Source organism: Delphinus delphis, chromosome 10 (genome assembly GCF_949987515.2).
Source record: "Delphinus delphis chromosome 10, mDelDel1.2, whole genome shotgun sequence".
NCBI classification, from domain to species: Eukaryota; Metazoa; Chordata; class Mammalia; order Artiodactyla; family Delphinidae; genus Delphinus; species Delphinus delphis.
This window is the reverse complement of record NC_082692.2, coordinates 83,849,065-83,993,243: the sequence shown is the minus strand read 5'-3', so window position 1 is coordinate 83,993,243 and position 144,179 is coordinate 83,849,065. Positions and strand designations below refer to the sequence as shown.

General features: G+C 38.1%; 1 protein-coding gene across 1 annotated transcript; it reads left to right on the top strand.

Moving 5' to 3' along the window:
* The first annotated feature begins 36,422 nt into the window (after window positions 1–36,422).
* MDFIC2 (MyoD family inhibitor domain containing 2) lies at window positions 36,423–136,379 on the top strand. The gene is made up of 5 exons (XM_060023788.1): window positions 36,423–36,516; window positions 37,095–37,182; window positions 93,247–93,285; window positions 123,260–123,481; window positions 136,120–136,379. Exons 2-5 carry the CDS (start codon window positions 37,095–37,097, stop codon window positions 136,377–136,379), a joined length of 609 nt encoding a protein of 202 aa, XP_059879771.1. The 5' UTR covers window positions 36,423–36,516.
* Window positions 136,380–144,179: the final 7,800 nt, after the last annotated feature.

Genomic DNA, 144,179 nt, shown 5'->3' with positions numbered 1-144,179 from the left:
TACAAATGAATAAACCTAGACACAGACCTTAATTAAAATTCTCAAATTGTATCATACGCCTCAATGCAAAATAGAAAACTATTAAACTTTTATAAGAGAACATAAGAGAAAATCAAAGTAACTTTAGGTTTGATGATGGGTTTTTTTTAAAATATACAACACCAAAAGCAAAAAGCCCTATTTAAAAATGAGCAAAAGACCTGAAAAGTTACCTTACCACAGAAGATATACACATGGAAAATAAGCATATGAAAATACGGACATCATTTTTCATTATGGAGATGCAAATTAAAACAATAATAAGAAACTACACAGCTATTAGAATGGCTTAAATTAAAAAAAAAAAACTTACAATACAATTGTTGGTAAGGATGCAGAGCAACAGGAACTCCATTGCTGATGAGATGCAAAATGATACAGCCACTCTCAGTGACAGTTTGGCACTTTATAGCAAAGCTAAACAGTCTTACCATAGGATGCAGTAATTGTGTTCCTTGGTATTTATCCAACTGATTTGAAAACTTATATCCACATAAAAACTTGCACAAGAAAAAATTGCAATATTTATGGAAGCTTTCTTCAAAATCACCAAAACCAAGATTCAGTACGTGAATGGATAATCAATGTGCTTACGTCCATATAATAGAATACTATTCTATGATAAAAAAGAATGATCGGGCTTCCCTGGTGGTGCAGTGGTTGAGAGTCTGCCTGCCGATGCAGGGGACACGGGTTCGTGCCTCGGTCCAGGAAGATCCCACATGCCGCGGAGCGGCTGGGCCCGTGAGCCATGGCCTCTGAGCCTGCGCGTCTGGAGCCTGTGCTCCGCAACAGGAGAGGCCCCAACAGTAAGAGGCCCGCGTACCACAAAAAAAAAAAAAAAAAAAAAAAAAGAATGATCTATCAAACCATGCAAATATGCAGATTAATATTAAATGCTATTGCTATTAAAAAAGCCAGTCTGAAAGGGCCACACAGTATGATTCCAATTATATCACATTCTGAAATAGAAAAAAAACAATAGAGATAGTAAAAACAGATCAGTGGTTGCCAGAGGTTCTGGAGAAGATGAGGGTAGGGGGGCAGATAAAGCAAAGGGAATTTTTTTTTAGTGCCATGAAACTATTCTGTATGATACTGTAATGGTAGATACATGACATGATGCATTTGTCAAAATCCATAGAAATTTACAGCAAAAACAAAGAATGAACTTTAATGTGTGAATTTAAAAAAACTACTAATTTAGGAGGGTGGAAAATCAAAGGATGAAATGCATAATGTGACAAAACGATCTGACTGCATTACAATTAAATGAAACAACTTCACCAAAAGGAGGCAGGTAGAGAGGTAATGCTCTAAGTAACATTTGAAATCACTGAATTCTATAAGACCAAAGGCAAAAGGAACTGTACATAAGCACTGACCTATACTTGATAAAGTTGTTTCCTATGGGAATACAGGTTATCACTTCTGAAACCACTCTTCATGTATGCTGGAACTGAACAATTAAGAAAATGGATGACAAACTTTGGGAACAAGATTTCTCACTGTTGGAGTGGGAAGTTATAGATAAACAAGGGGAGAAAGTTAGTATGATCCATGTAATAATGGATTAGAGTTGGAGACATCCATGTGAACTCATGTTTAATTTAATATAGATATAGATTATTACATGTAGAGATACTTACAAGTATACACAGGAGTAAGTGTACACACATATTTCCTTGTTCTCTAAGCTGAGATGGCCTAGAAGCAAAGATATACCAGTAACAACAAGAAGACCTCATACCCAGACCTTGGTTTCTGGTATCATTCTCTAGTAAAAGGAACCAGAAATCCTTGGAGAAATGGCTAATGCTATGGCTGAGGCAGCAAATATACCAGATGAGCCAGGAGCACCTTATAGTGCCAGAAAGTAAGGAAGTGCTCAAAAACACCCACAATCATGGAGGTATGTCCAAGGCACACAGAAGCCAGTTGAAAAAGTTCCCAAAGGCCAAATATGGGGCAATATGAGCATCAAAGTAAACCATTATTGGCTTCTGTGTTAAGTATAAAATAAATATCCATGCATCCATATAAATAAGTGAATGAATAGATACATGAGGGAGAAGACACAGATCCCATATGCATAAGAATTTTGAATAATTTATATAGATACTCTACCTTCCAGGAGGTGGAGTATAACTCCTCACCCTTTAAGTGTGGATTGGGCATTGTGACTTCCTTCCGAAGAGTACAGTGGAGAAAGGGGAAAGAAAAAGAATAACTTTATAGTGGAAACTTGACAAACATTACCTCACCCAGGTAATCAAACTTAACCTCAACAGTGGTAAGCCATATTGAGAGTGCATATCCTTGATATGATACAATGAGCACCAGACTTTACCTCTGTGGCCTTCCTCCCAAAAACCTATAAGGTCAGTCTATTCATAAGAAAAACATAAATGAGGGCTTCCCTTGTGGCGCAGTGGTTGAGAGTCCGCCTGCCGATGCAGGGTACATGGGTCCGTGCCCCGGTCTGGGAAGATCCCACATGCTGCAGAGCGGCTGGGCCCATGAGCCATGGCTGCTGAGCCTGCGCGTCCGGAGCCTGTGCTCCGCAGCGGGAGAGGCCACGGCAGTGAGGGGCCAGCGTACCACAAAAAAAAAAAAATAGAAAAGAAAAACATAAGAGAAATCCCAGTTGAGGGGCATTCTAAGAAAATACCTAACCAGGGCTCCATAAATTTCTCAAGCTCATCCAAACCAAAGAAAGTTTGAGAAAGCGTCTCAGCCAGGAGGAGCCTAAGGAGACATGACAACCGAATGTTACGTGGGGTCCTGGATGGGATTCTAGACCATAAAAAGGACACTGGGTAAAAACTAAGAAATCTACATAAAGTATGAACTTCAGTTATAATAAGGTACCAATACTGGTCATTAATTGTGGCAAATATACCAGACAATATAAGATGTTAAGAGAAAGGGAAACTAAGTGTGGGATATTCAGGAACTCCCTACTATCTTACCAATTTTTCTGTAAAACTAACATTATCCTAGAATAAAAGGCTTATTTTAAAAAAGCAATGGGGAGTTGTCTTCAAATACTAAACTCTGCGCTCTAGAGGCTGTGAGCCACATCTACTGAGCCTGTGTGCCACAACTACTGGAGCCCGCACACCTAGAGCCTGTGCTCAGCAACCAAAGAAGCCACTGCAATGAGAAGCCCGCGCACCGCAACGAAGAGTAGCCCCCGCTCGCCGCAACTAGAGAAAGCTTGCAGGCAGCAACGAAGACCCAATGCAGCCAAAATAAATAATATAAATAAATTTATATAAAAAACAAAGGTAACATCTCCAGTTCCCTCTTGTTTGGCACTTGTAACTCTTCAGAGCATTTTACACCCACTGCTAACTTTCAGTACCTACTACTCCTGTTTGCCACGTGCTGAATGACTTGAACTACCACGTAATGGAAATCAGCCACCTCTTTACTCCTAACTGCCACAGTACAAAAACACTGGCCAAAGATAAAGGGAAAGGGAGAAAAATTGAAAATGAAACAGACAGAGAAGAAAAGAAACACAAGCACGTTTATGTTGGAAGCGCCGAGGTCACCAGCAGGGACCTCCTGCAGTGCTGACCTCAGCCACTGGTCGATTACCTCTGCCTAAAGAGGATGTTTCTGGAAAGAAAGGGTGTGTATCTCATAAACTCCCTCTTACATTCTAAGGCAGAGTTTATAAAACACCCGCAGGACATTTGGGCTTTCTTCAGAAAATGTAGCTTACATTCATCCATTAATCAATCAATTTAGTGAAAGCAAAGTGCCATTTGGTTCCTCGGAAGTTAACAGGACACTCACATAAACCCTTTGGCGAGAGGATGGATGGTGTAAAGCCAACTACGCCGGTGCACACCATCAATGCACCTCACTCAAAATTATCATCAATTATTCACGAATTCTAAGCCAGCTAAGCATTTATGCTAAGAGATAGATTCTTTAAAAATTTTCCACTTATTAACAAGCAGTGTCAAATATGACAGCAGGTGTTTACCGAAGCTACTGAAGAGATGAGTTTGAAGTGAGTCACCTAAAGTTTCCTGTTATAGATATCATGTGATCTTCTTCCCAGTTTTTGTAAAGAAAAAAAAGTGCTTTCTGTCATCACTCTTTCTGCCTCAAACAACTGATCCCCAAACACTCAATGGTAATAGTAACAGTAATAGTATTTCACAACTCGAAATGGTATATACAGAATAAAGCATTTCTATTAAAGGCTATATTTCAGAATATGCTTTGCTACTATTGCTTTAAAAATGTTAGTTTCTTTGTAATAATCCAATAAGAATCCTGTTTTGGGGATTTTGAACAAGGGCAGTTTTACAGCAAGTTTCTAATAACCATTTATGCAAATGTTTGCTTCGAATATGCCACATTCATTGATTTACAGGGGTATCTGTTAACAGACCTTATATACTACTGATATATTATAAAATACTGTATGTATCCAATACTAATAAAGCAATATTTTTAAAGTTTTCTCTTATTGGAGTCCTTATCTCATGCTGGACACTGTGTCTCAATAAGGAAACATTGAGATGTTTCATGCCACCATTAAAGGCAAAGGTCTTTCTGTCCATCTGCTCTGACATCCTTACTTGAATAGCTTGTGTCCTCATGGACTCAAAATGGCCACTGTGCTTCCAGTCATCACATTCACGTTCTTGGCAAGAAAGAGGCAAGAGGGAAAGGGCTGTTGCCTCATGAGGCTTTGTCTTCTTATGGAGGAAGGGAAATACTCCCTAGTAGTCTTATTCTTCCATCGCATAAATCAGAACATAGTCATAAACCAATCAGTGATCAAGGGGAATGAGATTGTGTTTTATCATGATTTGTTTTGACTAACCAGGATTTATCGTCTGGGCTGGGATAGGAACCTACCTTCTCTGAGATTAAGCCGTCTTACCCTCCTTATAAAAAGTATCAGGATAGTGATAGATGGAAATGAAGATGGTATTAGCTGCATGCTCAGCAGGCCAAAAAAAAAAAAAAATAGGGGTTGCTACACAGTTCTAGATTCTAGCTGGGTAAAAGCAGTCTCAGTATATGCAAGTCCTTTCAGCTCTACTTGGTCTCTTATGGGCTAATTACAGAATCATAGTAGGGCCAAGCTGAGAAAAGGAAGTGACTTGGATGCCTTGCCTCCCCCAGCCCCAACTGCGTCAAGGAAGCATATCCCAAAGCACCTGAAAGAGGTCTAACTTAAAAGACAATGATTCAAATAAAATAATAATAATAACAGGAATGGCAACAACTCACATATGTATGACACTTTGCAGACACATACAATCAACACATACAATCACATGTTAACTTGGCAGCCACCCTGCAAGGGAGATGTCAGGATCATAAACATTTTACAGAGGAGGGAACAGACTCAGTGAGGTGTATTCACTCATTCCAGATCACTGTGTCAGGGGTCCACAAACCACCCTAAGTTCAGTGATTTGCTAGGAGGACTTACAGGACTATACATGAGCATACAGTCATACGCAAGACTACGTTTTATACAGGGAGGAGAACCAAAGCAAAATCGGCAAAGGAAAAGGCACATGGGTAAAATGTGGAGGAAACGAAGCCAAGCTCCCAAGAGCTCTCTCCTGTGAAATCGCACAATGTATGTTTCACTCCCCCAACTGTGACAACACCTGTGAAATGTGGTCGTTTGGGGAGGTTCATTAGAGACGCAGTACACAGGGTTTTTGTTGGGGGGCTTGTTACCTAGGCATCCTCTGCTGAGCACATACCAAAACTCCAGAGTCCTTGAAGGAAAGCAGCTGCTCAGCGTAAACCACATTGTGTTTATACAAACAATCTAGGCAAAGCCAGCCACTCTTTTATCAGTTAGGGTGGTGGGAACCCTCCCCAAACCCAAGTTCCCACACAACAGCCAGAGGCCAACATCTCAAGCAGAGCTTTTTAAGGGTAGCAGTCTCAGGTGTGCTATTAACTCTTTTCTGCACAATCACAGATCTAGAATACTAGACAAAAACCCGGACTAGAACATGGGTCTTCTGTTTCTATATCCCATCATTCCCCTTTTTTCTTTTTGAATATAAAAAAGGGAATTTCTAACATTAAAAAGAAAAGGAGTAGATATTGGGATATTTATATCCAGTTATGACTGAAAAAGGAGGGGCTCAGAGAGTTCATATATCTTGGCCAAGATAAAAATGTAATGACTGTGAGGGAGCTACAGGACTGGGATTCTAACATAGGCTTGTCCAAATGTTAAAGTCAAATTTCCCCCCATTAAAACACACTGGTTTAACAGAGAACTCTACTCAATATTCTGTAATAACCTATATGGGCAAAGAATCTGAAAAAGAATGGATATATGTCTATGTATAACTGAACTACCTTGCTGTACACCTGAAACGAACACAACATTGTAAATCAACTACAGTCCAATACAAAGTAAAAATTAAATTTAAAAAAACACACTGCTTTATAAAATTGATCATATAACAAATACATTATAAATGTTGATCACTGAATAATAAAAATACATGACTCTAGGGCTTCCCTGGTGGCGCAGTGGTTGAGAGTCCGCCTGCCTATGCAGGGGACACGGGTTTGTGCCCCGGTCCGGGAAGATCCCACATGCCGCGGAGCGGCTGGGCCCGTGAGCCATGGCCGCTGAGCCTGCGCGTCCGGAGCCTGTGCTCCGCAACGGCAGAGGCCACAACGGTGAGAGGCCTGCGTATAGCAAAAAAAAAAAAAAATACATGACTCTAATCTTGGCATACTGGAACATACACAATCAAAAGGATTTAATATTTTAACTATAATTTTGTGATATCTACAAATTAATATATTTCAAAGGAACTAGAGAAATGCAATGAAATTGAATTTTAAATAAAAAGAAAAAGCAGAGATTCAATGTACAAATTAACCTATGGAGAAAAAAATATAAAAACAAAAGTAATTATTAAATAGAAGATAACATGATAAATGTTACAGTTTTGAATTTTATTTATTCAAGTTTTCATTGAGTGTGTGACCAGCGGAATTCCATTCAGGGAATCACAGTTTTAAGATCAGTTTATGAAATGCACAATCATTATTTAAGTTAGCATGCCAGTCCATATCCTAGCAGGAATAGAGGCACCTTCAAATATCAGTTATAGCATATGGTTATGCCAAGTGATGAAAAAAATCTCGCTAAATAAAGCTTACAAGATGTCTATCATCATTGCAAGAAATTATAATAAACTTTGGACATGCAAGATGGTGAGCATTTATTTATTCATATTCTTTGCTTGCTGCACTTTCCTTGGGGAAAACCAGCAGCTGAAATGTAGCCACGGTGCAGAATCTACAATAGGGAAAACAAGCACTTAACAGGGTAACTGCATTCCAACACTGCTGGCCCACAGTTAGAGCAGGAAGCCACGACTCAAAGAGGAGCTGGTACTCTCTTTATGGTTCTAAATCCTGGAATACCAGAGCAATTATTTTTAAATTAAATACCTAAGAGCATGAGATATAAAACTCCCTGTTAAATTTAGATATTATTAAGTCATTCTAATTTTCTGTAACATAAGGAAGAATATTTGATTCACTGATGGTGGTCTGGGAATAGCTAGAAAGAGATGAACTTTTATCTTTTGGTAAGGAATCTACTCTTCAATGAAATGAACTTCTCTCTCTCTCCCTCTCCCTCTCACAAATACACACACACACACACACACACACACACACACACACACACAACAAGAACAACAAAACTGTCCATCATGTTCAACTCCTGCAACAAAACATTCCAAAGGAAAGATGATGATTCTTTCTGAAGAAAGGATTCATTAGGTACGGACAACACAGAAAAAAAAAAAAAACGTTGCTAGTAAACTCAACTACTGAATTCTTCTTCCAAGTTCTATCTCAGACATTATACTGCTGTGGGTTTTTTATACTTTACAAAACTGATAAAGAACAAAAGTGGTTCATAAGCAGGAGATGTCCATACCAATCAAGAGAGCCAGAAAATGTTAGTTTCCTGAAGCTTTGACTCCCAAAAGTTTCCCACAAATCTCCCTGATTGACAGATCCATCTTTGAGCGGGAAAGGGGAACTCTGTATTACATGGAAAACTCCAGAAAGGAACTAAACTACTGCATAACTTTAGAAATACACAGCACATCATTACACTGATAACTCCTGTCTTGCAATTGCTAGTCGGAAGTCTACTTGAAACACTCAGCTTCCCAAGAAACTCGGATAATATTCAGAAAGGCATCAAATTGGCCTTGCCTTCAAAAACTCAGGCTCTACTTATTTTTCTTCTTTTACATAACTTACCATGCAGTTCTTAGATATTAAAAAAAATTATCACAATTCTCAAGTTAAAATATGTAACTGAATCAAATTGTAAGCCTGGAAGATGTCAAAGCTCACATGTTTTCTCAGTGCTGAGTGCTATTTTGCACAGTGCTTCGTTTAAATATTAAAGACAGTGATTGGGGATCTAATTATTTAAAATTTAAGCCTCCCTTCTTAGGAAGAACTTTTGGTCTTGCTGGTGATGCCAATTCCTCACTACAGCCTGAAACTGTAATTATATGAGAAGAGTGCCTAGATTATGATACCCTCTAGCCATGTAATTCTCTTTGGTTTTCCAAGGTGGAAATCCCTGTTTTGATATAGGTATAAGAACATAGTGGGGAAGATAAATTTGAGACTACCGGCACATTTCAAATTTATTATTTGAGGGGTTTGAAGACTAATACTCTTAATTTTTAAAACATCAGAATAAGCCCCTTTACTCTTTGCTGATGTGATAGTAAAGCTATTTTCTCACTGGTAAAGTGAATTTAACTTCTGTACTTCACAAGCATGATATAAGCCTAGGGTACTGATGAAAAATTACCCAGACTGGAGTGGGCACAAGTTCAAGATACCTTCAGTATGTCAATGCCACTCAGGATTATAACACTGGACAGTCCCACAGTCTTTATTTCAAAGCAGCTACTTTAGTTATTAAATCTCAGAATGGTCAATTCTAACTGAGCTCTTTCTCTCATAGAAATATTTTGTGTGGTATTAAGAAAAAATACATAGATAAAATTTTGATGAAAACCTTGAGAAATATGATCACGTACTGGTCAAAGGGACAGAAGCTGAGCATACATATTTTGTTCTGCTTACCACAACCACCCTCAAGCACAACACAACAAAACAAACCAAAACGATGTTTGGAGATTTGAGGAATCCAGGAGCTAGCAACAATAACCAAGAGGCACGTGAAAAGATGCTCAACATCGCTAATTATTAGAGAAATGCAAATCAAAACTGCAATGAGGTATCACCTCACACCGGTTAGAATGGCCGTCATCAAAAGACCTACAAATAGGGGGCTTCCCTGGTGGCGCAGTGGTTGAGAGTCCGCCTGCCGATGCAGGGGACACGAGTTCGTGCCCCGGTCTGGGAGGATTCCACATGCCGCGGAGCGGCTGGGCCCGTGAGCCATGGCCACTGAGCCTGCGCGTCTGGAGCCTGTGCTCCGCATTGGGAGAGGCCGTGGCAGTGAGAGGCCCGCGTACCACAAAAAAAAAAAAAAAAAAAAAAGACCTACAAATAAATGCTGAAGAGGGTGTGGAGAAAAGGGAACCCTCTTTGCACTGTTGGTGGACGTGTAAATTGATACAGTCACTATGGAGAACAGTATGGAGGTTCCTTGAAAAACTAAAAATAGAACTACCATATGACCCAGCAATCCCACTACTGGGCATATACCCTGAGAAAACCAAAATTCAAAGAGAGACATGTACCACAATGTTCACTGCAACACTATTTACAATAGCCAGGTCATGGAAGCAACCTAAATGTCCATCAAGAGAGGAATGGATAAAGATGTGGTACATATATACAATGGAATATTACTCAGCCATAAAAAGAAACTAAACTGGGTCATTTGTAGAGATGTGGATAGACCTAGAGTCTGTCCTAGAGTCTGTCATACAGAGTGAAGTAAGCCAGAAAGAGAAAAGCAAATAGCATACATTAATGCATATATGTGGAATCTAGAAAAATGGTACAGATGAACCTACTGCAGGGCAGGAATAGAGACGTAGATGTAGACAACGGACATGTGTACACAGGAGGGAAAGGGGAGGGTGGGACGAATTCGGAAATCAGGATTGACATGTATACACCACCATGTGTAAAATAGATAGCTAGCACGAACCTGCTGTATAGCACAGGAAGTTCAGCTTGATGGTCTGTGAAGACCTGGATGGGTGGGATGAGGCAGGGGTGGGAGGGAGTTCCAAGAGGGAGGGGAGATAGGTATACATACAGCTGATTCATTTCATTGTACAGCAGAAACTAACACAACACTGTAAAGCAATTATACTCCGATAAATAAATATCTCAAAAAAAAGAAAAAAACATGTACTGTATTTACCATGTACATAATATTCTGAAAGAAACAAAACAGTGAAACATCCACACTTCACCCTCAAGGAATTTGCACTCTAGTTGGAAGTGAGATATACCCACCAGGTAAGAAAATAACTGTAATGGAATGTTCATGTGTGTTCACTGGGTTAGATGTTTACTTATCTGAAGAATGTCTTTTATGCCCATTCTAAACATGAAGGAACTGTGGTTTTTTTCACCTAAAGTGATTCATTTATGGGTAAGGCACCAAGATTAGATTCTAAGTCAGCCTGGAACCAAATCCAATTATCTCCATTGTATCACACTGGTTCTGATGAGTAAAATCAGGTACTAAAAATATGTCACAAGGAAGGATACTATTAAGTTCCAAAGAAATAGTACATACTGTTCGTGCAAAAATTTCAGAAGGAAGAAAGATTACAGTGGGATAGAAGGCACTGCAGTCTCTTCATCAGAAATACACAGGGAAGAGTGCCAGCTGGCTGACAGGGTTACTTAAAATGTTAAATTAGAAAATGTTACAAATACCTAGCATGCTCTCTAATACACACTATATACTTAGTTTTATTTACTTTTTTTTTTTTTTTGGCCACACTGTGCAGCATGTGGGAACTTAGTTCCCCAACCAGGGATCGAACCCACGCCCCTTGCATTGGAAGGGTGGAGTCTCAACCACTGGACCACCAGGGAATTCCCTTATCTATTTACGTTTGTTGGTTCATTTGTTGCCACTCCCAGGGGGACACAAGAGTCGTGATAAGATAAAAGAGATAGTTTAAAGTAGTATTTAAGGCTAAAATGTAACCTCAATCTCAGTTCTTTAATTCATTAGCAGGAGAACTCTGAGACTTTTCAAATCTGTTTCTTCATCTATAAAAATGAGAGAAAAATAATTTACAAGGTTGTTTACAAGGGATATTGAACAAAATAAACGGTATCATGCATAGAGCTTACCCCACTGCCAGGCATACAATTAAGCATTCAGTAGATAGGAGCACTTATTTATAATCATTTTTGAAGTAGGAGCAGGATTTAGCTAAGTAGCAAAAGGAATATATTATCCTATAGGTCACAGGTATTCAATTTATTTTCATTGAAATCAGCATTAGTGAAATACAGATTCGAGCTTATACCCCCAATGCACATGAAGTTATTTATATATTGCATACATATGCTTCTGTCATGGGCGAATATCTCAAGGCATTCTCTTCCCAAGAGGTCATGTCATCATTAATAATACTGAATGTAAATCCACATTTTAAATTGTCTACTTGATAATTCTGAATTTTTTGGACTAATTCATATTGAATATGTGTATTATTGTTTATTATTATTCATGTCTTACAGTAAGGCTGACAAAGAGCTTGTACCCCAAAGAGCAGAAGGATGCTTACATAACGATACTACCGTCAAGTACTGTGGCTTAGAGATCTCTCGATGTCGCTTTTTATAGTTTAGAAAAAACTAAATTATATAATCTATAAATCTACTTAACAAAACTCCAATATCCTTCAGTAGCTCAAAATATTCTGAAAGCAAGTGAACCAGTGAGGGTGCCTCGTCTATAGACCCCCCGTGTACAATTCCCACCTTGAGTGATAGGTGACCATCAGATAAATGATCCAGTGAGAAAGCCATTGACAGTTGATATATAAAATATTAGTTATGTTTAATTTCTCATTGATATACAATTTCTAATAGTTTATTCATGTGCTCCGCTGGGCTATCCTGCCCACATCCTTCCACTTGGATATCACTACTATGGAAACTGAAAACTGTTAAAGATGTTTAAAAGGACTGAGACATAAAAAAGCAGGGGGGCGGGGGGTGAAGCGCACTATTTAGCAGCAATGTGCAGGGTAGTTTGGAAGGATGAAAGAAGAAACAAGCAGACCAGTGAGAAAACCAATTTAGACTCCAGGCTCTATATAAAAGTTTGACAAATAAAAGAAAGTCAACTTAAGTGTCCAACAAGAGATGAATGGATAAAGAAGATGTGGCACATATACAATGGAATATTACTCAGCCATAAAAAGGAATGAAATTGAGTTATTTGCAGTGAGGTGGATGGACCTAGAGACTGTCATACAGAGTGAAGTAAGTCAGAAAGAGAAAAATAAATACTGTATGCTAACACATGTACGTGGAATCTAAACAAAAAAATGGTTCTGAAGAACCTAGGGGCAGGACAGGAACAAAGATGCAGACGTAGAGAATGGACTTGAGGACACAGGGAGGGGGAAGGGTAAGCCAGGACAAAGTGAGAAAGTGGCATGACATATATACACTACCATATGTAAAACAGATAGCTAGTGGGAAGCAGCCGCATAGCACAGGGAGATCAGCTCGGTGCTTTTTGACCACCTAGAGGGGTGGGATAGCGAGGGTGGGAGGGAGAAGCAAGAGGAAGGGGATATGGCGATATATGTATATGTATAGCTGATTCACTTTGTTCTAAAGCAGAAACTAACACACCAGTGTAAAGCAATTATACTCTAACAAAGATGTCAAAAAAAAAAAGTCAAGGGCTTCCCTGGTGGCACAGTGGTTGAGAGTCCGCCTGCCGATGTAGGCGACACGGGTTCGTACCCAGGTCCGGAAAGATCCCACATGCCGCGGAGCGGCTGGACCCGTGAGCCATGGCCGTTGAGCCTGCGCGTCCGGAGCCTGTGCTCCGCAACGGGAGAGGCCACAACAATGAGAGGCCTGCGTATTGCCAAAAAAAAAAAAAAAAAAAGTCAAGACCCAGATGGCATCCATCTATCCCCCAGTCATCCTGTATAGTATTTCTTGCCTAGTATCAGGATGACTGTGGCAGTTCCGGGTGGACAGCAACATAAGTTTTTGTGTGGGCATATACGCTGTTGTCATTTCTCTTGGGTAGACACCCAGGAGTGGAATTGCTGGATTATCGGGTAACTCAATGTTAGCATTTTGAGGAACTTCTAAACTGCTTTCCAAAGTGAAATTTCCAAATTTCACCAAAGTTCTTGGTGAAAATGAAAAATACGTTTTTTTATTTTTACTTAAAAACTGAAGGAACATTTTGGCCAACCCAATAGATATGACAACTTCCAGTGAGAAAAACAATGGAAGTTTCTACTTATAAGTCTTTTTAAAATTAGGTTTCTACTTACAGGTCTTTTTTTATATAGTTTCTCATGATTCAGGTATTTTACATTATTTTATTTTATTTGTTTTTTATTGTACTTATTTTTAAATTTAATTTTTAAAGAGAAGAATACCTTTCCTAGAAATCTCCCACACATCTCAGAGGCAGGATTGCGTCCCATGACTCTCTTCTAGGCCCAGTGGGAATGTGAGTACAGGTGGACCTCGTTTTACCCTTCTTCACTTTACCACACTCTGCAGATACTGCGTTGTTTTTTTTCTTTACAGGTTGAAGGTTTGTGGCAACCCTGCATCAAGCAAGTCTGTCAGTGCAATTTTTCCAGCAGCATTTGTTCAGTTTGTGTCTCTGGGTCACATTTTGGTAATTCTCGCCATATTGCAGACTTTTTCTTGATTATTATACTTGTTATGGTGATCTGTAATCAGTGATCTTTGACGTTACTCTGATGACTCTCTGAAAGCTCAGATGATGGTTAGCATTTTTTACCAATAAAATATTTGTTAAGGTACGTACATCATTTTTTTGACATAAGGTTATTGCACACTTAATAGGCTAGAGTACACTGTAAACATAACTTTTATATGAACTGAGCAACCAAAAAATTCATGTGACTCGCTTTCATGTGATATTGGCTTTACCGGAGTCGTCTAGAACCAAACATGAAATATCTCCAAGGAATGCCTATGTATGGCATTTCAGTCTCCAAAGTGGGAAACATGCTCTGTGTGTACAAGGAAGGAGTGGGGACTACTAGTTGAGCAGTGTCTGAAGCACAGTGACATGAGAAAAGAAATTCCCAAAGGATAGAGTGTAGAGAAATTTGTGACCTAGGAGGACAGCCTGAGTGAGGATGACACAGGAAGAAAAATGACTCCCAGTTTTTGAGGCTGAGAAGTCAAGGAAAGATAATAACATGGATACAATAGAGAACACAGAAGGACCCACCATATCCAAGAATATTACTGCTCATCATAGCAACAACTAGGAACTTACACAGTGCCAAGCACTGTGCTAAAACCCTCGTGGTCTCATTTAATCCTCACTTGAATCCTTGTGACGAAATATTTTATGTAAATTCTTCCCAGAGAAGGTAATGAGCTCAGTTTGGAGGATACTAGATCTGAGATGATACCTGGACACCCAAGAGGAACATGAAGACAGCAGCTGTGTCTCGCTTGCCACCAGGATGGGGACTGCAGGGCAGTACCTACGAGGCATTCAGAAGAAGCTTAACCTAGGGAAGGCCAGCTAGCCTGTAGTGCTAAGGAGGGAAACAGAGTCATTTCAACACCATGGAGACCTTCTACAAGAGTCAGACTATTCATGAGAGAGTTTTAGTGAAAAGAAAACAAACCACCAATCTGAAGTGAGCTCCTGGTCAAAGCCCTTCCCTCCCCAAACACATCTTTTCTCTTTTGATTGCTGTGTGTTTTGAATTAAAGAAAGCCATCCTAAAATGTCTGTTTAGTTGACTTACATCACTGTGTCCTTCATTTGGAATATTTGTACAGAGAAGAGAAAGCGACTCTCTGAAAAGATTCACACTGACCTAAACAAAGGAGCTTTGCATTTCTAGATCATTCCTAAGATCTATCAATACTGAATTCACAAGTGCCACACTTCCCTTTGTCTGCACAGACAGTAGTGAAATAGTAATTTAATTGTGAAGTTACTGTACCAAATCTCATGAGATTTTCCCCAAATCTCATACTAATACCATTTTGTTCCATTAACTTTTATAATCTCCTGGCACTTGATAAATTCTACATTGTGCCATTATCTGAATATGACAGTCTTCTGTGAGTAGAAGCAAATGCAACTTTATTCCGCTAAGACTTCAATAACAGTAAAGATAAAGGGCAGGGATGCAAATTATCTGACAATTTTTTAGAAACAAAAACAAGGGCACTTTATTCTACCATTTATATATACAAGCTGCTTGGAAAAGTTTAAGTGAATTTTATATTTAAAAATAGTTAAAGGCACTTCTCTGGCAAGATGTGTGTGTGCAGACTTTGTTGTTTTACTTTCATCAACAGCACCTTGAATTTTCTACCTTATCTATCATAAAGTCCAGTAAGGCGTCAAGGGCTATGTGGAATGCTTAAGTCTAAAATAGATTGAATAAATTGGATTTGTGGTTGAGGTAAAATCTAGGGTCTGATAGCAGGTGGCCCCAAGTCTCATTCTGATAAGAAGGAAACAGAAAACACACATTTCTCTCCCTGGAGTACCACAATGAGATAAGCTGCACATAAGCTCTAGCCGTCCACAATATGAGATCACCCATCCACCAGGACCAATTACTTCATGGGACGAAGTTTTGATTGGGCCAAGTAGGAGGGTTCACAGGAGCAGAAAATCATGCAATGGAGAGAAAAAAAATATAGAAGAGCAATGGAAATAAACATAAGGCTATAGAAGCTATTCCCAACATGTAGGATGAGATATCCTACGTACATTTAAACAATCTTCAGAGTTCTTGCTCTGAAGTATCTGTGCTTTGTCTAAGAGGAAAAAAGCTTCAGTTTGGGGATCTTAATTTTCCCAGGTTTCATATCCCCATAGGATAGTTACGCACATTGTTATCAATAGAAATAGAACTAAATTAAGATATGTAAAATTTTAACGCAGCCTAATCTAAAAGGAATTGTTTTATTTCCACTTTCAAGTGTATGAAATCATATATAATGAATTGCCTGTAATTCATTTTCTATCACTCCAATCATTCAGATTCTATACAATAATGTCTTTTTATAGAATTTTTGATACAAATATAAATGATTTTTTATTGTATTTGGAATGTTTTATTGAGATGTGAGAATATTATAGCATTAAATCAACCACTCACTATAATCTACTATTATTTTTATATTTAATTAAAAACCCAAAACATCCTTCATTTATAATTGACCTAGTTTTAAACAAGCAGTACTGACTCAAAGAGCGTAGTATCAATCATAATTATCAAGTACAGCACATAAACAACTGTTTTTAAATGGTCTGAAAATATTATATATGAAATAATGATTGCATTAATAAATAAACAAATGCTGTAATACAGAAAAACAATGAATACTGGGTTTTTCCCCCTCCTTTGATTATCTTCTGGTATTCTCTCTTACCTATAAAAGACCTTAGGAAATCTAAATGCTGTATTCAATGGTATTATATAAAGACAAATATAGATATACCATGAAGATAAAGATAGCTTGTCTGAATATGCTATTTAATGTTAATTGTTCATTTCACTTTTCATGTACATCAGATTACTGATAAGTTCTCAAAGTTCTATAACTAATTATAGAAAAAGGTATGTGGGTTTTGAAAGATTTAGATTAGTTCATCATTAAGATTTTAAAATGATTTGACTTTTTAAAATATAAAAACACATTTAAACATGTTAATATTATTAGTTATTCCTTGGATCACTTTTTAAGTTTCTCTTGAAGTTTATATATTCTTTCTGAATTAGGGTTATGATCAGTTATTATTAAGAAATTTATATAGTTATTTAGAGGTTATTCATTCTGTTTCAACAGAGTTAGCAGTCCTTTTTCACCTTGGAATCAAGCATTATTATAGCTGTCTTCTTATGTAAACTTAGACTATGTTTTTCCTGAATTTTTAAAATGTAAATATCTAGTGACTTTATATTGCATATAAAATTATTTCAGTTTCCACCAATACTTCATAGGTGTATGAAGTATATCTAGGTGTTTTTTGATAATTTTCAAAATACAAAGATGAAAGTCTCTACTCAAAATATGTCTTGTTATTCGATTAAACCTTTTACTCCAATGAATTTTTGAGAACCTTCAAGTAAGCAAATAATCTTACTTGTTCCTTCAAAATTTTAAATAAAGTAAAATCTTTAGAATTCTTTCAATCATGTGATTTTCCTTGTATGTCAGATAATACATCTACAAATGAGTTTTCTGAAACATGCTAAATTTCATATATTTTTCTCATAGGCAGTGTTTTCTGGTTTCTCCAGCCTATCAGAATCACTCGAAAATTTGTCATTAAAACAGAAAACTTTTCGCATGGAAGTTACATTTTCAGTGGTATAAGCCCATGGCTTTTTTCTATGATGTAATACTTCAACAATAATTTTGCACAAATCTTTACCGAGATTCAGTGTGTAGAATCAAGTTACTACCAGTTGATTAATACAGCCAGACACAAATTGAGTTACAAATCTCAAGTACTCCCAATTCAATAGTCTTTAGAAAAATTGAGCAAAATAACAATAAAACAGCTTAACCATTAACTTGCTCACAAATAGCATTTTTAGAATTTTTTGAATGAAAAAATAAAGGCAAATGTTAAGAGAGCCTTTAAAATTTAATAATTTATCAAAGATATAAGGTTAATCCTTCACTTTTATTAAGCTACTGAAAAGCTTAAAGACTTTTATAAGTCTTTTTCTTCTTTAATTCTAATTACTACAGAAGTTTACTGCTATTATTATTAAAGATGAATGACTATGATTGAATATATGAAATAATTGATTATCTAAAATTTTGTGTGTGTTGCCTAAAATTTGCACTGGACCTTTTCTGTCTAAAATATAACTAAGAACGTAATTCCTTTAAATTTTTCTTGCAACAAAACATCATTAGTAAGTACGATCCCTCTTTAAAATGATAATAACATTAATAGCTTAATTGTCAGAAATATTTATTGGACACACGATTTCAATTGAGACAGACCCACTTCCTTCCAAATGCCAAAAAGCACTATTCCCTAGCTATAGACTGGGACTTAGCCTAGTGAAACAAATACAAAGAAATTTTTTAGAGCAGGTTTAGGTTCACATTAAAACTGAGGAGGGGACTTCCCTGGTGACGCAGCGGTTGGGAACCCACCTGCCAATGCAGGGGACACGGGTTCAATCCCTGGTCCGGGAAGATCCCACATGCCGCAGAGCAACTAAGCCCGTGCACAACAACTACTGAGCCTGCACTCTAGAGCCCGTGAGCCACAACTACTGAGCCCATGTGCCACAATTACTGAAGCCCGTGCCCTCTGGGACCTGCATGTCGCAACTACTGAGCCCTCGTGCCTAGAGCCCATGCTCCACAACAAGAGAGGCCACTGCAATGAGAAGCCTGTGCACCAAAATGAAGAGTAGCCCCTGCTCACTGCAACTAGAGAAAGCCCGCACGCAGCAACGAAGACCCAACGCAGTCAAAAAATAAAATTAAAATATATATATATATATAAAACTGAGGAGAACGCACAGATATTTCCTATATAACCTCTGCCCCCATACATGCATAACCTTCCTTATTACAAACATCCCCCTCCAGAGTGGTATATTTGTTGCAAATGACGAACCTACACTGACACATAATCATCCAAAATCTATAGTTTACATTAGGGTTCACTCTTAGTGTTGTACATTCTATGACTTTGGACAAATATATAAGAACATGTATTTATCATTATAGTATAATACAGAGTACTTTCACTGACCTAAAAATCCTCTGTGGTCTACCTGTTGATGTTTCCACTCCCATCCCCTTACAACTGCTGATCTTTTTACTGTCTCTATAGTTTTGCCTTTTCAAGAATGTCATATAGTTGGAATCATACAATATATAGCCTTTTTATATTGGCTTGAAGTACATTATTGCAAGCTCTATCGTCTGGCTACACCATGGCTGTGTTTCTTTGAGATCTCACAAGCTTAATTCCCTACTCCATGAAGTAAGGATGTCAATAGTATATATCTTTAAGTTTTGGAAAAGTATTAGATGAGGAAAAGCACATAAAATGCTTAGCACATTGCTGCTTTGCATATTTGTAATGATGGTCTGCCAGTCTTGAATTCTCTCAGCTTTTTATGTCTGAAAAAACTCTTTATTTCACCTTTATTTTTGAAAGAGATTTTTGCTAGGAATAGAATTTGAGGTTGATTGTTTCTCCTCTCAATATTTAAAATAGTTGCACCACTGTTTTCCCTCTTGCATTATTTTAGATGTCTGTTGTCTGCTGTCATTTATCTATTGTACCCTATTTGTAATGTGTCTTTTCTCCCAGGCACTTTTAAGATTTTTCTCGTAACACTAGTTTTAAGTAATTTGATGTGCTTTGGTGTACTTTTCTTTCTGTTTCTTGTGCTTGAAATTCACTGAACTTCTTTAACACATGGGTTTATACTTTTAATCAAATTTGGAAATTTCCAAAAAATTGGATTTCTAGCCATATTTCTTCAAATATATATTTTCTTCTGTCTCCCTACTTTTTCTACTTTTTCTGAGCCTCAGTTCTACATAAATTATACTGATTAAATTGTTCCACAACTCAAATGATGCTCTGTTGTTTTTTCCCCAGTTATTTTTTTCTCTGTTTTATTTTTGATAATATCTATTGCTATGTCTTCAGGGTCATTAATCTTTTCTTCTTCAGTGTTTAATATACTTTTAATCCCATTCAGTATAATTTTGTTCATCTCTGAAAGTTCAAATTTGTTCTTTTTTAGATCTTCCCTGTCTCTTTTTATGTGCATGCTTTCCTCAACCTTTTAGAACAAGAGAGTATAGATTTACTAGCTGTCTTGATGTTCTTGTCTACTGTTTCTGTTATTTGTGGCAATTCTGGGTCTATTTCTAATGACTGATTTTTTCCTATTTATTATCAATTGTCTTTTCTTGCTCCTTTGTGTGCCTGATAATTTTTTATTGGATGTCAGACATTGTCTTTTACATTGTTGAGTGCTGGACGAGTCTTTATTTCTAGAAATATTTTTCATTTTTGTTCTCGGACACAACTAAGTTATTTGGAAACAACTTGATTCTTTTTTGGCTTGCCTCTACACTTTGTTATGCTGAAGACTTACTCAACGCTCAATGTTTTAGGTCTTTTTACTCTGCCTGGTGGGAACATAAACTCTTTGTGGCCCTGTGTGAGCTCCAGGTATTGTTCTGCCTGTTTCTTTCTGGTAATTCTTCCTGGACTCTCATGGTTTTCTCACAGGTAGGCACTGAGCCATATTTAGCTGAATTCTTGACAGGAATCATTCACTCTGTGTGTAGTTCTCTTCTCCCCAGGACTCTGCCATAGGCATTCTATTTGTTTTGGCTTTCTTCATCTCTGAACTCTGTCTCCTAAACTCTGAGAGACTTCCAGGCTCTGTTTAGGTTTCCTCACCCTGCAATGAACTTTTAAAATCCTTCTAAGAAGCAAGCTAGGACAATCATTAGGCTCATCTTTTTCATTTTCTTTCTGTCAAGGATCACTGTCCTGCACTTCCTGTTGTTCAGTATCTAATTGTTGTTCCTTATGTTTGTCTAAATTTTTTTTTCAGCTGTTTAAAGTGGAAGGGTAACTCTGGTTCTTCTTATTCCATTATGGCTAGAATCAGAAGTCCTTTGTAATATATTTGATGGGGTAATACTAGTATTAGTGGTAATCATCATCATCAAATATGTACAATGATGCCAAAAATTAGTAAAACAGCTTTCATCCGTAACTGTCTTGCCATCATGACATAAACTACATGTACATGAAATACATATTTATGGGGTAACTGAATAATGAGAATAAATGAAAGATAATATATATCAAATGGAAAAACTGTTCAAAATTTGATAAGACATGGAAGAAGAAGGAATGGAAGGATAAAAACTCTGGTACAACTCTTTAGCCCTTCCAAGTGTCTCCTCAGAACATGAGAGACAACAACTGCAATGAACTTCGTGACTAAGTGCCATGGACGTCTGTACTGTCAAACCAAAAGAAAGTTTGTTGCCCCCCCAAGGAGAACGAGAAGTTTACATAACAATAGCCACCAACATTTATATAGTATTTACTAAGTTCTAGTAATTGTTCTAAGCACTTAACATTTAATAATCATTTAACCCACAAGGACACTGTGAGATACATACTGTTATTAACCAGTTAAAAGATGAGGAGAGTGCAAAGCAGAGTGGTTGAATAACTTACCCAAAGTCAGATAACTAATAAGTGGCATATCTGGGATGTGAAACTCATCATTTTGGGGCTATATTAAGAATCCCCACTAATTTGAAAATGTTCCAGTCTGAGGGTAGATAAGAAACACAAAATGACAGAAAAAAACAACAGAAGGTATGGAAGGGAGGGAGGGAGGGAGATGGAAAAGAAGAAAGAGGGAGGGAGGAGAGAGAGCACACATTAGAAATAAGATCACAAATTCACAGAATTCAGAAATGCTCTTCAACTGTACTGATCCCAAGAATATCAGGGTTGTGCTGAAATCAAATCAATTTTGCTAGGATACGGAGAAAGTTACCAGGAAAGTAAGAGTGAAAAGGTGATATACAAAAAAAAGAAAAAAAATGTGCTACAATCAACTGGACTGTAAATAGGTGAGGGAAAACAATTCAACAGAAAGGAAAATCTCTATATAGATCTAGAAGAAAGTAAACCAAAGTGACTGATCCCATACTTTAGGCCTATGCAGGCTATGACAAGGCAGCAATGGTAGCCTGGTCTTTTTGTGGAGACAGGACCTGAAAGCTAGAGTAGATGGTTACATGCTCTTGGTGGACCTTCAGTTATTTTTGCTAAAGTTATATGCCCACCATTCACTCATCCACCATGTCCTCTAGAGTCTGACTACTCGAAAGTATGGTTTGTAGAGCAGCAGCATGTCCATTACCTGGGACCTTGCTAGAAATACAGAATCTCAGGTCTATTCCAGACCTCCTGAATCAAAAATTACATTTCAACAGGATGCCCAGGTCATTCTGTAGGCATAAGAAATGTTGGGGCCTGGAGAGAAAGGGGTCACACGACAGGCAAGGTCTCTTTCCACCCCTTTCATCACTGTATTCCCAGAGCCTAGTTCAGGTCTACACATAATAAATGCTCATCACACTTTTTTTAATGAATACATTATGGCTATTATTAGTAACACTTCAGGTCTGAAAACCAGCCTTGTTTTCTTCCTTGACTACCTCAACTCAGTGAGATGAACATGTTAACCACTACACTACGGAAACACGATTATCTCAGTTCCTAGTGAGTTCTTCCCTGCTAAAATCCTACAGTTACTGAATGTGCATCTCAGCTGGCACTAATTAATATCATGCCATGTTTTAGTCTCTACCTTTCCATATGTATGTGTCACTGTACATGTGACATCCCTCCAACTAGAGTGAAACCTCCCTGATGGTAGGGATTACATGTACTTCCCTTAGATTGCATATCCTTCCCTTAAATTACATATCCTTCCCTTAAATAACTGGTTATATTCAAAGCTATCTAGAACATGCATACTTATGTAGGACAGCCTATGAGGCAAACTAAAAACACCTGTACACTGTAGGGTATAGTAATAAAGTATAAGTTTAGATACTAAGATGACCTGGGGTCAATTCTGACTTCCACTAGTTCTCAGCATTAATCGCAGTAGATATTTCAGCCTTCTGAGCCTCAGGTTTTATCTTTAGGGTGGAGATAATGGCACATTTCAGAGTGCAGAGCTTCCTTAGATACATAGGGCTAGTGCTATAACTCATCAGCTACTCCTATTCTTCTATCTTTGGAGCTCTTAGTCCAAGATACAAAATAATAATGCATAAAGGGACTATTACACCAATAACCAAGCAAGAACACGAAATATTTTTGTTTTGGTCATGTGTAGGCAAGAAGGAAAAATCAGAAACTGCCACTTTGTCTCATTACCTATTTTTCATAGAGAGTTTAATAGTTCAGACAAGACTTCCTTTACTTGGACAGAGACATGTTTTATAATATGATATACCTACCAGTTCTCTCCAAGTACTGGCTGTTTGTTTTCATAAACATGTATTTACAAAGGTTATAGGCTGATGTCGTACAGGTGCAACATCAGCCACTCACAAATGATTTCTTGGAAAGGGAGTATTGTGAATAGAACGATAAAGAGAGAGAGTAGAATTGGAAATGAGCAAATTGCAAAGGAAGGAAGTGTCTCAAAATTGCTCTCCCTATAAGAGGACTACATTACTATTCCAATAAAATATTGTAATATATTTTTCCCTCTCGCAGCATCAATTAGTTAGAGACTCTTTGTAGTTGATTATTTCCTCTTTTGAAATGTAAATGAACACTTGAAAGTTGAGTCTTATTCAATCTTCCTGCAATAACTTTTATCAGCTAATCAGCTAGGTGTGGATCTCCACACCTAGTTGAGATACACACATAGTGAAATTGCTGAAATAGGAAAGGAGATAGACCCAGATGAAGTACTTTCCATGTATGTCAACAGAGAGGCAACTCATTTTGGGGAGGTCATTTCTTTATTGTGCGGGATCCTCCTTACATAACAGGATGTTCAGCATCCAAGGTTCCTGTCCTTGATATGCCAGTGACGTTCCCTAGTCATTCCAGGCACCCAAAGGACTCCTTTTGCGAACCACTTGCTTGCTTCACCGAGAGAAAACAAGTGCATAAAAAACTAACCTTGTCTATTTTACAGTTTTGCCTTGCTGGCCTTGCAGCAACTAGGGTGCCATGGAAATGTCTCATCTACATGTAAACAGCTGAGTTAAGATACAAATGAAGTGTGTGGTCTGCTCTGAGCCTGACTTTCCTCCATTTCACTCAAGGCTAACCTGGTTTCAGCTTTCAATATTCCATGCCTTCTGTTCATTATCTCATTGCCTTTTTTTGCCATTCACATATTCATCTTCTAACTCAACATTAAGAGGGAAAAAGAATGGAGAGAGGAGAAGAAGTATTCCCTCTATGACCTCTTTTTGTTGTCACGGTGCAGTGCACTGTGCCTTTCCTACACCAGCATGCATTTTCTGCCACCAGCCTTTCTCCTGTGGTTCAAGATCTCCTGAAAAGGGCTGGAAGGAGTTACATTGCATATCAGCAGGCATTGTTCTCCATTGCATTCTTATGATCACATCCCCTGGATGCATTGAATTTTGACTGCCTAAGTGGGATTTTAAGTTATATTAATTCTGTTCTTAGATAGCACTTAGAAATGATGAGTCAAATGTTAAATGACTGAGCTTATCAGAATGCATTCCAATATTTCTCAAAGTGTGTTTTGTAACCACTGGTTGCAGGGTTATGTTAACAGGAGCTACTTGGAAAATGATTCCATGGTCAAATAAGTTTGGAGAAGGATGGACTGAACAAATTGCTTTAGTGCGTGGATTTACAGAGCCTTTACTGTGTGAAGGTGGTAGGATCTCAGTACAGTGGTGAGGAATGAGTTCAGTGTTTTTCAAATGTATTTGGCTACGAAGTCAATTTTCCCACCTATTACTGGAGCAATAAATGAGAAACAAGTGATTCTAGTCTTTAATAAGCCACTTAAGCTATGGGAATACAGACTTTCAGAGCTGCTGATTCGGCCCCTAGGCAGTACACTACAGGACTATAGCAGTTGGCGCCATTTACATGGCGCAATGTGAATGGAGCACTTTATCAGTCAGAGTTCAATCAGAAAAGCAGAACCGCTGGCAGGTTTATATAGTAAGGGATCTGTTAACAGGGATTTGATCTTACACAATTTGCGAAGTCAATTAGTCTCTATAAAGTTGTAGTTTTGCTTCTGATGCCTGAGTTTCAAGTGGGTGGAGCAGGTTATCAGGAAGACAAGAAGGTATGTAAAGCAGAGGATAAAAAGGATAAACTGACACCCATGAGCTTGAGCTGGAAGCCATGAGTTTGGATTGGAAACTGCGTTGGTTGTCACTAGCTCCAATTCTGAGGAAGTAGATACCCTGCAGAGAAGCTGGATAAATTCCATCTAATTTGTGGAAGGAGAATTTCCCCTTTTATTATCTGTACCCTACTCCTTTCCCTTTTTCAATCATTCCTTCTTTTTAATCTCTGTCCACTAAAACTTTCTCATCTCTTCTCCAAGAAAACTCATTTTTTCCCCTTAGAGCTTCTAGAACATTAACAATTGTGTATTCTTAGATCACTGTGGCTTACCTATGTAGGTCTTGTGTGGTTTTAACTTTATTAAGTTCATAATTTAGGGATATACTGATATTCTTTTCCAATTAGTCTCTACAGCTCTTCAAAGAATTATTTTATCTCAGATAACATCAAATAAAACAGCTTACAACTTTTTATTTGCTTTATAGTTCTTTAAAGGATACAAAGACATCATTTGTGAATAGCTGATCAAATGTTAGAATTTCTCTTTGAATCCAAAAGTCCTATTAAACTGGGATTGTATTTGAAGTTCAATTTATTTAAATGTCCTGCTTTAAGACTGACCCATGAGAGGTGGTCTGGAGAAAAGACTGATCAAGATAACATATTTTTTTCTTTCTCTCCAAGGATTACAAAAAAAAACAGTATTCCTCACTGATGTAGGTAGAAAACCAGGTACTGTATGAAAGAAATCACGGTTGTCCATCCTACTTAATAATGACCACCATCTCCAAAGGAGATCTTGGAACTAAAAAAGCCAAGATACAACCAAGAATATGACAAAGAACTTGACAGTGACGAGACTCAAATAGGAGGGAAATAACTACATGTAGTCAAGAAATGTCTCTCCCTCAAAGAGACAGAAATTTCCAGATGTTAACATTTCAAGAGTACATTTGAATGACATAATGTACTGATTAAAGAGGACTTTGTTTTAAGCATTATCATATCTCCACCAATAATATCCACTAGTTTACATAATTATTTAAAATAATTATTAAGAATTTAGAAAAAGGTACTGTAATGTAAGAATCCAATGAATCAATCCCTTCTCATTAATAAATAATTTTTAAGTAATTTGTAATACAAACTCAGTAAGCAATGTTCTATATGGCTGTAATCGCTATCAGCCAAATATTTCAAAATATCTAGGTTTCCAGTGAGAAAGCAAAGTTGCTATTTCTGCAATTTACTTTTAAAATAAATTGCACTAAATGTTCTAACTGTATGAAAAGTTCAATTATCTTTTTAAAAAACAATAGTGCACATTTCTGGGAAGACAATACGCCTCTTCATTTCTATAATGCAATTTTGAGAGGTTAAGGGGCAGTGTCTGGTCTTATTGTCTTCAATTTTATAAGCCACCTTTTTCCTCTTAGAAGGTTTCCTAGCAGATGGTAGTTCAACAAAGACCTCACAGTAGTCAAATATAAAGATGAGACAGTTGTAAACTCCATTTGGATGTCAACTAGTCTCTTAAAAGTAAAGTTGTATATTCTAGGGTAAAATTAATTTGCAAGCTAATGAACGCTATTTTTAAAACTGTATTTTCTAATCACAATTTTATTTATTGAGGGGTTTTCTCATTTTCCCCTTAAAAGTTTTTAATTTGATAAATACTAAAACCAAACAAAAAGTAAAACCACAGACTTGTATCGATACATAAGTGTTTACAACAGTTTTATTTGTAATAGCTGTAACAGGAAACTACTCAAACACCCATCAACAGGTGAATAGATAAACAAATTATGGTATGCCCACACAATGGAATGCAATAAAAGTGCACTACTGACACAACAATATAGATGAATCTCAAGATCATTGTGCTGAATTCAAAAATCTAGCAAAACAAACCAAAAAAAAAAAAAACACACAAATCATAGTATATGATTCCATTTAGATTTAATTCTAGAAAATGCAAACTAATCTATAGAGAGTAACAAAAAGAGGATTTGTATTTGTCTGAGAATGTGGGTGGAGAGAAGGTTGGATTACCAAGGGATGAGGAGACTTTTGGAGTGATGGGGATGTTTGTTATCTTGATTACAGTGATTGTTTAATGGGTTCATACACATGTCAAATCTGACCAAACCACATGCTTTAAATATGTGTCACTTTTTGCGCTTCAACTATACCTCAATGGAGTTGAAAAATAATTCACTCATAATAAACAGAATTTCTAAGTCTTTACTGAGTGTTTAATGTATGTTCAGGCTCTTTTCCAAGCTCTTTACATTCATTAATATTTAACCACCCCCCCCCAACAACTTCAAAGTAGATACCATAATTATTACATCTACTTTAAAGATGAAGAAACTGGAACAAGTAAGTTGCCCACTTTGTTCTCCTGATTGCCCCATTTTTCCACTTTCTCACAACCCAAACAGGCCATCCTGTGTTAAATCCTAACGATTGGATCCCAATCCCTAACGACTGGATCCCAATTCCAAATTTTGGGAGAGAGGATATTGGATTGGTCAGCTTGAACCACCTATTTCTGATACCACCTGTTATGGCCAAGGAATAGGGTGCTGGACCCACCTCTGTGAGTGATGGTGGCCATTATCTAAGAAGGAAGCCTTTCTAAACAGACTCCTAAAAAGCACTTCTAAATGTTGCCTACATTGGTGAACTCATCTTTAGAGATCTCGGGAGAGTAGTGGGAATGGAAGTATAAAGCAAGGCTATGTCTTCAGATCAACAAAACATACGGTGTTTTTATTTCTCTTTAACTGATATTAACTTAGCATTTGTGCCAACATTCCTACTGATAGTTGAAAAAAACTTACAAATTCAAGTTAATTCAATCTCTTCCAGCTTCAAAGAGAGGCTTTCAGGCTATATACAATCCCCCCTTAACTTCCCCTTGGATAGCAAATCTAATACATGATAATCCTCTGTCATTGCTGGTCTTCACTTAGAGAGAACACTTCCTGATAGCCTTTGGGGATCATCTCTTTCCCCACAATTTCTTCTCCCCAAATCCATAACCCTTCCATTGCTGCTAGCGTGGATTGTCTACTATGCAGCACCCATGAATGGCATCTCTTATTGAGACCAAGAGCCCTGTTTCTGTTTACTGGCCCTCAGCACTTCTCTCAAACTTGGACGAAGTTTGGAATTCTCCCCAGGTGTTCTCAGAATACACTGTATTAATGGAAATACTCAAATCTTTTCACCTAGTCTTTCCATCTGCTATTGATATTTAGATGTCATGCTGGATGCAAAGATTTTTCTCTAAGTCTTGAAAACTACTAAGGTACTTCTAGGAAACTGGGCAAAGAACTATTCTGCCCTAGTAATCCCCAGATTATCCAGGGATCCTACTGTCCCAATCTTTCAAGAATTAACTAAAACAATAATGCACCAAACTCCTATTTAACGAACATCGAGCATCTAAACCACAGTCACACATCCCCTTCAAATTCCCTTCCTACTCACTTGTCAAAATTTAATTGGGTGGGGTGATTAGCTCAAACACTAAACTTTAAAGCAATTTTGTAGTCTTACCTAACATATGATTTATGGTTTAAATGTGATCTCAGTTCTTTGGTACTTATCATAAAAAGGACTTGCTTTCAAAACTACTGATTCTTCTATGAAGTTAAAATAAAATGAGATTTGAATCTCAAAAAGGAGCCACCCTTTGTTCTAGACTCATCTGCCCCACACCAGGGGATGTTGAAACCTGTCTCTGATGTCTGATTGACTGGAAGGATAGGGAAAAAGGAATGTGCAAAATTTCTTTAACTTTTGGTCTCAATGGAATAAATGATACTGGACTTGCATGTCTTCATTTATAGTTATAAAACCTGATAATTCTTGAGAGTAGGTAAAAACAAAAGACGAACTACATATTTGCTCCAGCTCTTGACTTGGCAACCCTTTCCCTACCAAAGTGCGAGTACTGAACAGATGGGGCCAAAGTAGAGTAGCAAAGTTGTTGAAGTGAAGAGGCACAGACCGGAGTCTGGGCTATTGAAGTGGCTAGAATGTTCAGTGCAGGGTTCTGGAGAAGAGGGAGCTGCACGAAGAAGGTAAGGGGCAGAGTTCACCCTAGCATTCCTGGCTAGGGGCTGGGTTGTGCATGCATAGGAAGAGACTTGAAGTATCTCGCAAAAATTAGCTTCTGCGGGACTGAGCAATGAATGCATGTATGAGGGTTAATACAGTGTTAGAGCACACTCTGGTCCAACTAGACTAGAGATATCTCACTGAGCACCTGGGCATTTAACTGAGCCCTGAAAAAGGACATGCCTCAGCCATAATAACCAGATATTTTAGCCTGAGCTACATAGTAACACTAAGAAAAAAACTGAAATTGACTCAACCCTAACAAAACATAAAACCAAGCCCGACAGGATCCAAAGTATATACCAGTAGTTTAACTGTTAGCTAGAACAAAATTCATTACCCTTTAAAAGAATGCGGTGTTGCCCAGAATCTCCATAATGTATCATCCAAAGTATTTAATATACAATAAAAGATTATCAGCCATTTGAATAACCAAGAAAGCAAGCAGTCAATAGAAGATCCAAATGTTGGGGTTACCAAATGCTGACTTTAAGCTAATATGATCAAGAAATTAAAGGAAAAAATGGTGATAATAAATGAGTATTATCAGCAAAAAAGTAGGAACTATTAGAAAGAACCAAATATAATGTAAATTCTAGAACTTAAAGTATGTTTAAAATGAAAAATATACAAGATTGCTTTAGTAGTAGTAGATTGGGGAGTATAGAAGAAAAGGCTAGTCACAGCAAAAGCAATTCTAGGGCTTCCCTGGTGGTGCAGTGGTTGAGAGTCCGTCTGCCGATGCAGGGGACACAGGTTCGTGCCCCGGTCCGGGAAGATCCCACATGCTGCGGAGCGGCTGGGCCCGTGAGCCATGGCCGCTGAGCCTGCGCGTCTGGAGCCTGTGCTCCGCAACGGGAGAGAGGCCACAACAGTGAGAGGCCCGTGTACCGCAAAAAAAAAAAGCAATTCTACAAAGATTATTCAATCTGAAGAAGAGAGACAAGAGGCTGGGGAAAAAATAAGTCGAGCCTCTGTGACCTTTGTGAAAATATTAAGTGGTCTAACACATGTGTAATTGTAATGCTGTTGGAAGAGAAGACAGAGAAGGGAAGAGAAAACATATTTGAAGAAATGATGGCCCCAAATGTCTTGAACTTGGAGAAAAACGTCAACTTGCAGAATCTAGAATCTCAGCAAAATCTAAGAAGAAAACATTTTTTTTTTAAACTACATCTAAACACATCATAGACAAGCTGTTGAAAACCAAAGATTAAAAAATAAAATTAAAGTGATCAGACAGGGAAAAAGGCATGTTAGATATAGGGGTACAATAACAGGAAGGATGTCAAAATTAAAATGAAGGAAGGAAGGGAGGGAGAAATGGAGGGAGGGAGGGAGGGAGGGAGGAAGGGAGGAAAGGACAAGGGAAGGAGAGAAGGAAACTAGCAAACAAGAATTCTACACTCAGGGTAAATATCCTTTACTAAGGAGAATGAACTCAAGACATTTTTAGAAAAACAAAAGCTGAAAGAGTTTGTCACCAGCAGACCCGAACTTCAAGAAATGGTAAAGAAAGTTCTTTAGGCTGAAGAGGAATGAAATCAAATGAAAATTCAGGTCTACTAGAAGGAATTGAAGAAAACCAGAAATGGCAACTGTGTGGGTAAATGTTTTTTAAAATATCTATTTTTTCTTCTCCTAATTTATTTAAAAGACAGTTGACTATTTAAATACACACACTCACACACACATGCACACACATACACACAGGAACACTGCCCATCAGATTATAACATTTTAAATGTACAGCACATAGAAATAATAGTACAAAGGTGAGTGTGTTAATTGCATTATATAGTTATAAAGTTACTAATTTAACATGAAGTGGAACAATATTTACACTAATGGGACAGTAGTAAATTAAAGGATTTATACTGTAATCCCGAGGAAACAAAAATCTTCATAACCCACTAGCATGTTTATTCTTATAGCATGTATATTCTTATAGCATGTTATTCTTATTCACATGTTTATTCTTATATCTTTTCTCAGTGCCAACCAAGGTCTATGTCAGTAACAGAAACTCTGTAAGGTATAAAAATAATTTGGTCAAGGTAAACAGCTTTTTTAATGGTTTGGCATGAAACGTGGATAAAACTTAATGCATTTTATATCCCTGAGTGCTATTTCTTAAACCTAAACTTTTGATGAGATCTAACATCTATTAAATCCTTGAATTGGTATGCCTTGTGGTGTTAGCTGTAACTTTCCGCTGGGAGAGCCTGTGTTACAAATAAGGAATTTTCTTCTTGTTTTATTTGTCTTTACCACAGATACTTTAGACCAATGTTTATTTACTCCATGTGTATTTTTGTATCAAGGCCACATAATCTCAAAGAGAATTTTAAAATGTAAAAAAACGTGATGGCATACATTGGTCATTAGAATGGCTACTGAAAACTTTTTCATTAACTATACTAAATAATATAGAGATTCCATTCTGTAGGAGAAAACATACTTTTGAAGGGTAAGCACTCATCCTATACCGTTTCCATCTGGACCCAATCCACCAATCCTTCAGAAAGATGTACTCTACAAGAGTCCTCAAATCCAATAATCCAAGTTGGTGACTTCTCTACACACTGATTAATACCATTTTGTGCATTATACATATAATGTCACTGTTATACAAACAATGGCAAGGGACAATGCAATGATTTTGAAGACAATCACAAAAGACTAATGTGATAGCACATAATTATTTGTTAAAGAAGGCTCTAGTTTCACACATTCAATTTTATTTTAAAAGAAACAAGAAGATGAAACATATGACGATCTTGCAGGGATTTTTTTTTTTTTTTTGGCAAAGATAGCTTTATGCTGGATAGTGTGCCCTTAAAGATTCTATTTCTGGATAGGATTTTGATTAGGAACTAGAAATACTGCTGCATGAGTCAAAATAAAGGGAATGGAATTATTACTGCTGCATGAGTCAAAATAAAGGGAAATGGGTAATTCAAATTATCTCCTTTTAGAAAAGAAAACAAAAAAAGAATTTAAAAAGAAAACTTGAGCCTGGAGACCACATTCCTGGGTCTGAATTATTTAGCTCGCTATTTGAAATGAGCACAACAAACATAATTTGGACAGGGGATCCTTTCAATAACATGTTTATTCTCCTTGGAGCTTAGTCAGACCAGTCTGACCTCTGAGGCTGGCCAGTCACTTCTGGGCTTTATTTTGAACCATGTATTTCCAAGTCTGCTCTGCCTGGGACCCACTGGACTTAACTCCTTTTTACTTCCTATCATCCACTGTGGTTTATCTTTTTCATCCCAAGGCCCAGTCTAGCTCAAGAGACTAAAACCCAGTCCAAATCAGACTCCATCACCCAAATGGAGAATTCTGTGACCCAAGTACATCTCTACGTGGGTGAATGAATGATTTAAAGGTTGGCATCAGTATGGAATACCCTTACTGCAATGTCCAACCAACAGGGACACTAGTGATATACAACTGGTTCAGGATAAAGTACTTGATGCTTACTTTTATCATCTTTCCTGATGAACTAGAAGAAAAAATGCAAATACCATGCTTATTAATGTCTACAGTTCTCATTTTAAATGATTGCTAAAACAAAGACAGGAAAGGAATTTAAAATGAGTTGTCTAACTTCAAAAAATGGCATCTTCAAAATGAAAATAAAAATTCCATATAGAAAATTCAAATAACGTCACCCACTCTTCAAGACAAAAGCCAATTCAAAGAGCAAAAGTGAAATCAAAGGGCAGTGAAAGTCTAAGCAGAGAAAAATGATAAAATAGAACAACAGAAAAATTTTAACTGTTAGGACATGTTTAAAATATATCAGTCAGTCTCCAAAGAAGATACACAGATTGCCAACAAACACATGAAAGAATGCTCAACATCATTAGAGAAATGCAAATCAAAACTACAATGAGATATCATCTCACACCAGTCACAATGGCCATCATCAAAAAATCTAGAAACAATAAATGCTGGAGAGGGTGTGGAGAAAAGGGAACACTCTCGCACTGCTGGTGGGAATGTGAATTGGTACAGCCACTATGGAGAACAGTATGGAGGTTCCTTAAAAAACTACAAATAGAACTACCATATGACCCAGCAATCCCACTACTGGGCATATACCCTGAGAAAACCATAATTCAACAAGAGTCATGTACCAAAATGTTCATTGCAGCTCTATTTACAATAGCCAGGAGATGGAAGCAACCTAAGTGTCCACCATCAGATGAATGGATAAAGAAGATGTGGCACAAATATACAATGGAATATTACTCAGCCATAAAAAGAAACAAAATTGAGTTATTTGTAGTGAGGTGGATGGACCCAGAGTCTGTCATACAGAGTGAAGTAAGTCAAAAAGAGAAAAACAAATACCATATGCTAACATATATATATGGAATCTAAGAAAAAAAAAAAAAAAGGTCATGAAGAACCTGGGGGTGAGACGGGAATAAATACACACACCTACTAGAGAATGGACTTGAGGACACGGGGAGGGGGAAGGGTAAGCTGTGACAAAGTGAGAGAGTGGCATGGACATATATACACTACCAAACATAAAATAGATAGCTAGTGGGAAGCAGCCGCATAGCACAGGGAGATCAGCTCGGTGCTTTGTGACCACCTAGAGGGGTGGGATAGAGAGGGTGGGAGGGAGATGCAAGAGGGAGGGGATATTGGGGTATATGTATAGCTGATTCACTTTGTTATAAAGCAGAAACTAACACAACATTGTAAAGCAATTATACTCCAATAAAGATGTAAAATAAATAAATAAATAAATAAAATAAAATATATCAGTCAAAACTGGATAATATTTCCAAATTAGAAATGAATGTTATCCTCATAAAAATTCCCTCAGAACTATTCTTCCAAAGGATTTTAAAGTTTGCAATTTACTTAACAAATACAAATAAGTGTATCACAGTAATTTCAAAAGTAAAACAAGTAGAAAAATATGTATAAAACAAGCGGAAAAATATGTATAAATCAAGAAAATCAAAGCATAAATCAAGAAAAATCAAGAGTAAACCATAACCTCCAAAGTAAGAAATGTGGACAGGATTTGAGTTATACGTTGCTCTGGGGACAGATAATTAGAAACTAGTTTAGTTGAACATAAATAAAATATGTAAACATAATCACAGAATCCAAGGAGAGGCTTCATCATCACACACTCAAGGTAGGAATGGATTCTCTGCCTTAGAAATTGCACGGAAGAACAGGTTATACAATTTGTAAACTTACAGAGAACTAAAACCATTTTGAATCTTAAAAAAAATAGTTTCTGTTGAGGAATAACATGGATACTCATATGGTCTATGATTAAAATACAACTGAAAATAAACTAGGAGGAATAATATGATCAGCAGTGTTCCAGCTCACTCATTCTCGCCTGAACACTTGACTACTTCTTCTCATCTGGACAGTGTTTGCATCTTAGGTTTCTTTAGCTCGGATGATGTCTCTATTGTTTTAAGATCACTGTGATTGTCATTTACCAAACATCTTCCTGACCCCAGGAATACATAAAATTTAGATAATTTGCTTTTCCAAAGGACAATGCCCGAACTCTTAAAGGCATTAGATTAAGTCTCCAATTTATGATGCAGGGACATAAAGTGCTATAACTAGAGAAAAGAGACAACCTAAGGAAACATCGTAATCAGGTGTTGCCTATGACTTTGGGACAAGGAAAACACCACTGGTTTTTGATATACTGGTTTTGTTTATCCAACCATTGTTAATCTGTAGGTGATCATGTCTTACACTGAGCAAGATGCAGAAAATGCAGAGACAGAGGTAGAGCCCTGGGGGGTTGGGGTGGAGGTGTTTCTAACCTTGCCAGGAAGATAAGACAGGTTTACAGAAGACCACAATGGAGATGATGATGCCAGGAGTCCCAAGGGGGACCAGAGAAGGGAATGATTGTTTCTAGACATTAAGAAGGCTTCAAGATGGGGGTGGAGGTGGGATTTTGAGGCAACATTCTGAAACGTTCATAACAAAAGCAGGTGAGTTCAAGAACAGCAGCATTGCAATTAGGTTAAAGGGAAAGGATAGGCACCTCGGAGAAATCTTAAAACTTTAAGCCACAGTTTGAAAATGATGCTATAGATTCTGACCAGTCAAGGTCTTCCTTGGCTATTTAAGGAATCTGAAATTTATCTTTTGCTCCCAGTTTTATTGTTTTTAAAAACTACGTTGATCAGTCAACTTTCACGCGAAACTGGGAGCAAAGTAGAAGAAGGAATGAAGTTGGGCAAAGAGGTGAAATGGATACAAGTCGATCAGATAACAGACAGTTTCCAGGTAAAGACATTGGAGGAGGCAAAACACTTTGGGTTAAAAAATAAAGATTATTTTTTATGATGAAAAGAGGGGATATGTGTATAGGTATAGCTGATTCACTTGGCTTTACAGTAGAAACTAACACAACATTGTAAAGCAACTGTACTCCAATAAAAATAAAATAAAATAAAAAACAACATTTAGGAATGTTGGACTATTTATTATCATGCATTCCTAAGGGTTATGGGTTATGCTCTCTGCTGTTAACCTTCTGTTGAAAACAGTACTATCTTTGCCTAAGAATCTAATGACAAATCCTCTTTGGAATGTGATTCCAAATTCTTTTGGGAATACCTGCAGACTCTCAAAAGAACGTGAAATGTTTTCTTGTTGTCTATAAAACGTTAGAAAAACTTGCCTTTTGAAACAGCAGCTGCAGGGTGAACTTCTAGAAAATAAACCCTGAGAGGTTTCTCTTCCTTTTCTTTTAACACAAATAGCCTACGTATATTTTTCAATCTCTTCTTTCCACATCCTTAATATTAACTGTAAGTGATGAATGGCGGGTGTGGAAAGAAGGAGACTGGAGAAACTCCGTCCATTTGAAAAGAGTTCATTCTTCTCACCCTATCTTGCAGAGTGTCATTTTAAATAAGTGCTGGCCTGGAGAAGGTTTTTATTGTTTTGAACCACAGGCTTTACATTACCTTAAAAAAAAAAACCCTCTCAGCCGCAAGTTGGATGCTTCTGGCAGCAATACAAATCTAGCACCACCCAGGGAGGGAGCGTATTTGCTTCTTCGCTCACTTCTGGCAGGGCAGAGGAATGCTGGACATTGAGAGACAAGAAGGGAGGCTGCCCAGAGCATCGGCACGCTGCTCCCCCGTCCCACGCCTTGGGCCTCCTCCCTTAGGAACAAACAGGTAAGTACATCGAGGTGCTGATGCAAGTGGGGCATCCTAGCTCACTGCAACCAAGCCATGGAGGAAGTCAAGTGCAATGTACTGAGAATACCTAATAGGTCTCAACACCTTCAGGAAGCTCAGCTTGGCCTGGCTGAGGTCATAAGGTTCTCATTCTACCCAGCACATTGCTGAAAAGTCCTTTGGTGTTTATTAGTCTTTCTAGCTTTGCACGTCACCTTGCAGCATGCTTTTCTCTAGGCTATTAAGAAATGCATTAAAACAGCCACTGAATGTTTGGGTTTTGACAAATCTGGGGCTACTTGTTCACCTGTTTTTCTTTCGTATTCAGAAATCAGAGCTCACAGCAAGCTAGACTGCTGAAAAGTGAAATATCATCTAAAGTTTCGTTTTCAATGTCAGTGTTGTAAAATACTATACATGGATAAAATGTAAGACTTAACGTTAGACAGGGAGCTGAAAAACTACAGAGATAAAATGTTCCTATAATATGAGAGTTGTCTCTAAATATAAGGCTCCATGTTATAAATTTGGGCTCTTAATGAATTTTTTATATAACCAATTCTGTTTCCACTTAGATGTCAGAAACTGAGCTGGAAAAGATAAAAGTCAGAACAGCTGAGCATTTTGAAAATGACAAAAATAACATTTCTTGGTTGAAGGAAGGTAAGTCCTCTTGCTGTTGATTTTCTATCAATGTGAGAATTGTGCTTTTGTTTATAAGCAAAAAAGAGTGTGGAAGAAAGAAGAAAAATGTCCCAGCATTTCAAATGACATTAATACTTCTGATTTTCTTTCTTTCTTTCTTTCTTTTTTTGACCTAAGTGGTAGTTTGAGGGTGTTTAGTATTGAAATGCTTTTTGTATTCCTTAGACTGCAGAGGTCACTCAGATGACTTTATGGGTAAGAGGATATACATTTTCAATTCAAATACACGTTACCTGTGAGGTTCTTGTTGTGCTGGAGAATTTTCTCCCTTGTAGCCAGGAAGATGAAATAATTTGAGGACAAGTATTTTTTAAATAATAATCACAGAAAGGAGTGCAGGCTGTAGGAAGTCATGTCTACAAATAGAATTGCCATTCACTGCAATTACAGAAGCCACCTTCCCCCGGGAGAGCACTGTCAGCCACAAGCACGACGTGCTTAAGATGCTTGCTTGAAATACACACACAAATCGATATGTCCTCCTAGGAGAAGTACAAATATGTGAACTTTCTAAAATACGTGTAAACTCATGATTATTTACTAGAAGGTTTGGTTTCATAATCTTTTCCTTTTATGAACATCTTTAATGTCTTTAATCTTCTTATGAACATCTTTAAAAGGAAACCAACTTGATATTCTATCTAAATAGATAAGTTGTGTCTTTTACTTCATTTCCTGAATCTATTCTGTTGTTAAAAGACGGCTCTTAAGTAGTTGCCATGCCTCAAAATTGTTTTCTAAGGTCACAGGAGACTTTAATATATATGTCAAGTAAGTTCTACAACACCAATAATAATAATAATAATCATGACATCAAACACGATGACAATGTGCATTAGTGATTATGCTGAATCATCACAACAACCCTAGGAAGCATTAATCGCTCCTAATATTCAGGTAAGAAAATAGAGTCTCAAAGAGTTTAAGTAAATTGCCTAAAATTACAAAATTAGGAAGTAACAGAGCGGGGATTTGATCCCAGACTATGTGACTCCATAGCAGATAAACTGAACTACCACCTTACACACTGTTTCATAGAAAAGATGTTTAAGTTACTTGTCAGGACATGATCTGTGCTCAGAAAGTTTTCCTAAAGTGTTTAAATCAACACCTCCACCTTCACACGTACTCTTCTATCCACTCTTATTCTTAATCCTGCTTTACCCCCATCCTCGTTTTTTAACTGTTCACTTTTTTAAAAAAAGATTATCCTTCTGCCCCAGGGCCCCATAATCAAATTTAATAGCTGGAACTCATCTCCAGTGAAGACTTTATTTCAGGATAAAAGTGGGTACAGACATGTATTCTCAGAATCATTCCCTTCAAAAAGCCACAGAGCTAAGAAATTCTCTAACTTCTTTTTATTAAACAATCTTTTAAATAGAATCTTTAAAAAAACAATATAGAAGTAAAAAAACTGAACTCAGGCCAAAGATCCCTCTGTGTTTTTCTTGAGAAGACCAAGCCCGCAAAGACAGAGAAGTTCTTCACTGTGACTTAGAGTGTCGTTTATCTTATTTCTTTTGCTTCAATTGCCCATGCTATAGATGTCTCATAGAGAAATAATGACAAAAATTGATATACCAGTCATTTGCTTCCTGAAGAATTTCCATTTTAAAAAATTGTCTCCATTAAGTACAATTTAGGATTAAATTTTTATAATCTACAAAATCTAACTTCCTAGGTGACCTGTTTTAGCCCATTTGGACACTTCACTTAAGCTACACTCAAATTATGTTTACTGTATCATAAAAGGGATTCCAGCCAGATGCAAGATGACAACATCTTAATTGGGAATTACCAGGATGAGTTAGTTTTTGAACATAAATGTCTTTTTTTGTTTGTTTTAATGTTAAGAAAAAGGATCTATGTTGGCTTTTTTTTCTTTTTTTTTGGGGTACGCGGGCCTCTCACTGTTGTGGCCTCTCCCGTTGTGGAGCACAGGCTCCGGATGCGCAGGCTCATTGGCCATGGCTCATGGGCCCAGCCGCTCCGTGGCACGTGGGATCTTCCCGGACCGGGGCACGAACCCGTGTCCCCTGCATCGGCAGGCAGACTCTCAACCACTGCGCCACCAGGGAAGCCCTTTTTTTCTTTTTAAAGCAACCTGGTGCAATGGAAAGAGCAGAGGATTTAAAGTCAGGCAGGTGAAGGTTTAAAACTTCAGCTCGGCTGTTTACTGGCTGTTTGGCTGTGCCGTGTTGCTCAACCTCTCTGAGCTGCAGATTCCTCAGCCAAGGACTGTAACACCTACTTGTGAAATTACGGGAGAGAGATCTCATTACTGTTGTGTCTTTTCTTTCTCTTTAAAGCATGATTCAAAATAATATAATGTTTTTTTTGAGATCCTGGTTCACACTTGGAACAATCTGCACTAGTACCAGCACTGTATATTTTAATAGCTTTGTCAACAGAAAGGACCTCTATAAAGACGCAAAGAGGCAGTTTATTTGGGATCTTAGAATTGCAATTTGGGGAATCACAGATTCCGGAGGAACCCAGAATAGTGTCTCAACAGAGGAAAACAGGCAGGGGGTTTTATGGAAAAAAGGAGGAAGTTCATGCAGGCTTAGGCAAGTTGTTTACCAAAGATTTGGATTGGAGGGTAAATATGTTCCATATATACAACTGGGTTATCAAGCACGTCTCATCCCTTACTAGGGAAAGGTAGGGTTTCCTTAGTCCAAAGAAAGTCCAGGTCTCAGCATTACTGTTTCCTTTTGGCAATTCAGCAACTACTCAGCAGCTTTATTTTTGAGTGTTCAGCCGAAGTTCAGCATGGACAGCAAACACGGAGGTCCTTCGTGACACTTCAGTCATTCCTGCCATTGTTTCTCTCACAGCATTTTATATAAATTCCTTCCCATGGTCCCTACAACCATTTGGTGTGCAGTAGTATTGTCTCATTTTACAGATTAAAAGACCGAGGCTCAGAGAAACTAGATCTTGCTCAAACTGACAGAGCTGTTAAGTGGCAAACTGAACCTTGAACCCAAATCTTCCAAATTCTGTTCTTTGCCTTAAACCACTTTGTCACAATGCCTTCTCCAACAGTTATCAGTATTTGAAATTTATCAAACCCCATCCCCCTTAAAAAAGAAAAAGAAATACAGTCATCCCTCGGTATCTGCAGGAGGATTGGTTCCAGGACCTTTTGCAGATACCAAAATCCAAGGATGCTCAAGTCTCTTACACAAAATGGCATGGTACAGTCAGCCCCCTGTATCCACAGCTGCAGAACCCATAGATAGGGAGGACTGACTGAAGACACTTGAAAGTGGTTCAAAAGGTTTTTTCATGAATAGCAAAAGTAATTGCTTCTCCCATCACAGTGCCTCTTGCCTCCCTCTGCAATTCCAGCTGAATACTGGCCATGTTTAAAACATAGGGAATCACAGCACTGCCCTATTAGGGTTGCAGCAAGCACTCACTGGCATAATCTACATAAACCACTGAGCACAGCACCTGACCTCAGAGTGAGCATGGGACCAACAGGAGTTAGCACCATCACTGCCAACCTGAGTACTGATACTCTAACTTCTCATCTTCAAACATTCAATTTATCCAGTTCGAGTCAACATTTATTAACAGCGGTATCACTGGAGACAAGGCATGAGCATAACACAGAACAATTTTAAAAAATGAAAGAAGGACAGAAACACAGTCCTGCACTCAGGAATTTTATCTAATTGTCCTGCTTTCCCCTGAAAGGTGAAGAGGTTCTTATTTGCCTTCTACTTTCTCTCCTATGCACCATGGGCCTGATGGCCTCGGCAATGGTGTCAAAGAGCTGCTTAAAGCAACATCCAGAGCTTTTACTAACAATTAGGGTAAATAGCGTTTAAGAAACACACCAATAAACCTGAAAATGCACTCGGAGTCAAGTTAACTGAATCCTATTTTACCTTCTATCAAACTACCTGGCAATCTTGTACCATTATTTGTCATCTTGCCTTTAAATTCCTGACTTCTCAAATTTTAGATTGATCAAATTCCTGGGTCCCAACTTAAGGAATTCAGGAGGATATAGGTGGAGGCCAGAAATAAATGCTTAAGAGCAAGTTAACATGAAGTAACATGTTCAGGGACCATACTTGGGGAAACCCTGTTTTAAGACAATCAGAGAAACAAAATATGATTGTGAAATATGCACCAGGCAAGATGAACTGTACTGTGTAACTGTGCACCAAAGTGGTCTAGAAAGGCCAGTCTTGAAGGTGGTCATCCTCTATTTGCACAGGTGAAGAGGAGTAATGCTGGGTGCAAATCACAGGCTGCGTGATTTAAATCTGCGTCATTTAAATCTGTAACTGGAGTGCAAAGTGGGATGAGGCAGGCAGAGGAAACTTTAAGGCAAGGGGGATGTTGATGGCTAAGAGAGCAATGCATTCAGTAGCCCTGAAGTGAGGACAACACGACCAGCATGAAAGTCATAACAAGGAGAAGAAAATAGGCCCAAACGTGAAAAAGGTTACAAAGGAAAAACTGATATAACATAGAAACTGGGGGGGAAATTACAGGTGGAGTAAGATGGCATGTAACACCCCATTAAACCAGGGAGCATTCTGGGTAAGCATTTCAGTGCTCGTTCCTTACACTATTTGATGGAGAAGAGAAACATCAGAATGAAGGGATGGAAGCCTTTAAATTGTTGCCATTTGCAGTTTAAAAATCACAGCATCACCAGTGTTTGAGCTGCACACGATTTCTTAGAGTGTCTCCTGAATTTTCAGGAGAAAGTGGATTTCTATATGAAATCTCCCGATTTCTAAAGGTTAAATAATAACAATTAACAACAACAAACAACACTTTCAAGAAAGAGCCATGCAGAACAAATGAAACCAGGTTCTGTGAGTCTATTTCAGCCCATGGGCTACCAGTGTGTAACTTCTGTTCTAAGAGCTTGTATCTCTTAACAAAATCTAGTACAATTTCCTAAAAACTGATTTTCCATAAATATATATATATATACACACAAAGTCAAAACATTGGTGTGACCTACAAAATGTGAAGTTAAGAAGATCGAAATAAAACTGTTTGCCCTTCAGAAGACTAGCTCTCTGTAACGGTTTTAGTGGAGCAGTCTCTTTATGAGTGTAATAAATAGAGGGAAGAATAAAATTATCCCAAGTTACAAGTGTGCCCTCAATGTATGAAGCATAGTTTTATAATCTTCTAACCTGATGCTGACTCGGTCCCATACCTGCTACACTGGGTGGGCCCCAGAGGGAAAATTCATATTATAGAAAATACTTGATTTTTAAAAAATGGCCAGGGGCTGGGCACAGGGAGAGGGCAATGAATAAGCTTTCTCTCACTTTCCAAAAATGCCAGGAAGAAAAGAGCCTGGGAGATGAGAATTCTGTAGTAACTCTGAACAAACTACAGATCCTTTTCTGTAAGCAGTCACATGGTGACTACCATGTTTGGTGATTTCAAAATTATTATTTAGAGATATTTTAAAGGAAACTTCCCTAAACTTATTTAGTATTGATGTAGAGGAGTCAAGTCACCAATGAGTTGGCATCTTGAATACAGTGGTTATTATTTAATCAAAATTCAGCAGTATTAGAGACTAATATTCCAAGATACTGGAAAACATCCGAGAGGTCCAAAAAGCCATGTTACACAAATTTCCTTCTCAATATAATGCAAAACCTCAAATCCATAACACAAAAATCCCAGCTCACTCTTTTTTTAAATTTTTTTTTGCGGTACGTGGGCCTCTCACTGCTGTGGCCTCTCCCGCCGCGGAGCAATAGGCTCCGGACGCGCAGGCTCAGCGGCCATGGCTCACGGGCCCAGCTGCTCCGCGGCATGTGGGATCTTCCCGGACCGGGGCACGAACCCGTGTCCCCTGCATCGGCAGGCGGACCCTCAACCACTGCGCCACCAGGGAAGCCCCCAGTTCATTCTTGATTAAGGTTTGTTTGCAAATGAGATAGAGAAAGTATAAATCTTACATTTATTGACATTCATAAATTCACGCAACTTCCCTTAATTCCAAGTGAAGACAGTTCACTTCATTTGCTCAGAAAAATAATTTCAGATCTTGAGCATTAAGACAATTCCAAAATGCATACTTTATACAATTCCACAAGCTTTTGATGAGGCTCCTCTTGAACTCACAGATAACATATTAGGCGAAGAAACAAAGATGTCAAAAAAATGAAAACGCCACAGGTTTTGCACTCAAGGAACTCATGTATTTCAGTGCTTTATTATAATGACTAAATATTAATCCATGCTAATTCGCTCATTCAGATAATTTTCATTTTTAGAAGGGCTACTTTTTTGTGTCTAGCTTAAAAATTAAGCCACATTAACGCCTATTTTAAATTGTTAATTTCCACCAATAGCATATCTTAGTTTCCTTTTACTATGTACACACAGGAAACAGAATCATTAGCTCTTGTTTCTGAGGTCTCCATGAACTTGTGAAAATGTGTTACCTAATAACCAAAATACAGGTAAGGAGAAGGTAATAGTCAAATAGAGTGTTGTGCTGTTTTTAACCAGAGCTGAAAGGAGAAATTATATGTGAAAATATGTCCTTGCAAGTCATATAAAGAAGTAAAATAAGCACAAGATAATTTCACAGGGTAATTGTTTTGAAGCTTTAAAACAAGATGATGTGATAGAAATTGCTGTGGGGAACTGTCCTTGAGAATCAGTGGTCAGAAAAGTTCTGAAGGAGAGAGATTTGAGTGGAGACTTAATTGACAAGAAGAAGCCAGCTGTGCAAAAATCTGGGAAGAGCATTCTGACAGGAAAAAGATCCTGTTTAAAGACAGTATGGCTCAGAATGGCTGGATGGGAAGGAAGGAAGGAGGAAGAAAGGGAAGGAAGAAAAAAAGGAAATGAGGGAGTAAGGAAGGGAAAGGGGGAAAAAAAGGGCTCAAGTTGCAAATAATGTAGAACCTTGCTGGTCGCAGTCAGGAATTCAGGTGTTTTTCCTTAATTTGAATTAGAAGCCACTGCAGATTCTAAGCAGGGGAATAAAAGGACTCATTTATATTGGATGTGGTAAAGAGTGTACTCGGAAATAAAACAGAAGACACTGCAGTTAACCAAGCAAAAGATAGTAAGTGGGATAGGATAAAACTGTGAAGGTGAGAGAGGTAGAATAGGATTCGGGACCTATTTTGGAGGTAGAGCCAACTGAACTGGCTGGTGCCCTGGTGTGGGCCGACAGAAAGAAAGGAGGCAAGGCTGACTCCTGGCTTGAGACACTGCATGATGGTAATGCTGCATGAAGAATAAGAGAAAAACTGGCTGGAGATGGGAGAATCAGAAGATCTGGGTGGGTCAAGTTAAGTGTGAAATGCTGAAGATAATCCCCATGAAGATTATCAATTGGGCAAGAGGATATATGAGATCAGTGCCCAGTTTAAGTAACGCTGACAGGGAAAGCTGGCTAGAGATTTTGCTTTAGACCCGAAGATTGAGAAAGCATCTACCGATGGGAGAGCACAGGAAATGAGATACAATTTCAAGTAGAAACACAATTTCTTTCAAGGCAGGAAAGAACACATCATGTTCCAGGAAGTGAACAAAAACAAGAAGGGCTGGAGCATCTTGACCCAAAGGAAGGTTGGCATTTGATGAGTGTGGGGAGTTTGCCCAGGAACCGAGCTTCAAGCCTTTCAGAGACCTTGGTCAGTCAGCATCTTGGATTCCAATGAACTCTTTACCCTGGAAATGCCTACTAGAGATATATTTTATCTTGTAGTAAAATATACCCACTGCATTTTATTCTCAAAAAAAATTAGGTAAAGGACTATGAAAGGATAACATACTACTTTCAAGATCTAACAATGATAAAATGAAGCTTTAATAGTTTGTATTAGTTCTCCAGAGAATCAGAACCAATAGGCTAGGTTGATAGATAGACAGATAGAAGAAAGGTGAATGGATGGATAGATAGATAATAAAGGATTTATTATGAGGCACTTGTTTATACAATTATGGAGGCTGAGCAGTCCCACGATCTGCTGTCTGGAAGCTGGAGGCTCAGGAAAGCAGGTGGAGTAGTTTCAGGCCAAGCCCCAAGTTCTGAGACCCAGTGGTGTAAATCCTGGTCCAAGTAAGAAGTTCAGAGAACTACGGGTGCAGATGTCCAAGGGCAGGAGGTGGATGTCCTAGCTCCAGTGGAGACAGAAAATATGCCCTTCCTCTTTCTTTTTGTTCTACTTATCCCTTAACCCACTCTGGAAAGAGATATTCTCTAATCAGACTATCAATTCAAGGGCCCATCTATTCCCTGAAATAACTTCATGTACACACCCATAAATAATGTTCTACCAGCTCCCTGGATATCCCTTAGCCCAGCCAAGTTGACACATAAAATTAATCATCACATAGTTTTTGAGAGGAAAGTAATAGATAATTTTTCTAGTTAAATTAATGAAAAGTGGTATTTATTGGAAGGCTGGGAGTCAGTTTGCAGTCTACAAGGAAAATTCAGGTCCAGGATGGACAGGAAGTAATCTAGCTCTGGTGATCCAGATAGCAAGATTTAACAATACATTCAGGTCACCACTCCTAAAACATTAGCTCCACATAATTTTTCTGTCCTCTCATCCCCCTGTACTCAAGACTCCAAATCTCAAGGAAGAAAGCTCAACAGATTTGTCCATGAGTCCCCATCCTGGCTAGGTAGGGCAGGAAACCGTGACTGACAGCACCTCAAGGCTACGCGTAACGGGGGAGAGATGCTTCTTCGGATGAAATTCAGTATGCTAGCACCAGAATGAAAGGAGAACAGATGCTGTGTGGCTTCCAAATAATGTCTACTCTAAGAGACAGTACCCACGATTTTCAGTGCTTTGCTCCACAGGGATAGTATTTTCTTAAGAACCTGACATGTGCTGCTGATGGAACACTGAACATTTCAGGAAGGAGAGTATTTACTTTAAATGTATTGGCCTTCTACCGAAGTTCAAAAGTCAGAATCATTTTGTTTCTCTGATAACCTTCTTTTATGTTGAGAAGGTCCAGTAAAAGATGAGATCTGTGTTCTCACAGGTCAACAAATTAAATTCACACGGCACATCCTACAGCTGACGGTTGAACTTTCTTTCCAACTAAGCCTATAAAGTGGTAAGTTCATTTCTTATAAAATGATGATGTTGATCCCAATGGAATGGAAGGCCTACAAGATGCCATGTCAGCCTTGAGACTATAACCAGATGAATTAATCAGTGCAAAGTCCCTATAAGTTATTAAATAGCAGATTTAAACACTCTCTTTCAATGATGATAGGGCAGTACATCAAATCCAGAATGATCTTAGCTCACCATTATTAACTGCAATTTTATGAACTAGGAGTGAAGCCATCTGTAGAAACTGTGAACCAATCTTTCCTGTCTCAACAGGAAAATGAAAGTTGTAGCTAACTAGAAAGTTCAAGAGATTTACATGTTTCAACTGAGATTTTTCAGGAGACTCCTTTTCCTCTATGTCACAGCTGTTGGTGTGATTCACTTAATCAACATTAGTATAAAGAGAAATCTTATAGGGAGAGAAAAAGTCCCCTATGTTCTATGGCTCAGGAATAAGGACATTCCATTTCTTGTAAATTCCACAAAGAGATACTTTATTTTTATATGATTATGGCCCATTTCTTTCAGCTCAGGAACAGCATTTAGAGGGAATATACTCTCTAATAAAACGTACCTGCGCTAGGTGTGCACCAGACCATTAGTACAAAAAGGAATGTGAAGAGAGGAAATGAAGACATCAGTCTACAGACATAAATCACTTCAACCATTTTAGCCATTATTTAAGCCTGTCGAAATGTAAATGAGCAGCAAAGACAAAAAGCAAGGGCAATGACAGTAGTTTTGCCAGCGTATAACTTCAAGAAAAAAGAGAAGGGATAACTCCTAGAGGTGTAGAATTAAATAAGGCATCAGGCAATTTCTCCTCTTGAGCTGAATTTCCACAGTACTATGGATTTGAAAAGAAACAGCTACCTTGCAGAAGGTAAGAAAGGTGCTTCATGATGTCTACTCTCAAACAACTGACAATAGGAGAGGAAAATCTGCATTTTACCTCCTTCATTTGCTGATTTTATTTTCTTTATTATATTTAGAATATTCAGCATTATAGACTGGAAACCAAATTTCTCCCAGAGTTGACAAAAGATATATGTCAACACTAAAACATCCTGAATGTAAATTTCATTAAAATATGTAAAGTTTCTATAAATAAACTCTTTGAAGAAAAAATTCATCAAAAATTATATTCCATCTACATTCAACAAAAAAAAGAAAGATTCCACTCTACAGTGTCTTAAAACTAATTTCTTAGACCACTATATGAAAACTCAGATTGATAAGACAAAGTATTCATACCATAAAAGAGGCATTTGTTTTATACAATAATATACAATTAAGTAAACCAAATCAACGAATGTTTTGATTTCCTGAAACGCAAAGACTTAACACAAATAATATGTCATGATTCTTGTGCCCAAGGAACTTATAATTCAGTTGGAGAAACAAAATATCAACAACACATCCTGTGTGCCAGAGGACTCAGACAAGAGCAAGCTTTTCAACTTTATATGAAATATAGTACAATGTGCACAACCAATTTGGATGGAACTTTTCAGTATCAATCTCTCACACACCAAACCATACGGGTATACCTAATTCCTTAGATAAAGATTTCTCTTAAGATTAAAACAGAGCTTGTTGGTTTGCTATATTTTTAATGGATTTAGCAGATTTCAGCTAAAACAACTGCACTGAAGATTCCCTTGAAAACAGGATTCATTTAAAAATATTAACTTAGATTTCTTACATAACCTCTTAAAAGAAAAGAACTTTTTGTAAATATTCTTTAATTTATTACCCAGCCTTTTTTCTTAAAAGAAAAAAGAAAAGAAAAACAACTGATGTCCATATTTTAAAATGAGGAAAAACTATAACATGAAGAGATAAAGATACTTAATAAATAGTAAGGGAGTTCATTTTTCCAGGGAAAATTCTAATGTGAATGACTTATTTAGTGAAGAGGGAAAACTGCATTAAGGACTTTAAAAGAAAAAATAACAACACAACTTGGAGGCAAAATATATTCATAGGTCATGAATACACTGGGGTGTCCAATATACTGTTAAACCTCTAAATTCTGTAGGCCAACAACCATTAATTAAGAAGCTACCCTCAGGCCTCTGGATTCTAGGACAAATTACGAAGTCTGAGTTCTAAACTCAATTCATCACTTCCTCTCTAATAGAAGAATGTACTCGTTGCTTCAGTTTTACTTAAGGACATCAGTCTTGTCTTGTAGGCCCCTAGCAGCTCAGAGAAATAACTTGTTCTCCTCACTTCACAGGTTAACAATGCTAATTGGAAATCAAATTTAATTTGTAAAAACCCTGAACAGGGAAAAGTTACATGGCTAAAAATTATATATATAATTATATATTACATACATATAATATACATAGTTATATATAACACATATGTATATGGAACAAAATATTTTATTCCATCCTTCTCTCTGGCCTTCTAACAATACATTTATTGACTTTCTTCTCTTTGTAAGACAACATAGTAGCTTCTTAGGAGAGAATCAGACATAAATAACACTCTAGGTGCCCACAATCAGTGTATATGGGATATTGCAGAGGCCGGTAGTAGTTAAGGAAACTTCACCATAAGCCACCAGATTTAATAAAGCAGAAATGTTAAGTATTAGGTTGCTAATTGCTCAAGGGCATGGGTGTATCCAGCTTACTTACTTCTATATTTGAGCATCCAGATAGCCCCTGGAACAGAGCAGATGCTCAAAAATGATATGAATAAATGAAAGAATACGTAAGTAAATTCCAAAGATGATATGATATTCAGAAGTGATATATGATATAAGAAAGAACACATCTACAATTCAGAAAAATCGGGGATGTGGCTGGGCTATAAATCATAAGTAGAGTAGGCAGTAGCATTACAAACTGCTGGAATACTGTGGTCTAAAGTGGAGACAGAGAAGTCTGGGGTGTTCAGAGAACAGTAGTTATGTTTTCCTGGGTAAAGGGTATGTGTGTGACAGTAGGAAATAAACATTGGCTCTATCATGAAGGACTGTTAATACTAGGCTGAAGAGCATATTTGGAAAGTTCTAGGACAAAGAGAAGCTATCAAATGTATCTGGGCTGGGGGTTGGGAAGGCGGACAGGACCTAAAGATGGCAGAAAACTCTGTGCTTTAGAAAACATTTGTGATTTGAGCATCTTTATTTAAATGGATTAGAAGCATATGAATTGAGGGGAAGGGTAGAAACAGAGTGTTGCATCCACAGATGAGAAAGAATGACTTCTGCATTGGGCTACTGGTTGCCAGGACAATGGGAACAAAGGGGCTGGCACCCAAGAGAGTGCTGGCCCCAACGCCTCGGCCATGGACTAGATGGTAGAGGGTAAGAGGAGGAGTTGTCAGAGATTCTAGAAAACCTCAGGGTTGAAACTGGAATGCCTCTGTGTGTGTGTGTGTGTGTCCCCTTATGTAAATAATCTGTTTCAGAAAATTAGAAAACGCAAATGGCAAAAAATTACTCCAAATCTTAACACTTAGGGGTAGTCACTGTACATCTTTCCTTATATGTTTTATATGTGTACCAAAGTGTATATACACACACTAGTAAATTTAATGAAATTTGATTATGCAATATAATTAATAATGTGCTTTTCTTACTCATAAATGAATGTCAATACCTTTTCAGCTTAACAAATACAGATTTATAGCACCATGTCAATGGCTATACACACAGTACTCCACTACTGAAGTCATAAAATATATGTCAACATTTCCTTACTTTCGGATATTTAGGTTGTTTCCAATTTCTTGCTTTGAAATCTCAAAAGAATACACTACAGCATCTATTGCGATTTCCTTTCAAACGGATTAACCAGAAGCACCTTGTGCATCCTCACACCTTATCTTTGGTCGTCAGGGAACCGTATGCAACGTACTGCACATCAGTGCTTCACTTTATGTTCATAACAGCCATGCTCAGGAAGAAAGTAAAGGTCAGAGAAATTTTAAAAATGAGGTCTAAAGTCACACAGGTAACAGATCACAGAACCAGATCTCAAGCCAGGCATGCTGATCCTAAATCCACGGCCTGTTCACCCTAGACTCTGCTCTGAAATATACTTGAAGGTAGATAACCAATAACCCCTCACCTGCACTCATTATGACAAATAAAATTAAAGGAAACTGAAAAAGTTTGGGGAAGCCTTGTGGATAATGTATATTTATTTTTTTATTTTTTAAATTTATTTATTTTATTTTTATTTATTTTATTTTTGGCTGCATTGGGTCTTCGCTGCGCGCGGGCTTTCTCTAGTTGCGGTGAGCGGGGGCTACTCTTCGTTGTGGGGCATGGGCTTCTCACTGCAGTGGCTTCTCTTCTTGTGGAGCACAGGCTCTAGGCGCGCGGCCTTCAGTAGTCGTGGCACACGGGCTCAGTAATTGTGGCTCATGGGCTCTAGAGCGCAGGCTCAGTAGTTGTGGCACACGGGCTTAGTTGCTCCACGGCATGTGGGATCTTCCTGGAACAGGGCTCGAACCCGTGTGCCCTGCATTGGCAGGCAGATTCTTAACCACTGTGCCACCAGGGAAGCCCGATAATGCATCTTTAAACCTCTAATTCATGTAGTTGGATTCTCTAAACACCTGTCTTCAGCAAAGACGTGGTGATTTAAGTGGGAAAGAGGACTTAGTTATGACATTAGGCAAAGATTCAGAAGCCAACTTATCTACAGATTGTAGTGATTAAATAGTTCAGAATGAATTACAACATTGTAATATTGCTGCATTCATATTTAAGAGATAAAAGTTGGAGTTCAGTTCCCATAATAGCCAGTCATTTAAGACACAAGAGAGTTAATCATGTTAATATCTTCCCACTGATGTTGGCTAACTAAAGAAAAAATATGGCTGATGGAGGAGGGAAGTGGGAATCTTATTTTGTTTGCTGATCTTTCTGAAACGAGCACTTGAAAATAAAACATATCACATCAAAGTGTGGGGGAAAAATAACTCCAGCGGCAGAATCAACCATGATCAGATTAAGAAACAGCAATATAGTTTTGCATGGCTAATAAACAGATCAAAAACCTGCAGACCTAAGGATATTTGGATGCCAAATCTAACTTTAATTTTCAAATAGCCTTATCTGGTCTTACCATCTCTCCAGCAAGAAAATTACATTACACATAGCCCTGCTTTCTCATATTCAGCAAGTAGCATCCCACGGTCAACCTTAGACGTGACCTTAATTTTCCTTGTTATATTCAGAACTTAAAAAAATTTGTCCCCTTAAATCTTTAAATAGTAGGATTTAGCAAAGAATAAAAGACACCATTCTGTAAAAGCTTGAAGCCAGAAACAAACACAACGTATTGCAGACATGATGGATACTTCATCCATTGTATTTTTCAACCATAAATTAAATTCAATTGTACTTTGGTGATCAGAAGCCTGCTAGTTTACAATAATAATATTTTTAGTTAAAATTATAAATAAAGCTATTTTTTTAGGTAATCAAATGACACTTAACAAATTACCTGAATTCTTACCATCTACCCCACCAACGGAAAACAACAACAATAACAAAATGCTTAGGGGAGAATTTTAATTTCTCATTTCACATAATGGAGGAAAGTGAGTCAAATATTTTTCCACCCTCTAAGAGGTTTAATGCAACTCCAAGAATTCTGATTACACAAATACACTTACTGCTCCACAAGGCACCCAGACATACGCAATGAAAAGCATTCCTATTTCTGTCTAACCAATTGAAACTACAGTGATTATATGAAATTGGCATTAGTAATAAGAGAAGCTAAATGAATAACTTGAGGGTTAAACAGAAGTAGAGTCTAATTACAGCCCTCTAGTGGCTCAAATATCTAAACTGTTCATTTTCACCAAGACATCTAGTCTCTGTGGTCTGAAGCAATTTTCTTACAACCTTTATCTAAACTTTGCCTACCATATTCAAGTAAACAGGTTGGCTCTTTGGTTCTTTTGCTTTGTTTCTGTAAGGACTCATTTTACAATAACCAATTACTCAGAGTCAGACAAAATAATTTGCACAATTATTTAAATTGTCCAATATTAAATTCAACAAGGAGAGAACTGTGCTTAAATGTAAATTTTATTTGTTCTCTTTTTTAAAATAAGCAGAGATCAGAGAGAAATAGGTTTGTATCATTTCAGATTTCCATAAGGAATAATATATACACTAATTAGTCAATCAAAAATCATTGGCAAAACCATAATATACTGGGGGGGGGGGGGTAGAGGTTGGAGAGGAGGGTATTGGACCAAAGCCTGGCAATAGGCTAGACCAGAGAGGCAGATCATAGTGTACTTATTAACCATGTGAAAGAAGTTACTTGAAGGGCAATGGAAAACATTAAACGGCCTTAAACACAGAGAGACCATTATTAGATTCGCCTTTTTTAAAGACCACTCTGGCAGCAGTGTGGATGGGAGAGGTGGAAAGCAGATAGAAGGGTTCTGCAGTAGCCGAAGGAGAAATTTTTTAAATGACAATATGAATGAGAAGAGAAAATGTGAGGATTCGTTGAAATTTACAATTGTCAGGACTTCCTGGTAACTTGGTTCTGGGGATGAAGGAGACAGATGTCAAAGACAGAATGCAACTTGCTGGGTCAATTACCAAGCTCTTTGCTCAGGTGGAAACACAGGAACTGTAGTGTATCCTTCACTTGCTGTGAGTTACATAACTAAATGGGTTTGTTTTTTTTTTAATTACCTTAATTGAAGAAGGATGTCAACCAATGTGGAGGTGTTAGAAGTGTTGGGTTCTAGAAATTGGAGTTGAGTATTTCTTGGACTTCGGTTAACTAACATGAATTCCATCATATTTTCTGGTGGGCTCTGGGTGCAGAAGTTAATAGGGAGGAAGCAGCATATTCAGAGTTCTTTCAGTCTCTTAGGGAGACAGTAAGCTGAAGATCTGGAGAGGGAAAACAAGCATAGGGTTTAAATGAAGCTTCATGGCCTTTTATGTTTTAAATTTCAAGTTGTTTGGGGGCTTATGGGGCAAGGAAATCTAAGGTTTGTAGTAGGTATAAACGACTCATTCATTTTCTCTTCACCTTATTACAAAGTAAAGAAAATGTTTTGATAAACAAGGCTTTCACCCTTTCCCCACGAGTAAAAATACTGCTGCTTGGAATGAAATGTAACATGTAAAACAGACCTAGAATTCTGCTGATGTCTTTAACAAGGTGATTCACACATTAAACACAGTCTTAAATGGGGTACACAGAGGCTGTGAGGTTTGCAAATCAAGCTTGTTTCTATTTTTACACATAATTTACCTTTGTTGTTTCCATAAAGGTGAAAGTATATAAGGAGCAGGCATGAGAAGCAAAGAGAAAATAAATAGGGGGCATGTGTTCTTTTATCAAACCATACTTCAGTTTCATTCAGTAAGGCCCGTATCAACAACAAAAATGCAACAACTGAGATATCCAACATGAATCAAGAGGTATCATGGATCAAAAATACAGCACTTTAAAATATTTCCATTGCAGTATTTATACCATTGGGAATGATACTGTCAAGAGCCAAGTCCTTGGAACCACACTGACCTGTATTTAAAATCTGGTTCTACTCCTAATTAAACAGTAATCTTAGCCAAATCACTTAACATCCTTGAGTTTCAGTTTCCAAAGTTATAAATCAAAAATAATAAAGGCTGCATATACAGTGGATTGCCTACCCAACATCCGTTTTCCCCTTGTTCTTAAGGAACCTCAATTTTGTTCAGAAACCCACCTATTTCATTACAGCCATGCATTTCCAGGGAGGCTGGCTGCATCAACAGTCCCAGGAGTGAAATGAATTCTGATTGGTTTAACCCAATCATGGTGGTTCCAATTGCCCTTACCGGTAATCGTTTTAGACAAGTTTGTGAAATAATTCAGGACAATGAGACGTGAATCTGCTGGAGACTTTTGGTACAGGTTTTCGTTTTGTTTTATTTTGTATAAGGAAAGGTGAGTTGATTGCTTTATTTATTTGTTTGTTTATTTATTTATTCACTTTTATTTAGGTTTTAGGTTTTGGGGGATCCTAAGGAAGTTTACAAGTAAAGTTCTTTCCACTTTTGGATGCTGTCGAGTCTTTATGTGACGCCTGAAAGTGGGAAGCCACCTTATGGTCCTAAAGGGAAGTTAGCCTAATAATAAAGTCATGCATCTGACCTAATAAATTAACACAGGGGAAAAAAAGGAAACAAAAATCTTATGAGTGTTGTCAAGCAGTTGATTTAATCAACCCTTGAGCCAACGTACCTCTGAAATTGATATGTGAGAAATAAATTACCTTTTTTTAGGCAAGTTTTAGTTGGAATTTTCTGTTATTTGCAGCTGAAGGCTACTTTGCAGAATGAATAATAATGAATGAAAAGTACTGAGCACCCAATAATAACTACTGTCATTATTACTTTAACCTTTTTTTCTCATAGTCACTTTTTAGGTCTTTTTCTCTCTTTTCTTGACCCTATGGAAACCATCAGGGAATGTGTAGTTTCTTATTCCTTTCTATATTCCCCTACATACCTACAACAGTGTTTATCAACAGTAACTGCTTACAAATATTGTCAAAATGAAATAGAATTGAATCAAAGCATTTTCACACATTGTACTGTAGGGTCTATTAATGAACTAGAGTAGACAGATTTCATTAGCAAAAGAGGGTGTATTTTATAAAGAACAGTATGAGAAACATCAATGTACTTTTTATTCTAAAGAATGATATATTTTTCATTCTAAAGAGAAAATATAAATTTCCATGAACCAAGTTTCAAATGCTAGAGCAATACTATTTTGAACAAGTGACATTTCTAAAGCACCGAGAAAAAGAAACTCAGATGAGAAAACTTAAAACATGACAATGTCTTTGTAAAACCAAGCCGTACTCTTAATAAAAATTGATAAATATTAAAGACTCATTCAACTGTTGCCCAAAGTACCATCCTTGATCTTATATTCATATTCCTGAGTGATAGCTTGTGCTTTTTATGTTTTTATGCTCCCTCTTTCATCAGATAACTCCACTCTTCCTTTCTGGCTCCAAGAGTCTCTTTAGGCCTCAATGTGTAACACAAAAGTAAATAAAGTGACGAGATAGAAAACAGCACAGTTAATTTTACCAATTAGCAAATATAAGCAAGCTCATAAGGAGGCCTTTTTTCCCTCTCTTTTCAGTAAGAGTCAGATATTCATTCATCTTTTTTTCTTTCTTAAGACTTTCTGGATGAATATTAGTGTCATAAAAAAAGAAATCCTGTTAACTTCTAGTGAAGTCTAGTGTTGTGCTGAAAAGAGAAAATGGGAAGAAAAGGATCAAGCCTACCAGAAAAATCTTATCTGGGGACAAATCCCAAGCTAACACAGTTTTATATCACTGTAACAGCCAACTAAAGCAGAAGTGTTTTGTTTTCACTAACCTCTAACTAAACTTTAGAATTCCCTTCAATCATAAAGGCAACATCACAATCATTGGCAACAACTGTGATTATGTGAACAACAGAAATCATGGATATTTTCACATCACCTTACAACTGTAACTGATATCTCAAAATGTTGTTTATTTTTATCCCATCATTAGTTATTCGATTTCTGTACTTATTGAATTTATGTGATAAAGATGCACATCTATTACTATATCAACAATTTTTAAATATTTTGATAACTATATGTAATTGATTTCCTTATAATCCTATGGATTTTATTTTGATGCATTTAAAACATGACTCTGAGAAGTGGTTTATAGCCTTCACCAGACTTCCATGGCTCAAAAAAAAATGTTAAGGACCCCTGAACTAAGGAAATGCAAATGAGCAGAACACTTCCAGAAATCTAAGAAGTAAAGGGGGTGGAAGCAGAATCAGCTAAGACTGAACCTCTGCCCCTCCCATCATACAATATGCTACTTATTTCTTCTCAAACAACAAAAATCAAAGTCGACTACACTTTCCACAAACAGCTTTTACTTATTTCAAAAAGATAAATTCTTAAATTTTCAGAAATCAATTGTGCATATGTTTCTCCTGCATATGTTTGATAATTTTGAATCAAAAATATTCTAAGCTTATTTTGGAAAAGTTAATTATATCAGACTTATACCCACCAGGGTAATTCTACCTTCAAAAGAAAATTTTTGAACAAAACTTCTATTTTTATTTATTTATTATTATTATTTTCTTTTGCGGTACCTGGGCCTCTCACTATTGTGGCCTCTCCCGTTGTGGAGCACAGGCTCCGGACGCACAGGCTCAGCGGCCATGGCTCACGGGCCTAGCCACTCCGTGGCATGTGGGATCTTCCCGGACCGGGGCACGAACCCGCATCCCCTGCATCGGCAGGCGGACACTCAACCACTGCGCCACCAGGGAAGCCCAAAACTTCTATTTTTAAATTACAATTCCAATGTGTAACCACGGAAAGGAAAGTAATGGTTTTTTATCTGCAAATTATAGATAGATAATACATATATCTATATGTAGATATATCTGTAGTATATACATCATCAAATATGTACTTTTAAACGTTTGCACATCATTAAAGAGGACATTTCATAGGCGAAAATACTGGAAATGAATTTTGATTTTGTCAAATTTTAAGGTGGTTTAAAAGTGCTATTGCTCAAAGAGAAGAAAAGTCATCCCAATACAAGATATTCCTACATAAAAAATACATAAAAATACATAACAGATATGAAAGACTCCTACATAAAAAAGAAATCGCAAGCTTGTGAACTTTCTTTTCTCAATGTCTCTCAAATTAAAGGAGCCAGGCAAACGTAGCTTGAACTCCATCTCTGCAATTGCTTCCAGATTCACCCTTATTATAGTTAATAGTGATTAACAGTAAAGTAAGAGTAATTGCATTTACAAGGTGTCAGGCACACTAGTTCAAACTGTAGCTATAAAAGGAAACAAGGCAGGCACAGTGACTACACCGAGAGACTCTGGTTTAGTAAGGCAGGTATTATGTAATGTAAATAATCGGTTAAATACAATTGTTAATATCATGAAGGAAAATCATATTGTGTATTATCTCACTTAATTCTTACAACAACTCTGTGAGATAGGTTATTATTATCTTCGTTTCATGAAAAGAAGCTTAAATTCAGAGACGTGGAGTAACTTTCCCCATGTCAAAAGAGGGCCACAAAGATACAAGCGTAACAGGAGAGCCTGAAACATACAAATTTAATTGTAGAGTAATAGCTTTATATTACAGTGGTGTTTAGCTTTCTGAAGGAACACAGTGATTATTTATTCAGCTTTGAAACCATCATGTCTTGTACGTGATAGGTAAAACTTAACTGAATGACAATAAAAATAAATCACTGGACAAAATTTAAGAGGTAAAGAATGGGAGAACACAAAGTATTACACTCCTACATTCTGCCAGGAAGCCAAAGACAAGATCTGCCAACTGTACATTTTGGAAGAAGGTTACGTTCACCTTCGGTCAAAAAACAGAAAAAAGGTACTATTCTAGTGAGCGAGGTTTGTAACGGAGCAAGCTATGCATGCGGAGGGACAGGGGTAGGCGGGAAATCTCTGTGCGCCCTCTCAATTTTGTTGTGAACCTAAAACTGCTCTAAAAAAGTCTCTTTACATTTTTTTTCCACAATAAACAATGAATAAATAAACAGACAAAGGAAATATTACGTATTATTTAATATCTGATGAGCATCTACTATACGGGTAACAAATACATTGATCTTGAACTCTTTGGTTCTAATCGGCTGCCAGTAACTCCTAGGAGGGCTGTGCTGAAGAGCATTCTGAGTGGGGTAAGGGTAGCAACGCTGTACTGGAGGAGGGGAGAATGACAGGATGCTTGCCAACGATTTGCCATTCCTGGCTACTGATGTTGTGATACTGTGCTAAGGGAACTGTCCTTTCTCAGGAGAATCTCAGAGTGTAGCGGGAGATAAGCTCAAAGAAAGAGAAAAAGCACAGGACACTCTGACAAGTGCAGGAACAGATCTATGTTCAAGATTCTAGGTCAGTCCCAAAAAGGGAGATAGGAGTTCTGCCTGTAGTTATTAGTAACTTGATTTATTAGTTATAATAACAATAACAGTGTAATATATTGCAAGCGAACAATCTGTCCAGCACTGTACTAACTACTTACATGTCTTAAGTCACCAAATTCTCTCAAAATTCATGTGAGATGGCTGCTATTATTATCCGCAAAAAACTGAGAAACAGTTGAGAAAACTGAACTCTAGATAATATAATTAACCTGCCTAAGATCAATACATGGTAGGTGGGGAACTGGAGTGCAAACCTCACATGGTCCAGAGCCCAAGACGTTACCCATTAAAATATGTGAAAAATACTTTTTTTTTTGGCACTGGGTGTGTTTCCTCCAGAGATAAGTAAAATTACTTCAAGGATATTCTTTTCCTTAGTAAGAAGCAAGTAATTTGGAACCACAGTGATTTAAGTTTAACCCACTTAACACTGTCAATGAAACTTCAAAAACATGGATCAGCTATACCAATTCATTAACTCTTGATGTTTGTCACTCTTCAAGGAATTCTTTTTTTGTTTGTTTTTGCTTTTGTTTTCACATAGGTTAACAGACTTTTGCAAGGAAACATACGAAAAGTCAAATACCGATTCTGATAGTTTACCAACTGGAATTGCAAATTCCAAATACAACTCTATAAAATTCTATAAAATTGTAGGGCAGGATTACGGAAATAAATCACAGGGATTAACAAGTACAGATATCCTGGCCTTGTCACTTTTCCTGCTGCTTAATGTTCATTAAGCCTGTCTAATGAAATAAAAACTATAAATGAAGCACAACATGACTCTAGCTTTCATGGAACTTTAACAAGAACAAGGTAACAGTTTTAAGAGTCAGACTCATGAAAACCAGTCTAATTGGGCTTTAAATCCAAGTTTTACTCAGGATTTTAAAAAGCCACTAGCCAGTATCACTGCCACCCAAAAACATGTAAAGGCCTTTTGTATGAGGGTAGGAAGACTACAGATCAGGGATCAGAAGCAGACTTGTTAATCTTGGAATCATCATGTAAGATTATTAACAGCACGTATATTAACTACTTGATTTTTGACATTTTACACATTCTCTTAAAAAGATATTATTTACTCACCACCCAGACTGAACAGATGTTAACATATGGCCATCTCTGCCTCAGACCCTTTTTCTTTTTTCTTTTAAAAACTAAGTACCACATACTCTTTAATCTCTCTTACTCTGTATGAAATCAGGATTCTAACTTGAATCCCCCTGGAGATTCAGACATTCAAACCCTAACTTTTATTATGATCATAGCTACAAAAGGTCTAACCCAAGCATCAATCCCGTGCAAACACCATGGAGATGGGTGACACAATCATGTCCATCGTACAGAAGAGGTAACCAGCAATAGGAGAGACTGAGATTTGCTAGCTAGTAAGTGACACATGTGGGATTTGAACTGAGCTCTGACTGTCTTCAAGGTCCCTATTCTTTGCATGTGCCTACAGTTCCCAGGGATAATAATGATATCCATCAGTCTCAACAGTAACCATTCCGTCCCAGCTTCTGCCAAATCTAGGCCTATTTATACTGTGGTTATTGAGCATTTACTATGCTCCAGGCACAGGGGATTAAAAACGCAGGCCAACCAAAAAAGAATCAGTCAGAGCACTGCTGATTTTACAAGGCTTCTGCAAATCTATTCCAGTGTCTTCCTTCCTTAATAAAGCTGGGATTCACGGGCATCTCCTGCCACAGGATCACTTATGCTCCCAGCCATCTAGTGCTACTCTCTGTGCCAGGCAAAATGGATTCTATTCCTTGATTATTAATCACCCCAAAAGCCACTGGTGGAGAGAATTCTACCGAGGTTCCCAAGCCATGAACCTCAAAAGCTTTGATGATCAGGATACAGTCAACTGTTTCTTCCATCTCCTGCTCCATTCTGTCTTGTTACCAGAATTAGTCTTGTCAACAGGCCTGTCCTGAACACCCAATTGTTATAAGACTCATCTTCTAATTCCCCCTTTCCCTATTTTGTACTGGTGAGACAATGTTGGCAGGTTCATTTATTTTACAAATATTTACTGAATGCCCTCCATTTCCCTGACACTATTCTAGGCACTGTGGAAGGAACAAACAAAATAGTCATGATGTTTGTATTTTAGTGGAGAATGGCAGACAATAAGCAAACAAGTATATGGTATTTCTGGTGATAAAATGGTTAAGGAGTAGAAGCAGGTAGGGTATAAATAGAGTAGTCAAGGAAGGACTCTCTGATTAGGTAACACCCCAGCAGGGACTAGAATGAAATGAGGGCAAGAGCCACATTTGTATTTGGAGGAAAAGAATTTCCATCATGGTAAATAACAAGTGCAAAGTCTCTGAGTCAAGAGAATTCTCAACGTGTTCAAGGCCAGTGAAGTAGGATGAGCCAGGCTGAGTGCTAAGAGCTAAGGTCAGAGAGGATCAGAGGTCAGATCATAGCAGCCTTTAAATTTTAGCTCAAAAAGAATGAGCAATCATTAGTATGTATAAGTATCATGATCTGACTTATAAAACTTCGGTTGTCAGGATAGGACGTGGGCATTTCGGAATTTGGTGGGAGAACATAACGGATTCCACGGGGTTGGACACATCTTCTTGAATGGTGTGTCTGTCCAAGAGGGCTTCCACACAAGCTGGGACTCGCCATGTGTGGTACACAGGGTGTTAAAGTAGGTCAAGGAGCCACACACGGTGAAATCAACCAAAGTGCTTTATAAAATTGAAGATTCCATGAGGCTAGCTCAGATATGATGAACCAGAATTTCTGTGGCCAGGGCTAAAGAATCTGCATTTCAAACAAGGTACCTTAGTGGCTTACATATACGAGAATTTTGGAAAGCTAATGGGGTCAGGGAAAGCTTGGCAGAGAAGATGATTCTTGAACTGAGTTCCAAAAACAAGAAAGAGTTAACTTATGGGGGAGGGGCAGAGAGCAATGGTGGTCAGGATCCCTCAGGGAGAGAAACCATTATGAATAAATACCTAGATACATAAAATATTATCTGACTTTTAGATTCCCACATGCAATATGACATAACCAAAGCAACTTTTTTTCAACATTTATCCTGTGCCAGGCATATATGTGATCTCATTTTATGACCCCAATCACCATGAAAGGAACTTTAAGAAAAGTGAGAACCAGAGAAATGAATGGACCTATTCAAGATTACTCAGTTAGTAAATGGTAAAGGCAGAATTGAGGCAAATGATGTTTAACTGAAGCATGTGATCTTAGCCATTAGACTGGGGAGACTCAAATAACAAAGTATGAGAGATAATAGAACAGATCAGGATGTCCGTGAATGCCTTTGTATAATAAGCCAAAGTGTTTGAATGTTGACACAAAATCCATGGAGGGTCGCCTTGAAGAAATTTATGCAAGGGAATGATGTAATCAGATGTGAGTTTTGGCGTGTGATTTTTGGCAGCAAGAATATAGGCAAGAAGTAGTGATGGCTGGAATCAAGTTAATGGCAAAGATAATGCCTTCACTCAAATGCTTTAGAAATCAGAGCTTGAGGCAAGGGTAAAGTGCTGATGGCTTACTTGAGAGGTGCATACCTATGGTGGTGAAGGTGAAGAAATAAGGTAAGTGTAGGAGACTGAATAATGACCACCCAACAATATCAGATCCTAATCCCTGAAACCTTGTAAATGTTACCTTGTAAGGAAAAAAGGATATTTTCAGATGTGATTAAGTTAAGGATATTAACCAGTAGAGATTATCTTGGATTACCTGAGTGGGCCCTAAACTCAATCATAAGTGTCTTTATAAGAGACAGGCAGAGGGAGATGTGACACATGCAGAAGAGAAGGAGGGGATGCAACCACAGAGACAGAGATGGGAGTGAAGCAGTCACAAGTTAAGGGCTACAGTCAGCCACCACAAGCTGAAAGAGGCAATAAACTGATGCTCCCCTAGAGCCTCCAGAGGGAGTAAAACCATGCTGACCCAACTCTGTTGCAGTGAAACTGATTTCAGACTTCTGGCCTCAAGAACGAGGAGGGAATAAATTTCTGTGGTTTTAAGCCACCAAGGTTGTAATTTGTTATAGCAGCCCTAGGAAACTAATCCAGTAAGCAAGGAAAGAAGGGATGCAAGGCAGTGTGATGTATTACGATGCCTTACTATGCTGGTCACCACTTCACAAACAACCACATCATGTCATAACAGGCGGGTTGCCATACAGCCCAGGGACTTCTGGAGAAGGTATACAAGGAGAAACAATACTCCAGAGCAGCCCACTAAAGGACAAAGGGTGAGGAATTTATCTGCCTGTATGCATAATCTAGCCCGTTGACAACTATTTGGAAACCCCCATTCCACACCTCATGGTGTGCATTTCATGTAAATGCAGAAACAGAAGAGCTGCTTAATGTAAATAGGACTCAGCATGCGGTGCAAGAGACCCATGCAAATCTCAGCCTCCAACTCTGATTCTGTCTGAATTGGGAGCTCAGCAGGCGGTACCAGTAAAGGTGACGGCACGGTGACTCATGTGGCAAGAAGAACATTGTCAACGGAAGCTGAGAATGTGTACAAAATCTGCACGGGATAAGGGGTATAAAGATGAAATTATATATTCGGGGATGTGTTGTAGATACAGTCAAGAGGACTTTCTAACTAGTTTGCTATATTGAATTGTAGTTAATCAAATGAGCATCTGAGTCAAGGAGATATGGTTTCAAATCCTAGTTCTACCACCTACTCAAATTATCTACCACCTACTCAAATTATTAAGGATAATTCGATCTTTCAAACTCTCAGTTTCTTCCCATCTGTGAAATGGAAAGAATAATATGCACTATGCAAGGTTCTAATGAAGCAAAATGTATAAAGCATTTACCACAGGGTTTGGCACAAAGCACTTGGTAAAGTAAAAAGTGGAATGATACTCGTTGTCATTATTGCATGGAGTGAGTGAGGCAGAGGAAAGAATATAGGAGGACATTCAGGAGTCTGGCTTGGGCAACTGAGGATATTAGGGAGGGGAGAAAGCTTGACAAGGTAGAAAATGAGAAGCTGACAGACAGCTATATACAGATGGATCTTCCTGGAGCAGCTTCACTGTTTTGCTTGACCACCCAGACCACTAAGAAGAGGGGAAAGGAACTATTCATTGAGTCCCAGCTATGTGTCGGGCACTATCTCACTACTTTACATGTGTTATTTCACTTGTCTTCATGACAACCCTTTGATTTAGGGTGTTTTGCTATGCTTTACAAAAAAAGAAATCTGAGGCATAGGGAACATAAGTTATTTTACCCCAGCCACTCATTTATAAATAGGTAGAGACAAAGATGTCAACCTAAATTCCTCTGATCCCAAAACTGGTGTTCTTACCACCTCCCCCATGCCCCATGATATTCCGCACACATGCTCAAGTATACTTAGAAAACATATTCCCAAGCCAAGTATATTTTTTCTTGAATTTTCTACACATGCAGCATATAAAGGCATTCACATCTATTAAAATATTGCAACTGACAATATCAAGTACTGACAACAACACAGAGCAACTAGCATTCTCATATGCCGCTGACGGATGTACAAACTGGAACTATTTTAGGAAAACTGCTAAGCTTTATTTACCTAAAGCTAAAAATATGCTCATTCTACAACGTAGCAACTCTACTCCTAGATTTATAACCAGTAGAACTGAGTGTTTACGTCCACCAAAATAATACACAAGAGTGTTCAAAGCAGCTTTATTCAAAACAACCAATCACTTGGAATAGCCTCCAAGTCCCCCAACAATAACATGGGTAAATAAATTCTGGTGTAGTCCTGCAATGGAACACTACACATCAGCAAAAAGAATGAACCGCTTGTACACATAAAAACATGAATGAATCTTACCAAACAGGATGGTGAGCAAATAAAGTTAGGTATAGAAGAATATACATCACATAATCCCATTTATAGGTAGAACAGGCAAAAGTAATCTATGGTGACAGAAGTCAGGATAACAGTTACTCTTGGGGGCAAAGGTGCCAACTGGGAGTGGGTCACATGGGAACTGTCTAGGGTGCTGAAAGTGTTCTTTATCTTGATGGACAGTGGTTACATGGGTGTACATAAAAACTTAAAACAATCTGTACACTTAAGATTTGTGTACTTTATTCTATACAAGTTATATCTCAATGAAATTTTAATTTAAAACATTAAGGAGGCCAATGAAACCAGCCAGCAGGCCCTCAATCATCAACCTCTGATCAAAACCAGTTCTGTATTAATCAGATCTGTCTCACCCTTTCATCCCCTACACCTGGCACACAGTAGTAGAACTCAACAAGCATTTATGTAACAAGTGAGCACATGCCTAGGGCAATAGGCAAGTTCCCACCCACCATTAAGTACATCCCTCTCGTTCCTCAGCTAAACCACAGACTGTGGTGGCATCACGCTCTGCAGCTCAGGAGGTGGTGGGACCAATCCCCAAACCTGGCCATACCTTCATTAGAAGAAATAAACCATAAAACCAAGCAGCAGTTTTGCAGTATGACACAGCAGTATTGCTTGCATTAGGCCAATTTTCCACTTATGACAGCAGTAATAGCACTAAAAGCTGATAAAAGCGGTCTGTTCATTCCGAGATCAGCTCTTATGGCTTATTCTAAATATTATCAAGTGAATCAAGAGCCGCCATTACAGTGTCTAAAAAGCCTTCATACCTTGTAAGCAATCTGACAAATAATCATCAGCGTGCTTGTGTGAGGCCAGGACTGAGGGAAAAAAGTCAGCAACTGACATTCCCGTTTACAGAAGTCATTAAGGTAATTTTGATTAGTTTCGGAATAAACAAAATGGATTTCATATGTAAAGTCATATACCACTGCTTTCAACAATTCCAGTATTTTTAAAAATCTTATTTCCAGGCACTTGAAGACATGGGCTACTTAAGTTGTTGAAGCCTTCTCAGGCCTTATGAGGACAGAAGGAAGTTCAATAAAACTGCTGAGGGCTCAGTCAGTCACAGTGGCTCAGCCAATATTTCTCACGTCTCATTTTAAGTAAATTTCAATATTTCTGATTCCACTAAATTTCAGATTTGGTGATTATTCACGCATGCTATGCTCAAAATAACTTGCTTCTAAGGAGTTTCTTAAGAGAAAATAAATAAGTCCAGTAAAAACCAAGCTATGTTTAGCTTGTTCATGTGAGAACTTCTGGATTACAGTTGAGGACATAAACTTTCTGGAGGATAATTTGACAAAATTACCATCTACCGGATCAGGGGTTGGTGAAATTTTTCCGTAATGGGCCAGACAGTCAATATTTTCAAATTTGCAGACCATATAGTCTATGTCACAGCTATTCAACTGCCATTATAGTGTGACAGCATAGACAATATATAAATTAGTGTCACCATGTTCCAATAAAACTTTATTTAAAAAAAAAAAAGAGGTTGCATTTGACCCCTGGTCCATAGTTTACCAACCTCTGCACTAGACTGTAAGATCCCTGTCATAGGGCTAAACCTGCTTTATTCACCATAGTATCTCCAAGTGGGTGTTGAGAAGAGCACAAATTAGATATTTGGTAAATATTTACTAAATAAATATTGAATGAATCATAAGCCTTAAAATTCCATATAATTCATTCACCAACCACCTCTAGACGTTACCCTAAGAAAATAATCAGAGGTGAGTATAAGTATTTTGCTATGCATACTTGTCACAATATTTGTTTACAATAACAAGATAACAGAATAACACAAATAACCAATAATAGGGGAGTGGATGGAAAAATATGTATATTAATAAGATGGAATGTTAATTACTCATTAAAAATGATGATTTGGAAGAACAATATTTAACATTTTTTAAATATCTTCAAATGCATGAAGTAAAAAAATTTATTAGAAAAAAGTATTTTTCATTAAATATTTATTGAACACCTACTATATACCAAACACTATTCTAGACACTGAAATACGAGAGGAGCAAAACCAGCAAAAATCCTGTCCACATAGAGGACATATTATCTTAAATAAGTATGGTTGTACTATCAAAAAAAAGTACATATAATATTTTTAAGTTTGAAATGTTCTTCATCAAAATATTTTTAGAAATTAATTGTCAGGGAATAAACTCCTGAGTAATTTTATCTATGACATTTTGATTAAGAATACTAAACAAAGTTGATTACTTAACATGAATGGTATCAATAATAAATAATCTGATTTCAAGTAATTATTGCCTAATTAAACACTGATGGGGTAAGACATAACTTCTAGAATTTTTTAGCAGAAAAGTACCTATTTTGAAAGAAATTTATTTTATTCACCAAGCCCTCATATAGCGTGCATATATATGTATATATACACACACACATACATATCTTATGCTAGACACTGCTCTAGGTACTTCACAAATATAAACTTATTTAATCCTTGTAACAACCCTATGAGGTAAGTATTATTATTATCCCTAATTGACAGATAAGGACACTGACGTATGGGAGGTGGGGTAAGCGACTTACCCAAGGTCACAAAACTAACCAATGGCAAGGCCAGGGTTTAAACGCAGCCTGTACCATTCCAAGGCCTGTAGTTTTAATCATCATGAATACTATTTGGAAACGCAATATATAAAATAAGTAATAATTTTTTTAATATCCACTTTCTTTGTAAGTTAAAATTTCTAACATTGATATAATAAGATCAGTTAGAATGATGAGGCATTTCTGTTAACTATGGGAATTTTTGTTTGGAAGTTATGAGTGACAGCTGCAGACTTATATCACCCTGAAGAGGCAGCTTATTTTTGCAGTTTGCTTTGGAAGACAAAGTACTGAGACTCTTCCTCCTTACAGACAAATGGTAATAGATTTTATTCTCCCTTTTTATATAACTTATATTGCAGAACAGGCAAAAATCTTGAACGAAACTAACCCAGAGCTTACAGGAGGAATAGTAAAAAATAATTGGGTTTTAAAGTTAAATCACTAGCAACGTCTAATAATTTTTATAACATTCCTTAATGCATATTCAATTTGGAAGTTCCTAAGTTCTTTACTCAGTTTAACATTAATTATTTCCAGAAAATACTTTGCAAATGTATCTTATAACACCAAGCTGATGAATAATCTCATTGAAAAATTATATATCAATGCTCATTTCTGTCAGATATTCACTGTTTTCCAAGAGTTAAATTTATTTTGTTGAATATGATGACTCTAAACCTTGTTTCACTTTCATCGATCATAATTTATCTGCAATCAAAAGCACCAAAATATTATAACCCGAATTGCCTAATTGAACTCCCTGAGATTTAAATAATCAGCTCTCTCTCTCTCTCTCACTACACACATATACACACCCCACATGCAGCTATTTCTTCATTTTAATTATAATATTTATACCAACCTCTTGCTCTGAAAAGGCCAATAAATTTTGGTATCAAAAAGCAAATTCTGGACCGCTCTGCAAATGTGACTACTAACCAACTCTGAAAAAGCTACCCTTTAAAAAACTATGATCAAAAAAAAAAAAAAAAAACTATGATCAATTCATAATGCCTGCCATTGGCACAATAAATGGAGAATGGCAACGTATGTGTGCCAAGTATTTCTAAGGCTTGCCTTTCTCCCCTGACACTAGCAAAATGCTCTTATAACCAAAAACAAGACACCTCACTTCTTTTTAAAAAAAAAAAAAGATCCTCCTAACACAGACTTTACACAAGGATTGACTTTTTCCCAATTAGATGATACTATTGTATTATCTGGAGTTCGCTGTTTTAGGGAGGATTTTTCTGGAGCATCTCCCGGGTGATGGCAATCATCCTAAAATACTCCTGGAGAGAAACAATTCTGTGATCTCATCCTGAAGCTTTTAAGACTTCCCTTCGGATTAAAGGTCTTAGCATCTCATCTTTAAGAAGAAAAGCGAGGTGATGAGTACTATATAAACACATATTTTCTTGAGAGTAATCTTCAGAGAAATTGTGGAGTCGAGTAAGTTTTAATGAACTCGCTGGGTTTAGCACACTTGTTATTCTACCTCTGGGACAAGCATTCACATCTGCATGAAACCTCATGCATACCTTTCATGTCTCCCTGATCACCAGGGTAAATCTTAGATTTGCCAGTTCTCTTAGGATTTTATTCATCTTCCTTTTACACATAACCTTTCTCATACAAAACTCAGGCTGGACTCCCTTTGGCAAAGGGAGCCAGGAGTGTGACAAAGAATCTATGAAGCTAAATGAGGAGGGAGGTTATTATGTGACCTGGATGGAGGCCTTCATGGCACCAATTAGAAGGCACGTGAGCAGGAAGGGCGCTTTGGAGAGCTATTGCAGAATGTTACCTGCTGGCTGTCTCTTTTAGTTATTTATTTGAGTGATCTCCTCTGATCTCTTTTGCATTTCCTTTCCTTCCCAAAATCTTGCTGAAAGAAAATTCTAAGCCGGTGACCCAGGAAACATTCATTTGTGCTTTTCAGTGAAAACTTGGAGGAAAGCATGGAAGAATTTAGAGGAAGGATAATAGGGTTTTGGTATTTCAGCATTGCTACATAGTCTATCTAAACTCACAATGTGCTGAGAAGTTTTTTTACAAAGTTGAACATAAACTCACCATACAACCCAGCAATTCCACCCCTAGATATTTACCCAAGAGAAGAAATGAAGATATATGCCCACAGAAAGGCCTGCACATGAGTGTTCACAGTAACTTTCTTCATATTAGCTCCAAACAGGAAACATTCAAGTGACCATCAGAGTAGAATAGATAAATGAATTGTGGTTTATTCATACAATGGACTACACACCTCAGCATTACAAATGAATGAACTCAGCAAAATGGATCAATCTCAGAAACATTATGGTGAGCAAAAGAAAACAGCCACAAAAGAGTACACACTGTACGGCTCCACTTACATTAAGTTCAAGAAAAGGCAGATTTAATCTATACAGACAGAAAACAGATTAGTGGTTCCCTGGGGCTGGCTGGTGGGGGGCACGGAACTACAAAGGGGAATGGGGGAGCTTTGGGGGAGGTGGAAATGTTCTGCATCTTGATCATGGCGGTGTTTTCATTTGCCAAGATCCCAACACACACATAGAAGAGGTACCCTGTATTACATGTAAATTATACTTAAACAAACTTGACCAAAATAAATGTGCTGAACAACCCTTGGCTTGTGATGGGGATTGTCATTCTTCCTTTAAAAAATGTGATCAAACCATTACAATTTTAACCAATGTCGTGCAGAGGTAGCATGGCACTCTTTTGTGCCTTTTGATAGGATTCTCATTACAACACAGCTTCGGCGAGTGTGAGTCAAGAGGCTGAGATTCAAGGGTCACCCCTGCCCCCAACTCTCTGTGAGGCCTCCTTAGATGGGTCAGTTACTTACAAAGGTCTCAGTTTTCTCAGCTGTAAAATGAAGGTAATGGACTAGGCCAGAATTTGCAAAATGATGGGCTATGGGCCACATTTGATCAAATTTGCAGGTCCAGTGCAATGTAATTTTTGCAGTGTAATTCTTGTTAAATATTTGAATTAATTACCAATATTTAAACATCAGAAACTTTTCATAGAAAGTTCAGACTTCTGGCTTCTTTGAAAAGCAAGTATCTGATGACACTTAATCTGCACCCCAAACGGCACCAGTTAGCTGGAAAGGATTAACCACAACTCCATTTAGCCATGCGTAATACTCTCCAGTTCGCCTTGCCTTCTCCCAGGCCCTTTTCATGTCCCCTGGTCATGTTGAGTATGGAAATCCTAAGCTAGATTAATGATGAATAACTGGTGCCCTCAAGGTGTGAACAACTTCCCAGCTCTGAGAAATGACCTACGATCTAATTTTAGGAATAAAATTGCAATGTATGAAAAATTAGCCCTGCAAAGCCACTCACTCAGGTATACACAAAGAGAAAACATTCACAAGCTGTGAAATTCCAGGCAACCTTTTCCAAACACTGGAGTAGGACTAAGGTAGCAGCCTACATGTACCAGAGAAAGTTTCAATAATTAAAACAGCCCAAGACCTACAGTATGATAATCAGCCACTGATCTACTAGTGACTGAAACAAACATTTAGCCCTGAAACAGATCCTGCATTCATATGGGACTGCTCTGCGTTTTTCCTTTTTTGGTTTGTTTTCTTGTTTAATTTATCATTTGGGGTTCAGGACTATATATTCTTTTTTTTTTTTTTAGGACTATATATTCTTTATAAAATTATTGGAAGCTGTGCTTATTTATTTTCCCTGCTTTAAATATTTTATAAAGCGCTGGAATTAATAGTTGTCCCTTAGAAATTTGAAAGGAATCATCCTTAAAATCAACTAATAGTTGAGACTTCAACCACTTTTTCCAAAGCTCTTAGTCTATTCTGTTTGTCTATGTTTTCCAAATTTTAAAATAATCTAAAATTTCTAATTTATTTGTATAACTGTGTGGTTTGCATTACTATATTTCTCAGAAATTTGTGTTCTCGGTGTCTTTCCTTCCCTGGAGGAAAAATAAACTCTCGGATTCATTTATCCTTGCATTCTTGTCCAATTCTTATTTCTCATTCAACCTGTTTCCCGTTTCTTCTCTTTCCCTTAGGATCATTTTCTTTTTAAATTGTCTTGAGTTGTATACTTACATAAGTAACTGTCACTTAAGCGTAGTAATTTTCCTTAAGTTTATATTTGACTCATGCTTTAAACTGGGATATTTAGTATCACTGCCTTTGTTTCTGAACACAATATAATTGTGTTTTGATTTCTTCTTTGTCCTAATAACAATTTGGAGAATAATATTTAAACTTCCAATTGGCTAGGCATATCTTTTTAAAATTGTCATTAATTCCTAATTTTATTTCACTATAGTAAAATATGACCTGTATGTTTTCTACTTGAGGAATTTATTGGTATTTTCTTATGACCTACCATGTGATAGGGGACTACCTTTTAATTTTTTGAAATACCAAATGTGGATATTTCAAACAAATATTCCACAAATGTTTAAAAAGAATACGTAAGTTTTATTACTCCATCCTTTATTTCCTTTTTATGCAAAAATATATGTATTTTTTAACCTGTGACAGACTGATAAAAGGATATTACGATCTCCCACTATAAAAGTAGTTTTCTCAATTTCTCTTTATCTTTGAGCTTTGTAATATACAGGAAGCTGAAGTCTTCTTCTGGTTCAAAAGAGAGCACCATGTTTTAATCACTTCCATCGTAAATTATTAATAGTAGGCATACATGATATGTGCTTCAGAAAAAAATAATTCTCATATATTGAGAGTTTATAAATTCACTGATACTAAATATTTGGTAATAATACCTTAATTTCTTTGGTAAATGAGAGAAAAACATTTCTGAAGCAAATTATCACATGTAAAGTGGATACTACATTGAGATATTCTCTAAAGGAGTTACTAGAATCAATAACTTTTTTTATCAATTGGCTGCAGAGGAGCTGGGACAGACACTGAGAATTTAATCGTTTGAAAAAGAATGCTTAGAAATTAGAACCAAAGCTCAAATTCCCAAGTCTACTTTTCAGAAGTTGAACTAAAATCTATTGTTTAGATTATCAAAACAATAGATTGTCTTGATAGTCTAAAATTATTATCAAAAATCTATTGTTTTGTAGATTTTAGTGTACAGGTCATACACATACGTCCTTAACTTCATTCCTCAGTATTCTATGGTTTTTGATGCTATTGTAAGTGGTATTTTCTTCATATTCATTTTCCAATTCTCTCTCTCTCTCCACTCCTTCCTTCTCTCTCCCCCCGCTCTGCCTCTACCTCCCTACCTCCATTTTACAGCTCGTCTACGATTCCTTTTTCCTCTTAGCGATACTCTCTCCTGCCACAAACAGGTTCTCTCTAGGAGGGAAAATGGCCACTGGCATTGCTAAACCTAATTCCTTAAAGGTCATGGTCCCAAAGGAAAAGATTCTTCCCTGTTGATTCCATCAAGAAATTCCCCAGGAAGTCTATTCTTGAACTGCCCTGAGTGACCAAACGCAACAGGTTTTAAGAGATTAGGAAGAGTCTGCCAAGGAAACCCCTTTCCAATACTGAGTGGGCGGGGGCACGGGGGGAGGGGTATTCAGAAGACAAAAAGCAGAGTTAACCAATTCCTAACAATAATCATAACGTATGTTATCAAATTACCTTCAAGGAAAGTTGTGCTGGTTTACCCTACCATAAACACTGTACAAATATCCTCTTTCCTTTTTCATTCTATGCTTTAATGTTGATTTTTCACCATCATATCTGTGAATTTTATAATACTGACCAGATACTCTCCCCACCACTGGCCATGTCCTTCTCTCATTTGCTTAGTCACAAAGTCTGGCTTTTCCTTGGGCTTCACAGTGGGGACAAACTTTAATCCATTTCCCAAGGAACTGAAAGCAACTGCTAAATTCCAAGTATCCATCTACAGAAGTTCATTTAAGTTTCCAGTTGCCAACATAGGGGAAATAGCCTATCTACTCTGAATTGCAATGTCAGTGTGATAAAACATGTTTAGAAGCTCTCAGCTTGAAAGTAAGCGATTAATAGGGAAATTTCTCACAGTCAGAATAAACTAGGGGACCAATACCAATAATATCATTCCACCCTTTCCATTGCTTCCCCCTACTTCTGGAAAAGGAGGGACATATTTCACAACTTTAGGCCCTACTGAATAAGGCATAATTTACTTTACTGATGGAACAGAAAATGGCAGCAATTTTCCAATGTTATATTAATTTCATTAGTCGCTAGGTTTCCAACATTTAGAAGAACTAATTGAACAATGGGGTCCTGAGACCCTCAAAGAGTGAGTATACCACCCTAAATTAGAATTGGGATTACAAGCTTTTAATAGTTACAGTTTACCATCAGCATCCTATCTTTTTTTTTTTTTTTAACATCTTTATTGGGGTATAATTGCTTTACAATGGTGTGTTCGTTTCTGCTTTATAACAAAGTGAATCAGTCATACATAAACATATGTTCCCATATGTCTTCCCTCTTGCGTCTCCCTCCCTCCCACCCTCCCTATCCCACCTCTCCAGGCTGTCACAAAGCACCGAGCCAATATCCCTGTGCCATGCGGCTGCTTCCCACTAGCTAACTACCTTACTACGTTTGTTAGTGTGTATATGTCCATGACTCTCTCTCGCCCTGTCACAGCTCACCCTTCCCCCTCCCCAAAACCTCAAGTCCATTCTCTAGGAGGTCTGTGTCTTTATTCCTGCCTTACCCCTAGGTTCTTCATGACATTTTTTTTTTCTTAAATTCCATATATATGTGTTAGCATACGGTATTTGTCTTTTTCTTTCTGACTTACTTCACTCTGTATGACAGACTCTAGGTCTATCCACCTCATTACAAATAGCTCAATTTCGTTTCTTTTTATGGCTGAGTAATATTCCATTGTATATATGTGCCACATCTTCTTTATCCATTCATCCGATGATGGGCACTCTTTTTTTTTTTTTTAAATAAATTTATTTATTTTTTTTGGCTGCGTTGGGTCCTCGTTGCTGCAAGCAGGCTTTCTCTAGTTGCAGCGAGCGGGAGCTACTCTTTGTTGCGGTGCGTGGGCTTCTCATTGCAGTGGCTTCTCTTGTTGTGGAGCACGGGCTCTAGGTGCACGGGCTTCAGTAGTTGTGGCACGCGGGCTCGGTAGTTGTGGCTCGTGGGCTCTAGAGCGCAGCCTCAGTAGTTGTGGTGCACGGGCTTAGCTGCTCCGCGGCATGTGGGATCTTCCCGGACCAGGGCTCGAACCCGTGTCCCCTGCATTGGTAAGCAGATTCTTCACCACTGCGCCACCAAGGAAGTCCAGTATCCTATCTTAAAAAAACCTTAGAGATTAGTTTATACACTGGATCATTATAGAGAGGGTTAATAAGAAGTCCAAACCATGTCTCTCAAACGATGAGCACATTTCTATATGACTCAGAGAACCTGTAACAGAGATACATGTTATCCTTTTTCTTTTTTTTGAATTTCATTTATTTTTTTATACATCAGGTTCTTATTAGTTATCTATTTTATACATATTAGTGTATATATGTCAATCCTAATCTCCCAATTCATCCCACCACCACTCCCATCCCCCTCCTGCCACTTTCCCCGATTGGTGTCCATACATTTGCTCTCTGCATCTGCGTCTCTATTTCTGCCTTGCAAACCGCTTCCTCTGTACCACTTTTCTAGATTCCACATATATGCGCTAATATACGATATTTGTGTTTCTCTTTCTGACTTCACTCTGCATGACAGTCTCTACGTCCATCCACGTCTCTACAAAGGACCCAATTTCGTTCCTTTTTATGGCTGCGTAATATTCCATTGTATACATGTACCACATCTTCTTTATCCATTCATCTGTCAATGGGCATTTAGGTTGCTTCCATGTCCTGGCTATTGTAAATAGTGCTGCAATGAACATTGGGGTGCATGTGTCTTTTTGAATTATGGTTTTCTCTGGGTATATGCCCAATAGTGGGATTGCTGGGTCATGTGGTAGCTCTATTTTTAGTTTTTTAAGGAACCTCCATACTGTTCTCCACAGTGGCTGTATCAACTTACATTCTCACCAAGAGTGCAAGAGGGTTCCCTTTTCTCCACACCCTCTTCAGCATTTGTTGTTTGTAGATTTTCTGATGATGCCCATTCTAACTGGTGTGAGGTGATACCTCATTGTAGTTTTGATTTGCGTTTCTCTAATAATTAGTGATGCTGAGCAGCTTTTCATGTGCTTCTTGGCCATCTGTATGTCCTCTTTGGAGAAATGTCTATTTAGGTCTTCTGCCCATTTTTGGATTGCGTTGTTTGTTTCTTTAATATTGAGCTGCATGAGCTGTTTATGTATTTTGGAGATTAATCTTTTGTCCATTGATTCGTTTGCAAATATTTTCTCCCATTCTGGGGCTTGTTTTTTCATCTTGTTTATAGTTTCCCTTACTGTGCAAAAGCTTTTAAGTTTCATTAGGTCCCATTTATTTATTTTTGTTTTTATTTCCATGACTCTAGGAGGTGGGTCAAAAAAGATCTTGCCGTGATTTATGTCAAAGAGCATTCTTCCTGTGTTTTGCTCTAAGAGTTTTATAGTCTCCGGTCTTACATTTAGGTCTTGAATCCATTTTGAGTTTATTTTCATGTATGGTGTTAGGGACTGTTCTAATTTCATTCCTTTACACGTAACTGTCCAGTTTTCCCAGCACCACTTATGGAAGAGACTGTCTTTTCTCCATTGTATATCCTTGCCTCCTTGACACATGTTATCTTGATTCCCAGAAAGTGGCTTTATTTTTACCAGCAGCAAACAGTTTATAATATAATTGCTTTAACACTGCCATCTGAATTACAAGGACCCGCCTCAAAAAGTTGTTCCTTACACTAGGGGAAACTAATAGATAAATTTCTTTGACCTTGTTGGTTCTTGCCCCATCACCTAGAACCCTGAATTCTCATTACTATTTGCACTAAAAATGAATTCCGGGTGGTATTATTACCTGTAAATTGGTTCAATTCTAATGGGGAGAGAAAGGGATAGATCCTGATTTTAAATCACATATTTACAATTTTTACCAATTCTCCATGTAATTAAGATTTTTTTTCCACAACATGTTCAGGATCCACAATTTACACATAACCAAGGAGTTAAAGCAATTCCCAAAGCGACAGAGGCTTCTGCCAATTGGTGTGTGTTTGTCCCAGTTCCCAGTGTTCAAAGGGTACCTAAGGCAAGTTGAGGAATAGGACTGCTTATTTACTCCTGAATCACAGAACCAACACACTTGTTCCATATCTGCTTATTATGAACCAAATGTCAAGAACAGCTTAGACTCATCTATGGCCCTTTTATTTGTGTGCCTGGTGACACCCATAAAATCACAAAGTATTTTTCATAGTTTTGTTTTATAAAAAAATGTATCAGTCATTAGTATAATCGACTCTTTATCCTGTAGTTTAGTAAAATTTTTAAATTTCTTTTACTTTTCTTGTAATGACATATCTCAAAATAACTTCCTTGATACCAAAGACGCAGCATGGTTTAAGAACCAGTTTACTATTTTGTTAATTGAACTATTTCCCTTTAATTGCTCCATTACTTTCATCTGCACTTCTTTCTTCTTCAAGCTGGTTCCCCAATCATTCCAAAAATTACTACAGTCCTCCCTCAGTATTAACAGGGGATTGGTTTCAGGGACCCGGCAGACACCAAAACCTGCCAATGCTAACGTCCCTTATATAAAATGGCATAGTATTTGCATACAACCAACCTATGTACGTCCTCCCATATACTTTAAATCATGTCTAGATTACTTATAATACCTAACACAATGTAAATGCTATGTAAATAGTTGTAAATACAGTGTAAACTCTACATAATTCAAGTTTTGCTTTTTGAAAAGTTCTGGAATTTTTTTTTCCAAATATTTCCAACTCACGGCTGTTTGAGTCTGAAGATGCGAAACTCATAAATACAGAGGGCTGACTGTATTATAAAACTATAGGAAACAAGCTAAATGCCATATTACTGGTCAAATGCAGAGGAATATTATAAAATCATTAAAGAAAATGTTAAAGTAGAAAAAGGGTAAAATAAAGACCACTGCATATAATAAGCTCTCATTTTTAAAATAAAAATGAGGGCTTCCCTGGTGGCGCAGTGGTTGAGAATCCGCCTGCCTATACAGGGCACACAGGTTCGAGCCCTGTTCCAGAAGATCCCACATGCCGCGGAGCAACTAAGCCCATGTGCCACAACTACTAAGCCTGCACTCTAGAGCCCGCGAGCTGAGCCACAACTACTGAAGCCCACGCACCTAGAGCCCGTGCTCCGCAACAAGAGAAGCCACCGCAACAAGAAGTCCGTGTACTGAAACGAAGAGTAGCCCCCGCTCACCGCAACTAGAGAAAAGCCCGCGCACAGCAACAAAGACCCAACACAGCCAAAAATAAATTAATTTATAAGTAAATAAATAAATAAATAAATAATAAAATAAAATAAAAATGGGAAGTGCTAGGGCTTCCCTGGTGGCCCAGTGGTTGAGAGTCCGCCTGCCGATGCAGGGAGCGCGGGTTCATGCCCCGGTCCGGGGTTGGGGGGGATCCCGCGTGTCGCGGAGCGGCTGGGTCTGTGGGCCATGGCCGCTGGGCCTGCGCGTCCGGAGCCTGTTCTCCGCAATGGGAGAGGCCACAGCAGTGAGGGGCCCGCGTACCAAAAAAAAGGGAACTGCTATATATGCAGAAATCATGTAAAGAAAAACACAAGAAACTACCCACAATTTAACTACTATGGGGCGGGAAGTGACTGAACATCTCCATTGGGGTAGAGTGATTGAGTGATGATAGGACTTCTAATTTTCACTTTGTAATCTCAAAAAACAGACTATCACTGTGATAAACTTAAGTAATGAACTTCTTTGTAATTACTGATTTCATAGAAGAAAATTGCGTTCCACATTTTGGTTTTTAAGTGCAACTACCTTTGCCACTTCACCATTGGGGAAAATAGACTTGTATTTATTGTTCCAAAGACTTCTATGTGAAAATTAATTTTCTCCAATGTTTAGCAGAAGGAAAGCCCCAAAAGAGTTTATTTTTCTTCTATATCCTTTGTATCTAAGATGGATTATATTATTTCAGATCATACTCACATCTGTTTATAATAATGTAAAACTTGTATAAAACAAAATAATAATTGAGAATAATTGCACAGACTGAATAAAAATAAGCAATTTTTGAATGTTTGGGGTTGAGAATTTTAAAAAGGATTCTTTTAAGTAGTCTTAAAATATGACTTTAATTTATCCATTAAATCCAAGAGAATTCAAAAACAGGCATTACAGCTGTTAAAATCATGCAATTGACACTAATGTTTTATCATTACTATTTAGCATACAATTTTTTGTGTGTAATTGGAACTAGGTTTTGTTATGTATAATTACCAAAAAATTTTAATGTTCTGAAAAGAATATTAAAAATATAAACATGCCTACTAAATTCCTGCTATTTGAATCAAACTATACAGATTCATAATGAATCTTACCTCTGTATTTGTTAACCCTCTTCTTTAATTCTACTGAACTAGCTCCATTTTACCAATGAGCAAAACAGAAAAGCTTCTGGATTTTGTTTTGTTTTTAGATGTGATTGTGCATTTTAATATATTTAAATATTTTCATCTCATGGAACAGAATGTTTCCTTTTAGGTTTGTTTGATGCGAGAATTTCAAATTTCTCTAAAATGGGTTATGGCATAGTGTTGTTGGATGTTTTATGTTACCTCACTTTTCTGCTGTTTTTTTTTTTTTTTCTCCTTAGCACTTATACCCATCCAAAATATTTTTCATTTTACTTATTTAATTTTTTATGGTCTGTTTCATGAACCAGAATATTAATCCCATGAAGATTTCTGTTTGTTTTGTTTACTATTGTATCTGTAGAATCTAGAATAGTTTTGGACACATAGTAGGTGTTCAAAGACAACGCAGTGCCTGCATGACAAAACTAGTTAGAGCCAAATACCCACCTCCTATAAATGGGGTACATGTTCTCCAGTTTACCAGGCACGTCCCATTCCTATCACCTGGCCCACTTTATTGACTTATGTTCTTTGCCTGTCTTTGCTTAAGTTTTGAGATTGAAACACTTGAATTATACTTCTAACCTATTACTCTCTAATCTACCTTAAGCGAACTACTTAGTTCAATAACCCATTTGCCAGCTATTACTATAATAGCTTACACCCTCAGTTAAGACTTGTCCCCTCCTCTACTACCCATTAAAAAAAAAGGTCACACGTTCATGCAAATGAAGTAGCAGCACCTGTGAAAGGCTTATGGACCACTGGTACGTGCCACCATAATCCAGTGGACAATTACAGCATATACTTTAAACCTACGTGATACACTGGGTAAGAATTACACCCAGACTGTGTGTACCTCCATTTCAAAAATTATTTTGAGCCTGTAAAAATCTTCTATTTTGTTCTATTTCACCAAGAAAGAGGTTTGGGCATTGATCACTTACACATAACTCATAAATTTATTGAAATGTTTCAAATCTGTATGGAGCTAAAGTCAAACAGCTTTAAAGGTAGCACAGAACCAAAAGACTTAAGAAAAGAGTAGATGTCTTCCTTCACCTGGTCACCTATGCAGAATGTTGTTTTGAAGACACAGGTTAAGGAACTATAATCGGACATAGTGTCTCAGTCAGACACTGCCATAATAATACTATGTAACAAACTACCCCACATATCAGGGTCAAATGTCAATGAGCATTTATTTCTTGCTTGTGTATCTATGAGTCAGCTACAGTTTGGCTAATGTAGGCTGGGTACAGTAGGGCTTAGCTCAAAGCTGTACGCTGGGTCCCGTTTTGCCCCACATGCCTCTCATCACTCGTGGACCAGCAACTTTTAGGCATGTTATTCTCAATGCAAAAGGCAGGAGCCCGCATTTGCAAGCACGCTGCTCACATCTCATTCCTTATCTTTGCCCAGTCAAGTCACAGTACTAAACTCTGGAGGTACACTCCACCACCCATCGTGAGCCAGAGCAACGTTCTGCAGGTAAAATACTTTTTTAGGGGAGTGAAAATTTTAGACCGATAAATCAATCTAAATACACCCACTATTATATGAAAGTAGAGACATGGTATATCTATAATCTGAGACCTCAGTATACATAAAATAAAATTTCAGATGGTGCCCTTATTATGGCAAAGATGAGCCACCAACTTAGAATATGAAGGCTGAAGACTGTGGTAAATGACTTTACCTTCTGGACATTAAGTTCTAAGAACTCAGATGTTAGAACTGAAACTACAAAGGGCTGGCATCTCAAAATCCAGAGACAGCAATAACCACAGAACCTGAAGAGTCAGTCCGTCTCCAAAGATGTGGGCAGAAACCACCTTTCTGCAATTTCTCTAATGGAATTACAATTAACCACAGGCTTGTTGTGGAATAAGGCTCCACTGGGTATTAGAAGTTCGGCCTAATGAATACAATTCCACAGTACACAACAGAGTTTCTAGGTCTCTCTGGAAAGGCATTTAAATGGTGATTTCACAAAATATTACTTTTAATCAAATCACATCGGGATGAGTCACTATTTTATAGTTTATCTTTCTCTAAATAGATTAAATTTTATCAAAGATCACTTCTTCAGCCAAACGTGCTATGTAGTTTTGGTGAATCCTTATTATTTGACAACCTGCCCATTAAACCTGGCTTCCCCTGAAAAGAACTGTGTGCTGAAGAGGAAATACATATGTTTATGTCTATAAATCCAAAGGGAACACAGTATTTTCTTGGTCCCAAATTGCAAGATGCTTCCAGGACAAACAAAGGATTGCCAGTGGAAACTCTGGATATTAGCATTTGAAGTGTCCTGGGGAAGCTGGAAATTTTTGTGAAATAAAAACATACAGTAATTTGAAATTACACACATTCATAGAATAAACCTAGCCAAACTGGCTGCTCTGAGACTATTTTTCCACCCAAATAGTTTAATGGTTTTTCTTTTAAGTATTAGTTGAAAATATTTACCTAGAAGCTCAGAGGAATGTCCCAGAATTGACTGAATTCGGTTGGAAAACATTCTGAGTTTTTAAAAAAATTATTCATTATGAAGAAAAACACAGAATGCTTTCTTGTCAATAATGATTAAATCTGAAACACAGGGTGTGGTATCTTCTCAGTTACCTAAATAATGTCATTGACAACAATAAAGCTACAAGCGACTTATAAATTATGTACTACGAGAGCAGAATTAATAAATACAATAAGAGAGATTTAGGGCGTTAGCTACACGAAATGAGAAGAATTAAGGGGCCCAACTCAAGAAGTTGCGAGAAAATGTTGAAACTTCAAATCCCTCAAGGTAGTTATTGAACAGAGAAGAATAACTACCAACAGCCTGAAAAAGAAATCCCTTGGCTCAAACCACTAAATAGAAGAGGGGACACAAAATGTGCACAACCTGACCATTCCTTTGTTTAAAAACAATAATTTAATAAACAACTCGAAGGCAGAAGTTCTCTCTTGATTTCTGATGGAAATAGCTCAACATCAGCTGGACTAGAAGATCTAATTTTATGTGCTAAAACTTAGGCCACTTGGCATACTGCTCACTTTTTTGCCAGAAAACTCCTTCACCCCCTCAAGAATGCTTTTTATTAGGCTTAGCAAATAAAGGAATTTTAGTTCTTTATCTTATGACCACTGGCATCAGCAGTTACAATTTGAAATGACTACCGTATCTTAGCAACTCTAATCTTAACAAAATAAATACAGCAAGGAGCAAACAGGCTTCATGCCACACGAGTGTCTCATCACCATCCAAAAAACGCGAAGGGGGAAATCAACAGAGGATGACTCTCACCGTGCTGGTACTCTGGACTTGGCAACTCTCCCATCGCCAAAAACACTACATTTCTTTACATTTTCACAGCAGGGGCACCTACAATACTATATTTTAGGGAAAATTTCACTAAGACCTAAAGGGGCAGTCATGAAAGAGGGAGGGGAAAAGGATGATTCATCCAAAAAGAAAGATACGAAGGGAAAATGTGAAATGTAATTATTTTCTGTTCCCTTTTCTCCTGGAACTTGGGGGTCACAACAATGGTGGCATCTCCTCAACTGTATCCAGACCAATGCTCATATTTGCACAGTATGAGCAGTTCCTTCCCTTAGACACTAAAGCCTGAGGTAGCTCCGAATTATGACTTAAAATAAGAAAGAAGGCACTCAATAAATAGAGTGAAAGAATGAATGAATCCATTTCTGGCCTCTCCAACTGGTTAGGAAATAGTAGAGACACAAACCTCTTGAAACCACTTCAAACTCCTGCAGAGATTACTTAAAGTGTCTCTGATGCAGAATTAAATGCTTGTTCAACGTGGTCCAAACACGCGCATCACTCTGAAGTGAACCCGAGGCTGTGCAATTGAAAGGAGAGAGCAGGGACTTTGTGATTGGATGGACTTGAGCAGGGAGCTCCACACCATCATTTCCTAGTTCTGTGAATTTACAATATTACATCTAACATCTCTGAGCTTCAGGTTCTTCTTCAGCCAAATGGGATAAAACTCCAGAGGGGGGAAAAAAAGATGGCTGTGAAGTTGTCACTTAGAATAATGCATGTAAAGCTACCTATCCCATTTCCTTTAAAGGTGACTGATTTTACCATCAACAAAGGAGACTCACTTTCCTTCTCTTGGTATCGTTTCCTCTGAGTCATATAGGCCACCATCAGCAAACTTATCACATATGGCAGCCTACTCAATGTAATCCTGTTTGATGCTGAGCAGGGTAATCTCCACTCCTCAGAATGTGCAGCTGTTTAGTTCTTTGGCTTGTTACATCTTGTGCATCTCCAGTTAGAAACTGACATCTTGTTTAAGCCCTCATTACCTCTCACCTGAACTACTGACTGCGAGAGCCCAAACACTGCTCTTCTAACCTAACCTTGTCTCTTCCAATCTGCGACCAGCACTCTCTTTCTAAATTTGACCATATTAAACTTTATGGGGCCTCCAAGTTCTGAGTTATGCCTATTTCTTAAGTCTCATTTCCTGGAATTACTTCTATACTCCAGTGAAACCAGTCTGCTTCTAATGCTGCTTCAGACTCAACACTTTGACAACTGTTGTGCCCTCTACATAAAATGTCTTCTCACTTTTTTTGGCCAGTTGGTAATTCTTCAGAACCCATCTCAAGCATTATCTCCCCAGTGAAGACATTCCTGCAATTGCTTTAGAAGGTTGATAAGATTCTACACGGGACCATGTCTGTACAATATACTCTGTCTTTATAGCACTTAATTACGGTGCACTGCAATCATTCACTTCCTTGGGTATCTCTGCCACTAGATCATGAGTTAGAGTCCTGAGGTCAGAGATTATGGTTTAGCATTCCCACTGCCTGGGACAGTGCCTGCATGCAGTAGATGTTAGTAAATGTTAGCCTATGTCCTCTAGCACTCTCCTCCCTACCCTTCAAATAGTATAAAGATGGATTAAACTGGCTTGTTTGGACTTTTATTTTGAAGAAGTTAACTGAAAATTCTACTTTATTTGTTAATGTAATGTCTAACCTAATCTAAAAGACGAGTAAGCATCTCTTTATCACAGAAAATAGATAGAAACTTACATTTAAGAAAAAAAAATGTTGATGTTATTTTTGTTCTTGCTGAACTTCCAGTTTCTGTTTTCTTGATGAGCATAATTCCATTTTGCATGCTTGTGACCTTGAATCTTTCTTAAGGCTCTAACTCATTCTACTTCTTGCTTCCCTCACCCTACACTTCTTTCACTTTATACTTCCTTGGCAAGAGCCCATGGCGTGTATATAATAGGAACAAAACCAATGATAATGATGATGGGGATAAAAAGATTTACCTTTTGCTATTAAAGAGTCACAAAATTCTGAGTTTTAAAAGAGACATAATGTGATATATCAAAATTCTGATACAATGGAGTTGCTGCTTGAGTCTGTGGTTCAGAACTTGGTACAGTGCCTAAGATAAAAATTCTATATACTTGAAGTCCCCTAAGAGGAACTTCCCTGGAGGTCCAGTGGTTAAGCCTTCGCTTTCCAATGCAGGGGGTGTGGGTTCCATCCCTGGTCGAGGAGCTAAGATGCCTTGTGGCCAAAAAAACAAAACACATAAAACAGAAGCGATATTGTAACAAATTCAATAAAGACTTTAAAAATGGTCCACATCAAAAAAAAAAAATCTTAAAAAAAAGTCCTCTAAGAAAATTCTTCATTCATTCATACAACAGATAATATACTTTACGTAATAAAGAATACGTATGAAGTGCCCAAGAGTATAGTTGAATATCTGAACTTAACTGTTTCTATAATACAACTTTCCTGGTGGCCTTAAAAAATTACTTCACTAAGTCTCCCATCACCATGAAAGTTACCCTCAACCTTCCAGATCTAATCTAGTTCCATCCTTGTAAGAAATATTGCCTATACCCTACTGCTAAGATGGTATGACATTTCACCCTATGCAGGCTAAAGGATATCTCAAAATGGAAATTCAACTATAGAGGAAATATTATCATTATGTCTGAAAAAGGAGGGAAATGACAAAAAATTAGAAGGAGAGAGAAAATCAATTCAATGGTGAGGGAATAAATTCGTTCAAGCAGTGTGGATTAAACTCCTACGATTTGCTTGACTCCATGTTTGGTACCCAGGAAAACACATTTTAAAAAAAATTATCTATCCTTTATGGCAGTTAGGGAGACAGACACCAATTATTATGATAGGACCTAAGCCTTACATTGTTCAAGAATATTCTGTCCAGGACCTATAATTATAAATTTTTGAGCGGAGAGTCATGTCTCAACATAACATTGTGCATTACTATTCTGTGAGGAGGAAAGAGATTTACAGTCTTTAAGATGGTAAGGCTGTTGTAAGGATAAGAAAAAGTTAAAGTTCTACCGGTTTTTCTCTAAAGCCTTCTTTCCCCAATTATAATCTGCTTTCTAAACAGTACACGAAGCCTTGCTTTTATGGTGAAGATAGCCAGATTAAATGCAGGATGCCTAGTTAAATTTAAATTTCAGCTAAATGATGCATAAGTTTTTAGTATTAAGTATGTCCCACATATTGCGTGGGACCTCCTTCTCCTAAAATTTTTGCATCATCTACCAGAAATGCAAATTTCACTGGCCATCCTGTATTTTTATTTGGTATTTTTTAATTTAACATGGTAACCCTATTTATAGGGGTGCCCATCCAATCTTCAGACCCCCACTTGGAGTGCACTGTATGTGGTCTTAACGAACGCAGTGGATCACACAGTGACTGAGATACAAAGCAGTCTCCTCGGCCTTGTGTTTACCACAACATTGTTTCTCAAGCCTGCAGGCTTGGACAGCTGAGTTCCCAGCTCACTTTCCTAAACTATTTCTGGTTTATCACACAAGTAACAAAATGTGACCTTTATCCTTCTCTTCTCCTGAAGAAAACAGAAATTTTCTAAAGGGGTAAAAATAGCCGAAATTAAAAAAGACTATGAACTATTCCAGAATCTTGAGGCTGTCAATACTTTATGCTTTTAAATAGTTGCCATGGTTCACCCCAGAAGCATCTGCATATTTCTGTGGTTTTCTTCATGGTGTGTAGTGAACTTTGATATCTTTGGGGAATAAAAGAACTCTCTATCTGTCTATCTACACATATATATTTAACAATGCGAGTTATTGTTATATAAATGTAGGCTGTTGTCAATTTCAGTTCCCTGCCATATCAAAAGAACAAAGCAGGCAGGAAGAGCAAGAGGATGATCTAATATGCCTACGCTAATAACAAAGCCAGTGTCCTAAACTGGCAGTGGCAGCCCTCTTCTGCAGAGATTGTTTTTTACACCATCAGTAGACATTTTACAAAATTGGATGGTGACAGGAAGAGTACATTTTAAATTGTCAACCTTCATGATGTCCTTTTGAAGAATAGCAATTACATAACTCAGGGAGCTTTATTTTGCATTTGAAAAAATATGTATCTAAAGGAGTTTGCAGGGTTATGCAAGACTCCACATTCTGAATTCTTTGTAGAAATTAAGGTCCCTTATTTTTTCCTGTAATCTCATGTCAGTTTTTATCCACTTCCTAGTTAAGGTGGGAATCAATATTAAGCAAGTAGTACAGAATTAAAGCTGTTTTTAATTTAAATTAACAAGTTCATTTAAAGAGGCCATCAACCATATGCCATTCCTTAACCATATTTAAAATCCAGTTTGTAAGTTTCCAAGGATCACGCACCTTTTTTTCATCTCTATGGCATTAAAAAGTTTGCTTATAATATTCTAATATTTTGTTAAAGTTGTTTCCTCTTAGGCAATGAGAGAGGGAAATATTATGCAAAAGTAATTTTATATCACCCAAAAGTCATTTGGTCTTTTTCTTCTAATTCTCATCTTTTTTTGAAATAATTTTAGAAAAAAAAAAAAACTCTTTAAAAAATGCAGACAATGCCAAGAGAAACGCATTGCAAGTACCCTAAATAGTTAATGTATTTTCTAAATGAATGATTTAAAATAGCTATTAAAGGAGAGGAAATGAGCTTAGGTTTCTAGTAATGACTTCTCCTCTTCAAAATGAAATCTGTAAATCCCTGATTGCAATTCCAAATCCCCAAAGGACCAGCAGTTCTGGGACCAGGGCTCACTGGCTTTATGTCTAATAGCACCAGATAAGTAGCATGATTTTTATATATGTAATTTGGGAGAATATTCAGAATTTATAGTCCCGGAGACAATTTATGAATGAATTTCCTTTTTAAAGTACATTATTCTAAAAATCAACTTTTCCACCCAAATTGTAAGCAGAGCACACAGGAATGTGAGAGGCATGGATATATACGTAGAGAGACATATGTATATATATTTATATATGCACGCACACACATGCACGAAATGTAAGTACCATTTTATTCATAAGAGCATAATGATTCAGCCTGTGATTGTTAATAAAAATGCATTTCTAACCATCAAATTTGAGTCTATTATTCTAAGTTAATTGCATTTGCCCTAAAGAGACTTACAGCTGGCTGTCAGCCTGTTTGTGTCAGTTTCATTTTATTCATCAGTCAATCTTGTCTCCTCTTCTTTTTCACATCCCATATATTGATCAAATAGATTTGTTAGCATCCCTCCACAGCTTTCACAGCATTTAAAAAAATAAAAAAATAACCTCGATATTATCATCACATACATCTGATGACTTCATTCGTTCGCATGTTATCTTCAGTGCTATTTCAGTAGCAAATAGATGCCCTTTGGACAAGCCCATAAGATTGCCATTAAATATAACAGATGTAACTCACTCAAAGCGGCATTGAGAAAAAGTTAAACGGGAGAAAAAAGTGAACGACGGCAGTGGTCGGCGGCATCTCCGCTTTTCAGTTGGAATAGAGGATACTCATTGCGGTAAACATTAGTTCTTTACTGGAGTGTATTATGGAGTAAAAAGCATCTTGTTAAAATTCATCCTCAGAAGAGAATGTACTATTAGGTGGTGAAGTGGATTAAAGAAATAAATGGGCACCATGTTCCCACTGGAGCCAAAGAAAACCAGTGGGGGAAACAGAAGAGCAGGGAGGTTAGGGTAGAAAAGTAGTTAAGGTGAAAATCTGCAAAGAATTAGAATCTTCCTTGTGTGAGTCAAGTTGCTTAGAGAGGAGATAAAAGGCATCACAGGGTGAGGAGATAATTAGCAGATCAGAAGCAAAGCAGTTTAAAAGGTGACCCTTACCTCCTCTGTTACTCAGTCTAAGAAACTATAGACAATTATTACAGTATTTTCTCCAGGGATGTGTGATACAGTTTCTCCACATATCCTCCAAGACACAGAGCTCTCTCAGCATTGTCACTGCGTTGCCTGAGTTCAGTGCTTTTTATGGAAATTCCTTTACATCACGCCAGCCTTGTCTTTCAACCTTGCTTCAGATCAGTGATTCTCAAATGGGGTGATTTCACGCCCCCCAGGGGACATCAGAAATACCTGCAGGCATTGGGGGAAGGTGTTACTATCACCTGGTGAGTAGAGGCCAGCTATGCTGCTACACAATCCACTGTGCACAAGACACCCTCCACGACAGAGAGCTACCCACCCCAAATGACAATAGTGCCGAAGTTAAGAAACCCGGCTTTAGATGGCTGACTGAAATACACGTAAAGCTAAAAAACAAAAACTACATCACAGTACAGCAGCAGTGCAGTGAGCAGGATTTTAGCAACTCTGAGAGGCAGAGAGCAGTCCAGCGACTACACACAGGATTTCACACTCGCCTATTAAATAATACAATTCATTTACCTAGACCCCAGGAACAGTGGAGCAAAATACAACCCCAATTTTGAGGAGAACAAAGAAAAATGAAAATCATGGCTTGAGAGAAGACATTTCAAAGACCTCCAAGACAAACCAACTGAAAAATCTCCAATCAAAAGACTCCGCAAGAAAATTGTATCACAGCCCCTAATCCTCAACAGACCTTAACAAGATGTTCATGAGCCAAAGGCTCATGTCTGCAGAAGACAAAAGACATAGGAAACAATACAGTCTAGAGAAGGATTATTGTTAAGAGGCAGGAGAAAGATAAAACGGATTCCTCCACCTTACAATTAGAACGCCTAAAAAGAATAACCAGAAATATGCTCAAAACCATGTTACAGTAACTGTTACATCTTTCTGCTCTTGGGAAATTAATATTTAGGTTAGACCTGGGGCAATATTTTTAAAACCTTTTTTTGATGAGTGCTTTTACCCCACCTGACTAGACACCCCTGCCTGGCACAGATGGCCAAGACATTTGCTTTTTTAAATACTCCATATTTCCACAGCCACCCACCAGACAAAAATTAGATTACCAATGCTTGTGTAAACTTTCCAAGCTCTGACACAATAAGATTCCAGGAAATGTACATGCACAGCTAAAAGCAGCATTATACATAATGCACTGTAATTCCAACAGACAAGTTGCTATCTTCGATAGATATACACACTTTCCATGCCAAACACATGAACGTCAATACATTTTTCTCAAGTTAAAATGGAAACCATTTAACAGATATAATGGGCACAATGAATTTCATTTTGCATTACTAATGCAGCAGAGGAGAAGGGAAGCTTTGGCAAGGATTGCAGTAAGACCAAGAAAAACAGGAAACAACTTAGAAGCTATCATGGCTGTGCAAGCTATTGCCCTAAAGCATGGTCATGAACCCAATGGCCACTGAGACTTCATATTCTCAAAACTCTAATTCCACATAAACAAATTTTTGACTCATGGGAAAAAAGTAAAAAATGGACAAAAGAGTGGTTGCATTTTTCGCAAAAAGGTCAAGAGAACGTCACCATCATTTTTTCCCACAGTTCCTGAAGAGATGTTATCATGACCAACTTGATTTTAGGGGAGATAAATTGGAGGCAAATGAATTAGATGATGTGTCATGTGAAAGGGAATTAGGAAGATAACCCAGGAACCCAAATCCCCAGCCTCTGCTTTTACCACCGGAAATACGTATCCCCCAAGACTCCTTCTCATCACTGTTAAAAAAAAAAAAAAAAAATCAAAAAATCAAAAACAGCAATTACTTCACTGGCCCTTACCTTTATCTTAAAGTCTTTCTGGCACCTAAAATAGTTTACCTCAATCATTGCACACCAAAGAATTTTTTGGTGCTTTCTACTAGATTTAGATAGTAAACTCTGAAGCCCTAGATAAACGTTATTATGCAATTTAGAATAAAGGTTTTGAGCACAGGCTTATTGCAATCAGGCACACCTCACTTCCAAGCTGATCTCGCCTACTTAGTGAGATGGGCAAACTGAGTGACTCTGAGCAAATTCCGTTATCAGAGTTTCACTTTCTCCATCCATAAAATGGGTGTATAATAGTCCTTATATTAATGGTTTTGGGGAAGGATTAAATGGGGCCATGTGTGTAAAACATTAGGTAAATTAATAGTAGTAAAGTCTAGCAGCAGCAGGAACCCTTCCTGGGTTCAAATCTCTGCTTCCACAGCTTCCTGGCTCTGTGAACTTGGATAAAATCTCAGTTTCCTCACCTCTAAAATGAGGATAGTAATAATAATAACTTACAGGATTGTTACGAGAATGTAAGTGACATAATAATAATAATGGCTTGACAATTCCTAACCTAAATTAAAGCACATTACATTTTAACCATAATCATTCTTTCCATCATATTTACAAAGGAGATTTAACATCTTTAGTATTAGGCTCCAAAATAAATGATGAAAGTATCTCAAAATGTAAATGCATATATAGAGATAAACTTGGAAAGAAACCAACTGGAGGAACAACATAAGACTTTCTTCATTATGTTTATCATGAGTTCCAGCAAGGATCTGTCTTTCTTTGATCTTATTTTTGCCCTTAGAAAAATAAAAACACATCTCAACACAGTGAACTTTTCAAAGTGGAAATATGACAATATTCAGAAAGCTCAGACCTAGCAATTCTTCAAAAATGCTCCCACTTCCAGCAACTGATGACTTTTTTGGCTAATGTGCCATATATGGTACCTCATCTAATTACAGAAGTCAGTATCACCACAGTCAGTCCCATGGCTAAAAATGATGTGACAGCAAATTGGTTATAAGATGTAAAAAATGGTGGACACAAAAATGAAGAATATCTTTGACTGTGAAAGGTCAAGATGAGTTAGTAAGCTATTAACTTGGCTCATTTTTCAAATGATGAGTCAATTTTTATGAGAAACATTCAGTGTTTTCAAACTGCTTATCAAGTTCCTAATTCTGTCATCTTAAAGGCCTATATTACTCAAAATTTTAGAACACCACTTAACATCTTAGTTGTCACAGTGATGTGACCTGGAATATGAAAATAACTCAAACTTTTAGCTTGTTTTTGTCTTCCCATGCAGAATAAACTTTTCAAAATGAGGGGCTTCTAAGGTGTACCATGTTTAGTCAGATAAAAAATAAACCAGATTGGTATGATAGTCAGCAGTAGAAAGAGAAACAAATTAAGTACTTATAATTAAAGATTGAGGAATGAAAGAATTCACACTTTCTTAGAGCTATTATTTCAGACAGTCTGGTGTCAGAATTAAAAGCCAACCAGTGCATCTGTTTACATTGCCAAGGATTTTCACAGTAAGAAGGGCTAGGAAACACATATTTTTTAATTAGGGTCCAAATCCCAAAGAACACCTAAAAAATAGGATGCCAAAAATAAATGTTCTTGTGATTTGTATTGTCCAATGTCTAAACAAAGACAAAAAATTATGTTTCTTACTTCTCCTTTATAAACACAAGTGAAAGGAAAAAAAAAAGAGAGAGAGAGAGAGAGAAAAGAAAAGAAAAGTAGTTCTGTTGCTTTGGCCACAGACTCCTTTTTTTGTTATCCTGCTTGTTTCTGGCTCAGCTACTGCTTTTCTTTCCCAGGATGAAATAATATAGGAAAAGCCGATTAAGGAAAACTTCACTCACACAGAAGGTTCACCAAGATGGCTCAGTTATCAAGCCTTAAAAGCTGAATTACAATGGCCACCTAAAATGACCATTCTATACTTTAAAGTATATCTCCATTTGAAAAATTTCAGTTAACTCTTTGCTTATCTTGAGCTTTGAATTAAAGGAAAGTCCTCTTTAAAATCCACAGTGATGGATCGAACGTTGTAGTACTCAAATCTACCATTAGCTTATTTTTACTTCTCATCAGCAAAATTAGAGGTATTTTCTGCAATTTCAAAGATCACTCCTTTGGTCAGTTGAAAAAAATATATAAAAAGTAGTATTCTGTACACAAATAGACTTCCTTCCCTCATTTATTTATTCAATAGATATTTATTGATCCTCTATTATTTGCCATACGCTGGGCTCATTGCTGGGAAATACTGAACTAAACAAGACATCACTGCATATAGCATATAATCATAATGCAAGGTGTTACCATCTCTCCTATTGGAAGTATAGGGTTCTGGGAAGCGCTTACCAGTACAAGTGGACTAGGATAGACTTGAGAGATGATCAGCCCTCATATCTTTTATTTGACAGAGGAGGAAACTAAGATCTAAAAAGATTGAGTTGCATAATCCCAGAGCTCTTTACTGGAAAAAAATCACAGGACTAGAATTCATGTCTCCAAATTCAAATCTCAAACTCCCTATACAGCAATATACTCCTCCCCAGAACATAATTTTCCCGAAAACAATAATGCCAAGCCATGAATGTCAAAGCAGTTGACTTGTTGGAAATATGCTTTGAGATCAAAGGGTCAACATTCTTCCTAATTGTACGGCATTCCCGATGGTGGAGAGGGAGGGCTCAGAGGTCAGACCCAACTGGATCCTAACCTTAAATCGACCATGCCTAACTAACTAGTGACCTTGGAGAAGAATGAAACTCTGAAAATCATCTGGATTTTAAAAAAATCTTCCAAGTCAGGATCACACTATCTACATGAAAGGGGTAAATTTCATGAAAGAAATTGAGTAGAAACTCAATACACATAAATTTTTGTCCCCTCTTCTCACACATATAAATTGAACAGAACTGATTGAAAGATCAGGTTAGCAGAAACCACACCTCAGTTTATTTCTTACCAGTTATTTTAGCATAAGATCCAGCCTCCAATTTTAATCCATTTTCGTAGGTCATTTTTGGCATACCTTCACATAATTTAACATTTCTACTCTGTGAACGTTTTGGGAGTTAGAAAGCAGAGATTAAACAACTGAATTTAGAGAATTTCATCAGCATACATCCTCTAAAGAGAGATGGGAAGGAAACAACAGTCAGAAGAAATATTCAAAATGAATAAAGCCTCCTATATAATGTCGTGGGCCTCTTTCCATTATAGAACACAGAAAGCCAACTAGCATAGGTAAAGGGAATTTGTAGACTCACGTATCTAGGATGTCCAGGAGTAGATGAGCTTCAGATGTAAGTGAATCCAGGGACCCAAATGATGAATTCGGTACCTTGCCTTTACTTTTTCTTGGCTGTTTGGCTCCCTGTTTTGGCTTTATTCTCAGGCTTTTTACACAAGGCAGGAAAGATGGCTTCTGTCAGTCACAAGCCTACATTATCTTTCTACCCCACAAAGGAGGAGAGAACCCTCACTTCCAGCAGGCTAATCTCAAGTCTCAGGGAGCAACCTGATTGGTACTGCCTGGTTCTTAGAGCCATCCCACCACAAACCTCTATGGCTGGGAAACAGAGGACATGGGTTACCATGTCTCTGTACATGGAACACTGATGGACAAGACCATTCCACTCAAGCTACATGGAATAGGTCCTCCGTTGGAAAGTGGGTTTCTCTTTCCTGAAAAAGGGAGTAAAGGGAGCCTGGAAAGGCAAAAAAATGGATATCCACTCAAATAATTATTTTTAATTTCCCTTCTTTTAGGACCATCCAGCTCAATTCAAAATCCTCTGGAAGACCCTGGTAGGTTCATTTTATTTCTTTGTAATAGCTTCCTATACTGGCTAATGGGTACTTTTGGTGCAATATGATAAGGGAAGGACTCCATCTTTGTCTACATCCACAGTATAGTGGCCACAGCACCGGCACACACATCATCACACATCTGCATTATTCAAGGCATACTGCAATCAGTTTCTACCTTGAAGGTGCTTATACCCTATCTCTGCATACATGTTAGGTCACAAAAGTTTAAAAATCATGTATTCATTTATACAATACATGGATTCAGAGTCTATGTTTAGGACCCTATGTTCAGCTTTGAGGGATGACAAAAACCTCAGTCTCTGTCCTCGAAGGACCAAGGAATCTCTCAAAGATATCACTTGAAGCTGGAATCTGCAAAGAGGACTCCATGTATAATTAACATCTGAGCTGGGTTTGGGGGCATAAGTAGAAGTTTCACTGTTAGGCATGTACAAAGAGGCCAAGACAGAAAAGTTGAAATGTGCTTTCTCGCTTAGTGAAAAGATGACACAGAAGAATGGGGAATAAATAGCAAGGTAGCTTTTAAGCATTCAGCAATGAAAGTCTGCCTAAATATGTCATGGTTCTCCGGTAGGAGGCAATACTGTGCCCCAGTTCTTCAGGAAGAGGCAGGGCTAAATGAGCAAGACGCATTAATGAGGGGGAAAAAAAAATCCAGTGTCACATTGACAAATACAGTACGGCCCATTTACATTAAGTAAAAATCAGACATGCATATGTTCGTTAATGTAGATAAAAGGTCTAGAAATGAGTTATCCCAAACTGAAGATAGGAACAGCCTCCATAAAGAGTAGTCAGAATGAAGCAAGCAGCAGGAGTGAGGTGGGAATTTTCCTTTGCTTTTACACTTCCGTATCACTTAAGCTCTTTTTTTTCCACAATAAAATTTTATCTACATGTTGCTTGTCTAATAAATAAATACTGTTTACATAGAAGGAAGTTTTTGATCAAAATAAGGACCAAAATAACACTGGCAGGATAAGGAGTGTGAACTTTTAAAAATTAATGTTCTTGTTATTTTTGGTTGTCAGTGGGGTAGAGAGCCAATACCCTGAGCGAGACGTTAGGAAGAATAACATTTTGCAGGTGGGATTATCTTCAAGCCAATAAACAAATAGGCAGGTAGAACTCTTTGGAGGTCGTTACATAGATAAATACATATATTTTGTAGGTGTATATGTATATATAAATTAAACAAATATATAGCCTAAATAAATATATTTTATATAGGAGGTTATTCCAAATACATATAATGAACATACATAATAATGAATATATATAAATGAACAATAAGAGTTAGGGAGAGAGAAGAAAGACAAGTTCTTTTCTGAGTATGAGGGATTTTAAGATACCAAAGACATGCCTTTACGGATGTTTGCTTGCAAAGTGTCTTAAAGACAACACATCTGGCTATGGAGATCACAACAAGCAGAGTCGGATTTCAGGTGAGATGTGGCAGTCATCTACATGAAGACGAGAAGTGAAGTAATGAATGAGGTCAAAGGTCATCAGGGAATAAATGAGGTCAGCAAGGGAAAGAGTAAAGAGAGCCTAAGGCAAAGCTTTGAGAAGGATCATCCATTAAGAGAAGGGAAACAATGCACTGGCTCATTCATTCACAACTAATTTTTTTCAAAGACCCTGAGCCAAACACTGTAGGTTTTCAGGACAGAATAGAGCGGTGGAAAAAATGGCATGGTGACTGCCCAGAGGGACTTATAACCACTGGAATGAGAACACCCACTAACATTAACTGAACGCTTCGTGACTTTGCAATGTCACTGAAGTATCACATCAACCTTAAAACAATGTTATTACCATCTCCTCTCTATGGATGAAGACATGAGGCTTAGTGAGGTGGGCAATGTGTCCCAAGTCATACAGCTATGAAGTGGCAGGGACTTGATTTGAACGCCAAGTTTATCTACCACCACAACTCATAAGCCTGTGTAACGCTGCAAAGTGGCCAACCAATGGGTCATAGAAGAAACATGAGAACAGAAAAAGAAAAAAAAACAACAGCATTCTATGCTAAAGAAGACAGGGACAGAGTCATGGGCCTGCTAAGCCATGTTATCAAGGAGGAGGGAAACTGATGCAAGATCACTGATTTGATGGTTAGAAAGTCATATATTCATTCATTTATTCACTCAACCAATATGTATTAAGCAGCCAGCATGTATTACCTCATGGGCTTTGAAAGATCAGTTTTACTTCTGTGTGGATGGAAGTCAATTGTGAAGGATTAAGGAATGAGTAGATGGTAAAATCGCTTGCGTTAAGGACTCCTCTGAGGAATTGGGTGATGGAAAAATTAGCTTAAGAAGGATTTTCAGGCTATGGTGTACCTAAGCAAGCACGCAGAGGCAGGATGGAGTCAGTAGAGAGAGTGAAAATACAGGGAAAGAGGATGATGGTGAATACAGATGCTTCCTATGGATGGAGAAAGAGAAGGAGACGCAAACTCCTGAGGCAGAAGGTTATCTTTAAAAGGAGAAGGGTCCCTTTTCCTCTGATAGGGGATAGAAGAAAATATAAAGGAACTGAGAAATGCTGCTGCAAAATGCAATCATAGGAAACTGTACCAATAAGGTTTTATGTGCACACTTCTAGACATTGGTTCTCGACCCTGGCTACACACTAGAATCATCTTGGCAGTTGTTACAAACTGTGATGCTTCGACTGAACTCCAGGCCAATTAAATCAGAAAAATGTGAGGTTTCTTCAGGCTGAGGATATCCAAGGCTGTAAAGAGGACTTGGCGAGGTGTGACTAGGGGGGAGGTTACATGTGATAACCACTTGAGTAAAATGAAAAACTAGGATCCAATAAAGAAATGAATTTGCCTAAAATAAAGGAAGGAAGGAAGGAAGAAGTGGGCAAGAAAATAGAAACATTAGTATGTGGGGAGATGACAAAGGATCCTTATAAATTTCCAAATTGCTGCAAAGTAGATACACGTGCGTCCCATTACTTACGACCATAAACTGTACTAAGCACGGGTCTTAACAGTACTACTCTCTTTTGCATTCCCAATCAATCTGCATCGGAGTCCCTGGCATACAGTGGATACTCAATAAACATTAGTTGAATGAATAACTTAATAAAAAAACAAATGTATAACTCAGGTGGCAGCCCAGCCCTCTCTTCAAGTATCTAGAATCCTTGAGAACGGTGGAATCGTCTCATACGCAATCCCAAGCCACTCACTGCAAATACTTCTCACATCTCAGATCTACATGGGGCCTCAGCTGGTTTCAGGCGATATGATTTCAACCTCTTTATTCTTAATGCCATCAACAATAGGTTATGTGGGTAATCGATTTTTACTAAAGTTTTACAAAAGTGAGAAAACAATGGGGAGGAGGGCTTTATCAGCAAAACACCAGCCAGCAAGCAATTTAAAATTAGCTATTAGACGGCCACAATGTTAACTATGTCACTTGGCCTTTCTCATTGGCCCTTATTCCATGCTGAGCCCTTGCCTCCTGCCATCTTGCTGCACTCTTATTTCCGTCAAGCTTCACCAGTACCACCCAAACCACAAATTTCACCTTTTCTTATGCAGAGCAGTTTCACTATGACTATCTCCTACACCGAGGCTTGGGGGGATCTCACTTTTAGTACCTAAACTTTCCCAGAAGTGCTTTTGCCAAACCAAAGGTTAGATATTAACCCCAACCTTTTTAGGGCCCCAAACTTTCATAGCCAATTATGATTTTAAATGGCCTTTTCCTTCCTTCCATACAAAAGAATGAATCATCCTGGGAAGACAAATGGAAAATCCCCAACCCAATAATAAATGAGGCCCCGTGAGGGAATAAACATTCGTCATTGGAAGTCCATGGAATACGTATACACATTACTGTTGAGAATAATCCTTACCTTCCTTATTGGGGCATCTCAAAATTAGTGTCTTTGTCTGTGAATGTCATCATCATCGTATCCAGTCACATGAGCAGTGATGTGAATACAGCGGGCACTCAACACAGACGCACTAATCATGAGGATAAAGGGTAAAGATGAGATACTCTCTGAGATTTTATACCTTATAATAATAGTGGTAATAATAGCTGCTTTGTATGTCCAAAGCCGTTTAAAAGCATTAACATTTCACATGGCCACACATCCTCGGAAAGGAGATCAATATTTATGCTTCCAAGTGTGTCAAGTATACAGTTGCGGAACCTCGAGGTGAAAGTTTCACCCTGCCAGTGTCAGCCTCAGACCTTGGAAATCACATCCCCAGTTCAATGTGTCAGAATAATAAAGTGACCCCGGCTGGCTGAATGTATTCATTAATGGCTGGGGGTGGGGGGTGGGAAGCAGGGGGAAGGAGCAGACAATAAGGCTCTGGGAACTCACAGCGCTAAATAGCCGGCAAGGAAACACTATTATTTGGTGTTGCATCAGTTCTGGAAGGGAAAAAGATACACACACACACACACACACACACACACACACACACAGACATCACACATCACAGCAGTCCTGTTTAGTCCTTTCCAATGAGAATTTATTTTTGTAACTCCTGGTCCAAGTAATTTTATTGCCACTGATTGGAAGGGGAGGGGGATGGTACTAAGAACTTCCTTCTGGCGTCTCTCTCTCTCTCTCTCCCCGCTTAGTGTGTGTTTTGCTGATTAAGCAAATCGACCTTAATTAGGAACTAAGTAGAAAAGAACTCTGCAAGGTTTCCTTAAGCAGCGTCAAAACGACCACAGCCCATTCTCAGAGCCCATTAAGAGGTAATCAACCAACGCAACTAACAAGTCACTCAGACCAGACTTCTGGAATTTGGCTCTTTTGTTCTGTCAGTTTGAAGAGCGCTGGGCGAGTGATGCAATTTAGAAGGGAGCTCTTTCAGAGCTTTCACTCAGGAAGGCATCGGGAGCTCTGGGGGTAGAGCTTACTTAGCTCAGAAAAAGGGAAAGAATGCAAGTTTGCATTGACAGCTTGATCCCAGAGAGAGGCTGCGGGGCTGCTTGTCTGGCGGGTCCTCTGGGTGTGCATGAGGCACGGGTAGGAGCCCTCGTCTTAAGTGAACGTGCGCCTCCAATATTAAAAGAACAATTACCTTCCTGTGCACTGCTCGCTGTTTGCTACTGCTGTTTCCTTCAATAAAACCTCTTTTCACTTGCCAATGGGAACCTGTCAGGCAATAGTATTTTTCAGGCGTGATACACTTACTAAAATGCCCTTGTGAGCTTTTAATACATTTACAGTTGGTAACAATAGGGCTGTTTTGTCAGGAAAGGTAAAAGAAAAGTATTTGTTACAAATGCAGAGCAATGGCAAGACAGGATTGGACCAGTGTTGCCGTGCGTGGTGGCTGCTGGTCCCTCCTAAGTGTCAATCCAGCTGCCGGAGAGCAGGGAAAAGGAGCAAAATGTGATCAGGGTGTGGTCTTTTTATTCAAATTGAAATTCACCTTTTTTTTTCCTAACATAAATACATTTTATAGACAATATATTGTTTCATGGAGTAGAACATATTCTTCTTTGGTGATTACTTATTGATTTTCTTTTGTCTATAACAATTTAAAGTACTTTATTGCTTACATTTAAATAAATGCTAAATCAATTGTAAGTTATACAACTATATAGTAGATATATGTATAGAGACATTATCCAGAATACATGCCCTGGTCAGAATGGAGACTTGTAGAAATACTCACTTTAGATGACTCTTATAAGAGCAGAAATGTGAAGAAATAAAAAGATCTTACATTTCATCCTCAATGCTCAATTCTTTTTAACATCTTTATTAGAGTATAATTGCTTTACAATGGTGTGTTAGTTTCTGCTTTAGAACAAAGTGAATCAGCTATACATATACACATATCCCCATATCTCCTCCCTCTTGTGTCTCCCTCTCACCGTCCCTATCCCACCCCTCTAGGTGGTCACAAAGCACCGAGCTGATCTCCCTGTGCTATGCAGCTGCTTCCCACTAGCTATCTCTTTTACATTTGGTAGTGTATATATATGTCCACGCCACTCTCTCACTTCGTCCCAGCTTACCCTTCCCCTCTCCGTGTCCTCAAGTCCATTCTCTACATCTGTGTCTTTACTCCTGTCCTGCCCCTAGGTTCTTCAGGCCCTTTTTTTTTTTTTTTTTAGATTCCATATATATGTGTTGACATACAGTATTTGTCTCTCTCTTTCTGACTTACTTACTTCACTCTATATGACAGACTCTAGGTCCATCCACCTCACTACAAATAACTCAACTTCATTTGTTTTTATGGCTGAGTAATATTTCATTGTATATATGTGTCACATCTTCTTTATCCATTCATCTGTTGATGGACACTTAGGTTACTTCCATGTCCTGGCTATTGTGAACAGAGCTGCAATGAACATTGTGGTACATGACTCTTTTTGAATTATGGTTTTCTCTGGATATATGCCCAGTAGTGGGATTGCTGGGTCATATGGTAGTTCTATTCTTAGTTTTTTAAGGAACCTCCATACTGTTCTCCATAGTGAAGTTCACCTTTCTAATAAAGACCTTTGTTTGTTCAGATCCTCTTGGATGGTAACACAAGCCAGGTGGGTGGTGGGCGTGCAGCATCCTTATATTTGAATATATATTTGGCCCTTGGATTCACCGTGGAGCACTGTCTTTAAAACTCAAGCAAGATGAATTGTTCCATAGATAAACCTCCAATTAAAAGAGATTTTCACCCAAAAACTAGAATCCTCGAGTTATAAACTATAGTTTGCTGTGATCACAGCTCAGGTTTGTTTCGTTAAATGAAACCAGATATTAAATAATAAATAATCAATAGAGAACGTCTATCAGCCAATTTCTAGAGAGATTTCTGTTGTCATTCAAACATCCATTTGGCTAGAGTTTAAAATATATATATATATGAATCATCTATTATTTGCATAACAGTAATAAGTTGACAGAGATTTTGAGAACCAAATAATAGTTCTAGTGGTCAAAAATAAAGATTTTGATACTAGCCCACAAATAAATACATATTTTTATGAAGGGACATACTGGTGAGAAGAATTTCTGTTGTCATCCTAAGGGTGAAATGGATCTTCTGCATTATTCTGCAGGATAAAGGGAACTGGGTGTCATTAAACTATGTTCCCCTTCAGGAAAGAAATAATAGGTGATATTAGTTGCTCAACATGTATTACGGTATCTACCAATGGGAGACAATATACAGTTAAGAGGACAGCTCCCATATCTGACAGTATGGATTCAAATCCTGGCCACGATATTGTTAATTCTATGATCTTAAGTAAAATGTCTCCAACTCTCAGTTTCTTAACCATTACTGTGTGAGGGCAGTAATAGTACCTACTATTATACAACTACATAGTACTACTGCTACAGTATCTACTAAGTACATTTCTTATAGTTGAAAATTAAGTAATAAATATATTGTATTTTGTATCAATCCTGTAACCCTATAAATAGTAAATCGTTATTATTCTATAATAATTACTGAAACATATTTATTGATTACTTATGAGTTGTATTCCAAATTAACACGTTATTAACCAGACTGATTAACAGCAGCTGCTGTAAACAACCCCCAAGTTTCCATGGCCTAACTTAATAAACGTTCACTCGTGGCCACCCGAAGTTCAATGCAGATAAACACTTCTCAGTTGTCTCCTACCACATGGTGACTCAGATATCTAAGCATTTTTTCTCTTGTGGCTCTGCCATCCCTAGAAGCCCCCTCAGAGTTTTCTACTGTATTCTTTGCTTATCTCTGTCCGAGAAGTAAAGAACAAAACGTGGAGAATCACAGGGCGTACTTTAGGGGATAAACTGGAAGTGAGGCACATTATTTCTGGCCGCATTCCTTTGCACAGAACTATGTACCTGATCCCACCTAGATGCAAGGAGGCCAAAAAATGTCCGTTTACTGTGTATCCAGAAAGAAGAAGAAGATTTGGCTCAGTAGACAGCCAGTCTCTGTCACCAACATAAATCTTTATTAGCTAAAGTCAGTATAATTGAGAGTAGTTTCCTTAGCCATATTTGAAGCACTGCGCATGCCAATTTATGCAAATTAGGAGCTTTCTGAATATATAATGTCCTTCTTAGACGCACTGGCGCTGTTGACCACTAAATTCTTTTATACACTCACCTTCCTTGGCTGCCTCTGGGTTTTTCTTCTACCCTCTGACTATTCCTCCTCACTCTTCCTTGCTGATTCCCTGTCTAACATATGTACCAGAATGCTGATAACTGAACTCTTTTTTCATAAAAAGTTTTACTTTTTTTTTTCTTCTTTTTCTTTTTTTAACAAAAGAAAATGTGTATTCTTCCTACTCTTCCTCAGATTCCGCTCTTGACTCACCTTCTCTGGGAAGACCTCTTCTATGATGGAGACTGAGCTGGGTGCCCCTCACCAGCAGCCCTGTAACCCCTGTCAGAGCATTTGTTACATGGAATTCTCAGTGTCTCCTCAGCAGAGTCTGCTCCTTGGAAGTGATTTGAAAACTGACTTATGTCTTTTATCTGAGTTTCTCCTCCCCTAGTATAATAGTATCTACCACAGAGCAGACAATACCATTCACTGAATGAATTAAGGAATTTCGAGGTAAATCCATCTGTACATCTTAGTCAATAAAGAAAACCAAAATACAAATGGAACTTCACTGCTATCAAAGAAAAAATGAGTCATGAAAAAAATAAACGGGAGGAATATATTTACCTTTATAAAGGTATAAAAATCTTTTTTTTTCAATTTTCAACATTTAACACTATACCTTTTAAAAAGCAAACAATCTTGAATGTTGTACCAGTTTCCAGTAAATTGACTTTGGAAATATTTTTCTTTCCTTCATGTATTCATATACTATCATTTGAAGAGAAAAGACAACTTAGAACAAGCCTATCAAAGAGCCTTCTCCCAAAACTTGCAAGCTATGTTAAAAAAAAAAAAAAAAAAGGCCATCTCTGAATCTCTATTAGTGAAACTTTTCTTTTGGCAGCCTAATATAATTACAAGACAAATAGTTCCTTCTAAGATACAAGAAAAATACTTATGCTAAAGGTGGGTGACTTTTCAAGTTAAACTTTGATTACAAGATTTTTTATCAAGGTTTTTCCATTCATTCACTGTGAAAATATATAGTGTTACATTTTCTTCAGTATTTTTGCATTATTGTCTATTTTACATCTTATTATAAATATTCACCTCTAAAAAATGTCTTTCTTTATAACAAAACTTCTTAAACTTAAGGGTAGTAAAGACTACTGTTACCACCTTATTCATGCCAAATATTAAAATATTGCACACTAAATCCTAATAATTGTGGTGACCTATTCAAACTGATATCATTAAAGTTTCTCCTTTGCATTTAATGTATACGGCATATTCTATTACCATTATAATACCACTAGATTATCAATATTACTTATTCTATTATACATACTAAGAATGTTATTTCTTGCCTATTAAGTCTACTTTATCATAGGCAGGGCACCATGATAATTAAAAGCTCATCTTCTTTTCTGGAACCAGACTTCCTGAGTATAAGTCCCAGTGCTGCCATTCACTATCTGCAATTACAATTCATAACTTATATTACCTATCTGTGCCTCAGCCTCCTCATATATAAAATGTGGATAGTAATAGTCCTTAGCCCATAGGGTTGGTGAGGATCATATAAGCTTACACATGAAAAGTCTTAGAACATCTTCTGGCACATCAAAAGCCTCTAGAAATATTTAGCTATTATTACTTACTGAGAGAGTACTGTATGTTCCAGTTTTCTAAATTTCTTATTTCTGTTTTCCCCCATTCATCCTACTTTAATCTGTCTTCTAGCTTCACCCACCTATTGAAATTCCTCTAGCAAATTGTCACCGAATTACCAAACTCAGCAGTTTGTTTTCCATCCTGAAGTATCCTTGCCTTCTTTACAACATTTGCCCTTTTAATCACACATTTTTCGGAAATGTTCTCATCTCTTGGGCAAGAAGAGGCACAGAAAAATTCAGAGAGACTGATATTATAGTTTTGGCCCCAGAAAAAAATAGTGTAAGGAAAAGGTTGTAATTGGTTTACAGGTAATGTGATGGAAAGTAGTCAAATAAGAATAGCTAGAATCCTGGACTCCAGTTTACTTTCTCTATAGTTCATCCTCCATATTGGACTTTCTAAGACAAATATATGATCTTGTTTTATTTCTGCTTAAAACATTTCTTTCAGGCTCTTAAACAAGTTGAGGGAACTTGGATATAGTCTGCGTGTTAGGGGGGCGAGGGGTCAGTAGTCTGTATTATATGTTTGCGTATGGTGCATTTTTCCAAGGAAAGAGGTCATATACTTCCTTGGGGTCCATTCCCCCTAAATCAAGAACCACTGCCCCAATGGAAAGTCTAAAATCCACAGACATACATAAAAAACTCCACCTTAACTCTCACAGTCCTTCTTCTCTCTTTTCCCTTTTCCCCCCATGCTCTACTAAGTACTGTTTTTCACACTTCCATGTTTTACCAACTTTTTCTTCTTTCTTGAATATCAGTGGCCACCTGGCAGCTGAATACTAATTTTTTGAGATCCAGTGAAAACGTCATCTCTTTTTAGACTTCTATCTGCTACAATACACCAAGCATTATTAGAAATTCCTGAATTTCACACCCAGAGAACTATGTACCACCGAACCTTATTATCCGTTTATCATATGCTATTGAAGTCATCTGAGCGCCTATCACCACACTGAAGGGTAAACTCAGAAGACAGGGAGCAGGTCTTATTTACCTTTGTGTATCTACCAGCAGTGAGCATACTGCTAAGTACTACGTAAAGAATCCATGAATGTTTCACAGATGAATGAGTGAATTACTGATTGTTGTCTTGCTTCAAATTCATCTGTTAGGTGGATATTGCGTGACATTTTCTGAGGGATCTTTTTTTTTAATCCGTGTGGTTAATCCACATAAATACCATAGTTCTGAATTCAGGAATAAGGTGCTATGTTTCACACTCCTTAAATTGTTTTAAATCGTGTTAAGTATCATATCAAAAAAAAAAAAAAAAAAAACCTTGATAGTTGGTGATGAAACAAAGATTTGATAGCATGATTTTTAAGTCCTAGGAGGCCAACACTCTTTCCACTAGTAACTTTTGTCTAAAAGGGACAGTTTGAAGTTATTTCGATAAAAGCACCACCATACATCTTGAACTGAACACAGCAGTGCTGCAGTAAAAGCCACATACATAGCTCCAAAGGGAGACACTGAGATAGAAGCAAATGACATATTTTTAAAAGACATACATCTAAAGTACTTCTTTCTTTCTATGATAAATATATTTTCCTTCCATTGTTTCATCTTCATGGATTACAGAAACACCAAACTTCGTTTGATCCACAAGAGAAAGTTTTCTTACAAACATGTATAAAGAAGTTAGAATTAGGCATGCTTCTGGCATCTTCCCTTTTTGTGGAGAACAGGATTTTGAAGCAGGAAGAACATAAACAGTACACATTGACTCCTGACACACCATTGCTTTCTTCAACTAGAATAATACAAATTTGCAAGTGAACAAAAGAGTGGGAGGTAGATATCTGATTTACAATGTTTCTGAGATAAAGAACACTGTAAAAAAAAAAAGATCCATGTGAATAATAAAGCATTGTTAACTGAGTCCTGACATTTCTATTCTAGTGACAACGACAGCAGAACTGCATACGGGCGCCTTGTGCCACTTTGAAAGTGGGAGGAAGACATATAATTATAATTCTTACAATGACGAGAATTCAAGAAAATCTGGGGAAAAATTTATTGAAACACATATTGACATATTAGTATTATAAATTACTTTCTCTTATTGACCTCCTCCCCAAAATTCTTTTGTTGGCTAGCTCATCATGGCACTAAAGGCATCTCATGAAAAGAGAGACCTGCCTTGAAAATTCTCTTCTTACGTTGAAAACTATCTACCATGTATTTATTCTGTAACTTGCTCAACATGCGAGATATATTAGAGAAATACATTTTCAAAACAGTTTTAACCTCCATTGTCTTGAGCGCACGTATCAACTCTGTCATGTCACTTATCCAAAATCTTCATGGAAACTTCACATTTAGGCAAAACTAATGAATCTGTTTTAACACCCTTTGCGAAAGTCAAAGAAGATATAATATTATGTTTTCACTTAACATACATTTTCATCCATCTCCTTTCTTTGTTGGATGGTGTAAGAGGGGAAAAAAAATACTACAAAAACTACAGTGATGTTATCAACCGCAGTGTTTCAATAGAGAACAGAATTGGAAATGGCATTTTGCTGAGTGAACCTCTAAATGAATGGAAAAAAAAAAAAAACCCACAGGGATGAATTTTCTCCTGGTGTTTATCTCCACTGAAGTCTCAGAGGGAAGACTCCCAAGTGTTGAAGGAAGCTCTCTAACTGACCCCATTACTGCCTTGGGCACTGGGAAGGCAAAGGGGCGGTTGTAAAGTCAGACCCTGAGTGAGCATCCTGGAAATTATAGCGTTGTGTTAAATGCATCCTCTGCAGGGTGCTTTCCTATCTTCAGAGAACACTCATGAAATGCTGCCAACGAGAAAACTAAGCGTTTGTCTTTAGAAAAAGTGCCACCTTTTATGAAACATCTGGAGCCCATCCAAAGGGCCTCCAGAATAGATGCAAGAACGTAATAAAGCAAAACACCTCAGCCATTGAGGGCTAGAGTCATTTCTGCACACGTACCAGGGTTATTCATCCACCATCAAAAATACTCGTGAGACCAAGGAAGAACGCAGGGTATCTGGTCCATGTAGAGTTCAACTCAAGGCCCATTGAACCAGTAAGCAAGAAGCCCACTTACAAACTTAGAAGAAAACATATTTTGGCTATTTCTTGCAGTTTACTAATCCCATTTCATCCACACTCAATATTTTCCCTCTGCTTGTTAGTGATAACGATACACATGAGGATTTGGCTTTTACATGAACCTGGGGTTTTCTACAATGCCTGTTGTGATAAATAATAAAGATTAAGATACACGAGGAAATATATAACGACTAGAGATATTGCACTCTTGTACATATCCAACGCAGAGAGCATATCAGCCAAGTCAAGAAAGAAAGGACACCACAAGGACTGTGGAGGGGGGCCGGGGGGAGAAGTTACAAAAGTCAGATAGACTAACGGGTACCACAGAAAGAGCACAGTAAAAGAGGGTTAAAGATTAGGTCCCAAAAAGTGATAAAAGTAAATTCACCTGAGAAGAAAAAAAGAAAAACACCACCAAAAGAACCCAAAGAAGCCCAGCGTCATCTGCTTATTTGTATGTGAATTAAATTGACTGCCTGTAATCATGTTGACCTGGTTCTGTCCTAGGATGCTCTTAAAATTGGGTAGTAGGTTGGGAAAAGAAACACCTCAGAGTTAAGTTCTGGTGATGAACCTAGGACAGGGCACCGGCCTTTAAGTCTCATTCGGACAGTACGAGAATTTAATAGATTACTCATTCTCTAGAAGAGAATTTCAATCTTTCCTAATTGATGCATGGCAACTAGTCTCTTTGAAATCTACAAAAGTAACTTTTGCTCGGAAAGGAAAAGAGAGGATCATTTCTAATTCTAACTCAAACATCTTCTTAAGCATATGTGTGCCCGAAGTATTGGATGCGAGCGTTTATTATCGGCACTCTGCACTCATCTCAGCTGATCTGCAGGGATCTGTGCAGAGATAGATGGTAACAAGAGAGAGGACTTTGGAATCAGAACAAACTGGGTTTGAGCCTTGGCTGTGTGACCTTGGACAAGTTGCTTCATCTCTCTGAATTTCAGTTGCCTTGGGGCTCATAATAGCTACACAAAAATTTTGGGGACCACTCTCCTAGGTATTAGAAAACAAGATCTAGGTGGGCTCACGCTAACATGATGTATAAACTACTGCACAGTTACCAGCTGGACTCAACAAGGTGATCACCTATAAAGGTATTCCTTTCAGAGCAACCTTGACAGGAGCAAAGGTACTTCCTTTAAAGCATCAGCAGTATCTTCTGATGACTTACAGAGCTCTCCTAGAGAAACAAAAAATCCTCGTTCAGCAGTATCTTCTGATGACTTACAGAGCTCTCCTAGAGAAACAAAAAATCCTCATTCCAGTCTGCCACAATTATTGAATTGGAAACACCTTGTATATTTATACCTGTTTGTGTATCACCAAGGGACAACCTCAAAGTATAGCTGACTCATTTCAGGTTTAAATATCCCATTAGCTAAGCTGTAAGGAAGTTCACGTAACCCAGGAGGCCCTGTGGTTCCACCTAAAGTATTATTCCTTCAGAGTTTCTGTTACCGTTTTCAACCTTTTGAGCTCTTGCAAATGTATTTGGCATTCAATTAAAGTGAGATTAATCCAAAACAGATGTAGTAGTACTAGTAGTAGTAGTAGTACTAGTGAAGAACTGCTTTGTTGAAAGCCTACCCATCCAAAGTACTAAATTATAAGCACACAGACACAAACAAATCCACAAGTATCAATTCTTTAAAGTGATTTAAAATGCATAGTTTCATATAACTCATTTGACAAAAATACAAATGCCGATGCGCTCTTAACAAACAGCTACAATGCCTAGTTTTATCTTTATGGAAACATAAAAGCATTTCAGATGCTGAGGACCTAGAATCTCGAAGAGTCTTCATCTCCAGTAACCAAGAACAACTCAAATTTTACCCAAACCTCCAACTCTCCATGGCTATGACTGTTCCCCTACTTGAGTTCTTAGATTTCCAAAGAAAGAGACCGGCAGTGCTTCTTTGTCCTATAAACTTGGGGGGAGTGGGTGGACCATAAAAGCACCTACAGCGATCTAAAGCATAAAGGGTGGATGACATCATGGTTAATACTACTGTTATTTTCTAAGTGAGAGTCAGAGCACTCACCTGCTAGACACAAAGGATTTCCACCAGGCTCAGGGGTTCTTTTTCTATGACAACCTAATTGATAGAGGCTCTTAAAGAGAATCAGGAGATTAATCTACCCAACTGATAGGATGAGGCCCAACACTCATCATCTAATTTCGTAATGTCCTGTAAATATGCAAGCTCTCCTTAACAATGATAGCCAAACATGATCACATGCATCAGAGTCCCAGGGAGTGGGACAAGAGCCAAACTGCCTTATCTTCCATCATACATTGTCCTTTCTGCCCCTTCATTTGAACCTTGGCCTCACTGGGGATTTCTGACCAGCTATTAGTCATTAAGGGGAATTTCACTGGTACAAAAAGCAGGTTACAGATGGCAGAGAAGGGATACCTGTGGGCAATCTATCTGTTGACAAGTTTGCCTCCTATAAATAGACCATAAAGACCCCAAAGGCACAACCATGCCACATTCATCTTTGTGCCTCCTGCATCTTTGTTAAGAGGAAGGACCGTAGCTTCCAAATGCCTAAATTCAAATTCCTACTCCAATCTCTACTAGCTTAGGAACACACCAATGAATAAAGCACAGCCCCCTTCCCCTCTAAACTGCATTTTCCTCGCTAGGAAAACTGTACTTATAATAACCTCCTCATTGGGTTATTGTGAGGATTAAAGGAGAATTCATTTAAAGCACTTAGCCAAAGCTTCTCACGGTGTGGAGCGACTATTAGGTGTCCTTATTTTCATTATTACAGCAGGTGCTAAGTGAATGAATGGATGGATGAATTGGTGTCTGGAAGATGAAACTGACATCTATGATTTATCCAACATCTAAAATTCTATAATTTGACTCAGTTTCCAAAGAATTTCATATCTGAAAACTTACCTGAAAATATGTCACCTGTCCTGGCTATTATTGTACCTGTTTTGGATGCAATATAATATAGCGGAAAGAGAAAGAGACTAGAGGCCAGGGGAACAAGAATTTAAACATTTCATTGCCTACCACTTAGTAAGCAGATACTGATCTACATTCATGCAACCTTTATGCCAAATGCTCTGCTAAGGTCAGGAATACCAAGGCATGGACCCCTTTCCTCACAGAAAAGAAAGACACATGCATAACAGAATGTCTTGGAAGCACAGAAAGAACCTTTGTCACAAGTCAAGAAAGGCTTCAGAGAAGGTGAAATGCCCATTGAGGATGGGAAATGGGTTTCATTAACCCCATATTCCCTGTATCTGGCAGGGTTTCTAAGTACAGGAGCAGATGACAGATAGCTGTTAAATAAATAAGTACCATGTCCTCCAGGTCTGAGGAATGAGGCGCTGAGTAAGGTGGGGAAGGAGGGAAGGGAACTCTAAGCAGAGAGAATGGCACTTGTAAAGGGCATTCGCAAAATTGGGAGTCACAAATGTCTATGTGTGGAGAGGATGCTGTTGGGAGGAAAGGATCTGCAGATCAAAAGAGACAGTGGGAAAAAAAGAAAAAAGAGACAGTGGCTGTGAACACACTGCGTGAATTGAAAGCCCCCGACAGCTGCATTACTACTGTGCTGCTTGCTGCCCTGATTCTGACCTTTTTGGCATCCCATAGGGTTCTGAGATGGGTTCCTCATCTCAACATTCACTAGCTCCAGGATCTTCTCCAAAATGCCCGAATTCTCTCTTCCGCCTTTCTTTATAAAAATATTTTAGAGAATCACTAAAGAATAAAGACGTATAATACTTGCCTTCATCATTCCTTTCATTAAACAAAGGAAATACTTATACTAATACTTTCCAAAGAATAAAATTATTGACATGTACACAACTGACCACTCCAGACACTAACGTTTCTATTTGACTATCTTGGTTTCTAATCCATATCGTTGCATCAGTATTTTATAGCATTCATTTTAAAGTTCCCCATTTTCAATTGGTCATTTTGAAAAGGAATATTTTTTCAATGAAGAAATATATTTTTCTTAGTTTTTACAAAGGCCTTTTGTGTCAAAATGCTCATTTAAGAAAACGTGAAAGATTCTGAAACTTTGGAAAACTCATGCTCGTTACAGGCATTTGGAAAATTCAGAAAACACTTTTGTGAGTGGAGGTTTTATCTGAGAATCTTTCTTACGTATAATTTCCAGGTAACTGCCATAATGAAGAATAAAAATGAATCCTGCAAAGGTTGCTTTATAATTACACCCAGATACCATCTGATAAGGAGACCAAAGAGTTCTACACACTTCCTGGTTTGTGGCTCTGTCACCTCCAATCAGTGCTAGTTTTGAATAAGGACATTCACCTCAATATTTTCATTGTAATTTTAGCTTTGTAATAACCATTGATCGTTCCTCAAGACAACTGTCATTCTTTCCTTGCCTCAGCATCTCAAAACCTGAGTTCCTACCTTTGCTTTTGCTTTCTCTGGAAGTGAAAATATAACTTTAAATAATGTTTTCAGAAAAGGTTTTGTTAGTTTTCTTTAGAGTAGAATATTTTCTTCTGATAATGTATTAGGAGAGTACCTTAGCATACCTTCCCACAGAAAAGACAAACTGATTGAGGATAAAACTGTCAAGGCCTAATCTCTCCTCAAAATTTAAGAAATGTTGCACCACTGTTTTTTGGCACGTAGCTTTGGCAAAAATGATTTGGGGACAACCTCAGAACAATTCTTTCTTATATGATCCAGTTTTCTTGTCTGGGTGCTTGAAAAATATCTTTTTTTTTTTTTTTTTTTTGCCGTACGAGGGCCTCTCACTGTTGTGGCCTCTCCTGTTGTGGAGCACAGGCTCCGGACACGCAGGCTCAGCGGCCATGGCTCACGGGCCCAGCCCCAGTGGCATGTGGGATCTTCCCGGACCGGGGCACGAACCCATGTCCCCTGCATCGGCAGGCGGACTCTCAACCACTGTGCCACCAGGGAAGCCCAAATATCTTTATTTTTATAATTTAAAATACTTTGTAGGATTATTGGTCTCTTTTTTACTAAATTTTAGACAGTGAGGTACACACTCATAAACTGTTTCTACTGAAGACATACACATCAAGATTATCTTTAAACAAAGCTTATATTTAAATTGTTTTGGTTTCTTCTTTAGGAAACTATTAACGCTTGGGTGAGATCTATGTGCTCTGACCTCTGTATCTAACACCATGTTTATCATCATAAGTTCAGTCCTTTATCCTTTACTTTTAAACTATGGGAAAGCTGTTCATATTTACTCTCTACATGACTACTGATATTCTCTGTAGGGTCAATTCTCTGTTTTACTGCCCAGAACGCAGATTTCAATTCTGTCATTATAATCTTGACTTCTTCAGAATCTCTTAATTCACTGTGTCCCTCTGGATCTATCCTGCAGGCTTTTCACCTCCATTTGTTTGCTCCTTAATATTTTCTCCTCTTTTCTTCACAGATTTCTTCAGGCAATCTAATCAGAATCTCAATTTTTGAAAATTTTCTGTTTATTGTAAAAAATCATACCTGGATTGGTTAGAGTGACAAAGAACTACAGCTCGCTGGTCAGATCAAAAAGCACAGCTCTTTTTCCAAATGATACAGAATATTTCCAAAGGAGAGGGCAGCTCAATTTTCCAAATGATACAGAATATTCATTACTGGACCAGGCAAGGTGTTGGGGCACGGTGGGGAGACAGAGGTTGTGCACTGCCCTCTCAGCTGAGCTAGCCGAAGCGCCAGACGGATTGGATTCTTTAGTTCAATTCTAATGAGTAGATATGTTGTGTTAATTCTTCCCAGAACAAGCAAGCCCATATTTTGTGGACGTGAGCATTTTTCTTTTTCCATATTGTCAGAGGTGTTTAAGAAGGAAGCTAGGAGAAATTTTGTCAAGGATTTCTATAAAGACAATATTTTAAACTTGGAAGCTGTGACTACAGTGACTATTAGGCCTGTGGAAATAACTTTTTAAAACCTATCATGATTAATGCATGGAATAAGTGGATACTTTTTTAAAGGAGACTTGTTTTTTCCTTGAAATGGTTCAAACACTTCATAGAATTGTTCTGTTATTTTTAAGACCTGAAAATGTAACCTAACTTTGTGCTAGCCTGCTTTAAGCATTCTAAAATATATTCAGAATAGTCTACCTTCACATGCTGGAATACTGAATATTTTACGCTCGGACAAGGAGCAAACCGTAGGTCTTTCGCCAAGCACCGTCAGTGCACTTGAGTATGGGTTACCAAAAACTCTGGAGAATTTTTTTTTTTCTATTTATTGTTATAGCTGAAATCCTTGTGTCTCTGGTAGGCTTTAAGTGACATAAATATGCATTTCCATCTGCACGTCCTTGTCAGGAATAGTTCTGCTGGGAGGTGTTATGCCACCCAAGTACTTCCAGAATAGAGTCTGTTAATCCTGTTACCACTATAGAAACTCAGAGGAAAAGTCTACTCAGGCCACTACTGCAGCTGCTGTGGCTGTCAGTCTTCCAGTGTGCCACACCCTCGGTACCAGAAGGAAGCCTAAGAAAATGGATTTTCCTTCAGGTGGAGAGGGATGTAGAGGGCTGACCTCAGTCTATTACTTAGACCAGCGGTCTCCAAAGTTTTTCTTGTAAACCTTTATTAGTAAAAAAAGGGGGGAAAACAGCAAGGCCCACTTTAGGTAGGTATGTGTATACATACACACACACACACACACGTGCACATGCAATGGATATATAAGTTGCCACATGAACTGCTATGTATGTTATAAAATATACCAAAATAACTATTATATGATAATTTTCTTAAAAAAAAAGTCAGTAGCTGCTCTAACCTGCATTGGATAGACTTGTACCTTCCCTAGGAGGGAGACCATTGGAGTACACTTCCACCAGATGGGCCACCAGGAAAATAGATCATAAAGCCCAGTTAGGCTTCTGATAGATGCCATAATACACTGGGCACATACAATGGGCCAAAGGAGTTGTAAATGAGCACGTGCTTTGCTTCTCTACTTACTCCATCTTGTTACCTCTTGCCCTTCCTCCTAGTGTGGCTTGACTTCTAGCCTCCAGGCTCTCTGCTTAGATCTCATCCCTATCCTACATTTAGATAGGCATGTTACGAATGGGTATGAACCTGTCAAGACCTACAAGCCAACAGGGATCTTGCATAATCTGTCAACAGACATGTCACCTCAGAGCCCTCAGGACACAAAAGCAAGAACCAGCTAAATAAACGAAATCCAAACGTCAATCATCCAATAAATATTTTTGAACAAAAACGTATAGATCTATAAACCCAAAATGAATGTCTTTCACTGTCTAATTCCATATAATACAGCAGAGCTCAGAATTACCCATGAATCTAGTTGTGGAACAAAAATTCTTCAGAAAGGCAGTGGATATGAAAAAAAACCTCGCACTTCTCATGATAGTGAAAGACGGTCTTTTCAGATATAGAAAACTGAAGACTTGGCTCAAAGTTCTGTTTGAATTGATAAAAATAAATTATTTTATTGGTAAAACCTAGAGTCAGCCAGAAAAGAGTATGCAAACTTCCCCCAATCACTACTGGTGTGGGTATAAATTGACATGATCCTTTTGGAAGGCAATTAGTAAATTATACGAAAAGCTTTAGAAATTTGGCCATTAATCCAATTAAGTCCTTACTTATGAATTAAACCTGCATAAATGAATAGATATATGAAAAGATTCATGAAAATAGCATTTAAGAATATTTATAATAGCAAAAATTGGCAACAATTTACAGTTTTATTGAATGGTGGAATGTTAAATAATTTATGATATGTCATGCAAGAAATGTTATGCATTATTTGACTTCTTATTTATTAAGTACCTATTATGTTCCAGGCACCCTTCTAGGAGATTGCAATTAATTAATATAGACAAAGCTTTCATAAAGGTGATATTTTAGTCAAGGGTAGAAGAGATATATACTCCATAATCAAGTAAACAAATACATAAACAAAACATTTTCAGAATAATGGAAAGCACTATGAAGACAATGAAATTGTGATGTAGTAGAAATGGCTGGTGGTGAGGGCTTGAGATTAGTTTACACAAGCATTTCTCAAATTCAGAGGAAACCATATTCTTTGTGGAGGCTTTTTTTTTCTGTCGGGGGGAGGCAGGGAGGATTCCTGTGCATTGCAGGATGTTTCGCAGCATCCCTGGCCATGAGTCACTAAAAACACTCATCCCAATCATGACAGTAAAACACATCCCCAACCATTGCCATTGTCCCCTGGGTGGCAAAATCTGCCCCAACTGAGAACCATTGCTTTAGATTTAGTGTAGGGAAGGCTTCTTTGAGGAGGTAACATTTGAGCTGAGATGTATGTTTTTAAATAATCTTTAGGATATAGGGAAACATTCATGAAATAACTGTAACATATATAATACAATATATTCAATAAAATCGCAATATTGATTTTCCTTTTAAACCTCTATCTAGACAGACAATATAGCATGATGGTTAGAAGCACAAACCTGTAGCCAGGCTGCCTTAATTATAATCCCAACTCCATCACTTTTTAGTTGGGTGACCTTGGGTAAGTTACTTTATACCCCTGTGCTTTTGGGTCCTCATCCAAAAAATGGGGATGACACTAGTAGTACTTAACACATACGGTTTCTGGGAGTATTAAATGAGTTAATACACGCAAAGTTCCTAGAAGAGTGAGTGGCACATCTTGGAAACACTATATATAATATATACACATATACTGCATATATAATAATATATTAAAATTAGATAAACATTCTAATTTTAATATTTTATATATTATAAATCTGACATATATGTAGATATATATGCTATATATACACCAGATTTTTCCATTGTCTCTTTGTGAAACAAATGAAATAATGTGTTAATAATGGTAGAATTACAGGGGATTTTATTTTCTTTGTGTCTTTTTATATTCTTCACAGTTTTATAGATACAAATGCAAATGTTGCTTTCACATCAAAATAAAAATCAATATGTATTTTAGCACAAAAGAGAGAATTTTTAGACTTTCACCAGGATCAACTGGCATAGCGAGAGTGGGAGAGGAAGACCAATGGAAGATGTGCTCAGAAACACCTGTCCCAGGGAAAATGAGTCAATTGTCAACTGAAAGCTGAGACACCCCACGTTCAATCTGTCAGTCAGTTCATCAGTCATCTGAAATTTACTTAACGCTTGCTTTCTGCCAGACACTGTGCCAGGTGCTGGAAAATCAAAGATGAATGCAGGTCACATTTCTTCAAGGAGCTCACAACAGAAAAGGGAAGAGAAATACATCCACAATTAGCCACAGTACAATAAATGGAAGTATAGGCTATAATGAGGACCAACCCAGGTCTCTGGGGGCTCTCAAAGGTAACAATTTCAGTTGGAGTGGGGGGCAGTGTAGGAAGCTTCACCTAGGAGATGACACTTGCAATGGTCTTTGAGGGATAAGTTTGGAAAATGCAATCATTTGTAAGAATTCTGGTTTTGAGCAAACACAGAACGTGCTTCCTAATCAAACACCAGCAAAATCGCTTAGCCTAGAGAAAGGAAAATCAGAAAGGACAAAGGAGTTATACTTCAGAAAAGTGTCTTGATCTCATATCAGAGTGCCTGGTTCCATAAAGCAATTTGTGAAAGTTTGACTGTCATAGGAATTAGAAGGCATAAGTTCAAGTACTAGCCCTGCCCCTTACCAGCCGGGTAATCTTGGGCAAACCATTAAAATCTCTGACACTCCATCTACTTCCTCATTCATATAATGGTGATAATAATACTTTGCAATACTGTTGTGAGCGTCAAATGAGATAATGCAAGTAAGAGACTTTCAGTGACATTCAAATAGTTGGGATGATAGATTGTGATGGTTTTAACATAATAGAGACGATCGTGAATAATTATAATTTAATTTTTAACATTTATATTCAAACATAACAGTAAAAAAAGAAATCAAATCTATATACAACACCAATTATACATGAGTTTATAGCCTGATTGGCTTCATTTATTTTTTCAAAGCTCTTAACCTATTACTAATCCAAGTGCATCAAGCTATAAAAACTGCTAACCAATTATTGTTTTCCTAAGATAACATAATCTCTGCTTCTTGAGACACTTTATACTAACGTTAAACTGAAGCTAACTGCATGAAAATGAAATGGAGACTCATAATTGCAAACTGTTTTCATGTCTAAAGAAGATTCAACCACTTCCTAGGACTGAATTGCTCCTTGTTAAAGTTTAAGATCAAGCTATAAAAGTATATCACTTAGCCTACCGGTGCAAAGTATAGTGGCAAGCAGAAAACGGAGGTAATTATCTAGAAATATTAGGCCAAAAATCCCACTTCGGCCCCAAAAGACTGAAGTTGCTTTGCAGGTATCAGGGAAGCCTGAGGAGGGGGCCACGTTCAACTTTCTCTTAGAACCTTCTTCTCCATGAATCCTTTTTACCTTGAACACTCATTGCTATGACATGTGGAGGAATAATATTCTTTTGCTTTTTCTCTCTCTAAAAAACAAGATTTACTAAGGCTGACTGAAAAGGCTTAAAATGTCCTCTTGTCACGGCCCTTGATAAACATTTTACCTAATGTTTTTTGAAGCAGAGTTTCAATTGAAGTGCTGCAGAAGACAAAGCAAAACAATGATATGTAAAACTGCTGCTTTAACCTGAATGTCTTAAAAAACAAAACAAACAAACTAAAAACCTGAATGTCTTTAAAAGACATCTAACCAGAGCTGGCATTTGAAAAATTAAAGAAAAAGAAGGTCCAGTATAATATTCTTAGTTCATTTATCCTTCCCCCATCAAAAAATAGATGTAATGAACCCAAGAGTTTTTGTTCAGTCTAACTAACAGGATATAACAAAGGAGTGCTCCATGAATTACTTACTGCCATTCATTTCAAAAGGTGAGAACATTTTAGGGGGCCTTCAACGCTCACCTTGAGAAAACCACCTTCAACGCTCACCTTGAGAAAATTACCCCACTCAGCTTCCAAAAAAGAAAATGTGGGTTTTTTCAAAAAAAAAAAAAAAAAACACCTTCTTTGAGTATCAGTTACCTTTTATTATGCTTTTGTGACTACTAGGGAACCCTCATCGTCCTCATTTTGTTCTGTCTTTAGCCATACTATCAAATCTCAAATTTAACTCAATGTAAGAAAAATAATGCTCTATACATACAGAAAATGATTCTAGCTCGTTCTAATAATTTTCATCATGTGTGATCATGTTGTATGCTTTTCTCTACTTTGTGTATTGTGTCATTACCTACCAAGCTGTGGAGAAGAAAGTCCATATAGTCTAACAATAACAACAAAATATCATTTCTGACATTTGTGTGAACTTTAAAAACTTTCCATACAAAGGAAAGAACTTTTTTTATCTCTACCGTGTCAGCTTACTAACCATACTTACTTATTAATGGTTTAGTAGCTTACACTTTGAAATGTCACTTGTCTGTTTTGATCTGATTTCAACCACGGATTATCACAGTACTGAATTCTAAGCTAGACTATAGTTTAAATCCAAAGGAAAATATAATTCACCACTACAGCTTTAAAAATGGTCCAAACATTTGAAATACACACTCACCTTAAACATTTTGGTCTAGAATTAAAATTAAAATCACCCTGCCTTAACAACTTATCTAATAATTTTCATAGAGGCTTCTGGAGTTTAGCGTTCACAAGAAAAACTTAACAACAAGCAACTTTTGTCAAAGGCAATTTGTCGGTAGAAATGGATAAGTTAACTGAGAATAAGAGAATGGGAAAGAAAGAGCTGCTGACATCTTGTGTGTATGCATGATGTGCGTCTGCTTTGTTTCGTTTTGCTTTTTCATGAGTAATATGACCAGAAGAGTACTGCTCACGACATCATTTTGATGACAGTGAGTAAGATGTCTTAGGAGAGTTGTTATTATAGTTGAGATCAATGATTACTGAAACACAGGCTGACCTTGTTTCATTGTGCTTTGCTGTATAGTGCTTCACAGATACTGTGTTTTTTATAACTTGATGGTTTGTGGCAACCCTGCATCAAACAAGTCTATCAGAGTCATTTCTTCCAACGGCATTTTCTCACTTCGTGTCTCTGTGCCACATTTTGATAATTCTCACAATATTTCCAACTTTTTCATTATTACTGTATTTGTCATGGTGATCTGGGATCAATGATCTTTGCTATGACTATGGCAAAAAGACAACAACTCACTGACGGTTAGCATTTTTCAGCAGTGAAGCATTTTTAAGTAACGTATGTACCTTGTGTTTTTAGACACAACGCTGTTGCACACTTAGTAGACTACACTATAGTGTAAACAGAACTTTTATATGCACTGGGAGAGCAAAAAATTCGTGTGACTTGCTTTATCGCAGTATTTCCTTTATTGTGGCCATCTGCAACAGAACCAACAGTATCTCTGAGGTATGCCTTGGAGTCCAGATTTGAGGGCACAGAAGATTAAACCTGAGTGGTAGTATTTCAAATGAAAAACCAGAGATGGACTTGTGAGATATTTAGAAGGAGTAAGAAAGAAAAACTGAAAGGTCATTGAACGGAGAGATGGGGCAAATCGAATATTTTTAAGCTCATGAAACTGGCAAAATGACAATACTATGAAAAGAAATCGAACTGTGAATTCTCCAAGGATATCCAGGATTACCAAGTTTGGGGAGGAGAATGAGGGGCCAATAGAAAGAGACACAGTAATTGTAAGGATTTGGCCAGTAATTCAAATAAAACATCCAATAGTCAGTTGCAAGTTTGAGACTGCAATTTGTGATGACTCTGGGTCTCTTGAGGACTATTTGCTCTTAGTCTTTGAATTCCCAAGCACCTAGTACAGCTAGACACATAGCTTTTGTGGCTGGCTGGCTAACTGCATAGAGATTTGGGGCCCAAGTGCACAAAGAAAATAAGTTGTGAGTGTGAACGAATACAGACTTTAAGACCAAGGAACAAAGAAAGGAGCCAAGAGAACAAAGTTTGAGAAAAAACTACATTGAAGGAATGGGAGGGGAAAAAGAAACCAATAATCAAGATAGGAAAGGTCAAAGAAGTAAACCCAGACAGAGAAATGGGAAGGGAAGGGAGGGGGAAAACAAGAATAGGATGGGAGGAGGGGGGGGGTGGGGGGTGGGGGGTGGGGGTGGGGGGAGAAGAGATGTTACTTATTCATGATTTGAATTCATATATATAGAGACTCAGAAGATGCACCAATGCAAAAATTCTAAAGTCACACTTAGTGAGCAAAAATGAAAATCATTAAAATGTTTCATTAATGACTTAAAGTAAATAAATTAACAGCTCCTGTCACATTGATTCATCCACTGCATGTGGGCACTCAATAAATGTTAACTGAATTAAATTAATAACATTTGCTCAGTGGTAATAAAAAATTAATTTACTGTCTGTCGTCTTTGTTACTTAAGTTTATGCCCATTGCTTCTGCAATTACTTCTAGCCCAAAGAGAAATTTTCTATTTCCCTGACTTTCAGTACACACTTTCTTTCCCAAGAAATACAGTTGAACTTCTAATTTTTGTCCTAATTTTGGTGATTTTTTCCTGTTGAAAAAAATTATTTTCTCTAAGTTAATGTCAAGAACTATGTATAACATCCCAAATTTAGTTTCACGAGTTCCTTATTTAATTCCAAAATAGTTTTCTCTGCAGAAGATGTGATACCACTTTTTATGTGTTTCTCCTTTTAGCTTATGCTACTTTATAATACTTCGGGTACAAAGTCAAATAACACCACAAAAGAAGGAATCTGGGGAAATTACTGTTAGCATTCCATCTATAAAAGATGGAAGATGTCAGTAACATTCACCCAAAAATTGTGACTCATTTCAGATGTCAGAATTCTGGGTTGAACAGACTGGGTTCTGAAATGTGTGTTTGTCAGATGATTTTCTAATGAGTAACAGATAGTTCCCAGTGGGGAATGAAAAAAAAATAAAAATATAAACAGAGATTATAGAATTAAAATAACTTTATGAATGGCAGTTTAACTTCTCCATAAAATTCTCTCAGTACAAGCCCAGTGTCTCCAAATGGTTGCTTAATGTAGCACACCACTTAGATTCAAAATGCTATACTTAAAAGTGTCGAGAAATTAAAAAGAGAATCATATACCACTTGGCTGTATACTGTATTCTCCGCATGTTCTTATATTCCAGTAACCTCTATCCAACTTTTTTTTTGTTACTGAATTACTTTGTGCAAAAGCAATTTACATTACATGCAGCCTGACTACGTGTGATAATTTGAGCTGATTGTCAATTAATTCTGTAGTAAATAGCTGCTGTAATCTCTATACTCATCAAGGTTTTCTTATCTATCAACGCTTCCTGAAATGCTCTTTGATGTACGGGATACAGCAGCTGTAACTAAAGAGGCAGGATTCCCTAAGTGTGCAAGAAAGTAGTCTTAGCTTTGCAAAGACTGCTTAGGTATGTCTGTAAAGCAACGTTATTTGCAAGGCTTGATTGCAGGTAGGTGACACATCATGGGATTGAGAGTGAAGAGGGTTTTGCTGATGTGCAGTCCCAATAGTGAGGAAGCAGAGATAAAAGCTAAGAACAAATTGGAGAAAATGTTGAATAATATAAAGAGACAGGGACGAGAGCAAAGCTTTTGGAATCCAAACGGCCTGGGTTCAAATCCCAGCTCTACCATTTACTAACAAAGAAGCCTCAGGGAACTTATCTAAATAAACTAAGCTTTGGTTACACTCATTCATCTGTTAACTTGGGGTACCAATTTATACATTTCCCATCTGTCCTGGGAGGCTGCCAGTATTACCTCCTAGAGTCTTTGTGATGCTTAAATTAAATAAGGTATATAGTGGTAACACAGAACTTGACACACAAGGTATACAATTCTGTGTGCTGTGTGTGTGTGTGTGTGTGTGTGTGTGTGTGTGTATAAAGCAGTGGTTTGATATTCAAAATTGGTGGTTTTGTCCCATGGAGGAAATGTGGCAATATCCACAGACCTTTTGTTTGTCATGTCCTAGGGCAGCTGGTGTTACTGGCATCAAGCAGGTAGAAGACAGGGATGCTGCTAAACATCCTACAATCTCCCTGTGACAAAGAATTACCTGGCCCCAAATATCAGTGCTTCTCTAAGTACTGAAGGCATAATTTGAGTGACTATTTGTGATTAAAGCTGGTTACTTGACACTTTGATATCCAAGCAAGAAAAATAAACTATGATTTTTGTCATCATCGTCATCATCACCGTTATCATCACTATACCATTAATTTGGTGAATCTCTCTTGGGTTAAAGGAACCCAAGAGCTTCCCAATCTGTTGAACTAATTCTATCTATTCAATATTACATTAACTGCTATCAACAATAGATGTTTTTCTGAACCCCTATTTCTGCAACCAAGAGATTTAAAGCTAGCAGCCTAAGAGGTAGGGAATAAAAATTAAACACTGTTGAAAGCCAAAGCTGTTTGGAGGCTCAGAAAGCAACAAAAATGGCCTAAGACAACTGTGCGTGCAATACTGTCAGCTCTCGTGCCAGTTAGGAGCCTTTGGAAAGCAACTGCCTCGTGATTAGCTTCTGAAAATCACTGATGTATGTATCAGTGGCTGTCCTCTCCTTTCTCCACTCTCAAAAGCAGAAGGCCCCTGTGGCAGTGGTTCCCAAACTTTTCTGCATGTTGGAATCACTCAGGGAGCTTTGAAAATCCCTCAGGAAATGTGATCTAATCTGTTGAGGGGGAGGAGGGATTGCCTGAGCTTTAAAAAAATTCTAAATTTTTAGAAGGTTTCCTAGATGATTCTACCCTGTAGACACATCTACCGCTGTCCTAGGAGGCAGGATCAAGCAGAGATTTCCATCTACCTCAAACTAAGAAGCAATTTCTCGAAGGACAAGGAAAACGGACTTGGCAAGAATGTATTTCTTGCACAGAGCTACCTAAGCACAGTAAAATTAAACCAGGTTGCCAACTGCTTTATTGATTTCAGTCACTCTGTGAGCATCACTGAATCAGGCATTGCGCTAGTGATGCAAAAGGCAATTCTCTAGAAGGCATCTTCACTATCTCCCAATAGTGCTGCCACATCACCAGGACTGATGCTTGTTTAGGTCTGAAGAAGTCCCTGGGTGTCATCCTGGATGCAGGTTTGAGAATACCTTCTGTTAACTCTTCTCTCCATCTTAGGATGATTTAATTGGTGTAGGTAAGCTATACACTGCCTGCATCACTACCCCGTCTGGATGTTTCTGAAAGCCAGGGACCATGCCTGTCTTAGTCAGCACTTAATCCCCAGTTTCAAGACCAGTGCTTGTTATGTAACAGACCCTCAATTATTCTGCGGGAACCAGTAAATGAGTATGGGAGTTCTGAAATACACGAAGCACCTAGGTCTTTTCAGCCTTCTCTGTGCCTCTCCAAACCAGAATCTCAGTCAAGGACTTTGCTCTAGGTTCCCTGCCAGGTGGTTACATGGAAATAAAAGCCTGTTCCCAAGAAGTACACCCCCAAAGCCACAAAGACTATCAACTTCATAGACACCTAACAAATGGCAAGGCAGAGAAAAGACTGGCAAAGTAAGAGTCTTTAAGGGCAGACGTAGAAATGGGCTTAAAGGATGGTTATGTGTGACCACTTTTCTTATACAGGGCAGGAAACTGAGGTTTGTAGACACAAAGAAATAAAACAACTTGACTGAGATCACATACATTACTTAACAGCATTTAAGACATTTCTACTACTTCTGAGATCCATAAAACATTATGACAATAAGCTGACAACATTCTATGAGGTTTTGTTAATCCTAGTGAATGAATGCCTTGATTCTCCCCACCCATCACTATAAAAACCACTGTGTTTCTGAAATAAGTGGTACAAATTACTGTGATAGGTGAAACTTGTAATATGGGTAAGATTCTATAATTACTGAACTTTTATTCTTACATATATTTTCATTCAAGATAATCCTGTCCAATAATGCTTCATGCTTCTAAATAAGATTTTAATCTTATAAAAGCCTAGAATGTGAATTTTTCTGCCAACGTCCCTTCTTGGATCGGGAGGTCACGTCAACTATAAGCGGGTCTGTGTATGTGTGTTTTCTTTTTTCCTCTAGATACGCAACTCACAAACGGAAAGCAGGCAGACGAGAAAGCCATTAATACCATCGTCATAAACTCAGTATCCGAATTCAAAATCACAGATGGACCAGCCAAGGAAACCCCCAGTGAGAAAAAACTGTCAGAATCCAGCATATCACTGACCTCCCTTGAAGAATGCCAAACGAAATTTTCCTACCTCCAAACTCATCCTTCAGTTCATCCAAGAGACACTGATGGTATGTTTCTCACAATCAACCCATCTCTAAATAAAGCTCCCCAAACCCCAGCCCCTGGAAAACCATCATATATGCTGTTAGAAAAAAAAAAAAGTCTTCATGAATATTAAACAGGAAGGCTTCAATTTGAAAACTCTGATGAATGACACATGTGAAGGTCACCTGGCAATTATGAGGTGCTTGGCAGGTTGTTTGCTCTCAAAGCTGGGAGTTTGAGGCAAAGTGTTTTAAATAGCTAGAGTGAGGTAAAATCATTCTTGCTATGGAGCTATGAAGTAGACTAAAAAATGGCCAATTTTTTTCTCTTCTTGCATCTGGGACTACTCAACCCGTGACTCTAGGCTGAGAGGAGAAGAAGATAGGGTGGAATAGCATTGCAAAGCTGGAAAAGTATAAATATAGACTGCAGCAAAATACAAGGATGCTTACACCAGCAGCCTGTGGAAAAGGGTTGGTTCCTCTAGGTAACATCACCTCCTAGGCATTCGAATCAGTGCAAAGCTACACCAAACCACCTCTATATATGACATAAGAGGCATGTTGCATTTGCAAAACCAATTGCAAATTGAATTTATGCTAAATGATCAGCACAGTCAAGTTCAAGGTCATGGACTCCACACCAAGACATACGGAATTTTACTCATGTTAACTTTGCACTGACCTTCATAGGAGACATAAACCATTCAGGAATTGTGTAATGTTCCATATTGACATTTGTATTTAAAGAAACCTTGAAGTTTCTCAAAGGAAAACATAAAAAGGTACAGTTTCTGGTCCATATTTAAATTCATATTTACTTTATTAAAATAAGATAAAAAAGTGAAATAAACTTTGCATAACAGGAACTTTGAAATCACATCAGTTTAATTCCTGGCTCTGAAATTTATTCACTGTAACACTGGATTAAGTTTTTTACCATCTCTAAATCTCAGACTCAGTTTTATAATGGAGCTAGTAACACGCAATAGGGTGTTTTGAAGATCAAATGAAATAACATGGGTAAAACATCCAGTAGACAAACTCTCACAGAACAGATGTTTGACTTCTGCTTTTATTATGATTATGGTCTTAAAAAGTAAGGGGAGAGATTTCTAACACACGTTATATATGATCTCGTGAAAACATTGCCATGGAGGCTTTAGACTAGAAGACACAATTGCCTGCAGTTGCCAGGAGACAGTGAGAATAAGGAAGTACCTCCAGATGTATGATAGGGATGGGTGAGGACTGTGGCAAGGAGAAGAACACTGCCTCTACTCAGCTCCAGCTAATTGTTGCCAGAAGGAAAAAGAGGTTCAGACCTGCCAGAACTAGAGTGTTACAGGAAATCTCCCAATTTTTAAGTGTTGGCAATAGTTCTATTTCTTCTATGAAGCCCCAGACACTCCCAACAATACACAGCTTTCGGCTAACTTTGGCCAATAGGCTGCCAGGTATGACCTTGAGTCCAAGATGATGTCCAAGCTTCTGGTTTTGTTAGAGCTTGATGCTAATCAAGAAAACAGGCAAGGGCTTCCCTGGTGGCGCAGTGGTTGAGAGTCCGCCTGCCGATACAGGGGACACGGGTTCGTGCCCCGGTCCGGGAAGATCCCACATGCCACGGAGCGGCTGGGCCCGTGAGCCATGGCCGCTGAGCCTGCGCATCCAGAGCCTGTGCTCCGCAACGGGAGAGGCCACAACAGTGAGAGGCCCGCGTACTGCAAAAAAAAAGAAAAGAAAAGAAAACAGGCAACAGAGGAGAGTTCTCTACATTTTGACAATAGAGAATTTTATCAGATCATGTAAGGGATGCATGGATTTTTACTTGTAATGGACCTTGGTTGTAATGATCCCAGAATTACGAATTACCACTATATGTATCCACACAATACAGGAGAGTGCCCCTCCGGAACCACTCTGATCTGTCTTATCAGGTATCTTGGCAGAATGAGAAGGACCAGTGCAGCTAGCATGATACCTGAACCCTTGTATTCTCAGGGAAGACCAAAATGACTACTCCATTAAAATGGCAACACATGCTCAGGAGCCTCATGTAGGAAAAGAACCAACTACTCTTTCTTCAAAAGGGCAAAGGAGATTCATGAAGACCATTGAATTAGACTGTTTTCTTAGGCCCTGGACAGAGGCTATTATGACCCAGAAAATTCCAGTATTAAGCTGACAACACAGGTAATAGCTCATCCTCATTTCTCACACTGCAAAAAAAAAAAAAAAAAAATCCCCCCACTGAGGTAAGAGTTTTTGGTACCTGGTTAAAAAACAGAGTAAAACACCTAGACTAGGGCCCACAAATAGTGCTAAGAACCTCTCATTATCCTAGATAGCAAACATCAAGGAAATAAAGAGTTAAGTCAGACTCATTGCATTTTAGGAAAATTTTGATAGTAATTAATTTAAGGATGCAGAAATTGAGAGCTGGGGTCACTGTTCATACTGAGATAAATACAGAAATATCTTTCAGGAACAGCAGGGGAAACAGAAGGGAAAAGAGAAGATTGCATCCACTTTTATGTAGTTTGTGGTTAATTTATTTTCAAATATATAAATGAGTGCATAGGAATGGATGCTTAATTGCTAATATCTATTATTTATATACATTGCCCCACTTAAAACAGGATGGAGAAGCCTCACACATGCAGATTTTGTAAAATGTGTTACATCCATTAGCACAGTTCATGGTGTGTACTCTGATGGGAATTTAAAATGATCTTTACTGCACATCACACACTATGTGCTGTGACATTATTATTAAATTGTGCCTCATCCTGTGTGGTCCCTTTCCTGAAGAAAATGGAACAAGTACAGAGCACTATCTGTGTCTCTGCTTCTGCTTCTATGTTCAGATTGCAAAAGCATCCCCGTGGATGATAAAACCAGGGATACACATGATATGAGAAAACAGCCTCCTTAAAAAGAATCTTGAGAATAAACCTAATTGATGTATAATTTTGAATTTGAGATGTCTCATCCAGGTGGAAGGGGAAAATCATAAATACAAGATACCTCAAAAGAACAGTCTTAATTACACCATGGACTACTGAATAAAATGATTACATTTTCTACACTGTAAATTTCATACAATTAAATGCAATAGTGTCATCTTATAAAATGTTTCAATTTTATAATTATTTCAGTTCATTTGCTCAGAAAAAAACATAAGCAAAAATTTACTAAGTATCACCCAAATCTAGTCATTCTAGTTCTAAAGAACTGACTTGAATGTTAGTTGTGCTTGTCTGAACTTAAATGGATCTTGACATATTTAAGTAGCTATTAAAATTGATAACATCAGGAATGATACCCCAGCTAGAGAAAGGCAGTCACACTTTATTTATTCCCATTCTGTATTACATTTTTTTAAAGAACTAAATGTTGGGGGAGTGGGAACCAATTTTTATACTTTTTTGGTTTATTTATTTATTTATTTGGCTGCATTGGGTCTTTGTTGCTGCGTGCAGGCTTTCTCTAGTTGCGGAGAGCGGGGCTACTCTTCCTTGCGGTGCGCAGGCTTCTCATTGTGGCGGCTTCTCTTGTTGCGGAGCATGGGCTCTAGGTGCACGGGCTTCAGTAGTTGCAGAACGCGGGCTCAGTAGTTGCAGCTCACAGGCTCTAGAGCGCAGGCTCAGTAGTTGTGGCTCATGGGCTTAGTTGCTCCGCGGCATGTGGGATCTTCCCAGACCAGGGCTCGAACTCGTGTCCCCTGCATTGGCAGGTGGATTCTTAATCACTGCACCACCAGGGAAGTCCCAATTTTGATACTCTTTGACCAAAAACTTTTAGTGATCAGTTGGAGACAGGTGTCATGAATTTTGTTATTATGCCAAATTCTCTCAGGGACAGCACATTAACCATTAACGTATGAGAATACTGGGGGTATCTTGTCTTTTTTTTCTTACTTTGTTTTGGGGGGAGAGGAAGGGAGACTGTTGTTTATCTGGGGTCACTTCTGGAAGAATCATGTTCTTGCCACTTTGGAAAATGATCCCCAAGGATGCAGGAAGCATGTTTCTGGAGTTGAGGAATGCGCCAGGGACCGCAGAGGGCAGCTACAGCTACCTCTTGTTCCTCCTTCCTCCTGATCCTGGGGAATCATGGTGGCAAGAACACTGAAAGCTGGAAAGACAAACTCAGGGATTACAGGACCGTGAACGTGGGGCCAACCTCAGGTATATGAGTGGAAACTCCTTCGCACTGTTACCTTTTCCACCATGATTAAACATGATCCATTCTTATGAGGCAGATTCTTCCTCTCTTTATTACCCTCTTTTTTGTTCTTTTTTAAATTGAAGTATACTTGATTTACAATATTGTGTTACTTTCAGGTGTACGGCATAGTGATTCAATATTTTTGTAGATTATATCCCATTATAGGTTATTACAAGTTAATGGGTATAATTCTCTATGCTGTACAGTATATTCTTGTTGCTTATCTATTTTATACATAGTAGTTTGTATCTGTGAAGCCCATACCTCTAATTTGTGGCCCCCTTCCATCACCCCTTTGGTAACCACATTAAGATGTGGTATACATATACAAGGGAATACTACTCAGCCATAAAAAAGAATGAAATACTTCCACTTGCAGCAGCATGGATTATCCTAGAGAATATTCTGCTTAGTGAAGTAAATCAGACAGAGAAAGACAAACACTATATAAGTAGCCACTATCCAGTTAACATTTAGCACCTTTAGAAGCTGCAGTAGTCCTTCAGGGGCGTGAGGATATCACTTAGCATATTATAGCCTCCACATCCTCAATGTACCCTAGCGGTGTAAAGAGGAAATGGAACCAACTTCAGAGAGGGTTTTTATCATGGCTTCTTGCTCAAAGGCAAATACCACTTCCAGCTGAATGGCCTGCAGGTCTTGGATACATCTTAAACCTCCTTTAATCCAGGTTTAACGAAGGAAGAAGTAGGAAATGAGATGGGTACTATGACAGCAGCAACTAGAGCCTATGCCATGATGCCAGGTAGTCCAATAAAAGAAATTTAATACTTGGGAATGTGTTACAAAGGTATAGGGAGAGGTGAAAAGCTACGTGAGAAAATTACCGACAACAGGAAAGCTCTGCCACCTCCTCCCTTGGTCTCTCTAGGGCACTAGTAAATCACTACTACTGGCATTAGCTCATTGGCCACTAGCAACTAACTATTACTAGACAGACCACTAGTAAGTGGCATTAGCAGAAGTCACAAAGAGAAGGGCATTCGGAAAAAGATAAAACCAAAGGGAAGACACAAAGCAGAGAGAAAGAAGGAGATATACCCCAGGCTTTCCTTTCTCCCACCCTCCCATTTCCTATAGCTGCCTCCTATTGGCTGGAGCTAGCCAGAAGCCACCTGGCAGAACCTGCAAAACACACCTTACCAGTCTTGTGAATACAGAGGGGAGTAGGGTGAGAGGGGAATGGAAGGCAGAGCAGGTCACCAGGAGGCCTAGAGCATCTGGTGCCAGGCTTGAAGATGACAGAAGAAAGCGTGTGTGTTATGAAGGGCAGGTCAGCTTCAGACTTAAGGGCTCTGGAGGAGACAATCTAGGTTCACATGACAGCCCCACCACTTCCTGTATTTCTTAAATTCTCTGAGTCACAGTTTCCTCATCTATAGAACAGTAGTAGTACTCAATTGAGAGTTATCTCAAGACCCATGTGAGATGTTTGTAAAGTGTACAGGACTGCAAATTTGCTTTCCACGAACCAGCTGACACATCTAACAATGAGAGAGAGAGCACAGATTTTGGATCCAGAGTTAGATTAATTCCTTGCTCCACCACCATACAGGTGAAAGTTTTAGGACAGTCAGTGACAATCCCTATGCCTTAGTCCTTACATCTAAAAAGTGGGGACCATGTTGTTTATCTCTTATTGTTCATTTATTCATTCATTCAACAAGAGATAAGCCATTCTTGTGACTTAGGTTTTAGTAGGGGGGGAACTAATCAATAAACTAATTAGTATACTATCCTGTGGTCAGTGCTATGAAGAAAACAACAAAGCAGGGTGCTATGAGAGTTTCTGCAAGGATGTGATTTACAGGGAAGGTGTTTTAAGCTAAAGACCCAAAGGTTGAGTACGAGTTAGGTAAAGTTGTGAGGGGAAAGTGTGCAACACAGGCCAGAGACAGAGCATGTACAAAGGCCCTGAGCTAGGTGCATCCCAGGAACTGAAATTTAACCAGTGTGGCTGGAGTGCAGTGAGTAAGGAGGACACTAGAACTGGAAGGGAGAGAAATAGGCAGGAATCTGGTCACACAGGAGCTTGCAGGCTATGCCAAGGATTTAGGACTTGACTCTAAAGGGAGAGTGAGATGTTCTAATTAATGATTGACAGTATCACAGGGGCTGATGAATTTGAGGTGGGCTCATGTGGAAGCAGTGTCAGAACAGGAGGCTGTTTCTGTTGACCTGATGATGGCTGATGGTGGCTACAGCTAGGATGGTGGATAGAGGCTGATGGGTTTCAAATAGGAATTTGAGAGAGAATCAGCAGAACTCAGGAAAGAACTGGCTGGGAAGGGTATGATGAGGAAAGGGAAAATGACAAGAATGAGTCCCAGATTTGTGCCAATTCATCTGCGTGTTCGGGAGCCATTCACAAGAGAAAACGAGGGAAGAGACAGGTTTGTGGGATGCGGGAAAGAGGGACACCCATGATGTAATGCGGCCTTGGTAAGTGTGAGATGTTCTGAGCACAGAGCAGAAGAGATGGGAAGCAGGCAGCAGGATGCAGGGATGATGTTTTGGATGGGCCGAGAGGAGAACTAATCATAGGCTATGACTCTGAACATCAAGTTTATTAAACATTAAAGTCCCAAGGAATACTGCAGGCAAAGGAAAATATACCCATTCAGGAGAACGGAAAGTCCAACTCTCTTTTCAAACAGTGCCATTTTCAATTTTCCTCTGAACTGCTTACGCTACCTTTGTGCAAACATAAACTGGCCATATGCAAAACAGGTCTGCCTGCTCGTGTATAATTATTAAATATGTCTTTTAGGAACACTGTGGAACACACTTGAAAGTGGGGAAAAAATCTGTTTTCAATTCATTAATGTTGCCGTGTTTCTCTAGGCAAGAGGCTCTGCCCTTTACAACCAAATAAAAAGGACTGACTTATAAACAGAAAAAAATGGGCTCTATTCTCAAGTGCAAAATAGAGAGATGGAAGGAAACAAATGCCAACTTGACCAAAGGATTAGGCCAACATATATTTTTTTATAAATAAAATCTATAGTATACATCAGAAGCGGAGACCTCTGGAGTCTGCCAATTTGAGGAGACGTTGGCAAGAGGATTTGAACCAAACGGTTATACGCCCACAGGAAATTATAAGGTCATTTTACGAACAGGTTTTCACACTCTGATAGGAAACACCAGCTCCCATCCCCACAGAACACCCTACACCCAACCCGACTTACTTCCAAGCCAAACTTTCAGTCTCGCACCTACAAAAGACAGGACCTAGTGGGAAAATCATTTGTATATGGTCATGGACTTGAGTCTCTAGCCTAAAAGATCAGGGAGCATTTGCTTGGAATATTTTCTTCTGAGAACTTCTTCTTTGCCAGGGGCTGCTATAGCAGCAGTCTTGGAATTGCAAAAAACGTGACGAGGTTTTATGCCTGAAATCTTTGACCACCAACACGCCCTCTTCAGAAATGCATACGCAGAATAGCGTCTATGTACGGCACTCACTCACTCCTGAATTTCTGCGGGAGATTTATAGTGACTTATGAGTTACGGGTGAGTTGGCCACATGCTAGAAACTGGCTCTGAGTGAACAAAAATACTCCCAGTCTGGCAAAGAGATGAGTACACACACCACAGACATACTATGGAATAGTCCACCTAAACTACAAATATTGAGTAATGGCCACAGCACCTGCAACAATATATGGCAATTCAAGTGGTCATAAAAGTCATGGTGTGGTTCTTTACCACTGTCTTATGGGGAAGAAAGAAATGGACGGTGAGAGGCAGGGGGAGGGGAAGGAACACAGGGATGAAGGGAGATTTCCGTTTACCTATATGCAGAACTCACTTTAGACCTTTATAGATGTTTTTAAAAGAAATAAGAATGGTTTTCTTTAAAATATTTGTTCCCTTTCAGAGCAAGTTTCCATGCTCTCCCTTCTCTTAAACACTAAGAAGTATAAGAATAAGAAAAGAAAAAAGTTTTCTGGAAAACATTGTTTGAATTCAATGAAGGGAGCTCTAGGAACACTTAGATCACTCTGACAGGTGAGGCAAAGAGCGAAATCTCTCCTGCAGGCTTGTACAGTTACAGTCAAATGAAGTCTGAAAACCAAAGGTTATTAACATTCTTAATGGGGGAAAAATAGATTACAAAAAGTCTAATGTTAATTGATTGATAAGCCCATCAGGAGGAATGAATTTTTCTCCAATTCATGCTAGAATGTTACTTTCAACCATCAAGTCTTCAGGATGCTGATTTTAATTAATTAGATGCTGTATCACATGAACACTTACCTACCCTTTTTCAAAACCCTCACATGTTGTTGAGACTTTCTTAACTAAAAAAAGGAAGAAAGGAAGGAAGGAAGCAAGGAAGGAAGGAAGGGAGGGAGGGAGGGAGGGAGAGAAAGAAAGAAAGGAGGGAGGGAGGAAGGGAAGGAAAGAAAAAGAAAGGAAGGAAACAGAAACTAGCAAACAGAATCCAGCAGCACATTAAAAGGATCAAACACCATGATCAAGTGGGGTTTATCCCAGAATGCAAGGATTCTTCAGTAAATGCAAATCAATCAATGTGATACATCATATTAACAAACTGAAGGAGAAAAACCATAGGATCGTCTCAACAGATGCAGAAAAAGCTTCTGACAAACTTCAACACCCACTTATGATAAAAACTCTCCAGAAACTAACACACCCTTGTAAAGCAATTATACCCCAATAAAGATGTTTAAAAAAAAAAAAAAAAAACTCTCCAGAAAGTAGGCATAGAGGGAACTTACCTCAACATAATAATAAAGGCCATATATGACAAACCCACAGCCAACATCGTTCTCAATGGTGATAAACTGAAACCATTTCCACTAAGATCAGGAACAAGACAAGTTTGCCCAATCTCACCACTGTTATTCAACATAGTTTTGGAAGTTTTAGCCACAGCAATCAGAGAAGAAAAGGAAATAAAAGGAATCCAAATCAGAAAAGAAGTAGTAAAAGTGTCACTTTTTGCAGATGACGTGATACCACATAGAGAGAATCCTAAAGATGCTACCAGAAAACTACTAGAGCTAATCAATGAATCTGGTAAAGTAGCAGGATACAAAATTAATGCACAAAAATCTCTTGCATTCCTATACACTTATGATGAAAAATCTAAAAGAGAAATTAAGGAAACACTCCCATTTACCACTGCAACAAAAAGAATAAAATACCTAGGAATAAACCTACCTAAGGAGACAAAACACCTGTATGCAGAAAACTATAAGACACTGATGAAAGAAATTAAAGATGATACAAACGGAGAGATACACCATGTTCTTGGATTGGAAGAATCAACATTGTGAAAATGACTCTACTACCCAAAGCAATCTACAGATTCAATGCAATCCCTATCAAACTACCAATGGCATTTTTCACAGAACTAGAACAAAAAATTTCACAATTTGTATGGAAACACAAAAGGCCTCTAATAGCTAAAGCAATCTTGAGAAAGAAAAATGGAGCTGGAGGAATCAGGCTCCCTGACTTCAGACTATACTAGAAAGCTACAGTAATCAAGACAGTATGGTACTGGCACAAAAACAGAAGTATAGATCAATGCAACAGGATAGAAAGCCCAGAGAGAAACCCACACACCTATGGTCACCTTATCTTTTATTTTTTTATTTTTATTTTTTTGCGGTACGCGAGCCTTTCACTGCTGTGGCCTCTCCCATTGCGGAGCACAGGCTCCAGACGCGCAGGCTCAGCGGCCATAGCTCATGGGCCCAGCCACTCAGTGGCATGTGGGATGTTCCCGGACTGGGCCATGAACCCACGTCCCCTGCATCGGCAGGCGGACTCTCAACCACTGCGCCACCAGGGAAGCCCGGTCACCTTATCTTTGATAAAGGAGGCAAGAATATACAAGACAGCGTCTTCAATAAGTGGTGCTGGAAAAACTGGACAGCTACATGTAAAAGAATGAAATTAGAAAACTCCCTAACACCATACACAAAAATAAACTCAAAATGGATTAACGACCTAAATGTAAGGCCAGACACTATCAAATTCCTAGAGGAAAGCATAAGCAGAACACTCTATGACATTAATCACAGCAAGATCCTTTTTGACCCACCTCCTAGAGAAATGGAAATAAAAACAAAAATAAACTAATGGGACCTAATGAAACTTCAAAGCTTTTGCACAGCAAAGGAAACTATAAACAAGACCAAAAGACAACCCTCAGTATGGGAGAAAATATTTGCAAATGAAGCAACTGACAAGGATTAATCTCCAAAATATACAAGCAGCTCATACAGCTCAATATCATAAAAACAAACAGCCCAATCCAGAAATGGGCAGAAGACCTAAATAGACATTTCTCCAAAGAAGATATACAGATTGCCAACAAACACATGAAAGGATGCTCAACATTACTAATCATTAGAGAAATGCAAATCTAAACTACAATGAGGTATCACCTCACACCAGTCAGAATGGCCATCGTCGAAAGGTCTACAAACGATAAATGCTGAAGAGGGTGTGGAGGAAAGGGAACCCTCTTGCACTGTTGGTGGGAATGTAAATTGGTGCAGCCACTATGGAGAAGAGTATGGAGGCTCCCTAAAAAACTAAAAATAGAATTACCATACGACCCAGCAATCCCACTATTGGGCATATACCCTGAGGAAACCGTAATTCAAAAAGCGTCACGTGGGCTTCCCTGGTGGCGCAGTGGTTGAGAGTCCACCTGCCGATGCAGGGGACATGGGTTCGTGCCCCGGTCCGGGAAGATCCCACATGCCGCAGAGCGGCTAAGCCTGTGAGCCATGGCCGCTGAGCCTGTGCGTCCGGAGCCTGTGCTCCGCAACGGAAGAGGCCACAACAGTGAGAGGCCCGCATACCGGGGGGAAAAAAAAAAAAAAGCGTCACGTACCACAATGTTCATTGCAGCGCTATTTACAATAGACAGGACGTGGAAGCAACCTAAGTGTCCATCGACAGATGAATGGATAAAGAAGATGTGGCACATATATACAATGGAATATTACTCAGCTGTGAAAAGAAACCAAATTGAGTTATTTGTAGTTAGGTGGATGGACCTAGAATCTGTCATACAGAGTGAAGTAAGTCAGAAGGAGAAAAACAAATACTGTATGGTAACACATATATATGGAATCTAAAAGGAAAAAAATATAGTCCTGAAGAACCTAGGGGCAGGAGAGGAATAAAGACACAGATGTACAGAATGGATTTGAGGCCACAGGGAGGGGGAAGGGTAAGCTGGGACGAAGTGAGAGAGTGGCATGGACATGTATACACTACCAAATGTAAAATAGATAGCTAGTGGGAAGTAGACACATGGCACAGGGAGATCAGCTCGGTGCTTTGTGACCACCTAGAGGGGTGGGATAGGGAGGGTGGGAGGGAGACGAAAAAGGGAGGGGATATGGGGATATATGTATATGTATAGCTGATTCACTTTGTTATAAAGCAGAAACTAACATCACAATGTAAAGCAATTATACTCCAATAAAGATGTTAAAAAAAAGAAAGGAAGGAAGGGAGGGAGGGAGGAAGGAAGGAAGATGTTAAGAAGTTATAATTTTAACAAGAGAACTGCTACATCTTCTAACTAATTCCCTTTATGGAAACAAAAAATACAATAATCTATAACCCATCACAGCTGTTTGGCTAGAATTACCAATTACCTTCAATGCCTTAGAGATACTTTTCACACTTTTACAAGTCTGCATAGTAAATTTTTAAACCAATTTTCTTAAAGAGGATTGATAAGATTTATACCATTTTAGGTGTACACGATGACATATTTCATTTAAGTTGATATAAAATCAAGGCTTTACATAAATGGAGGAAAAAGAAGACAGGGATTAAAAATAAAAGACAACCTGAAACAACTATGATTATTTAAAGAGTCATTTATGTTAGGTTTTGAAATGTGCTTTTCACTCACATTTGAATATGGGTGTTACAGATTTACTGGAGTCCACATCAAACAAATAAGAAAGCCTTGTGACGAGAAGCCAGAAATGTGTATGATCGCTCATTGTCCCCAGATCTAATTGCTGCTGCAAGCTCCCTGCACTTGGGGAGGACTGTTTTTCAGACCACTGCAAGGTTTCCAGATAGGCAGCTAATTGTGCGGCTTCCCAGCACCTCTGCAGGCAACGTAAATAAAGGAGTTTAGAAAAGTGACAGCACTTTAAATAACCAGATTACGTGGAATCAATAGGAAATGCTCAGGAAGTTAATGAAGCAATTAATTAAGTAGAGTGGATGGGGGAGGGGGAGCTTGAGAGGATAACTGGTGTACATCGCCCCTAATACGGATAAATAATTAAGAGCGGGCTATAAAGTTATCAAGCACACCACTGCACATGCCTCCTCTTCATATGCGCCCCCAGAGGGGCCACCTGTAATTGTCTTTCTTCTTCTTTAAACAGAGGACTGTGCCTCCCTCATCCTCACCTGTCTGTTTTGCCAGTTTTTGGATTGTCTCCTGATGCTCCCGGATACGTGTGAAACGGTGTGTACCAGTTTGTGCTGCCCCTCTCACAGGTATCGCCACACCTCAGATGAAAGCCACTCCCGGAATGACTGCAACTGCAACTGTGACATAGACTGCAGCCTCTTGGAATCTTGCCAGGAGACCAGTGAGTGTCTGGAGCTGGCCATGGAGATTTCAGAAATCTGTTACCACTAGCGCGACAAAGGAACCACATCCCGGCAGACCCTTTGGCCCCCGGGGGAAACTCCATTACAATGAGACTGTGATTTCTATGCGCTGAAATGTAAGGACTGTATACATTTCTTGGATGCTCCAGACCATTTTATTCTGCACCTGTCTGGGAAAAAGCTAGTATTGTCAACTCAATGGCCTTATTCCAAATTTCCCAACCGCATGGCTCACTGAAAAATCAGATCTTGATCACATGTGATGAACAAATCTTAAATACCTCTTAAATGCCATAGGTACAAGATGTTTCTTAACTGTAAAACAGCATGTGAAGCCATTCTGTTATTGCACTCACTGGCTTGCATCATGGATTCAACTTCATTCACAAATTCAGGACAAATTAGCACATTCTTTTAGAACTGACATACATTAGCTTGTCCTTCTAATGGACTCATGTATAAACATTATGCATTGTTGGTTATTATTAATAATGCATTGCATAACATCATTTTGTAATTAAAAATTTATTTGTACAGTCTCTTAAAATTCACTTATATGTTCAGTTTAGGTAGAAAGGGAATTAAATGAATTAGAAACCATGTTCCTATAATTACTACAGATGTCTCCAAGACATATCCAGTGAATTTTGAATATGATGTACTTCGAGAGAGTGCTGTAATTCTAGACCGTATTATTATTATGTCTATGACTATGTCATAACAGGTTATGCATGTTCTTAATTTGTTACAGAAAGGCTTTTCTTTATTCTAATGAGTAGAAATGGGAATTACGTGCAAGTTTCCAGAAAATGACCCCAGATCATCAATTTGCCATTTTCCTCATTCCTGTTTGTCAGGTACAATAAGCAGCAGGATATTAAAACAGAACCATTTCATTTTACTGAACGATGAGTTGTGTAGGCACCTGAAAGAAATACATGTGCAGGCACTTATGCAGCACTAAGTCTCCTAATACAGCACGTGCTTCACAAACCATATTTTTTTTTCTTTTTCTGATAATTCAAGTGATTCATAATTATGTTGAGCACTTCCTCACACGTACAAAAATTTTTTTAAAGATGTGATATAAACGTAGAAAGTGACTTCCAACTCCAACGAATTAAAACAATTTGTGCAGGTTGAAGTTACTTTGGAATTTTCTTTACTTTCTGTAGGCATGGCGTTGCTCACAAACATGTGCTTAAATATTCCCATGGACATCTTCACTGAATATAAAAAAGCACACTATATCAATAACCGGACAAAGAACATGAAAGTAAAATGGAGAGTTGAGGGAACTTTTTATGATTTAGGCAAACAACAACAACAAATTCCAAAATACCTGTCTTTGCCTGACTTAGGTAATTTTGAACAAAAGCTACACTTGTTTTGTTTCTGTAGTCAACTAGCACATTCTTCTACTCTGCAGTAATTTCCTCAAAATGCTGAAAACTCTTAATCTTTTGAAAATATTTTTAAGCTTCCCATCAAAAGGCACTGAACTGCTCTTGTCTTGTTCCTGATAGCACAGAGCATCCATGGTTAATGCAGGCTTCATCCCTGTTTGACTATCATGTTTTCCACGAAGTACAGAGCATGTGACTGCCCACCCCTTATGAAACACTTTGGTCTCAGTGCTTTTCGGAAGCTCAGAGACAACTCTATTCTCTATGCATAGAACTTGTAGATCTTTATGAGGGAAAACTATAAACCCTTAGGAAGGGGACTTAGAGCTGTTCTTACCCAGTATTTTCATTTTTCGTAAGAGAAAATAGAGGACCCCAAGAGCTGACTTATCCAAGACCATACAGTGATTTAATAGCAGTGTTGGGAAATCAAACCGGTGGTCTAATTTTCTAATGACACTGTACCACCCCAGGATTCTCCAGTTCTTAGTCCAGCTTTACACAGTGGTACAGCTACTCCAACTGTTCAAATATTAAACTACTACTAGACTGGCTCATAAACAGTTGCTACCGTGAACCTCCTTAGGGCTTCTCCCTGTACCCCCTGCCACCTGGCCCCTCTCCAAGCACCCACCCACCTCCCCCCGATCCAGCCACTCAAGGAAGAACACCTGGACCTGCAGGGGGTTTCTGGGATCCTGTCCCAATAATATGGTACCTGGTGTCATTGATCAGGCCATGTCATATCGATGTTATTTATTTTGACCATCATCCCCTTATTCTTTCTAGTCTACATACCCTCAAATTGGGCAAAGATGGTCCATTTCGAATGTGAATTGAACGCTTGTCTATTAGAGACGTTAAGAATCGTCAGGTCTTGGGCTTCCCTGGTGTCGCAGTGGTTGAGAGTCCACCTGCTAATGCAGGGGACCCGGGTTCGTGCCCCGTTCCGGGAAGATCTCACATGCCACGGAGCGGCTGGGCCCGTGAGCCATGGCCGCTGAGCCTGCGTATCCGGAGCCTGTGCTCCGCAACGGGAGAGGCCACAACAGTGAGAGGCCCGCGTACCGCAAAAAAAAAAAAAAAGGAAAGAATTGTCAAGTCTTATTTTATACTGTGGTCAGAATACTACAAGATCTTTCTGTGGCCTCTCTTACCACGGTTTGTTAACTTATTCCTCACTTTCAGAATTCACCATGCTCCATGCTCTAACAGAAAGGATCGGTTATACAAAGTGTGCAATTTCTTTTATCACCAATAATAAAACATCATCCTTTTTGCAAACATGAATGGCTCTTTCAATTGAATTCTTACACAATAAAATATACGCAGCTGGGAAAATGCAATTGCAGAGGTAAGACAGATGAAAAAGGAATGTGGTTATTGATTAAGTACAAATATCAGAATCTGAGAAGGCTCAGGTTTTTTTCTCTGCAATGATGAAGGCCGGTGATCACAAATAAAGATAATGTTGTTCTTTAAGGTGGGCTTTTAAGGGAAAAGAATATTCTGATTTAAGGAAGCACACTAGATAAGAGAGATCTGAGAACATACAACCTTTATAAGGATTCCAGAAGAGAAATTTTTTTCCCACAGCAATATAACCAGATAAGTACATTGTCTTTGCTTTGCTCAATGGATTTTTATAAAACCATTGCTTCTCTAAAAGCCTACAAAATATGGAAAGCCATGAAAAAAAGAAGTTACATTTAACTTGCTGATGAAATTTTCCCACTACATAAGCTGATAGGCCTACAAAATTAATTATCAATGCTGGACAATCGAAGTTAATAAAGCAAAAGTCGCTTCCATTTTTTCCAAAGAAGTAAGACAACATAGTCAGGGAAGCTTTACAAATAGGAGACATCACATGAAGGCATATCAGCATTTTTTCAAGGATAAATGTGAAGGTGGAAACGTTTGAAGGACAGAATTCATTATCCAATGCCTCTAAATTTCTCCCTCTACAAAATGAAGCAAAAGAATAACACATACACTTAAGAGAGGCACTTTGACTATAAGAATTTTGCCCATCAAATGCTAAGTTCACCAAGGGTACACAAACAGATGACCTGTGATAAAATTATAAAATTTAAGTATTTGGTTTAATAGTTTGTTGGGTGTTCTCTGAAAAGTATATCTGAGTTAAAACCTGAAGAGTTGCCATATAGAGCCTCACGTGAGCCGTTTAGAAAGGCAGAGTGAATAAAGCATAATTTTCCAGTGGTCATAATCAACACTGGACCAAAACTGTATTAGTGAGCTCCTCTACGTATGTCTAGACAGCTCCTTACATTACTGTGAAGAAGTCCAGAATGTGGGGAGGGATGAAAACGGAGGAAGGGACAGGACATGTATCAGCATTGGATAAAAGTGCCACCTTCTGGCCTACCATCTTGATTGGATGAAAGTACCACCTTTATCCAGGTCTACCATCTTGATATGCTTCACAGCCTCGCTTTTGCCACTATCTCTAAAGCAGTGGTTCTCAATTAGGGGTGATTTGGCAATCATTTGGCAATGTCTGGAGACATATTTGGTTGTCACAATGGAAAGAGGAAGGATGTGATTAGCCTTTAGTGATTAGAAGCTAGGAATGCTAATAAACATCCTACAACACACAGGATAACCTCCCCAAAGAGCTCTGCGAGCCTTTCTATCAGTCTCAATGAACCATTACCAAACTGACCTTAAAAAAACTGTTGGAGGGGCTTCCCTGGTGGCGCAGTGGTTGAGAGTCCGCGTGCCGATGCAGGGGACACAGGTTCGTGCCCCGGTCCGGGAAGATCCCACATGCTGCGGAAGGGCTAGGCCCGTGAGCCATGGCCGCTGAGCCTGCGTGTCCAGAGCCTGTGCTCCGCAACGGGAGAGCCCACAACAGTGAGAGGCCCGCATACCGCAAAAAAGAAAAACAAACTGTTGGAAACAGACTTGCCAGGTAAAAGAGAGGATGCACAGTTAACTTTAAATTTCAGATAAATAACAAAAATATTTCAGTATAAGCATGTCCCAAACATTGCATGTGACATACTTATACTATGAAATGATTCCTCATTTATCTGAAATTCAAATTTAAGTGGTTGTCCTATATTTCTATTTGCTAAGTCTAGCGGCCCTAGTTCAACAGACTCCACATTTTGAGAAGGAATGCAGGGAAATGGTGATCCTTCAGCTCCCTCCCTGACTCCAAGAGAGGAATGATTGTTGACCTCTTTGGTCAGAAGCCAGGACATTCACTGGGCCACATTTTACCTGGTGGTGTAATTTAGGTCGGGGAACCTGGTTTAAAGATCAGCTCTAAAACAGGACACTCTCATTTTCCCTCCTGTCTAAGGTTCCTGTCTTGGTCTAAGCTGGTCATGTCACATCTCTGTTGGCAACTGAGGAAGCACCTTAGCCAAGAGCTATCTTGATTCAAGAAGTAGTAAGCAGAGGCCTTCACTTACACCTTCACATCTAAACCATATTTTCTGATTCAGTCTTGTCTAGAAAGACCTGCCTTGAGTAGTGCTTGTATCTCTAGATCAACAGCTCCCTCTGCCAAAATTCAGTAAGGGAAAAAGGGTGAGTGGGAGGGTGAAACTGAGGCATTTCTTAAACCTGGACTGCAATACCATCTACTAACACCTGAACTTCACCATGCACTCTTAGTATATAGTTAGGAGGAGACCAGAGAGCCTGAAAGTGTTCCCTTTACTACGTTATTCTTATTTATTTTACGGATGAGAAAAATATCAAATAGAAAATATTTGGGGGTGGGAGAAGGGAAGAAGGATAGACTGGGAGTTTGGGATTGACACACTGCTATATTTAAAATAGATAAACAACAAGGACCTACTGTTAAAAATAAATAAATAAATGTTTAAAAAAAGAAAAGAAAATATTTGATTAAGTGCTTTATATACATTATCGCAATTCTCTCAACAGCCCTATGACACAGGTCCTACTAGCATCCCTATTTTCCTAGGGAAAACAGAGACCTAAAGAAATTAAGTAACATGCCCAAGGTCCATACCAAATAAGCAATTGTCACAAGGCTTGAACCCAGGTCTGTTCATTCCAAAGTTTATGCTTTTAATCACTAAGCCTAAAAGTTGTCCATATGAAAAATGACCAAATCAAAATAAAGTTCAAGTATTCACTTCTAAAGCAAAAGCAATCAGAAAAATACGACACTATTCAAAGAAACCCATTCGCTGATAGTAAATGTTTTCCAAGCTGTTATCCTGTGCAATGATGAGAATCTGAAACATCTTCAATATGCTTTTTTTTATATGCTTTTAAGATATGTACCCAATAAGTAATAAATGAATGTATTGCAATTTAATCTTTATATGAATGCAAAGTGAATGTATTGCAATTTAATCTTTATGCCAGTAGCTGTGCCCCATTCATCTCTGGTTATGAAGGCTTACATTTTAGTGCTCCATTTTAGCAAAGCAACTTTGATCTCTACCTCCAGAGTCCATACTGTACACACACCCAGGCCAGCCCTCATCAGTATTCCATGAGAGCATGAATTGTTTTTAATCAGTCAACAACACTATGTCAACCAAATGCATTCTGATTCTGAGACCTTTTATCTCAAAAGCTATGCAGAAACCAAGGTCACGGTAACCTCTTTTATGGTTTATAGTTCCTCAAATGCACTTACAGTGAATTTACAATGCCACAACTTACTTTGTGGATTCTGAGCTTTCACTAGGTTCAGCCCTCTCCGACATCCTCTTTGTTTCCTCTTTCAGCACTTTCTGCCTAAGGGTCTTCACTGAACATCAAGTTCCCGTAAATATTAAAAAAAAATAAGAATATTGAACAAGATTCTCCCAGCAGATAAGCTACTCATCATTTGTAATTGGGGCTCTTCAGAAAGCTGCATGAATGTTTCAAATCACGGCTGTACAGCTTTGTAATACGAGGTGCAGGCCCCTGCAAGGGGGCAGGAAGGTAAGAAGGTAGGATTGTGCCAATGCTGTCACTCCGCCATTGTTACAATCAAATACCTGCTCATGTGGCCAACGCAGTAAACCACCTAGCTCAGGGGCCAAGTCTGGGGAGCTGCTCTTGGAGAGATGAGGCAGAGATAGGGTTCTAAGGGCCTCAACAGATCCACAGACCTCATGAAGTTACCTCCTAGCTCACTTTTTTGATGACTCTCATCCTAAGCAATAATATGCATAAATTCATGGTCTTGATCTACTAGTAACATTTTTACAATAATGTACTAGCCAGGTATTAGAAATACTTTTGAGAACAAAAGTGTCTGTAGCACCGAAAATCATCCTGCATGCCCCCAATGGTACTTACACTGGGCAACAGTAGGTTCAACGAAAGCAAGAATGAGAGAAATTTGGTGACCGGTTGGGAGGTTATTGCCCAGCTCCAGGTAAGACTTAGTAGAGGCCTGTACTAGGCGGGTGGTTGGGAAGTGAGTGCTTGGAAAGGAGGAAGAGGCAAGGTTCATATCTAGAAAGGGCGTTGGATGTTACTTTGTGATGTACTTAGGGGCAAATGAAAAGCCACTGAAGAATGGCAGGGAGTTACATGATTAAAGTGGTGTAGGAGGAAGATGGACCATGACACAATGTACAGGACAAATTAAAGCAAGGAGACACTAGAGACTGACAAAGGAGCCATCGCAATGAGGCATGGGGTGCTGAAGGCCTGAAATAGGATGGTGACAGGAAAAACAAGATGGAAGAGATGGATGGGAAAGAAATTAGAAAAGGACCATTAGTCCTTTCTCAAACTCTTCTCAGTTTAAGGCTCAAATATTCCCTACTGTCTATCATGTCTATGAGTCATAAAGCCATTATTTTCATTAGGGAAGGAACTGGTCGGGGAGGGGAGAGTTTTATTCCAAGTGGAAAGTCAAGGTATATTTTTAGCTACATTAAGCCAGCCTTCTGCTGCTCAGCACACTGATGTAATTCCAACATAAAACATAATCTATAATATTCCAGGGGAACAAATCCAATTCTTGGTCATATAAATTTTCATGTAAGTCCATCACAATTCATTCCCAAAACATCTCATTCTCTTTGAAAGCTGGAGCTGCAGCAAGTGATCAAAAAGAGTAGTTTAAAATTGCTCTGGAATTTCCGGAGATGCTAAATCTAACCTGCTGACGGCACAGGACCAACCCCCCAAACTTTAAATCAGAGGTAAAGCATTTTATGTTCTAAAAGATATATTCCTCAAAGTTTATCACAGTGTATTAAAGTCAAATGTGAGTTATTACTTACCAAATCTGGAGCTGATGTCTCCTCTTTGATTGCCCTAGGTAGGCGAGAATAAGTATCTTCCAACCAACATATTTTTTACTTTTTCATCTGCCTCTTTCTATTTACAATAGAGTGAAAAATAATAGCCAAGGAGTGACTTTTCAGGGTTGGATGAAGTGCAAATCCCATCTGACTAGA

What these genes read in the sequence shown, in the direction of transcription:
- MDFIC2 (XM_060023788.1), top strand. Translation starts at nt 37,095, where the DNA reads ATGTCAGAAACTGAGCTGGAAAAGATAAAAGTCAGAACAGCTGAGCAT. An exon ending in CATTTCTTGGTTGAAGGAAG is followed by an intron (nt 37,183 to 93,246) that starts GTAAGTCCTCTT and finishes CCCTTCTTTTAG; the next exon opens with GACCATCCAGCTCAATTCAA. An exon ending in AAATCCTCTGGAAGACCCTG is followed by an intron (nt 93,286 to 123,259) that starts GTAGGTTCATTT and finishes TTTTTCCTCTAG; the next exon opens with ATACGCAACTCACAAACGGA.